Genomic DNA, 116,601 nt, shown 5'->3' on the forward strand with positions numbered 1-116,601 from the left:
TCAAATTCAAGCATACCTTTGATGATCAGAAACTTCCTATGGGTGCAAAGAAACCCCAATAATTTAAATTTTGTTTGCTCAGGTTAAGGAGATGTTATTTTTGTATCCTGCTGCTTGCCTTCCCCAGCGTCTTTTGGTTGTGACTAACTGTAGCAGGAAAGAGTATATCTTCAGGATATAATTATGAGATTTCCTATTGACCATGCATCCCACAAATTGAATAATAAAATAAAACATACTTGCAATTTATCAGAGAAAATTATTATCAAAGTAGGAATTGTGTTTGCTACTTTTTTTCCAACAAAATTCATAAACTATTCTTGGAGTATCTTTGAGAATTATAGTAGCAACAAAATAAATCAAAATAAGGTTACAGTTTGGCAACTTATTTCATGAGCTGCCCTGTAAATTGAGGATAGTTGCTTTGAATTATGTGAATTTCACAAGTTATATAATTAATCAGTAGAAATTTTAGAAAACATTTTGCAATGACATACAAAAAATATTTTTATTCAAAAGCTGAAACAGTCATTTAAATATTCCAAGCAGTAAATGTATGTATTTGTTATAGCACTAATTGTTTTTTATTATTTATTTTGATTTTGAGTGTTGCTGGCAAGGTTGTATCTGTTGTCTGTCCCTAATTACCCTTGAGAAGGTGATGGTGAGCTGCCTTCCAGAACTGTTGCAGTCCTTGTGGCGTTGGTACATCCACAGTTTAGTTAGGAAAAAAGTTCTAGGTTTTTTCATCCAGTGACATTGGAGAAATTGCAATTGTTTTTATTTACTTGTAGGACATTGATGTCACTGGCTGGGCCAGCATTTATTTTCCATCCCTTATGCCCTTCAGAAGGTGGTGATGAGCTGCCTTCTTGAACAATTACAGTCCACAATGCCGCTAGGGAGGGAATTCAATCCAACAACACTGAAGGAATGGCGGTATATTTCCAAGTCAGGATGATGTTGCAGCTAAGAGAACGTGTAGGTGGTGATGTTCAAATCTGCCTGCTGCTCTTGTCCTTCTGGGTGACATTGTCAGGTTTGAAAGGTGTTGCTGCAGGAGATAATTGATAAGTTGCTGCAATGATGCTGTAGATGGTGCCACAAACAATAGTGGGAGACAAAATAAATGCTTAAAATTGTGAGAGGGCTACCTATCAAGCAGAATGCATTGTCTTGAGTTTCTTAAGTGTTGAATTGCATTTTTCAAGGAAATTTAAGAGTATTCTATCTCACTCCTGACTTGTTCATTGAAGTTGGTGGACAGACATTAGTGAGTCAGGAAATGAGTTACTCATTTAAAAATGCGCAACCCCACATTTGGTCTTGCAACCATGATATTATTTGAGTGGTGTTATTAAATTTCTAGTTATTAGTAACCACCACATTATTAATAAGGGGGGATTCAGTCATTGTGATTCCAAAGAATGACAGAAGGGGGTAGTTTGATCTTGTTGGAGATAGTCACTGCCCATCAATTATGTGGCATAAATGATGTTTCCACTTAGCAGTCTAAACCCGAATGGTATTCAGGTCTTGTTGCATGTGTCCATATTTCCGTATCCAAGGAGTTACGAACACATGCTATTGGCACCGAACATCCTCATAGCAATGTAATGATATAAATCAAATTCAGTGCTTTCAAAGTTATTTCTCTCTTGTCTCCTTGGCCAGAAAGCAGTGACATCTTATTCTACCCCACAACCGTACCCAAGGTATTTCTTTACACATGTAGGTAGTACACATTGCATATACAGTGAATTGGTGGTGAATGAGGTGGATAATGGGTCTAGTTGGAAAGATGGTAATCCTGGAGTTACTCAGTCCTACTATGATGTGGACAGATGACAGGTAGTAACAAAGTTAAAATGCATAATTACATTGTTATTAGAACCTAGAAGTCAATGGACAAAATATTTCAAGGTGATTACTTTGTTTCAAATTTAAAATTTTGAGGTAAAAGATGTTTGCATAGCCCTTGGGTCATACTTGTAACATTTTAAATTTTCCAACTACTTCAAAAACCACTTAAGAATCATAGAATATGTACAATGTGGGAAAAGGCCATTCAGTCAATCGAGTCCACCCCAACCTCCGAAAAGCATTGCATCCAGACCCACCCTATCACAGTAATCTTGCATCTCCCATGGCTAATCCACCTAGCCAGCACATCCCCAGACACCATGGGCAATTTAGCACAGCCAATCCAACTAATCTGCAAACCTTTGGACTGTGGGAAGAAACAAGAACACCTGGAAGAAACCCATTTGGACACAGTGAAAATGTGCAAACTCAAAATGGACAGTGCCTGAGGGTGGAATTATTGCACTTTATTGTCATTCAATTCAGTCTGTTCCTATGTCAAAGAACATAAATTTGGATGATGTGTTTATTTTTGGTGGTGAAGCATATAGCAGATCAAAAAGACATGGTTTAAAATCAGAACTGAAAACAGAAATATAACATGTATTTTGGTGAAATGCTTAAAACAAAAATAACAATGTGAATGCGTAAATGACGGCATATTCCTCTTATAACTAGTTTATGATTCTTATGATTCTTCCAGCTAAGTTATTATTTGATGGAAAATAAGATAATCTTTAAAATATCATACAAGCCAGGTCTTGCTTTTTCAAATATCTGCAAATGTATACTAAGAGAAAAATTTGCTATTGCACCGTTTGTATATTGTAGTACAAATTCATTTTGAAAATTTGGATAAAAATAGCCATTTGAATTGATTAGAATTTCTTAATTATTACATTAATCTAAAATGTTATCAAACATTTTCTCCTTCTCTGTGTGTTGTATGTTAGTATATATTAAATATTACTATGCTTATGTGATTCTTTAAAACTGATCATCTTGTGGCAACTATACATGTTTTTAGATTAGATTCCCTACAGTATAGAAACAGAGCCTATAGAAATCGTGTCTCATTAACTTGATCCCTGGAGCGTCGGAGGCTGAGGGGTGACCTTATAGAAGTTTATAAAATCATGAGGGGCGTGGATAGGATAAATAGACAAAGTATTTTCCCTGGGGTGGGGGAATCCAGAACTAGTGTGCATAGGTTTAGGGTGAGAGGGGAAAGACATAAAGAAACCTAAGGAGCAACCTTTTCACGCAGAGGGTGGTACGTGTATGGAATGAGTAGCCAGATGAAGTGGTGGAGGCTAGTACAATTACAACATTTAAAAGTCATCTGGATGAGCATATGAATAGGAATAGGAGGGATATAGGCCAGGTGCTGGCAAGTGGTACTAGATTAGGTTGGGGTATCTGATCAGCATGACAAGTTGGACTTTAGGGTCTGTTTCCATTCTGTACATCTCTATGACTCTATGACTCTAAGTGACAAAGAAGATCGATGAAGAAAGAGAGGTGGACGTTGTCTGTACAGACTTCAGTAAGGCATTCGACAAAGTTCTTCATATTATACTCATGAGCAAGGTTAGATTACATGGAATATTGGGAGAGCAATCCATCTGAACTAACATTGGCTCGAAGGTAGGAGACAGAGGGTAGCGGTGAAGGGTTGCTTTTTTGACTGGAGGACTGTGACCAGCAGTGTGCCACAAAGATTGATGCTGGGCCCACTGAGTTTTGTCATTTATATAAATAATTTGGATATGAATCAGGAGGTTTTTTTGTGAATTTGCAAATGACACTAAAAATGATGGTGTGGATGATAGCGAAGAAGGTTATCTCAGAGTACAATGTGGCCTAAATCAGATGTGAAAATAAACTGCGGAGTGGCAGATGGAGTTTAATTTAGATAGATGTGCAGTGCTGCATTTTGGAAAGGCAAGTCAGGGCAGGACTTATGCACTTAATGGGAGAATCCTTTGGAGTACTGCCAAAAAAGAGACCTTGGGGTGCAGGCACATAGTTCCTTGATGGTGGAGTGACAGTAGACATGGTAGTGAAGAATCCTGCCCTGATGAAGGACTTTTGCCCAAAACGTCAATTTTCCTGCTCCTCGGATGCTGCCTGACCTGCTGTGCTTTTCCAGCACCACTCTGATCTAAACTCTGGTTTCCAGCATCTGCAGTCCTCACTTTTGCCTACGGTAGTGAAGAAGGCAATTGGTTCCACTTGTAAAAATAGAAGTTGCTAGAAAAGCTTGGCAGGTCTGGCATCATCTGTGAAGAGAAATCAACGTTAATATTTCGGTTTCGGTGAACCTTCTTCAGTACTCCGCTGACTTAAATGTTAGCTTTCATTTCTCTTCACAAATGATAAAGGGATCTAAGATCAACTTTTCACACAGAGGGTGGTGCGTGTATGGAATGAGCTGATATAGGAGGTGGTGGATGTTGGTACAATTACACCAATTAAAAGGTATACAAGTAGGAAGGGTTTAGAGGGATATGGGCCAAATGCTGGAAAATAGGTCTGGATTAATTTAGAATATCTGGTTGGAATGGATGAGTTGGACTGAAGGGTGTGTTACCATGCTGTACATTGCTATGACAGTATGATTGCATCAGATGTCATAAAATAGTATAATTATTTTAAATTCTAATGGTTAGTTCTAAAGTACAATTTAAGCTAAATATTGTTTTTGATGAAATAATTTTGCATTGAATCAAATTGCTATTAAACAATGATCCGTTCTTCCTTTTTAATTACATACAATGAAGACAGAGGATTACTCTTACAATTAGCAGGACTGAATAGTACTATTGGTTGTTATAAGGTTAAGGTATTTTTCTAATCAGCATATATGGAGCTTTATTGAAAATGTTTTCAACATTGGCTTTTACTTCAAATGTAAATTTTGTTTCCAGAAATATATCTGCCAAATTATTTTCTTAAACTAGTACAAAATTGTTTTATATTTAGACATATTTAGTTTCAAAAAAGATCATAGGAAACATAAATGGAATATGTATTGCTACATACAATAGGCTCTTACGAGTGCATAAATTATAAGAAGTTAAGTAAATTGCACTATTAGAAAGGAAGATTGGAAACGAAAACTGCGAATATTTCTTTGATCATAAAGCTTTAAATTGTTGTAAGCAGTGCTTTGAGTTTCATTTGTATTTGATATACTTAATAAATTAAGGTGTAAGTTTTATTTTGTATTTTTAATTGTAAATATTGGGCTAGATCTTACTGGAATGGAGGTTTGCACTGCCATATTAAACTTCTTTTTACATTCTTCAGCTCCAAATCTTAATGCTTTGTAACTTGGTGGCACAATGAGAGTCAAATCAAGTACAGAGAGGGAAAGGAGAGACAATTAAGAGGAGAGAACAGGAAAGAAATAAAAGAAAAAATAGAAATAGAGTTTAAAAACTGTATTTGCGACAATCTCTAACAGCAATTTACCACCTGATGGAATAAAACTCCACTATTTAAATTAGACAATGTCTAGGTGAGAAGGATTTGAGTGGCATTACATAAGTAATTATCACATTGTGAAAAACATATTTATGCTGTTAATTGACAAACATAACTTTTTGTGCTGAGTTTAATAGGCAATTAAAGTGTGAAGCTGAAAAACGTGTTGCTGGAAAAGCGCAGCAAGTCAGGCAGCATCCAAGGAGCAGGAGAATCAACGTTTCGGGCATAAGCCCTTCTTCAGGAATGAGGAGGGTGTGCCAAGCAGGCTAAGATAAAAGGTAGGGAGGAGGGACTTGGGGGAGGGGCATTGGGAATGCGATAGGTGGAAGGAGGTTAAGGTGAGGGTGATAGGTCGGAGAGGGGGTGGGGGCGGAGAGGTCGGGAAGAAGATTGCAGGTCAAGAAGGCGGTGCTGAGTCCAAGGGTTGGGACTGAGACTGGGACTGGTGGGGGGAGGGGAAATGACGAAGCTGGAGAAATCTGCATTCATCCCTTGTGGTTGGAGGGTTCCTAGGCAGAAGATGAGGTGCTCTTCCTCCAGGCGTCGTGTTACCACAGTCTGGTGATGGAGGAGGCCAAGGATCTGTATGTCCTTGGCGGAGTGGGAGGGGGAGTTAAAGTGTTCAGCCACGGGGCGGTTGGGTTGGTTGGTGCGGGTGTCCCAGAGGTGTTCTCTGAAACGTTCCGCAAGTAGGCGGCCTGTCTCCCCAATGTAGAGGAGGCCACAGCGGGTGCAGCGGATGCAGTAAATGATGTGTGTGGAGGTGCAGGTGAATTTGTGACGACTATGGAAGGATCCCTTGGGGCCTTGGAGGGAAGTGAGGGGGGAGGTGTGGGCGCAAGTTTTGCAGTTCTTGCGGTGGCAAGGGAAGGTGCGAGGAGTGGAGGTTGGGTTGGTGGGAGGTGTGGACCTGACAAGGGAATTGCGGAGGGAGTGGTCTTTCCGGAGCGCTGATAGGGGAGGGGAGGGAAATATATCCTTGGTGGTGGGGTCTGTTTGGAGGTGGCAGAAATGACGCAGGATGATACGATGTAGCTGGAGGTTGGTGGGGTGGTAGGTGAGGACCAGTGGGGTTCTGTCCTGATGGCGATTGGAGGGCGGGGTTCTAGGGCGGAGGAGCGGGAATTGGAGAAGATGTGGTGGAGAGCATCGTCAACCACGTCTAAGGGGAAATTGCGGTCTTTGAAGAAGGAGGCCATCTGGGTTGTGTGAATCCAGTAATGATTAAATAATGGGAATGCCTGGGATGAGATTCCATTTATACAAAGACAGTGGAGCATTATAAATCTACTGACAATTTCTGATGAAGCACCACTCAAGGCATATCTCACAAACTGTCAATTTGCTGATCAGTTTTCAGGTTAATAACAATGTATGTTGTTCACATGCTATTATTATCCCAGCAAGATCTGACCCATTATATAAAGGAATTGTAAATTTTCTTGTTAGTATTTATGTGCAGTATACTTTTAGTATTTGTACAAGATAAGCTTTAATCCAGTGTCAAATTATTCATTGTGTTTGCAAAAGTTCATATTTAAATAGTTTAATTTGGAAGTGGAGATCATTGGCTTTATGTTAACACTTTACATATGTACCCAAACAGTTGACCAGTATTTGTGCACACAGATTATATGCTGTAAGACAACATTATACATTGTTATGAAAACTTACTTATAGATTTTATTGTGCTTTATAAGATTCAGAGTGATTACAGTGAAAGAAGATTTTGTCTTATTTAATTGTTACATTTATGTTCTTGGGAAATTCGAGATCTTTATATTCAGGACATGGTTAAACTAAATAAACATAAGCTAAATAAATCAATTTCTGCTTGGGCAGTAATGCAAAACAAATGACAGTCAATCAGCTTCAGGTTTCCTGAAGAAGGGCTTATGCCCGAAACGTCGATTCTCCTGCTCTTCGGATGCTGCCTGGCCTGCTGTGTTTTTCCAGCACCACATTTTTCAATGATAGTCAATCAGATGCCCATTTTAGACTTTGCTCAATTTTCTTTCATTGATATCAAAAGGCTGCTGCTTTTTTTGTGTCCATTCCGCATTACTGACCGCATTAATGAATATATACCCTAATGTTTTTCCAAAAGTTTAATTTTGCTGTTATGAAAATTGTAATGCATGTGATCAAGACATAAACAATCTGCCTATCTTTTGTAATTATATTTATTTTTAACTTAAACAAAATATTTAGCACAATGATACGTTTTGCAATTTTGTCAGAACAATTGATCCGATTATATGTATTGCAGATGTTGTACTTCTTACTGGATGACGAATTTATATTTCCCAACCAATATTTATTGCAATCAGCGTGAACAATTTTGCTGCAAATTATGCTTTGTTTCTCATGTGATGTTAATTTCATGCATCTATACTTATTTAGATGTACTATTTAAAAATAAAAAACTCAAGTTCCAAACACTAGGACATTTACTCGTTAATTATTTCTCATTCAATAGGCCCTTGTTCTGTTAGCTGCTATCTGTTTGCTATTTTAAAGACTGCAGTGTCACATCCTTCATTCATTGAAAGATATAGTTTATTATATGTACAGTAAGAGCTTATCCACATTAATAGTAAATATACTGCAGTTTTAGACTAAGCCAAACCTTAAATGAGAGGTCGATATTAATTAACATTTTATAAATTCTGATTCTATAAACTATAAACACTGATACTGGCTTGGAAGCAAAGAGATTTCCTGAAATCATCATCTTTTTTTAGATGCCCTTTCTGTCACATTCATTCTCCAGAAAGTGAAATAAAAGTGACAGTAAATCTTTCTTTGGAAAATCCATGGTTTGTTAAACTCTGGTTAATGTGCTCTCAAAAAAATATTGCCACTATCTTGTCAATTTCAGATGGAAATTGAAGCAGTTTGTTCAGATCCAATGTAGCCATTGATCTGGAACTAATTGGAACTAAATGCTTTGTTGGATTAACGTCTCGGCATGGATTCTACTGCAATTCTCCTATTTTCTGTCTCTGTGGTCAGTGGTGGAGTGCATAGCTTGAGGAAGATGGTGTATCAGGGTGGGGTGCAGGGTGGTGGTGTTTTCTAACCCATTCTGCCTGGCTAATGAATTGTGGACCAAGCCTTTGGAAATAAGGAACAGCTATAGTTTTCCAAGTCAGGATGGTGAGTGGCATCTAAACAGTTTACCTGTATTTATGCTCCCTGAAATCAATTAAGACTGAAGGGACCTGGAACTCTCTAGCATTTCTAAAGTTCTGAAAAGTCAGCATTAACTGTGTTTCTCATGCCACAGATGTTGCCAGACCTTCAGAGTTTTTCCAGCACTCTCTGTGTTTGTTTCAGATTTCCAGCATCCACAGTACTTGTTTTGATTCTGGCTATTATGAGTTCTAATTTCCACCCACTAATCTGCAACAATCATTAATAAAGTTATCAATGGAACACCGAACTCATCTCTTAAAATGTGGTCTTTCAAGAATTTTGTTTGTTTTTAGATTAGATTACTTACAGTGTGGAAACAGGCCCTTCGGCCCAACAAGTCCACACTGACCCGCCGAAGTGCAACCCATCCATTCCCCTACATTTACCCCTTCACCTAACACTACGGGCAATTTAGCATGGCCAATTCACCTAACCTGCACATTTTTGGACTGTGGGAGGCAACTAGAACACCCGGAGGAAACCCACGCAGACACAGGGAGAATGTGAAAACTGCACACAGACAGTTGCCTGAGGCAGGAATTGAACCTGGGTCTCTGGCATTGTGAGGCAGCAGTGCTAACCACTGTGCTGCCCACTAAGATTAACATTATTGTCAACATATTGAAGAGCTTCATTAAATGCATTTGTGCTTTCTTTGATATTTTTATGATTTAGTGATTACATATTTAGCTTCAAAATTAGTATTTGAGCATTAATTAATTTCATATTTTAAGAATGACAGAATTGAGAATGTTTCCTCGAAGATTTCTAATCCTGTCTTCTATTTGGCCTATCTCTGATACTGAATTTCTGTGGGAATATTCGTCTTAGGCCATGTCTTCTTAATGTGATCATTCATTCTTCTTTCTTTAAAGCTGGTTATATTCTACAGTTTCTAAATACCTTTATTGCCTGACTTTAATTGTTTTAACCCTGCATTAAAGTAATGTTCCTTAAATTTCTAACTTTGGAAGACTTTTACTTGCATATGCTGTTTTTATTTTCTTCATTTACAACTCTTAAACTGAAATATAGCAGTGTTGTATTATTTGTTTGCTTTCAGCAATTTAAATTCTTTCTTACAGCAATGTTGTATCTTTTTTCCTATATAGCTTTAAAATCTGTAGATTAACAATACTGAATCACTCTAATGTCCACTTGGGTCTGCCTATGTTTCTGTGGTCAACACAGTGTTTTTCTGCCTTCTGAGGGTAAAGTGAGCATTTTCTTACTGTTTGCAGCCAAGATGAAGATTTCCCACTTTTTTGACATGGACAAAACAGACACTTTCCCACTGTTCAGGGTCTAAAACGTAATACACATTCACTAAAGCTGTTTGACTGCAGTATGAATAAATCATCTCAACAAAATTGGAGTTTGAATTATTAATGTCCCACTCTCAGCACAGTTCCAAAATTCTTCTATCTTCTTCAGCTGGAGTCTGTCTTCCTTCCTTTTACAGTGCTTTTTTAACAATTTAAATCTGTCCCACTATACTCCCAAAGCCTTGGTATGATTTAATTCTATGGCTCTTGCCTTTGCTGTGGTGGGTCGAGAATGTAGTACTGGAAAAGCACAGCTGGTCAGGTAGTATCTGAGGTGCAGGAAAATCGACTCTTCGGGCCAAAGCCCTTCATCTGTGTTCTTCTTCATTAGCTTCTGAAAATCTGAAATAAAAACAACAAACAAACTGTTGGTTAAACTCAGCTGCATATCTAGAGAGGAACACAGGTAAGTCCTTTTGGGCCTAAAAATTCTTACCTGTTTATCTTCCTTCAGTTCTGATGAAAGATCCCTCAACTTGAAATGTTTATCTATTTCTTCTCAGAGATGCTGCCTATTTGGCTGACATTTTCCTGCAGTTTTCAGAGAATCCCCAAAGTGTGGAAGCAGGTGATTTACTCCATCAAGTCCACACCAACCCTCCATAGAGCATCCCACCCAGACCCATCCACTTACCTATCCCTGTAATCCTGCTTTTTCATGACTAATCTGTCTAAACTACACATCCCTGGACACAATGAGCAATTTAGCATGGCCAATTCACTTAGCCCACACATCTTTGGAATGTAGGAGAAAACCAAAGCACCTGAGGAAACCCACGCAAACTCCAAACTGACAGTCACCCGAAGCTGGAATCAAACCTGGGTTCTTGGAGCTGTGAGGCAGCAGTGCTAACCACTGAGCAACTGTGCTAGTTCAGAAACTGACTTGGAGCTTGCAATAGCTTATTTTCCTCAAAGTCTTGGACCTAACAGGAAGGAGAAAAATAGACAAGAAAAATGTATGAATTATATCAATTAAATTTTATTACATATGGTTGGAGAACCTTGATTCGACGCTATTTGAGCACATATAAGGGAATATTTATTGACATGGGAGTTGAGTGGAGTCAACAGATATTGACATACAATGTTTCACTTTGTGAATAAATCATGTCAAGTAATTGACTTCTTTAAGATGACACAGGCAAGGAAAGGAGTTCCCATTCAATAATAGTCAAGTATATAACACAGAAGATTATATATTTGTTACAACATAGAAATTGATCTATGTTTTGTTATACTTTTGTGAAAGGCGACTCTGAAGTGGTTAATTCATCTTTGCTTGTAATGGTATGTTTGCAAAATTGTAAACATGATGGGCTGAACCTTACCGTATTTTTGGCTAAGTCTGAGTTGTATTGAACCTTTTGGAGGAACGTTTGCCATGAGGCTAATGAGTTCTCTCGCCGTATCTTGTCAAACTCACCTCATCAACTACCTACCCATTTGTGTCCAATTTCCAACCTCATCTTATCACTCATCATTCCCACAACAACTCACCACAGAGGATAGCCACCTAAACACTGATATGCCTTGCACCCATGCCATCTTTAAAACCTATTATGCTCCCAAGTGTTGGCATTTTGAAACTCTTTATTGTTGTGCAGAATCTGAAAACGTCAGAGAAAGGGACAGTGGCACCTTGACCTGCAGGTCATAACAGATTGGATGGTCCAAAGGAGAGGTTTTCTCTTCCTGGAGGACTGGAGAGGAGGCCACACCACCAGACCCTGCCAGCTTGGTCTAAAGTTGCTGCCTGAATAAGTGCCAGCAATGCAAAAAGAAGATAAAACATGTTCTCCACCTTCCTGGGGCACAATCTTCTCCCTGCTACTGCCCATCTTCCACCAAGGCTTGTGCACTTACATTCTGAATATTGTCTGCAAAGCCTCCCTCATTCATGCTCTAAACCCCATCTCAGCATCATCATCAGCAGCAACCTCCCACACCTCTATGCGACCACCTTCCCTGCACCAGGACTAACAGCTATATCACCAACTGTAGACTCACTCATTGGCTCTCTCTTTTCTAATTATAGTTGAAGACCATAACGAAGTAATGAGAGCCCATACAAGCGATGAAATGCCTAACATTTGTGTGCTCACTGTATGAGGAAGCAGTAAGAGTGCAATCAAACATCCCTGAGATGCACCATGATCTAATCTGTCAGCTGGTTGCTTGTCCCTTTCAATGCTGCCTTTCAGTGTTCATTGCTGGTGTGTTGTATTGTGTCAGTCTGTGTCTCTGGAATGCACTGTCAGTGAATAGTAACAGTGCCAGGATGGTCATGATGTGTTGGAAGATGTTGGATGCCAATGTCCATGGAAGAGAGCTGCATGCACCTGGTGCCTGCTGCTCATACCCTGGGCTGTGGTTTGGGGGTTGTTGGAAACATTGCAAGTCATTTAGAGCAAACGGTCAGCTGAATCTGCCAGGTACACACTCTGGATCCCTTGTCAAATTTTCCCAACATCCAGCTTGTTTGTTGAGCTTGGTAAGATGGGAGACTGATTATTATTGAAGTGAGTTATGGCATTAACAAGGCATTTAACAAGTGTCAATCCCTGTCAATTGGCACCTCACGACTACCAAGTGAGAATCTTGCCCTGCCATTTGTGTAAAAGATAAAAGATAGAGTGAAATGATCATGATGTTGTGACAGGCCTCGCCAAACTTCTCGATTGTTTCTGCCGCACACCTTGTCATAACCCAATCAAAACTTTATAACATTCCATACAATGTAATCGTATTTAACAAATATTGTGGTCATATGGCTTCATGTTTGTCTAATCGTTTTATATTTCTTCATGTTCCCCTATAATGAAGTGTTATGGACCAGGCCAGACTCCCTCAAAACATTTCAAGAAGGTAGCCCAGACCCTAACTTTGTTAGTTGTTGTAAGCAGGTGTAAATTGGATATTCCAGGAATGATGCAGCTGGTCAAACCACTTAGATTTAAACAAAACAGAATTTATTTACAAGATTATTGAATTAAATACAAACAACAGAAACAGGATACCGAATAACTTAACCACCAAAAACCCAACAGACCATCCCAGTTTAATGATGCTGTTCCAAACACTTGCAACAATCCCCATCAACACCCCTTGGCACAAATAGGTAAAACCAAATACAGGTTCTTACAGGAGAGAAATCAGAGAGAGACAGTACCAGCCTGGACCTGCTTCTGGGTCCAGCGGCTTTTCCACATTACCTTGCCCCCCCCCCCAAAAAAAACAAACCAGAGAAAAGCTGAGCTGGGAGAACTAGCCGCTCCCCTTTCATTGTTCAAATGCTTTTATTTTAACTTGAAAGTCTTCTGCCTGAGGCTGTATCTGTTAGCTATTATCAAATTGGCCCTAAAACCCTTCAATCTCCAGCCTTTTCAGAGTTTGTGTCATTTACAACCTCTCTGAAAAAAAAAGACAAGGACTGCATAACCTTGTTAAAGGAGCTGCTTCATCACAGAAGAATACCTATATCCTTTAACTTTTAATAGCGAGCTAGGCAGTTTATACATTCAGTGGTGATAGGACATCATAGAGCTTTAGATCTAAGATATTTATTATAATCACATGAATTGAATATTGAGGACAACATCACGAGGAATGAACATGAAAAAACACAGAAGAATTTGTTTCACTGGCTGATTGAATGATGCATGAATCACGAGGTGAAATTGACAATGTTTGTTTGTTAATTTTTCAGAATATGTATTTCTAGCTGGAAATCTGAAATTGGTATACAATTTAATTGATTGTAAACAGATCTTCCAACCCAGTCTGTTGTCAATGAAGGTCAGCTAAGTCATTTCACATAAGTGACTTTTTTTCTGTAGAAAACAAGTTGAACAGTCTAGTGTTTTAAAAGAACAGATGGAGTTTTGTGTTAAGTTTAATCAACATAATAACTAGCTTAATGCCCACACATTGCCAATTATATATGCAATAACTGCTCTATCATGGCTTATGGTAAACAGTGTCAGACTAATTAATATATAACAAACGGATAGTCATTTCAATAGGTAGACTAGGATTTCAGGGATGATTTGTGTTTGTGCAATTTGTTGATATAGGGAACTAGACTTTCCTTGCAGGTCACTTGAGGCTATAATTCCCCTGACAGCATCCATTCTGACCTTTGTCCTTCTTCATCTTGACTTGTAGTTTTGGAGATGCAGTTGTTCAGATCTATTGTTAAATCAAAGCTCCGTCTGTTTGGATATTAAGGATTCAATGATACTCTTTAAGACCAGCATTGGAAGTATATTGGCTATTTATTCCAAAATCGATGATCTGATTGATTCTTTCATTTGTCAGTTGCTGTGACTGTGTGCAAATGGCTTAAATATTAAACCAAATAATAGCAATGACTACTCTTCCAAAATGTTTATTTTGGCTATGAATTAATTTGTATCTATGTACAATACAAATTCAAGTCTCACATGTCTTACAATTGGCTTTAAGATTCCTGTTTGTTTTTTATAACTCAAATGAGCTGCACCATGTGGGAGCGTGGAATAGGAAAAAGCAGGTCATACAGGAATGTTTATGGTGGTTGACATTCTCAACCAGATATTCAGTATTAGAGATTGCTGAGAATTAATGATTCCCTGAAGGAGTACAGCACAGACTGGAGGGCCAACGGGCAAGGAATTATACTCAAGGGAACAAGAAAGAATAAAAAGGCAGCTGTTATAGGTGATTCCATAATTGGGGTGGCATACTGGCATTTCTGTAACCATCATCATGGTGTGTTACCTTCTTGGTACCAGGGTAAAGGGCTTCAGAGGGGTGAACCAGAAGCTGCACTACACCTGACTACCAATAACACTGAACAGGTATAGACGTCCTATGATGTAATTTTTAGGAGCTACAGAGGAAGTTAAACGGAAGTCTCAAGGGTAATATTCTCTGAATTACTTTCAAAACCTGTGCTAGCCCGAGTAAGAAATGGAAGATAAGGAGAAGTAATGCCGGTTTGCAACATTATGCAGGAGGAAGGCTTCAAATTCTTGGAGCAGTGGGATGAGATCTGGGTCAGAAGGCAGCCTATTCAAAAGAGGTAGATTGCACCTCAACAGGTTTGGAACCAATGTCTTCCTGGGAAGATTCACGAATATTCAACTAAATTGGTTGGGGAAGTGGCACTAACATATAGGAGTAGAAAAGAGGAATAATATGAAATGAGAGTTTTGGGCAAGTATTAGGCTTTCGTAGTGAAAGCTTTCAAGTGCAGGAGCAGTTGAAGTGGAGAGTGTTGAGGGCGTCAAATTCCTAGGAGTGACAATAACCAACAATCTGTCTGGACCACCCACATTGAGGAGATGGTCAAGAAGCATAACAATGCCTCTTCATCCTCAGGAGGCTAAGGAAATTCAGCATGTCCATAAGGACTCTCACCAACATTTATAGATGCATCATAGAAAGCATTCTATCTGGATGCATCACAGCTGGGTATGGCAACTGCTCTGCCCAGGGTCATAAGAAACTACAGAAAGTTGTGAAGAGAGCCCAGACCATCACAGAAACTAACCTCCCTTCCACTGATCCCATCTACACTTTTCGTTGCTGTGGAAAGGCAGCCAACACCATCAAAGACCCCTCCTAACCCAGTTATAATCTCTTCCAACCTCTTCCGTCAGGCAGAAGATACAAAAGCTTAAACACAGGTACCAACAGTTTGAAGAACAGCTTCTTCTCTGCAGTTATTAAACGATGAATGGACCTCTCTAATTTCAAATCAAATGTTGACCTTGCTTTGTGTACATCTTCTGTCCAGTTGGATCCTTGTATGCCTGGCTTTGTTTAATCACCCTATAATCTGTATGTCTTGCATGTCATAATCTGTCTGTACTGCACGTTAAACAAAACTTTTTCACTGTACTTAGGTACATGTGACAATAATAAATCAAATCCAGCAAAATCAGAGATGTCTTTTTGCAATTGTACAGGTCTTGGTGAGACCACACGTGGAGTATTGTGTGCAGTATTGGTCTCCTTATCTGAGGAAGGATATTCTGGCTGCAGAGGCTGGACTTTCAAAACAAATTAGGAAATTCCTGGGCCAGTTTGTCAAAACTTCTCAACACTCTCTATTTTGATCACCTATGTATCAATATAATTTGCACACAAAGTTTGGGTGACGCATTGTGCCTGAGCCCACCAAACTATTTACATTTTTACTCTTTCTTTTCTCATTATTTCTTCTAGACACTCTTCTATGTTTATGTTTCCTTCTGGTACTCCATTCTTAGGTACTCTTGTTATGGACCAGACCAAACCCGCTTCAAATATATCATGGAGATAGCCTGGATGCTAACTTTGTCTTATTTAAAGATGTCTGGAAACAGTAAGGTACTGTTTCCAGACATATTTTAATTGTTTTCATTACTTGATTTTGAGCAAACATACTTTATTTTTACTCTCCAGTTAAAATACAAACAAAAGGAAGAAGAATTGTTCTCACTTTAACTGTATTGGAAAACTTAACAGAATAATATATTATTTAACTACTAAACAGCAACTGTTCCAATATAGTAACATCCCAGAAACACACCCTTGGCAAAGGCAAATTCAAAAAAACAGGTTGTCTCACATGTGATTCTGGCAGCAGGATGAGAATCCAAGCTTTTAGCTGTAACAGAGAGAAAGATGGAGGAGCTTTGACAATCAGCTTCAAAAACCCAACAATTCAGAGCTAAACTGACACCATGGTTCTGTGAGAGACTGACTCCACTCATTCAAGCTGCTTGTATTGTTCAAACTTTAAAACAAAAACCCAAGGCCTCACAAGTTGTTTACTTTATTGGCTTGGAACAGACCACTCAGTACCTCTGTCTCAACCTTTCTTCATTAAAAAAAGCCAGGACAAAATACTCATCTTAAAGCCATAATATCATTATGCCTCACTCCTTAAAAACAACTATCAATATACAAAGATGACTTCATTTTTAAAAGTCTCTAACCTTACTCTATTAGTACACTACAATACATGTACATTACACTGACTTTAAACATGCAAACATTCAATACTACCATCCACTTCAGTCCATATTTTCCAGCTATCCAATACCTCCATCTTCCTTCATCAAAGTTGTGACAACATGTTGGCAATTATGTTCTTTCATCCTACCATGTGTAGTTTTCAAATTAAATGGCTGTAACAATAAACTCCAACTAAACAGTCTGGTATTTTATATTTAAATTTTTCCAAAAACACATTAAGAGGTCATCATCAGAACATACCATTGTTTCAGATACATTACTGACAACATAAATGTTTAAATGTTGTAACGCCAATATCAAACTCAAAGTCTCCCTCTCAATAATGGAATATTTCTGATGATGAATATTCACAATTCTGGAAAGATATCTAATAGCTCTTTCTGTCTTCTCATTGTCTTCTTGCAAGATATAGCGTCACCACTCACATCATTCGCATTGATAACCACCTTGAATGGCTTTGCCTAATTGGGTGTGGCTAACACTGGGGCAGTGTTTAACACAGCTTTCAGGCTGTCAAATGCCTTCTGACATTCCTCTATCCACTAAAATGTTGTGCTCTTCAGCAAGTCATTCAGTGGAGCAACCAGACTGTTAAAATTTGGCACAAACTTCTAATAAAATCTCTTAGTCCTAGGATTTGTAGTACTTCCCTCTTTGTCAACAGTTTGGGAAACTACCCAATTTCCTTTATTTTTACATCCCATCAGGCCATCTGTCCATACCCAATGATATAGCCTACGAATGTGACTTAGGCTTCCATGAATTACTCTTAACCAGGTTTATCACCAAGCCCATCTTCTGAAGTTGTTTGAATAATTCCGATAGATGCTCCAAATGTTCCTTCCATGTGTGAATGAAAATTGCCAGGTTGTCTATGTACACCACCTGAAGTGACTTTATTGGTTAGTCTTTAAAATGTAGCCGGTGCATTTTTCATACGAAATAGCATAACTTTAAACTAGTAAAGTCCATGTGATGTTACGAAAGCCAAAATTTACTTTGCTCTTTCAGATAAAGAGACCTGCCGTATCCTTTGAGTAAGTCCAGTTTTGAAATATAAGTTGCTTATCCCACCTCCTCAATACAGTCTTCCAGACGTGGAGTAGGATATCAATCAGATATCATTACTGCCAAGAGTGTGGTGCTGGAAAAGCACAGCAGGTCAGGCAGCATCTGAAGAGCAGGAGAGTCAACGTTTTGGGCATAAGCCCTTCATCAGGAATGAGGCTTGTGGGCCGGGGCCCTGAGAGATAAATGGGAGGGGATATGGCTGGGGGGAAGGTAGCTGGGAAGGTGATAGGTAGATGGAGGTGGGGGGTGATGGTGATAAGTCGGAGAGGAGGGTGGAGTGGATTGGTGGGAATGAAGACGGACAGGTCAAGAGAACAGTGCTGAAATGGAGACTTCGGACTGGGATAAAGTGGGGGGAGGGGAAATGAGGAAACTCATGAAATTCACATTGATCCCGTACAGTTGCAGGGTCCCTAGGTGGAAGATGAGGCTTTCTTCCTACAGGTATTGGGTGGTTATTGTTTGGCGATGAAGGAGGCCCAGGTCCTGCATGTCCTTAGTGGAGTGGGAGGGGGAGTTAAAGTGTTCGGCCACAGGGTAGTGGGGTTGGTTGGTGTGGGTGTCCAAGAGATGTTCTCTGAAACAATCCGCAAGTTGGCTATCTAGTAAAAATGTGAGTAACTCGTCTACATTCCTTTGAGCTGTGATAGTACATAATGGAATGGCCTCTGGAAATTTATTAGACACATCCATTATGGTCAACAAATATTGATACAGACTTTTTATTTTAGGGACGGGTCCTGTGCAGTCAGTTAAGATTCTCCTAAGTGCTTCTTCAAATGCTGGAAGAGGTATTAATAGTGCTGGTTTTATCACTGCCTTGGTTTTCCTATTACCTGACATGTCTGGCAAAATCTCTATGTAATCCAGGCCAATAAAAATGATTCTGTATTTTGACTTGAGTTTTCCTTACTCTAAATGACATCCTGCTAGTACCTCATGTGCTACCTGCAATACCTCCTTTCAAGAACACCAATAATACAACTTGATGAACTTCTGCCATTTTTCATCTTCATGAATATATAATGGTCTCTCTTTCCTCATAAAGACTTCATTTTTAAGGTAGTAACATTTTGGGACACGTTTAGATTCTTCTTCTCTGAATGCTGTAAGCTAATATGCCTTATTTTTCATCTTTTTGTTGTAATACAACTAACTTTCTGAACTAAATATGTCCACTTTGTTCACTACCTGTTCTTGTTTTTTCTCAACCCCTTGATCAAAAATAGTCTCTGATAATTCAACTTTAATTTCCGTTTCTTTATTCCTTTGGTTTTTCCTTCCTGTTTCCATCTGTGCCTTTGTAACCTTGTTACCACACAGTCACGAAAAATCCCAGGATGTACTTCCTGTTACTTTTCAGTTGCCTGATTTTCCACTGACATTTCAACCGCACCTCTGATCCAGCTGTATCATCCCACCTCTGATCCAGCTGTATCATCCCACCTCTGATCCAGCTGTATCATTCCCAAGGATAAACTGTGGCTCCACTGACGCAATTGGTCAGCATATGGTACTTTTAGGGCTGCACAGTGTCTCAGGGGGTGGCATGGTGGCTCAGTGGTTAGTATTGCTACCAGAGACCCAGGTTCGATTCCAGCCTTGGGTGAACTGTCTGTGTGGAGTTTGCATATTCTCCTCCTGTGTCTGCGTGGGTTTCCTCTCACAGTTCAAAGATGTGCACGTTAGTTGGATTGGCCATATTAAATAGCCCATAGTGTTCAGGGATGTGTAAGTTAGGTGCATTAGTCAGGGTAAATGCAGAGTAATATGGTAGGGCCATCAGTCTGGGTGGGTTACTCTTCGGAGGGTTGATCAGAACTTGTTGGGCTGAATGGTCTGTTTCCACACTGTAGGGATTCTATGATTTCTGGAACAGAGAATTTCTCTGTTACTCTTACCACCAGTTCACGTTTCACTGGACTCTTCAACCTCACCTCATACAATGGAACACTACTCTTCTCCCCCTGAATTTCACATTATCACCCTTTCTGGCAATACTCCTTCCAAAGTACACTTCTCCTTATCTCTCACCATCAAGGATTGACTTGCTCTTGTATCTCTGAAAATTTGAATTTTTTTATCTACTCTCCCTGGTACACATGAATAAACTTTACCCACAAAGGTAAATTCTTTAAAGAGACCTGGTACTTTCTAATTAACCAACCCCTGACTAGGCTGTACATTCTTTTGCAGCTCTTTAGCTTCCAATAGGATCTCCTTTATCACTTTAATAAACCCCACTGGCTTATCCTGCTTTACCACATCTGTCTTCTTAGTGCTTTTCTTCACCCACCAACACTGTGACTTCATTTGTCTTATTTTATTGCAATGAAAACAACTGAAGTTTTTTATTTATCTTACGTCCTCAGATTTCCTTTTTAACCTGAGGTAAACTATCTTTACTACTACCTTCAATGAGATCTCCTTTTCCTTTACTATCTGAGGATTTCCCCCAATTTCTTTTCTTTACAGATTGAAATTGATGTTGGAAGCCAAACTTTGATTTCTGAACTAACCCATAACCTTCTGCCACTTCTGCTGCTAATTTTACAGTTTTAACTCTCTGCTCTTCCACATATATTCTCACTACTTTAGCAAGTGAATTTTTGAAGTCCTCCAAAATAACAGTTTCTGTAAGAGCACCATATGTCTGATCTAGTTTCAATGCCCTTATCCAGCTATCAAAGTTACTTTTGTACTGATTGTAATAAGGTCAGCCAGGTAGATATCTTAGAATATCGCCACACCCTGCTCTCTCAGTTCGCTACTTCAAGTCCTTAATACAGTCAGACTATGCTTTAAATTTAGCAGTTAGCATTATTTCATTTGTTTCCTAGTTTCCTTTACTTTGTCTGTTTTTCTGAATTATGTTTCCATATCTACTTTAATGTCACTCCATGGCATTGTTGTATTCATCACATAAGTTGCATACACATCTTGTGTCATCATCTTCATTGTAATTGCACTTGCATTGTCGAACAGCCGTGACCTCAGTGCATGTGTTTCATGTTAGTTTGGATCAGACGGTGTAATATTCTCCTGAGGTCAGATTGTGCCACAATTGGTGCTACTATGAGGCTTACTATTTGTATTTGAGAGAACTTAATTATTATTTAAAAATTCAGAGGCAAAGTTCCAAAGAATATTCAAGCAAGAAATTGGTTTTCAAGCAGGAAATTGAAGCTGCTCTCTCTATGGGGAGAAACAGAGACCTACTTGTTGACTGAAACTAATTTAAAATTTAGAGTTTCAGGAATATCTGCTGGGAGTGAGCCCTGAGCCAGTGGAGTCTATGAGAGAGAGGTATTTGCTACTATACACAAGTACAGAGACAACTAGGTTCAAGGTTTGTTTGGAGTAAAAATAATGATGTACCCTATGGCAAGCTGACGCCACTGTTCAAATCTGCACTCGCTGAGGCAGAGCACAAGAGCCTTTTTAAAACCAGGGAGAGAAATATCTTGAACCAGTTAGCAAAATATTTGCAGAAAGCAAGATGATTTAAATGTCCTTATTTCAGGCTTGTGATCTGATGCTGAAATCCAGTAGAATTGCTTTTAATCATGAACCAAAAACACCAGCTAGTGGTAGTAGTGAGTCTGCAGCCACAAAGAGTATATCAAGTGATGTCTTTAGTGATTACACACACAAAGTGAAAGAAAGTTACAGCAGATGTACTAGTTGCATGACTATGATATGTCAGCTAGTACATTATGTTCTAATGCATTTCCCTTTTTCATAAAAATTATGGACCTCCATTATTATTTGAAGCTACAAGTTGTCAAAATCACCCAATATCCAAGACCTACAAAAAAGGTTATCAATTATTAATAGAAGTGTGTTGATCCCAGTCAGTCTCACTTTCATCACTCTCAACATGTGTTTTTCTTCAATTATCTCGAAAGCATTCAAGTCTTTCCATGATATATGTGCAAGTTATTGTCAGTTTACCTGTATCTGATCATCCCCAGCCTGATGTTCCTTCTCAACGGAGGGTCATTCTTGAGATGAGTGTTGGGTCAAAGGAAATCACCAGCCTTTCAAATTCAATATCTTGGTGTCTATGTGTCTGGATCGTTTAATGCTAAAGGATTTCCATGACTAACACCCTCTATGATTATAGCTAACATCTGATTCTCCTCAAAGTGTGTGTCATAATGTCTTTCATTTCAATTACTTGCAACTAGTTACTAACATGCAATAAACAATGTCTTGTGAACAATAAAAGACTCTTCTGGCTTGTTTACAAAGTGGTTTTCCTCTACAATGCTAGACCAAGTAGGCTCTTTAGTTTTCTACACTTAAAGAGGATGGTGACGTAACTTCCAGCTAATACAGTGTAATGATCTAACAGACCCATATAACATGCTATGCAGGGCTGTGGATTTGATTTGTTTGCTCTTACAACAAATGATGAACAGTGGTGTGAGATCTTCAGATTTAGCTTTCAGTCACTTGTCAGGAGGAGGGAAGAGTTGAAGACATTAAAACCCTACAGGAGAAAATGTAGTGGCAATTCTCAGCTGGGAAGAATAATCCAGTGAGTGCTAAAAGCATTTCAGACCTTGAAAGAGTAGTGCTGCAATAGGAGAGTCAGTAAATCCTTTGAGATGAAGGATTAATCACTCCAAAGCAGGTAACTGAAACACACTGCATCAAATTTCATCAATGACTTCAAAGAGCTACTTGCAGTGTGTTCAAAATATCCTTCAAATATAGTGGCAAGGAAGACAATGCAACAGCATGATCCTCCCTCAAATCAACACGTCCAGCATCAAGACATTAAATCATTGAAGCCCACCTATTGAAATGCTTTAGCAACATCATCAAAGCATCCTTCAAGGGGGCAAACATTTCTACCAATTCATAATAACTGACCAAAATGGGGCCAAATTCACTTGGGAAAGCACTGAACACTGAGAGACTTTATCAGGTACATGCAGAGGCGAAGACAAAATGATGGAGAGAGGTCAAAGAATCTCCAAGCAATTTCTCTTGGTTACCTTCCATGCAACATGTGGCACATCTGAAGATTGTATATGTACATATCAGTCAGCTCACAGACCATCAAGTTGGAGTGGAGACAAGTCATCACTAAATGTAAAGGACTGCACAGGAGAGATTAGTGAATATTGTCCAGTTTGAATTTAGGCATCATTTATTTTATAATTACTGATTCATGTTGTATTGCGAATTATTGCGGTGAGGAACACACAACACTGACCATGCTGATCAGAATATACCACCCTCTATGCATATTAATTCAGAATGTGAGAGAAGTGAGGCTTAGCCATTCATAAACCTATTGTGGATAATTTCTTTGACTTTGTGGTTTTAATGGGAAACTGGCCAAAGGGTGATGACATTTCCCCAGTACTGAAGCTTTGTTGCCTGGCTATACCTTTCATTACTTTGTTCCATCTGGACTATCATGGTGTCAGTGTGACTCTTCTCACTAAGTTAGACCTTGGCCTCGCCCCTTACTTCTCTGACCCATTCTCTTACTTTGAGCATTTTACTCTGTTCCAACGCTCTTAAATTTTTCAAGTTATCATTCTCTGTCACTCTCTTAAATGCACCAGTTATTTTTATTGTTGAGATAACTTCTGCTTTCCTTTCTCAGCGGTACATCAAGTGACTTCTCATCCTTTGTGAATTCAACCTCCATCCCAACTCATCACATTCTCTCTCCTCTGAGTTCACTCTTACCCTCCATAAATATCTCCCTTTATGGAAATACCAAAACCCACATTCACAGCTAGCTCCTAGAGCTTGGCATCTCACCAAGTCTTGAGAACCCTATTGTACCCATTACAGATAAAGGCATCTCTGATCATTTCCGCAAATCACTTGCCATCCACATTCTCATTCCATGCCAGACTCCAACTCCTTTTGTATCTGTGTCTGAAAAAAATTGTTTCCAATACATTTACAATTGCACTTTTCAAATTTCAACTATCTAATGTTTGTTTTTTTCATATGCCACAACATTTGTACAGCTACTCATTCGCTGACCCACACCCTCAGGTCCATGTTGGATGCCCTAATTTTTAATAAAGCCCATCACTGTCTCTCAGCCTTGTCATTGCTTCTGGTATGAGTCCTCACTTTTGCCCTCTTAAATCCATCTGCCTTCCCACCTTTTCTCTCCACCTCTGGTCTGACCTATCACCATCACCCGCCGCCTCCCCCCCGACCTGCATCTACCTATCACCTTTCAAGCTACCTTCCCCCCAGCACACACTCCCTCCTTCTATTTATCTCTCAGCCCCTTTGCCTCCCTCACATTCTTGATGAAGGGCTTATGCCTGACACGTTGATTCTCCTGCTCCTTGGATGCTCTGACCTGCTGTGCTTTTCCAATGCCACACTTTTCAACTCTAAGCTCCAGCATCTGCAGTCCTCACTTTCTCCTAAATCCAAGAAAGGCAGACTTGAAAAGATAAATTGGTTTGGCCATTCATTGCCCGGTCTGGCTGGATTGCATAAAATATTATTGAGTCCTGCTCTCATTTCATAAATTTGCTCAGGGCATCCTTGACTACAAAGGTAAAACTAACTTATTTTTTGCAAATCATCAAAATCCCTCTCCCTTGTCCTTACACCTCATCTCCAGCAAGTGTGAGGAAATCAAGGACTTCTCTATCGTTAAGACTGAGATCTACTGATCAATTCCCACTCTTATGTCCCTCCTTTCCACTCACTCACCAGTCACACTTCTTCTAACACTCTACCTTGTTCTAGCCTTGAATTTGTATCTTTCTCTAGTTCCTCTCCTGTCTATTAGATCACTCCCTGTTCACTAGATATATATCCCACTATAATACTGATTACCGAGCTTCCCCTTGTGGTCCAATTGTTAGCCAACATTGTTAACTGTTCTCTCTCTTCAGGTATTCTCCCTCACTCCTTTGTCTTTGCAATCTTCTGTCCAACTTCTCGTTTGTCTGCAAAGTCCTTGAACAGTTTGTCACCTCACAAATCTGTTCCCTTCTTTCCCAAAATGCGATGTTTGAGACTCTTGGACCAGATCTCCGCCTCCAACACGATAATAAAACAGGCCTTATTGGAGTCACAAGTGACATCCTCTGTGGCTGTGCCAAAGATAAACTTCCGCTTCTCAACTTGTTTGCATCTTTCACACAGTTGACTGTGTCATTGTACTCCAATGTATCTGTTGAGCAAGAAGCTATTCTTGGTCCATTCCAGTTTCTAAACCACATTCTGCCCCTCAGCAAAATCAGGATTAGTTTTCACATGAAACCCAGTCCGAAACGTCGATTTCTCTGCTCCTCAGATGCTGCCTGAACTGCTGTGCATTTCCAGCGCCACTCTAATCTAGAATCTGGTTTCCACATCTGCAGTCCTTGTTTTTACCACTGTATTGATTTGTCCATTGTTGCTAAATTATTGGACAGCTTATTCAAAATCCAGTGCAGAATGATTAAATATTATTCTCTAATTAAAATTTGGGAAGACTGAAATCATTGTTAGAGATCCCTGATATTAAGTCAGACTAGAACATTTCTATCTCATGAACTTCAAACCTAAAACTCACATAATGAGCAAGACTGCCAATTTCCACCTCTGTGCCATCACGCTACGTTGCTCCTGGCTCAATCATTTGTTGCTGAAGTTATCATTCAGGCCCGTGATGTCTACAAACTTATTCTGACAGAGTCTCTGATTGATCCTTTTTCACCCAGATTAGGCTCACAATTAGCTCTGGTCCTTTTTAGTTCTTGAACTCTGGCCCTGTTCTTTCATAACACTTTGAATGTAACTCAAAAAAATTAAGAAATCAAAGAGTGGACCTGATTCTGTGATATAAATGATTACATCAACACTACATTCCACACTGCAACATTAAAAAAAAGGACAAAATCTATTCCCACTGATGAGAAACGTCACATCAACAGAAAATGCCTGTGGACTTGATTTTGGAAATAATACTTAAATTAATAAAGCACTAAGTCTGTCTCTTCTTTAGATTATTTCACATCTGTATTAACATTTAACCTTTAATTGATTTAGAAAAGCATAGCATGCATGCTTTATTGTTTTTAAAAGAAATGCTAACATATACTCCGCTGAATAATAATGTTTATTACATTGTATATCATTCTTGTATTTATGGAAGAGTGTGCCAATTGCCAACGGCAGTCAGAAACATGAAAAAGAAATTGATGTTGCCATATTTTGCGATGAATTGTCTAAGTCAGACCCAGGATGATTGATCTCTTTCCAAATTTCTTTAAGTAACATTTTTCTAGTGTTGCCTACAAAGGTCTTCTGTCTTTATTTATCTGCTAATTCCCCGTGAATCTATAAATGGTCAAAAGTAACATTGTCATCTCTCTTATGTTTTTTAGACAATTTACCATCAGAAGCTATCTCTGGTATGCAGCTACATCGGAAAATACTCATGAGATAAATTTTAATTACACAGCTCAATTTAGAGTATTGGGTAACTCATTTTCCACGTAATTATCTGTTAAGGAAATAACAGGTTGAATTGTGCATCACAGAATGAGGCCATTTGGTCCAATGAATCAATTTTGTTGAAGGGAGTGTCCAATTTAGTCTCACATTGCCTGATAAGTCTGGAAATATGTTTCTTTAAGTGCAAGTGAAGTTGCCTTTTGAAAGTTGCTATGGAATCTGATACCAGCATACGTTCAAATAAAGTATTCCTGAATTAACAATCCTCTGTATGAAAACAGTTCTCATCATTTCCCCTCTACTTCTTTTGCCAACTAAATTTAATCTATAATCATTAGTTACTGGTCTATCAAAACCATGCATTATTTCGAAAATATTTATTCAGCGATTTTCTCTGCTCTAAGGTAGCAGAGAACAAACAAGTTACTGAATTTCCTTATCCATGCTGTCTTATATCCTCTCCAAAGCTTTGACATCCTTCCTGGCGCTCAGCTTTGTACTCAATCCTCCAGTTGAGGTCTAACGATGCTGCCTGAACTGCTGTCCTCTTCCAGCACCACTAATCCAGAATCTGGTTTCCAGCATCTGCAGTCATTGTTTTTAACCTCATCAACTTGTAAAGCTTTAGCAAGACTCACTTGGTTCTGTATTAAATACCCAATTTGCAAAATCCCATACACCAAAATGAAAGTGAAACATTATGGATGCTAGAAAACAGAAATAAAAGATATTTTAAAATATCCTTTTATTCCTTCTTTTATTTAAATATTTTTAAGGATAGGGAAGATAAATCAATAGCTGAAGCAGGGAGAATTAATGCAGGGAGACAGTTTCTTGGATCATTGTGATCTCTTCTCGGACAGAAAAGACCCGTCCAAAAGGGATGGGTTTCACCTTAACTAGATAGGGACCAATATCCTGGAAAGGAGATTGTCTAGTTCTTTTGGGAACCTGTAAACATTTCGAGAAAGAGGATGTTGGCTTCCTCAGTCACAGTGAAAGATGAGGATGGTTCTGAATTAGAAAAGAGTAAGTTCATTAGAAAAGACAGACAAGAGCAAATCAGAGAAGAAAATAACTCTGAAGAATTAAACTGCAAATATTTCCATGAAAGGGGTCTTATAGGTAAGGTTAATGAAATCAAGTCATGTATGTGAAAACAGGACTGGGATGTCATAGCTATTACAGAAACATGGCTGAGGGAAGGATAAGATGTGCAGCCCAATGTTCCAGGTTTTTGATGTTACAGGAAGGATAGAAAGAGAGACAGGAGAGGACAGGGGAGTGGCATTTTTGATTAAGGAAAATATTACTACTGTAATTAGAGAAGATATTTCTGAGGGATCATTTAATGAAAATACATGGGTTGAAATTAGAAATAAGAAAGGGATGATCACCTTGATGGGATTGTACTGCAGGCCCCCAGTAGTCAGAGGGAAACTTAAAAGCAAATATGTAGAGAGATTTCAAAAATATGTAAGAAAAATAAGGTGTAATAATAGGGGTTTTTAGAATTAAAAAGAATCATATGTTAGATATAGACAACTGGGATCAATTGAATCTCTTGAAGAGTATAAAGAGTGTAGGAACATTCTTAAAAAGGAAATCAGAACGATAAAGAAGGGATATGAGAACGCCTTGGCAGATAAGGTGAAAGATAATCCATAAAGATTCTACAAATACATTAAAAGCAAGACAGCAATTGTACAGAGAATAGGACCCCTTAAAAATCAATGAGGTAGCCTTTATATTGAACCTCAGGAGATGGGAGAGATATTAAATGAATATTTCACATCAGTTTTTACTGTTGAGAAAGAAACGGAGGTTGGAGAACTCTGGGAAATAAATATTGACACTTAAAAAACATTCACATTACAGAAGAGAAAGTGCTGGATGTCTTAGAAAACATAAAGGTAAATAAATCTCCAGGACCTGATCAAGTGTATCACAGAACATTGTGGGAAGTTAGGGAAGAAATTGCAAGGATCCTAGCAGAGATAATTGTATCATCGATAACCACGGTTGAGGTACCAGAGGACTGGAGCCATTGTTTAAGAAAGGCTGTAAGGAGAAGCCTGGAAATGATAGACCTGTGAGTCTGACATCGGTGGTGGGTAGATTGTTGGGGGTGATTCTGAAAGAATTCTGCATTTGGAGGGGCAAGGATTGATTAGGGATAGTCAGCTTGGTTTTTGTGCAAGGAAAATCATATCTCACAAACTTGATTAAGTTTTTTAATGACGTTACCAAAATGATTGCTGAGGGCAAAGGGTAGAAGGTGTTTACTTGGACTTTAGTAAAGCCTATGACAAGGTTCCGCATGGTAGAAGTTAGATCACATGGGTGAGCTTGCCATTTGGATACAAAATTGGCTTTACAGCCAGAGGCAGAGGGTGGTGGTGGAAGGTTGTTTTTCAGACTGGAGGCCTATGACCAGCGGTGTTCCCGCAGAGATTGGTGATGGGTCCACTTTTGTTTGTCATTCATATAAATGATTTAGATGAAAATATAGGAGGCATGGTTACTAAATTTGCAAATAACATTAAAATTTGTGATATAGTAGATAGTGAAGAAGGTTATCTAAGATTACAAAGAGATCTTCATCAATTGAGTCAGTGGACTCAGGAGTGGAAGATGGAGTTTAATTTGCATAAATGTGAGGTATTGCATTTTGGTAATACAAACAAGGACATAACTTACACAATTAATGATAGGGTCCTGGATAGTGCCATATGACAGAGAGACCTGAGGTTCAGCTACATAATTCTTTGAAATTGCGTTGCAGGTATGCAGGGTGGTTAAGAAGGCATTAAGCACAACTGTCATCATTGCTCAGACCTTTGAGTATAGGAGCTCAAGCGTCATATTGAGGTTGTACAGGACATTGTTTATGCCTTTCTGGTGTACTGTATGCTGTTTGGTTGCCCTATCATAGGAAGGATATCATTAAACTTAACATTATAAGGTCAGAAGTGGGGATGTTTGCCAGTGATTGCAAAATGTTCAATACCATTCGTGACTCCTCAGAACAAGCAGTTCATGTTCAAGTGCAACAAGATCTAGACTGTATCCAGTCTTGGGCTGACAAGTGGCAAGAAACATTCAAAACACACAAATGCTCCAATAAGAGACAATCTAACCACTGTACCTTGATATTCAATTGTGTTACCATCACTGAATCCCCCACTATCAACATCCTGATGGTTATCATTGACCAGAAGCTCAATTGGACACATCACATAAACACAGTGGCTAAAAGAGGAGGTCTGAGCCTAGGAATACTGTGACGAGTGATTCATCTCCTGACTTCACAGAGCCTCTCCATCATCTACAAGGCACAAATCAGGAGTGTAATGGAATACTCCCCACCTGCATGGATGAGGTCAGCTCCAACAACACTCAAGAAGCTTGACACCATCCAGGACAAAGCAGCTTGTTTGATTGGCACCACATCAACAAGTATCCATTCTCTCCACTACCAATGCTCAGTGGCAGCAGTGTGTATTGGCTGCAAGATGCTCTGTAGAAATTCACCAAAGATCCTCAGACAGCACCTTCCAAATCCTCGACCACTTCCATCTAGAAGGTCAAGAGCAGCAGATATATGGGAACACCATCACCTTCAAGTGCCCCTCCAACGCCATGCCAACTTGGAAATGTATTGCTGCTCCTTCACTGCCACTAGATCAAAATTCTGGAATTCCTGCCTGAACGGCATTGTTGATCAATCCACAGCAGGTGGACTGCAGTAGTTCAAGAAGGCAGCTCACCACCACCTTCTCAAGGGCAACTAGGGATAAGCAATAAACACTGGCCAGCCCACGATGCCCAAATGAGGTGGTTGAGATGTGAAAAAATAGGCTGAGATGGTTGAAATATTTTCACTGGAGTGTAGGAGGTTGAGGGGTGACCTTACTGAGATTTATAAAATCATGAGAGGCATAGATAAAGTGAATTACAAGGATCTTTTCCCCAGGATGGGTGAGTTCAAAACTATAGAGCAAATGTTTAAGGTGGGAGGAGAAAGATCTACATAGGATATGGTATGGACCTGGCCAGACCCCCTCAAAATATTTTAAAAAGCTAGCCTAGACCCTAACTGTGTTTTATTTTAAACGCAGATGCGAAGTGCAAATAGTCCAGGTATGATGCAGCCGATCAAACCACTTGGTTTTAAGTAAAACAGAATTTATTTAAGCACTACAACTGAAACACAAACAAAAGAAAATGGAATTTATAATAGTCAAACTATTAGAAAACATAGCTGACCCAATACAGCAACTCAACTAAGGAACTGTTCTAATCCAGAAACATCCCATAAACACACCCCTTGGCAAAAAGGTAAATTGAAACACAGATTCTTACATCCAGGTGGAAACAACATCCAAAATGTCAGTCAGGAATCATTCGCTAAAGTTTGTAACCTTTCAGACTCCAGCATCTTGTGACTGCTATAACTAAATCAAACCAGAATAATACCTGAACTGGGAGAACTGGCCATTTCCCTGGCATTGTTAAATTAGGACTTCTTAGACACCTCGGCACCACTGCCTTTACGACCTCTCTTAAAAATAACCAAAGACAAAATAACAGACACAAGGAGCACCTTTTTTTACACAGAGTGTGAATTGTATGTGTGGAATGAACTGCTAGAGAAAGTGGTAGATGCAGGTGAAGTTATAATGTTTAAAAGACAGTTGGATAAGTTCATGAATAGGAAAGGTTTGGAGGGATATGGGTCAAGGGACTAGTTCAGTTTGGGAACATGGTTGAGCAGCATCTTCTGAGGAAGAGCCATATTGAATTCGGTGCATTGTTACTGGTGCCTATTCCCATCCTGGGTTGGGTGTGTAGAGATGAAAAACATCCTGGCTTCATGATCCCAACCTTTAAAAATGGCCAACTTGATATCCCAATTTTCATTTGCGGGACACAGGCACCTGGGATTCAGCCAGGTGAGGAGAAAGTGAGGACTACAGATGTTGGAGGTCAGAGTCAAAAGTATGGTGCTAGAAAAACACAGCAGGTCAGGCAGCATCCAAGGAGCAGGAGAGTCGATGTTTCACGCATAAGCTCTTCATTCCTGATGAAGGGCTTTTGTTCAAAATGTCAACTCTCCTACTCCTTGGATGCTGCTTGACTGGCTATGCTTTTCCAGCACCATACTTTTGGATTCAGCCAGGCGACATGGACAGAGGTGTTGAAGCTGCTGGGTTCCAAGGTGGGCTGGGCAGCTAGTGTGCGTTGGGATTCTAGAACTATATTCAAAAACTAAAAGAAAATATCAATCAAACATTCCTCTATCTTTCACATCTTATATTTCCCTCAGCCCTGGACACTCCCTATGTCTCAGTCATGCCAACCCATGACACTTAATGCACTCTGTACATCCACTATAGACCTTCATATCCAATTCGCCAACTTCATGCTTAAGTCCATTCATCAACATTCCCCTTTTACCTATCATACCTATTCAACTAATATGCACAATTACCTGTTATGGTATGGTAAAGCTCTATACACCAGACATTATTGAGAGAAACATTTTTTCATCAACTCATTTTAAAATGATTGGCAGTTCTTCATGGTCCTGGAATGACTTGGCTTCTTGTTGACATTTCCTGACAGTTGACACTTGTTGACACTTCCTGACAGGCTAACGTGTTTTGACAGTTCATGATATTGCTTAACAAGTTGAACAGATCCAAATGGAAAGTGCACTTTTTATCCACAAACTTCTCTACAGCAAGCAGTTCTAAAAGGATCTGAATTCCCTCAAAGATCTCTGCACCCCCACATGCAGCATATCCTTGACCATGTCCACAGGGACATCAGTTCTCCAAAGGGGTATCCTGGCTATCCAAAAGGCATGCACTCAGAACAGTGCAACTCCCATTTAGTTTAATTTTCTTACTCTGGTTTTCTTAGGTAAGGGATTCCAAAATGTGATTTCAATGGAGGCAACTAGTCATTTAAATTACCAACTGAGTCCAAAATCCACATGCATGAACCATGGTCTGTCACCAATCTCATCCCCTGAAAATATGAAATCCTGCATTTGGGACAGGACTTAAGATTTCCAACCTTTCACCATTTTCATTGTTCTGTATGGTGAAAATCTGGGCAAATGTCTCCACAGATGCAATAACACTCTCTAGGACTTCCTGTTTCTATTTGTTAGTCTTTCAACCACTTTAACAAATGGTTAAAGTGCCACTTCAAAGGTTTATATTTTTGCATTCTCAAATTCTGCCTGGTGTTCCCTGCTTCTGCTGTGGTTGTAGGTTTGTTGGTTGAAGTGGGAAGTTGATTTGTAGATGTTTCATCTCTTTTCCAGGTGACTTTGGAGCCTCCAATGAAGTACTGTTGTACTGTGTCTTCTGGAATTTATCTGGTCCTGTTATTGCTAGTTCCGGTTGTTGTTTCCGGTAGTCAACTGCTTCCCTGCTTCTGAAAATGGTCCAGTTTTGATTCGAGTCCTCCTTCATGTTGTTCCTCATTTTAAAAAAATCACTTCATACATGCCTACATTATATTGCTTCTGTTATGTATTGCTCATTTCACCATTTATATGCTCCTGAAGTTAATGATTGAATGAAGGGAGCTTTCAAGATATTTACTCTGCCACAACTCAATCATATCCCTGTATTTTGTCATTTAGGGTCTTCATACATAGAAGGGAGACAGAGGGCAATTCTTCCAGACTGAGCCCTATTCAGGTGGACACAGATGCTTCAATCTAAAGCTTAGGGCCTTGTCAGCAGAAAGAATCTCCATAAATAGATGAAAACCGGGATGTGATATTCTTGCCATGCCAGATGAGCTTATTAAATGGGAATGAGGGTACCTTGGAGTCAGGTTGCATTTCAAGTCAAAATTTTTTTTTCCATCTGACGCCAAATCATCTAGATGGCTAAAATGTCCCTTTTGAACACTATCAGTTTGTGCATGAGGGAGGTTCTTTTTGATAAAGAGAGATCATTCACAACAGAATTCAGACATGAAGAAGTCAGGTGATAAAATGATACTTGAAAGTTAAACAAAGATAGAATACAAAGACACGTCCCCAATTTATGAACATCCAACTTATGAATGCGTCTACTTACGAATGCAATCCCAAACTGGGTGTGATTTTAAGGAGAAAGTGAGGACTGCAGATGCTGGAGATCAGAGCTGAAAATGTGTTGCTGGAAAGGCACAGCAGGTCAGGCAGCATCCAAGGGACAGAAGAATCGATGTTTCGGGCATAAGCCCTTCTTCAGGAATGAGGAAAGTGTGTCCAGCAGGCTAAGATAAAAGGTAGGGAGGAGGGACTTGGGGGAGGGGCGTTGGAAATGCGATAAGTGGAAGGAGGACAAGGTGAGGGTGATAAGCTGGAGTGGGGTGGGGGCGGAGAGGTCAGGAAGAAGATTGCAGGTCAGGAAGGCGGTGCTGAGATCGAGGGATTTGACTGAGACAAGGTGTGGGGGAGGGGAAATGAGTTCATCCTTTGTGATTGGAGGGTTCCGAGGTGGAAGATGAGGCACTCTACCTCCAACCGTCGTGTTGCTATGGTCTGGCGATGGAGGAGTCCAAGGACCTGCATGTCCTTGGTGGAGTGGGAGGGGGAGTTGAATTGTTGAGCCACGGGGTGGTTGGGTTGGTTGATCCGGGTGTCCCAGAGGTGTTCTCTGAAATGCCAAGCTATGACCATCTCCAATAACAGACAATCTAACCACTGCCTCTTGAAGTTCAATAGTCTTACAATCACTGAATCTCCCCTTATCAATATCCTTGGAGTTAGCATTGACCAGAAACTCAAATAGACTCACCACATAAATACGGCGGCTTCGAGAGCAGGTCAGAGGCTAGGAATACTGTAGCAAGTAATTCACCTTCTGACTCCCCAAAGCCTGACCATCATCTACCATGTACAAATCAGAAGTGAGATGGAATACTCCCCACTTGCCTGGATGAGGTCAGCTCCAACAACACTCAAGAAGCTTGACACCATCCAGGACAAAGCAGCTTCCTTGTTCGGCACCACATCTACAAGCATCCACTTGCTCCACCATTGACTCTCAGTAGCAGCAGTGTGTACCATCTACAAGATGTACTGCACAGATTTACCAAATATCCTTAGATAGCATCTTCTCACAAATTTAGATAGCATCTTCCAAGGGCAGCTGATAGATGGGAACACCTGAAAGTTCTCCTCCAATCCACTCACCATCCTCACTTGGAAATTTATATCACTGTTCCTTCACTGTTGCTGAGTCAAAATCCTGGAATTCCTTCCCTAATGGCATTGTGGGTCAACCCACAGCAGGTGGTTCAAGAAGCAGCTCACCAACATCTTCTCAAGGGCAACTAGAGACAGAAATGAATGTTGGCCAGCCAGTCCCATGAACGAATAAAAAAAACTTCTTGTTTGTTATTTACCTTTTCCTAGACATGTCATATTTGTCTATGATAATATTATACAAATGTAACTTAATATTTCTGTAAATTCACTGTCTCCTACAGTATGACCTCCATGAGAACATGATTCATTTCACATCCTTTTTAGAGTGATAGCTGATGTTTTACACGGGTGGAAACAACTAATCTTTAGTGAGTATCTTATGTTTTCCAAAACCTTCTTAGAGGTTTTCTCTCACAAATGGTTGTGGAAATCTTGACTTCATCAAGATGTGAAAAACGGGAGATTCAAGATGGCGGCGACCCAGTAAGTCTGAGTCTGTAGTGCTCTGCCAAAGACTTGGGCAAAGTGGGGCACCCGCATGCCTTAAAAGGTGGGGCACACCTTTTAAATAATTTAAAATAGCTTTTGCCCAGCATATTTAGTCATTTTACATCAAACTTGAACAGTTTGGTGTTGTTCTTAAAATGACTAAGGGCAAAAATTCCCGCTAAGTTTGCAACAGGCAGGGACCCCTGCCTTACTCCCGCCAGCCACCTTGGGGGACTTACCTGCAGAGGTGAACGTGATCAACAAGCTACAGGAGGGATCGATGCCTTCATTGAAGAGTCCAGGTCCAGGTGGGAGTTGTTCTCGGTCGTGCTGTAGAAGCATGATTGAGAAATTGAAAAACTCGAGCAACACGTCGGAGGGGCAGAGCTAAAGACAGCGACCTCGGAGACTGATGCCGAGTTGACAGTGGGCCGGGTCTGGGCACTCAAGCAGCGAGTACGGACCTTGGAAGAGCATATTGATGACCTCGATAATCGGGGTTGCTATACGCAGGACTGGGTCGGACCAGCGCCTCCGCCTAGTTCTGTTCCGGCTCCAATGGTATAAAGAGAAGCAGATGCTCCTGGAAGCCTCCAGAGTCCTGGGGAACGATCCCCAAGCCATGGTGCACAAGGGTTCCAGGATGATGTTATTCCAGGATTTTTATCCAGCCATGGTCCCCAAGAGGAGGGCATTCGATGAGATGAAGAAGCATCCAAGAGACCTAAATATCCAACATTCCTTGCGTTACCCAGCAACGCTGCGCTTCAGTCATGAAGGATCCGTATACAACTTTGGATCACCGGAGAAGGCTAAACACTCTCTTAAATAGACTGTAAGATTCAAGCCGAATGGATAATGATTTTATATTCTGCTCCAACACCCCCCCAGCCCCCCCATCCGTTTTCCCTTTTCTTTCCTTCTCCATCCTTTTTTTTGTTCATTACCTTCTCTGGGAGGCAGGGAGGGGGGATTATTTGTTATTCATTATGTGATTTCTTTTTTTAACAGGTCATGTGGCTTATTTGATTTCTGTGGGAGGGAGGTTTGTTTTGTCCTACCTTTTTTTTAGAGCAGGGTTCTCTTCTTCTGTCATCTTACTTAGTTTGCTAATAATTGCTGGGATTGTAACTTTGTAGTTTTATATATTTATATTTTGTATTATGCTTGCTAATTGCACCTAGATGTTTGTGTGGGGGTGGGGGTGGAGGTGGGTCACTCACTTTTAACTTTGGTTTTATAGAACACTTGAATTTGCCTACTCCATTTTATAATGCCTGGGTCGAGGGTGGGGCACTAGTTAGGAGAGGTTATGGTGGGGTTATTGATAGGTAATTACACCCCCTGGGAGCAAGGGGGAAAATCTCCTTTCAAATGTGTTTTTTTTACTTAGGAATAGTTTTTAATTGTGTTGGTGTAAATGTCTTAAAGAATTTTTGCATTTGTGAATTTTCCATGGTCTTTACTCAGTGTGTTTTGGGTGGGGCTCTTCCTCCTGGGGGGGCGGGGTGGGGGGGTTCTTGGGCTGGCCTGGACAATCATGGCTAGCTATTCGCTTAGGTGGTGAACCTGGAATGTCAAGGGGAGTAGTTCACCAATCAAAAGGAAGAAGATACTATCAAACTTCAAAAAAGAAAGGGTTAATACAGTTCTTTTACAGGAGACACATCTACTTGACAAAGAACACTTAAAATTACAACAGGGTGGATATGACTAGGCATTTTCTTCAACTTTTAGTTCAAAAAGTAGGGGAGTAGTCATTCTCACTCGGAAGAATCTCCCTTTCAAAATCTTAATCCAGATAAAAGATGAATCTGGACGGTATGTACTGATCAAAGCCTTAATAAATGGAGAGGAGGATGGGATTTTGAATCTTTATTGACCCCCAGCATACCGCTTCAAATTTGTAACGGAAGCGTTCTCCATGTTTTGGCTTTTGGGGCTCGCCATACAATTATAGGAGGAGATTTTAATTGTATTATGTACTCAGAGACAGATAGGATACCCAAGAGTACTATGGGTATATCTCTTAGATCTAGACAATTGGCAGATCTGAATAAGGAGCTAGAGTTAGTAGATGTGTGGAGGTGCCTTCACCCCCAGGGCAGAGACTTTACTTTCTACTCTAACCCACACAAGTGTCATACCAGAATTGATATGATTATTGCTTCCTCGACCCTTTTAAATTCCATATTGTCCTGCAAAATAGTAATATAGCAATTTCAGATCATGCCGCAGTATATATGGAAGGTAAGACTAGGGACGATAGGACAGGCCTCGACATTGGCATATGGTGTCCTTTTTAATGACGGATAGCAAATTTATAAAGTAATTTTCTCAAGAATTCAAAACCTTTTTGGAAATTAATTCAGGTACAGCCAGTAACCCGTCGACGATGTGGGAGACCATTAAGGTTTATGCACGAGGTTTGATCACCTCATATTCCGCGACCCAGAAAAGACAAAAGGGAGAACAACAATGACTGCTCGAGGCTCACTTGAAGGCAGCTGAGACAGTGTATGTTGACAGGCCCTCTATTACTAAGCTACAAAAGATCACAGCCCTTAGGACAGCCTTGAATACTGCAACTACCCAAACAGCAAAGAGGGAAATATTATTTACAAAACAAAGATTATATGAATATGGCGACAAACCTGGCAGATACCTAACGTATCTTGCTAGGAAAGAAAAAGGCTCCTCAAGCTATTCATTCGGGAAAGTGCTGGTAGTCTGACTTGTGATTGTAAAAGGATCAATACAGCCTTTAGAAAGTTCTATTTTGAACTGTATAAATTGCAGAATTGTGAGGATAGAACTAAGAAGATGAAGTCCTCCTTTAAAAACTTGGCCTTTCCGGATTTAACCTTGGAGCAGGTGTTGATCCTGAATGTGCCCCGATAATGCCGGAAGTACTCAACGCAATTAGACAGCTTCAGAGTGGCGAAGCACCTGGACCAGATGGATTCCAGGTTGAATTTTATAAAGAATTCACAGGGGAACTGGCTGGTCCACTTATAGACATGTATAATTACTCACATAGTCAGGACTGCCTCCTGTCTTTGTTGAGAGAAGCAAATATTTCTCTCATTATTAAAAAAGGAAAGGCCCCAGAAGATTGCTCACCATATAGACCAATATCCTTGCGAAATGTAGATTTTAAAACCCTTTCTAAAACATTAGCATTAAGATTGGAGAGGGCCTTACCATATAACATAAAAGAGGATCCTATGGGGTTTATCAAGGGCCGTAGATCATCTAACAACATTAGAAGGATCTTAAATATGATACAAGCCTGTCAACGGGAAAGAATACCAGAGATAGTTGTCTCCTTGGATGCAGAGAAGGCATTTGACCGGGTTGAATGGTCATATCTATTTTACACACTGGAAAGGTTTGGTGTTGGAGAGGTATTTTTGAAATGGGTCTCAATACTATACAATGACCCCAAAGCAGCTGTGATTACCAATGGTTTAGGTTTGGATAGCTTCAGTGTGGGTAGGGGCTGTCATCAGCGATGTCCTCTCTCACCGTTATTATTCACACTAATAATTGAACCACTAGTGGAAGCTATATGAACGGACTCTAACATAGCGGCTTTTTGGGTAAACATAAAATCACTCTCTATGCAGATGATGTCCTCCTGTTCTTAAGTAATCCTCTGATATCCATGCCCCGCTTAATTCAAGTGATCAATCTATTTAGCATGTTCTCAGGCTATAAAATCAATTTTATGAAATCGGAGGGCATGCTGTTGGGTGGTCTCACTAGGGCGGCACAGTGGCACAGTGATTAGCACTGCTGCCTCACAGCGCCAGAGACCCGGGTTCAATTCCCGCCTCAGGCGACTGACTGTGTGGAGTTTGCACGTTCTCCCCGTGTCTGCGTTGGTTTCCTCTGGGTGCTCTGGTTTCCTCCCACAGTCCAAAGATGTGCAGGTTAGGTGAATTGGCCATGCTAAATTGCCCGTAGTGTTAGGTAAAGGGTAAATGTAGGGGTATGGGTGGGTTTCGCTTCGGCGGGTCGGTGTGGACTTGTTGGGCCGAAGGGCCTGTTTCCACACTGTAATCTAATCTAAAAAAATCTAATCTATATCCAATTTATCGGACGGATCTTGCTTTCCCTTTCGGTGATCACTGGAGGGTTTTCTATACCTAGGCATTTTTATCACCCCAGTATTTGGTCAGCTGTATAAAGCCAATTTTATACACCCACTAGAGAAAATAAGGCAGGAGTTTCAACGCTGGGGGGATCTCCCAATATCCTGGTTAGGCAGAGTAGCTCTCGTTAAAATGATTATTCTGCCTCATCCCCTATATCCTATGAGAATGCTTCCTTTGATGTTGCCGAGACTGACCTTCGGTAAACTGCACGGCTGGCTTGGTTGTAGATGGCCCCTTATCAAATTAGAGAAGCTGCAGCTTCCACAAGCAAGGGGAGGACTGGATTTTTCAGACTTGAGGAGATTTCAGTTGAGCTCTTTATTATGCTATGTAGCTGATTGGGTCTCTTGTGACCCACAACCAATCTGGTTAGACATCAAAACCTCCCAAGCAAAGTGTCCCCTCATCAATCTTTTATTTTTAAATAAGATGAGAGCTATTATGGACTATTGTAAAAACCCAATTGTATTAAATACAATTAAAAATTGGACGATAATGCGGCAAGATGAGGGCAACTTACAAAAAATCCCCTCCTTATACTCCTGTAGTGGGAGCATGGGGTTTTCAGCCAGGGCGGGACAGATGCTACATTTAAACCCTGGAGGTCCAGAGGTGTCTCTTGCTTAGGGGACTTGTTCGATGGGGAGGTCATGATGTCTTTTGAGCAGCTGCACCAGAAGTTTGGACTGCCTAATGGAGACCTTTTTCGGTATTTCCAAATACGAGATTATATACAGAAGAAGACCACATTATTAGACAGCCCCTACAAATCAGATAGGGAGAGAAGGGTACTACGGCCAATGGGTCCACCCTCAGTCAGTACTCTTTATCACTCATTATATAATGAGGTATCGAAACACATGGATTGACTATTTAAAACATGGAACTAGGAATTGAGGTTAAAAATCCCTTTAGAAATGTGGGAGCACATCTGGGAAAATGCCAGAAAGATCTCTATTTGTAATAGAACTCAAACTATTCAATTAAAGATACTCCTTAGGGCTCATATAGCACCGGAATAACTGGCAAAATTTAGGGTAGGAACATCCCCAATGTGTCCTAAATGCAAAATAGAAGTGGGCACTCTCACGCACTGTTTATGGACATGTCACAAGATCTGCAAATACTGGGACAGAGTAACGAATGCTCTGACAGAGATCTTGGGAACGGAGATTGGATTGGATCCAGTGTCTCTTCTCCTGGGATTATCAAATCTTCCCTCACTGGATGTGCATGGGAGGAAATTATTTTCCATTCTCTCTTTATGTGCAAGGAAAAATATCTTAGTGAATTGGGTAGCTGATGGCCTTCCAGGACGTTTGAACTGGCACAGGTTAATCATGGAATATATCCCCCTTGACTTCCTCACAAATATGGAGCACAAAAAACGGAATTATTCTATAAAATATGGCAGCCCTTTCTGAACTATATCGACACAGATATTTCGGCCATATTGTCAAGGGCTTTTGTGTAGCTGTGGTAGTGGTTCTGGCTGGTCTGGGAGCCCCCGGGGGGAGGAATCCTGTTTAAATATGGGTTTTATTATGACTTGATGTTGATCCGTTTTGAGTATGTACTTAACTATTTAATTATTACATTATTTTTCGCTAGTAATGTAAGATATCTTATTTTATGGTTTGGTCATTTGCAGGATAGATTAGCAGTTAGTTGAGTTTTTTTTGTTGTGTTTTGGTTATTATTTATTTCTTTGATATATATATTTAATTGCATATTAGTGTTCATACTTGTTTGTATTTTGTAAAAAATGTTAAAATTCTTTCAATCAAAATACCTATAAAAAAAATGTGAAAAACACCCAGAAGTCAGGAGCTGCACACATTTTATGAAGAAAGTAATTCTACTGACTGACAAAAAGGAGACCATTGTGATAAATCCCACAAAAAATGAACTACATACAATTATAGCTGCTTTACACTTGAAAGATAGAGTACTTCTGGAGCGAGTCTGTTTCCCTGTCCAACTGCTTCTGCTCCTGGTCATTGTCCAACTGCATTTTATAAATGGGTGTTGAAAGAACACACCTGTTACTTTCAATATGTTGTGGTACTCAATGAATCTTCTGACTGGTGAATAAATGGACCCAGATTTAAAGAACTTTGGTCAGTCTACGGAACGTTTCTTACATATTTCCTGCCCATTTTTCTTCTCTTTCCAAATTTTAATAAGAGAGGAGATGCTGCAAACTGTTTGCTGTCTCCTTCTGCCAATAGCCATAGCCGTAGGTGAGAATCATAGAAGTGTTATGGTGTCTGCACTGACAGTCCAAGAAACATTATGACTTATGGCTGTTCTCTTACTGTTTCCCTGTACCTTTGTACATTGTTTCTATTCAAATAGTGATCTCATGCCCTCTTGAATCAATGGAACCAGCCTCCACCACACTTTCAGGCAGTGCACCCCAGACTCAAATTATTCGGGTGAAAAAAGCTTTTTCTCACACAACATGATCTACTTTTACAAATCACTTTAAATCTGTGACCTTTAGTCCTTGAATTTTTTATGAGCGGTAACATTTTCTCCCAACTATTCTAACCAGATCTCTCATGACCTTGAAAACTCCTATTAGATCTCTTCTTACTCTTCTTTTCAAGGAAAGCAATGTTAACCTCTTCAGTCTGCCCTCATTACTGAAGTTTCTCATCTCTTCTGTACTCTCTCTGATGCATTCACATCCTTCCTATAATGTAGAACTGTGTACAATAATCTACCAGAAATGACACATTTAACATGTAAAATCCCAACTTCCGAGTACATTAGACTCCCAATTTTAAGGAATGTTATTTCTTATTTCCAATTGACCAACCAATCAAAGTTTCCTTCTCCAAACAAGCAAAAGCTATTAAGCCTCAACCAATGGAGAGTTATGTTCAGCTTCATCAACAAACTACAAAATAGCTAAGTTTCTGCTGGGTGTAAAGGTGAACACAACCTAAAAAGGAAATAAAAGGAAATATAGGGTTACCTTGCTGCCTATGCCTTAATTAGCAAATTATTTTGTACGAGAATGTACAAGAATCATTGAACAGACTAGATTTGCATGTTAGATTTATGTATTTATCCTGTAAATGTCAGTAGTAATAATTGAAAAATAAACAATAAAGTTGCTCTTAAGATTGAGAGCTAAATGTAAATGTATTGAATAATGTTGGTAGCTGTAATAAAAGAACATTGTCTGTGAACTTAATTAATTGAAAAGTCAGATTACCAATAATGTGCAACGACTGACAGTTATGAAAAGTGTTATTCATAACATGATATTTTTAACTGGACCAAATTAGCATTAGCTGCAGACAGAAAATACTTGCTGTTATTGTTAGAAAGCTTGAAATTCCTTTGCAAAGAGATTTAACTTATCATGGCACATCATTAAAAAAGGTGCAAATTCCAAATACCTTACTTCAATCCATAAACTTTAAAATCTTTAAAATGCCATTGTAAATTCCATTTTTGGTTTTGTGTGATTTTATCGTCAATTTAAAAACATTGGTTTAAATTTTAATGGAAAGTGTTGACACCATCAATAATATGTTTGAATAATTCACTGAGAATGACAGAAAGCTAAGTTACTATCCATAGCAATACAATAAAATGTTTATGATGATTCACTTTTAACTGTATATGTTCATTCAGCCCTATGACACCACTGTGCTACATAGTCCTCCAAAGAAGAATACAGTGGACATCTGTTAAGTCTGAATAAACACTCGAGTTATTATAGTATTAGAGATATTCTATCACATGCCTAGCAGCAGTCCCCATCCCAAAAGCTATTTCAAGAGCTTGAGTCGACAGGAGTCTATGTCTTGCCAACAGCTTCCTCTGTACAGAAGTCTCTTTCAAACCACAAAGTAGTCTCACTGAAGTGTCAAGACACCCAATTGTTATGTTCAATTAAATGCTTGAATTGGTGTGCTAAGGACTAACTATTTTTATTTTCAGCTGCTCTATAATATTCTACCAAAAATAACAAAGCAAAATATAAACCAAATGTCTCTTTTTTCAGCCTGTCGCATTTTAATTATGGCCAAAACAATGTCAGATGATCACTCTTTGCCATCTACTACAGTCAATCATGCATTCCTCATTTAGCCCCATGGTGATTAATATGTTTAACCCTCCTGTCACTGCATCTTAAAACCATGAGACCTAAAATGTTGGAACAGAAGTAGGCCTTTCAGCCCATTGAGTCTGCTCCTATGTTCATTGAGACTATGGCTAGTCTGATGTTCCTCAGCTCCACTTTTCTGCATTACCCCATAACCCATAGCTTCCTTACTGATTAAAAATCTGCCCACCTCAGCCTTGAATATACTTAATGACCCAAGACCTACAGCCCTCTGTGATAAAGACTTCCACAGATTCACTTGCTTCCTCCTCATCTTTGTCGTAAAAGGATAACTCCTTACTCTGAGATTATGCCCTCTGGTCCTTGACTCTCCCACCAGGAGAATGGCCTACTCTGTCAAGCACCCTAAGAAATACTCCAATGAGTACAACTTAACCTGCTCAACCTCTCCTCATAAAAAAAGTCCTTCCATAAATGGGATCAACCTGGAGAATATTCTCTCAAAGGAATGCCAATATAACTTTCCTTTGCACAAAGGGTTCAAAACTGTTCACAGTATTCTAATTAGTAATCTAACCAGAGCCTTGTATAGTTTAAGCAAGGGCTCCCTACTTCTACACACCATTCCCTTTGAAATAAAAGCCACCATCCCATTCGACTTTCCTGTTACTTGCTAGCTAGTTCATTTTGATTTATGCACAATGTCTCCAAATCCCTTTGTGCATTCAGCTGTTTTTCTCTATTTAAATAAAATTCAGCTCCTCAATTCTCCCTGCCAAAGTGCATAACCTCACATTTTCCCACATTATAATCCATCTGCTAAGTTTTTGCCCACTCACTTAACCTGTCCATCTTCCTCTTTGGGCAGAATCCTCCCAGGCCCTAAATGACATGGGCTATGGTGAGAAATATGGGACAATTGTGTATTAAATTGAGGGAGGCCTTTCTCAACACTGCATTTTTCAATGAAGTTCTGGATGTCTAAATGAGATTTTCACTAGCGACAGCAAGTAACTTATTAAAAAGGATGATCGTCTATCATCACCCTCATTCTTACCTAATGTTGCCTCAATACTGTGAAGTTTCCCATTCTACCACCCTCTAGATAGAATTTATACACCGACAATGAATGCCAGAGCAAGCACCTGGTGACTTCAGCTTGTTGGTTACTCCACTGGATTGCATCTTGGATGCCCAGTGCCATTGTCTCAGGGAACACTCGATGGGCAGCAGCCATGCACACCCATGTCCATTGATGCTGTTGTCCATCATGCACCATCCTCTCTCTACCATCATGGCACATCTCTGATCCACTTAGAGTCATAGAGTCATAGAGATGTACAAGCATGGAAACAGACCCTTCGGTCCAACCTGTCCATGCAGATATCCCAACCCAATCTAGTCTCAGCTGCCAGCACCCAGCCCATATCCCTCCAAACCCTTCCTATTCATATACCCATCCAAATGCCTCTTAAATGTTGCGATTGTACCAGCCTCCACCACTTCCTCTGGCAGCTCATTCCATACACGTACCACTCTATGTGTGAAAAAGTTGGCCCATAGGTCTCTTTTATATCTTTCCCCTCTCACCCTAAACCTATGGCCTCTAGTTCTGGACTCCCCGATCCCAGGGAAAAACTTTGCCTATTTACCCGATCCATGTCCCTCATAATTTTGTAAACCTCTATAAGGTCACCTCTCAGCCTCCAACACACCAGGGAAAACAGCCCCAGCCTATACAGCCTCTCCCTATAGCTCAAATCCTCCAACCCTGGCAACATCCTTGTAAATCTTTTCTGAACCCTTTCAAGTTTCACAACATCTTGCTGATAGGAAGGAGACCAGAATTGCACGTAATATTCCAACAGTGGCCTAACCAATGTCCTGTACAGCCACAACATGACCTCCAAACTCCTGTACTCAATACTCTGGCCAATAAAGGAAAGCATACCAAATGCCTTCTTCACTATCCTATCTACCTGAGACTCCACTTTCAAGGAGCTATGAACCTGCACTCTAAGGTCTCTTTGTTCAGCAACACTCCCTAGGACCTTATCATTAAGTGTATAAGTCCTGCTAAGATTTGCTTTCCCAAAATGCAGCACCTTGCATTTATCTGAATTAATCTCCCTCTGCCACTTCTCAGCCCATTGGCCCACCTGGTCAAGATCCTATTGTAATCTGAGGTCCACTACACCTCCAATTTTGGTGTCATCTGCAAACTTACTAACTGTACCTCTTATGCTCACATCCAAATCATTGATGTAAATGACAAAAAGTAGAGGACCCAGCACCAATCCTTGTGGCACTCCACTGGTCACAGGCCTCCAGTCTGAAAAACACCTCTCCACCGCCACCCTCTGTCTTCTACCTTTGAGCCAGTTCTGTATCCAAATGGCTAGTTCTCCTAGTATTCCGTGAGATCTAACCTTACTAATCAGTCTCCCATGGGGAACCTTGTCAAATGCCTGACTGAAGTCCGTATAGATCACATCTACTGCTCTGCCCTCATCAATCCTCTTTGTTACTTCCTCGAAAAACTTAATCAAGTTTGTGAGATATGATTTCCCACACACAAAGCCATTTTGACTATACCAAATCAGTCCTTGCCTTTCCAAATACATGTACATCCTGTCCCTCAGGATTCCCTCCAACAACTTGTCCACCACTGAGGTCAGGTTCACTGGTCTATAGTTCCCTGGCTTGTCCTTACCACCCTTCTTAAACAATGGCACCACGTTAGCCAACCTCCAGTCTTCCGGCACCTCACCTGTGACTATCGATGATACAAATATCTCAGCAAGAGGCCCAGCAATCACTTCTCTAGCTTCCCACAGAGTTCTAGGGTACACTTGATCAGGCCCTAGGGACTTATTCACCTTTACCCGTTTCAAGACATTCAGCACTTGCTCCTCTGTAATATGGACATTTTGCAAGATGTCACCATCTATTTCCCTACAGTCTATATCTTCCATATCCTTTTCCACAGTAAATACTGATGCAAAATACTAATTTAGTATCACCCCCATTTTCTGTGGCTCCACACAAAAGCCGCCTTGCTGAGCTTTGAGGGGCCCTATTCTCTCCTTTTGTCCTTTATGTATTTGTAAAAACTCTTTGGATTCTCCTTAATTCTATTTGCCAAAGCTATCTCATGTCTCCTTTTTTCCCTCCTAATTTCCCTCTTAAGTACACTCCTATTTCCTTTATACTCTTCTCAGGATTCACTCGATCTATCCTGTCTATACCTTACATATACTACCTTCTTTTTCTTAACCAAAACCTCAATTTCTTTAGTCATCCAGCATTCCCTATACCTACCAATCTTTCCTTTCACCCTGACAGGAATATACTTTCTCTTGATTCTCGTTATCTAATTTCTGAAGGCTTCTTATTTTCCAGTCATCCCTTTACCTGCGAACATCTGCCCCCAAACAGCTTTCGAAAGTTCTTGCCTAGTACCGTCAAAATTGGCCTTTCTCCAATTTAGAACTTCAACTTTTAGATCTGGTCTATCCTTTTCCATCACTATTTTAAATCTAATAGAATTATGGTCGCTGGCCCCAAACTGCTCCCCAACTGACACCTTAGTCACTTGCCCGGCCTTATTTCACAAGAGTAGGTCAAGTTTTGCACCTTCTCTAGTAGGTACACTCACACACTGAATCAGAAAATTGTCTTGCACGCGCTTAACAAATTCCTTTCCATCTAAACCTTTAACACTATGGCAGTCCAGTCTATGTTTGGAAAGTTAAAAGCCCTACCATAACCACCCTATTATTCTTACAGATAACTGAGATCTCCTTCCAAGTTTGTTTCTCGATTTCCCTCTGACTATTACGGGGTCTATAATACAATCCCAATAGGGTTAGCATCCCTTTCTTATTTCTCAGTTCCACCCAAATAACATCCCTGGATGTATTTCCCAGAATATCCTCCCTCAGCACAGCTGTAATGCTATCCATTATCAAAAATGCCTCTCCCCCTTCCTCTCTTGCCTCCCTTTCTATCCTTCCTGTCGCCTGCTTCTGCATTTTAATGTTGTACTTTGGAGCTTTCTGGATGCCTCTCATTGCAAAGCAACTGCCAGGGCACTTTCTGTGCAGGGTTTGGCACCTAGCTTATTCCTTATTCCAATTCCTCCAGCTCCGCCACAAACACTCCAGTTCCACTAGTTCCACCACAGAACACATCAAATGGCCTCCTTCTTTCAAGACTGCAATTTCCCCTCCCATGTGGTTGATGATGCCCTCCAGTGCATCTCATCCACATCACGCACCTCTGCCCTCAAACCCCATCCCTCCAACCGCAACAAGGCCTGAACCCCCCTCGTCCTCACCTTCCACCCCACCAACCTCCATATACATCGCATCATCCTCTGCCATTTCCACCACCTATAAATGGACGTCAATACCAGAGATTTATTTCCCTCCCCACCCCATCTGCTTTCTGTAAAGACCATTCCCTCCGCAACTACCTCGTCAAGTCCACACTCCCTAACAACCCACCCTCCCCTCCCGGCACCTTCCCCTGCCACTGCAGGAATTGCAAAATCTGTGCCCACACCTCCCCCTTCACCTTCATCCAAGGCCCCAAAGGAGCCTTCCACATCCATCAAAGTTTCACTTGCACCTCGACATATGTTATTTACTGTATCCGTTGCTCCTGATGTGGTCTCCTTTACATTGGGGAGACTGGACACCTTCTTACAGAGTACTTCAGAGAACATCTCTGGGACACCCGCACCAATCAACCCCACTGCCCCGTGGCCGAACACTTTAACTCTCCCTTCCATTCTACTGAGGACATGCAGGTCCGAAATGTCGATTTTCCTGCTCCTGGGATATTGCCTGACTTGCTGTGCTCTTCCAGCACCACAGTCTCAACCCAGCTTTCAGATTCAACCAGGTTGTATCTCAGGGCTGCTCACTCACTTAGCTCACAGCATGTCTGCCTTGCTTTGCTCCTCAGCCACAGTTTAAAGCCTCATACTACCTCAGTCTTGCCTTTCTGTTTAGCACAGATACAAATCTAGAAGATTGGCTTTGCTTGTATACTCATCAATCAAGAGGGGTGGACATGTTGCTATACTGCATTGTGCTATGCTAATCCAACACCTGGCAAAAACATGTGCTTCAACCAATTGGCCATGTGACAAAGAGAAGAGGAGTAATTCTCAGTCAGATCAAGAAGGGCTGTCAGTCAGGGGTGCTAGTATGGTCAGTCATGGGTAATATTTATGATCAGTCCAAAAGCTTGGGCACAATTGCTCATCCATTTGGACTGGTCAGCTCAGTGGTTTGTCTCACTACCATATCTGCTCCCCATGATATCATGCAATAAATTTTGCCAATACTCAAGGTCTGAGTCCAGAGAGTTTCTTCAACATGAACCAACCCCACCTTCCCACAGCCATCCACTTCAACTCCCCCTCCCACTTCCCTAAGGGCATATCCATTCTGGGCCTCCACCACCGCCTACACAAAGCCACCCACAAACTGGAGGAACACCTCATCTTCTGCCTCAAGAACCTACAACAACACGGCATGACAATTGAATTCACCAATTCCCAAATCTCCCCTCCCCTCACCCCATCCCAGATCCAACCCTCTGACTCCGATCTGCCCTTTTGACCTGACCTACCTGTCCATCTTCCTTCCCACCTATTTGCTCCATCCTTCCCACTGACCTATCTCTATCACCTCCTACCTTGCCCACCTATTGCCTGAAATATTGACTGTCTTGCTTCTTGGATGCTTCCAGACTTGCTGTGTCTTTTCCATGCTTTATCAACCCTAAATATTGATATACAACTATTTTGATTCATATAGAATCTTTTCACACAATCTAGAGTATTTGCTTGATTTTAACTTGGGATTTCTGTACCCCCTTATGGAATAAATCTGGCTAAATGCAGCTTTAAATTACAGGTGGCAAGGAAACCCACCCTGAACAAGTAGTGTACCCTTCAAATAGAACAGTTCAGGCCCAGATGGTCGACCTGTTATCAGAAGGATATTATTAAACTGGAGAGGGTTCAGAAAAGGTTTAAACTGGGAGTGGGGATGGGGGTTGGGGTAGGAGCTATAAAAATAGACTAGAATGATTGGGACTTTTTTCACTGGAGTGGAGGAGGTTGAGGGTGACTATATTGAGTTTTATAAAATTATGAGAGACATGGGTAAGGTGAATGACAAGGGCCTTTTCCTTAGGGTGGGGAAGTTCAAATCTGGGGGCATATTTTTTAAGGTGAGTGGAGAAAGATTTAAAAAGGACATATATTACTTAGAGAGTGGTTTGTGTGTGGAATGAACTGCCAGAAAAAAGTGGTGGATGTGTGGACAATTACAACATTTAAAAGACATTTGGATAAATTCATCAATAGGAAAGGTTTGGAGGGATATGGGCCAAGTGCAGGCAGGTGGGACTAGCTTAGTTTGGGAATATGATTGGCATGGACAGGTTGGACAGAAGGCAAAAGTGAGGACTGCAGATGCAGTTGAACAGAAGGGTCTGTTTCTGTGCTGTGCAACTCTACGATCTGCCACTTCAATTGCAGATCTGGAAAGAGGGAGCTGTGTTGGATTCTTCACTCGGCAACCTGCTTGCAAAGGAAGTAGGGTTGGGAAGATTCTGCAAACAAACAAATACATTGCTTTACTAACTGAATCCATTAACCTTTATGAAGGTCAGAATTAATGTTGAGATCTCCCATGTCAACTCGCTCTGAATGATGTACCACTATACTTCCATTTCTGCTAGTTCAGTCCTGCCTGTAGGACAGGACATATGCAGAAATAATGGTGGTGGTGTCTGAGATTAGATTACTTAAAATGTGGAAACAGGCCCTTCGGCCCAACAAGTTTACACCGACCCGCTGAAGCGTAACCCACCCAGACCCATTCTCCTACATTTACCCCTTCACCTAACACTACGGGCAATTTAGCATGGCCAATTCACCTAACCTGCACATTTTTGGACTGTGGGAGGAAACCGGAGCACCCGGAGGAAACCCACGCAGACATGGGGAGAACGTGCAAACTCCACACAGAGAGTCACCTGAGACGGGAATTGAACCCGGGTCTCTAGCACTGTGAGGCAGCAGTGCTAACCACTGTGCCACCGTGCCACCTACAAATATTGTCTGTAAGGTATGATTCTATGAGTATGACTATGCAGGCTATTGTTCGACTCGTCTGTGATACAGCTCTCCAATTTGGAATTAGCTCCCACGTTAGTATGGAGGACTTTGAAGGTTTGTAGGGTTGAGTTTGCCTTTGTCCGCCTGATTTTATTCCTTTCTCGAGGCTTTTAGTAGTTGTTACAACAGAGTGCATTCCTAGGCCATTTCAGAGGGCAGTTAAGTGTCAACCACATCACAGTTGGTCTAGAGTCATGTGCAGGCCAGACTAGGTATAGGTGGCAGCTTTTCTTCCCGAAAGGGTACAATGAGATTTTGGGAAACTCAATTTCCACCATTTGACTGGTGGGATTTGAAATCTGAATCACCTGCATCAATATTGTTACAGCATCACCTCCCCTTGGGGGATATCCTGAAATGAAATCCATCCCATCACCCAGGAAAAAACTGAGGATCCTGGCAATGTGGTTAACACTGCCAATTAGAGTTATAGTTCCTCAGAACTCAGAGATCAAGTCAGTGGGTAGTGTCACATGTCTTGGTGGTGGATGTCAGGCTGCAGGTTGGCCTCAGTAAATTCTACTCTTTATTCTTGCTTTGCGATACTTCCTGATGAATGGAAGCTTAGAGTGATATAGCTGAACCTCTAGAGGCTTTTGTAAAATTAATAACCTGAAAACTTCAATGAAAGATTTTAATCTCCACAAGAGGGTTCTATTTCACTAGTTCAACTTTGTAACAACTATGAAGAATCAGAAAGAACCTGATGCTGTTTCAAAGGCGAAATTTAGTTCTAACTGCAAATAAGAACCAATATTACACTAGTTAGAACAGTTTGACATTGACTAAGCCACTTTAATATATCTGAAAATGCAACATGTATTGACCATGGCACCCATAAATCAATTTAGTGGTGCTGGGTCCTCTACGGTTTGTCATTTACATAAATGATTTGGATGCGAGTAGAAGAGGTACAGTTAGTAAGTTTGCAGATGACACCAAAATTGGAGGTGTAGTGGACAGCAAAGAGGGTTACCTCAGATTACAACAGGATCTGGACCAGATGGGCAAATGGGCTGAGAAGTGGCAGAGGGAGTTTAATTCAGATAAATGCGAGGTGCTGCATTTTGAGAAAGTGAATCTTAGCAGGACTTATACACTTAATGGTAAGGTCCTAGAGAGTGTTGCTGAACAAAGAGACCTTGGAGTGCAGGTTCATAGCTCCTTGAAAGTGGAATCGAAGGTAGATAGGATAGTGAAGGCAGCGTTTGGTATGCCTTCCTTTATTGGTCAGAGTATTGAGTACAGGAGTTGGGAGGTCATGTTGTGGCTGTACAGGACATTGGTTAGGCCACTGTTGGAATATTGCGTGCAATGCTGGTCTCCTTCCTATCGGAAAGATGTTGTGAAACTCGAAAGGGTTCAGAAAAGATTTACAAGGATGTTGCCAGGGTTGGAGGATTTGAGCTATAGGGAGAGGCTGTATAGGCTGGGGCTGTTTTCCCTGTTGCGTCGGAGGCTGAGGGGTGACCTTATAGAGGTTTACAAAATCATGAGGGGCATGGATAGGATAAATAGACAAAATCTTTTTCCTGGGATCGGGGAGTCCAGAACACCATCGGCGTAGGTTTAGGGTGAGAGGGGAAAGATACAAAAGAGACCTAAGGGGCAACTTTTTCACGCAGAGGATGGTATGTGTACGGAATGAGCTGCCAGAGGATGTGGTGGAGACTGGTACAATTGCAACATTTAAGAGGCATTTGGATGGGTATATGAATAGGAAGGGTTTGGAGGGATATGGGCCGGGTGCTGGCAGCTGGGACTAGATTGGGTTGGGATATCTGGTCGGCATGGACAGGTTGCACCAAAGGGTCTGTTTCCATGCTGTACATCTCTAGGACTCTGATAACTTGTATTTATGTTATGTTTCTGACAAATGGAAGTAAAGGGATTTAGGAGAAGTGACTAAAGGATTGATCAGAGATACAGTTAAAGAACCATAAATGAAAGGAGGGATGCAGAGATTATTAAAAAGCATGACATAACAGGAGACTACTGAGCATAAAGAACAAATGCATACAGTAGTTTGAGTTATGATGACTTGAATATGATGGAGTATAGAATTAAAATCAGGCTTCTGTAAATTGGGATGGTTGAATAAATTGTAAAACAAACAAAAAGTTGTTTAATTTTTAATGTACCTTACCTACTTCCAAAGCATATTAAGATATACTACATTCAACAATGTCCAGCCAAAGAAGTTAGATAACATGAATTGAAAATGCAGCACTACACTGTGAAGGTGCCATATTTCAAATGAGATAATTAACTGTGAAACCATAAGTTTTGGAAACAGAAGTAGGCCATTCTGCCCATTGAGTCTACTCCACCATTCAATGAGATCATGGCTGCTCTGATAATCCTTACTTTCCTGCTTTATCATTATAATCCTCGATTCCCTCACTAATTATAAATCTATCACAGCCTTGAATATACTTAATTACTCATCTTCAACAATCCTTTGTGGTAAAGAATTTTACAGATTCACTACCCTTTGAGAGAAAAAGATTCTTCCTCATCTCTGCCCTAACTGGGTAGCCCTTACATTGAGATTTTGCCTGCTGGTCCTACATTCCCACTCCCACTCACCAAAGAGAAACAACCTCTTCACATCTACCCTGTCAAGTACAATGATAACCTATTTGCCCTCTTTTCTTTTAAAATCCAATGAATAGTGACCTCCTTAACCCCCACGGTGGCACAGTGCTGCTGCCTCACAGTGCCAAAGACCTGGGTTCAATTCCCACCTCACGCAACTGTCTGTGTGGAGTTTGCACATTCTCCCAATGTCTGCGTGGGTTTCCTCCGGGTGCTCCGGTTTCCTCCCACAGTCCAAAAAGGTGCAGGTTAGGCGAATTGGCTATGCTAAATTGCCTATAGTGTTAGGTGAAGGGGTAAACGTAGGGGAATGGGTCTGGGTGGGTTGATCTTCGGAGGGTCGGTGTGGACTTGCTGGGCTGAAGGGCCTGTTTCCACACTAAGTAATCTAATCTAACGAAATCCCTCAATATCCAGGATCAACTTAGTGAACCATCTCAGAACTGTCTTCAACACTAGGATATCTTTCCTTAGATAAAGGGACCAAAACTGTTCGAAGTATTCTGATCAGTGAGGAGAAAGTGAGGACTGCAGATGCTGGAGATCAGAGCTGAAAATGTGTTGCTAGAAAAGCGCAGCAGGTCAGGCAGCATCCAAGGAACAGGAGAATCGACGTTTCGGGCATAAGCCCTGATTCCTGAAGAAGGGCTTATGCCCGAAACGTCGATTCTCCTGTTCCTTGGGTGCTGCCTGACCTGCTGCGTATTCTGATCAGTACCATGTACAGTTTCAGCAAGACCTTCCTATTTAATACTCCATTCCCTTTGGCACAAAAAATAACTTTATTTTTGTCTTCCCAACCAGTCACTGAACTTGAATGCTAGATTTTTATGATCCATTCACAAGGTCGCCCACATCCCACAGTAAAATTTAGAAGGGCTGTAGTGGTATATGAGTTGAACCAAAAGCAACCATGGTCAGTGGTAAGGCTGGTAGTTTGTTGAGACTGATTTGTTTGGAGGATGGTTGAGGATGGTGCTGTCCATGCAGCATACACGGACATTGTGTCAAAAACATTTGGATGATGGTCAGGACAGGCAAATCAGCAAACTGCTGCTGTCAAGTACCTGTTCTTTTACGTGTTGGGAATAATGTTGTATAGTTTCTCAAAGAGGAGAATTGGAAGTGGCTTAAATCAAATGTGTTTGTGAGTGGGATGCAAATTTATGGAAATAAAATGATTACCACTCAGAGTTGAGATTCTGAAGTAGCCATATGAAGCTTAAGGGGAAATTGAAAACATTTTTCTTGGCATTTAGATTCAGATATATTCATTTTCTGTGTACTTTCCCTTCATTCTCTCTCTTGCTCACATCACACCAACAAGAGGAAAATTTTAAAGGGCCCATCACCCAACCAAAAACATAAGCAAGTGAGCCATCACACATCCCATCTCAAAAGAAAAAGAACCTCCATGAACCATAACATCAATGCATCATATTTTAATTAAAATTCAAAATGTCCAACTTCTGACATTCTCAGTAACTTGATCAAAGGATGACAGCATTTAAATTTTTACATGTTCTTTATGCAGCAATATGATACTTAAATCAAACTCTAGAAAAAATGTTCACAATTATATTATTCCTTCCTGAAAGGGAACAATTTTTAAAGTAAATGATTACAGCAATAGACTCTAGTGAAGCAAACAGAGATGCTTGATGTAATTTTTTTCCAAAAAAGACCAGTCAAAATAATTTACATATATTGTATTTTCTGAAAATGTTTATTTCAAAACATTGAAGCGTTGAAACAAGGTTTAATACTTCTATTCCATTTGTGGAGTACTTTCTCTGACAATTATATAATTGTTTCCAAAATAATTGACTGTGATAGCTTAATCACCCTCTTGCAACAATATACCAGTAATTGTTATCTTGAATGGTTTGTAGAAATTTGGAGCACTCAGTACACATTATTGATAATTTATGAAGGCACTTCTACTCCTTGATCCACTGCCTGGACATAGCGTGGCATGCTTTCTTACCACCCACTTTCCCAATTTCCAACAGGATCATGGTGGGGTGGGGTATTTCATGCAGCAGTGCCATGTCGTCACACATTGTGGTGGTTCATGGACTCCCAACCCAGCTGTTCACTTCGTGACGTTGTGGAGTTTGTGGACCACATATATTAGTTCTGGGCAATTGCAAAACCTTTTTAATCATTTGAAATATCTTTTGTTGTGTTTTTAGTTGCACAGCCCCATGCTCCTGATCTTTGGCCATCCAGCGCATAGAGGCAAGTCAGCAGAGCTCACGAGCTTGCCAAGTTGGCCATTAAAAGGTCATCTTTTATCAGGATCTAATAATTTGTTCTTTGTTCTGTTTTAGCAATCATATCTTTATTTGAACAAGACAACTTGTGAAGTAGTGGAAAGCTTGTTTAGGCACATCTAATTAACATTTTTATAGGGTTGGCAGAAAAAATAGCATATTTTCAAAATGGGTAATTTTTCTTCATATCATCATTTTAGGGTTCATTAGTGTTATTAGACAGCTGACTCATGTGGCACATTGGTAGTGTCACTATCTTTGAGCAGGAGGTCCCAGGTTCAAGTCCCAGCTGTTCCAGAGGAGTGTAATAACATCTCTGAACAGAGTGATTAGAAAATGTGTTATTAAACTGGTCATTGATTTCACATACAAGGTAAATAGGCAAACAACCCAACAACTTTAAATAACTTGGAACAAATTCTACGGAACTACGGCTGGCCTATTAACTAGCCTGCCTCAGCATTTACCTACCCCAAATCTGGACTGGAACTAATTTTGTAGGCCAATATTGCCTTTGCCACAGCAAACATCATGTGATTCACATTGTTTCGGTTGGAAAAATCAGCCCCAGGTTTGAAACTAGAATATTTAGAAGCCCCAGAGTGTAAAAACAGGCCATTTAGCCCAACAAATCCACACCAAACCTCCAACGTGTATCCTACTCAGACCCATCCCCCTACCTTTTCCCCTAACCCTGTAGTTCCTATGGCTAACGCACCTAATCTATGCATCCCTGAACACTATGTGTAATTTAGTATGGCCAATCCACCAAATTTGCACATCTTCAGACTATGGGAGGAAACCGGAGCAGAAACCCACAGAGCCACGGGGAAAAAGTGCAAACTCCACAAAGAGACAGGTGCCAGAGACTGGAATTGAACCCAGGTCACTGGTGGTTTGAGGCAGCAGAGCTAACCACCGAGCTACCATACTACCCCTGTCAGGATACCAGCTCTGTCAGATGGTGACTTATAAATATCACCACCTTCACAAGGACTATAAAGGCTTGCCTTGGCAGCAATGCTCACATTCCATGAACAGATTTAAGAGAACTTAATTTAGCTACTACCTCTGTTCAAATTTAAATAATCAAATCACTTCTCTCCTTATTAACTTCCAAATTTGAATGAAAGTGTGGATAGAATCGTACACAAATGATCACCATGTCACAATTTTGAGAATAATAGGGTTAAAGTCCAAGGAATTATTTCTTAAATGCTTGGTTTAAAAAAGTCAAAGTTTCTTGTATTAAAAAAAAAGAAAAAGCATTAGGGATTTGGCAACTGATTTAGAACTAAACTTCGAAGTATACTTGTTGTCTGTGGTTCAATAGTCACCAAATCCCACCTTATAAAGAGAGAAAAAAAAATCAAATCCTCTGACTTTGCCTCAAGCTTTCTGCTCGATTGTCTTACAAAATGTAAACTTTAGATTGGATAACAGCAAACATATGTCATAATTAACAATGAATGTTAATCCTCAAAGTTTACTGCTCTATTGGTCTTTGTTAGCAAACATCAATTACCCAGATTGAGTAACACCATCCATACAAGGGTTTGATCAATAAATTCTAATATAGAAAAATGAGAGCAAGGAATTTAACCTCCGTGAATCAGAATAAATTCAAAACATAGTTTCAGCCCAGACGAAGTTATTTATATGGTAATGAAGAGAATGGATACTACAGAAATATTTCATGCTGAGTTAATTCAAAAAGGTTTAATTATAATTTGAGTCATTGGGCTATGTGTAATAATCAACACTGTACATATTATTTGTAAGACAACATACATACAAGACAAGCCTAATTTATCTCACTGAAGCTGTACACATGCTAAAAGTATATTCAACAAATTTCTTTCAAATCTGAAGTGATAGAAATAAAGTCCTTAGAAAAATGAAGTAATGGAGAATTTGCCTTCCTCAGAGTTCAGTCAATGTTTGTAGCTGAGAAATACAACTCAAATTAGTACTTAGAAAATACAAAAAGTTCTAATACTTAAATGGGCATATTCAGTAGTGCAAAATATGCAATAGTAGAGGATATGCAAACAATTTTATATCCATCATGAAGGATTGGCTAAGACATTGAATCTCTGATCTCATCAATCACACTTTCATTTACAAGATCTTGTGATTCAAAATGGACATTATGGACCAGTATTTTCTTGGTTGCAGTTACAAGCTTGGAATAGTTTTCTGGATTATAACACCTATGTTGATATGAACGAAGCAGAGGAGCTCTATCCTTGTTTCGTGATAAACACATTGGAGGGCGTCTCTGATTTTCACCATCTTTTAAAGACTCTGGGAGTGGCTTCCGCTTGCTTTCTGGAAGCAACATGATGCACAGCACTGAGAGGACAGCAAAAGAGGCAAACACAACATGCAGGAGAAAGAAGCCATGTTTATTATGGAGATCCATTATCGGAGATGTTGCTTTTCCAATGCAGCTTGTTGCCATAACAAGACCTAAGCCTGCACCTCTGTGAAAACATTTTGTGAAAATAAGTATTTTAAGTTCTTCTGAAAAATTTATAAGGCTAATTATAAAAAAGTACTAAATGACAATTCATAATTGGCCAGAAAAATTGCAGGGCAAATGCAGTTACTTGTGGGCAAACTATTTAGCAATTTCAAGTGGTGGTAGTTTGTGGTTAAGTATGAATACCCAGAAGTTGCTACTTGAATTTCTCTGATCCAATGCTAACTTCATGAAAAAGACATACTGCTCTTGATTTGCCCACCGTTTCTTAAAAGAAATTGCCCAATAAAGTCACCCTATAAATGTATACATAATAAGTGTTGATAACTAATAAGTGAGTTAATTAGCCTCTCTGGCATTAAGAATTTCAAGAAAAATTTCTCCTTATCTCTTATGTTTCTTTACTTGATTTTACATCAAAATACAGTTGTAAATTTACCCCCTTCTTAATTCTTCCCATGTTTATTTTCCAATCCTCTATCTTACTGTTATGAAGATAGCCTATTAGGTGCCCTATTCATTCCCATTTCCTTACTGCGCCATTATCACCTTGCACTTTTAGTAACTTAAATGGAGAAACATTTTTGTGTGCAGAAGATATTAGAGGCAATGTTGGTGGTCTTCCACTGAGCATTTAATCATCTAGCTGGTAGTTATGTTCACTGAAAAAGATTATTATACAATCACTAGGTCAAAAATATAGTACCCTATCCCAAACAAAAATCTAATACGTAATTTTATATTGGAGATAACAACACTTTGTCCAAATGTACAGCCTTTCAGATATAGAAATTGCACACAAATCTCTCACACTTGTACCCTCAGGGTGAAAGAAGTTTCCACACAGTAATAAATTAGAGTTAATGCTACTGAAACCAAGTACCTTTAAAAAGTTAAAAATCTACATGGATATAGTTCCAGTCATAGAGGTATAACAGCATGAAAACAGACCCTTCAGACCAGATATCCTAAACTAATCCAGTCTCATTTACCAGCACTTGGCCCATATCCCTCTAAACGCTTCCAATTCATTTACCCACCCAAATGCATTATAAATGTTGTCATTGTACCAGCCTCCACCACTTCCTCTGGCAGCTCATTCCATACATACACCACCTTTGTGTGAAAAAGTTGCCCCTTAGGTTTAGGGTGACAGGGGAAAAAATTAAAAGGGATCAATGCCCTCTAGTTCTGGATTCCCCCCACCCCAGAGAAAAGACCTTATCCTTGCCCCTCATGATTTTACAAACCTCTATAAAGTCACCCCTCACCCTCTGACACTCCAGGGAAAACCCCAGCCTATTCAACCACCAACCCTAGCAACATCCTTGTAAATCTTTTCTGAACCCTTTCAAGTTTCACAACATCCTTCCTACATGAGGGAAACAAGAATTGTTTGTAGTATTCCAAAAGTGGCCTAACTAATGTCTTGTATAGCCATAACATGACCTTCCAACTCCTATACTCATTGCTCTGACTAATAAAGGCAAGCATACTAAGCACCTTCACTACCTGCGAATCCACTTTCAAGAAACTATGAACCTGCACTCCAAGGTCTCTATTTTCAGTAACACTCCCAGGACCTTACCATTAAGTGTACAAGTCCTGTCCTGATTTGCCTTTCCAAAATGCAGCACCTCACATTTAATCTAAAATTAAACTCCATCTGCCACTCCTCAGCCCACTGGCCCATCTGAACAAGATCCCATTGTAGTATGGGTAGCCTTCTTCACTGTCCATTACACCTCCAACTTTAGTGTCATCTGCAAACTTACTAACTATACTTCCTATATTCACATTCAAATCATGTATATAAATAGCAGTGGACCCAGCATCGATCCTTCTGGCACACTGCTGGTCACAGGCCTCTCAGTCTGAAAAACAACCCTCCACCACCCTCAGTCTTCTACCTTTGAGTCAGTTCTGTATCCACATAGCTAGCTCCCCCTCTATTCCATGTGATCTAACCTTGCTAAGCAGTGAACCATGAGGAACCTTGTCGAATGCCTTACTTAAGTCCATATAGATCACGTCTACTGCTCTGCCCTCATCAATTCTCTATGTTACTTCTTTAAAAATCTTAATCATGTTAGAAAGACATGACTTCCCACATACAAAGCCATGTTGACCATCCTAATCAGTCCTTGCTTTCCCAAATACATGTAAATCCTCTGCCTCAAGGTTCCCTCCAACAACTTCCCCACCACCGATGTCAGACTCATCGGTCTATAGTTCCCTGGGCTTCTCCTTATCACCTTTCTTAAATAGTGGCATCACGTTAGCCAACCTCCAACCCTTCCGACACCTCACTTGTGACTATCCATGATACAAATATCTCAGCAAAGGGGTCCAGCAATCATTTCCCTAGCATCTCACAGCGTTCTAGGGTACATCTAGTCAGGTCGTGGGGATTTATCCACTTTTATGCATTTTAAGACATCCAGCACTTCCTCCTCTATAATATGGACATTTTTCAAGATGTCAACATCTATTTCCCCACATTTTGTAATCTTTCATGTCCTTCTCCACAGTAAAGCATTTAGTATCTCCCCCATCTTTTCAATACCACACAAAGATCAGCAAGGCAGCCGGGGGTCTTATTCTTTCCCAAGTTACCTTTTTGTCCTTAATGTAATTATATATTATCCTGGTGAATTTTTACTTGGAGATATGGTTTATGGGAATGTACCAAATGAAGGACTGATATTTTCCAGTAAGCAGACAGTAGGGAAGAAATGATTTTGCAGTTTGCTGTTTATTATTTTTAAAATGAAATGACCTCTCCTGTGATTTAAATAGTCTACTAAGAATGATATGCATTAGACCTCAGCTACTGAATCCAAGTGCATGCATCAATGCAAGTTTCTGCTCAAACACTCACCAGAGTTCAGAGGTTAGAAATACTCACCTCCTGACACCCAAAAGCCTGTTCATCATCTACAAGGCACAAATCAGGGGTGTAATGGAATACTTCCATTTGTCTGGCTGGGTGCAGGTCCGACAACATGCAAGAAGCTTGATATCATCCAGGAAAATGCAGTCCGCTTGACTTGCACAACATCCACAAACATCCACTCTCTCCACCGTCAATGCTCAGTAGCAGCAGTGGGTACTATTAACAAGATTCACTGCATAAACTTACCAAAGATCTGTTGATAATACCTTCCAAACTTATAACCACTTCCATCTAGAAGGATAAGGACAGCAGATACATGAAACACCACCATCTTCAAGTTCCCCTCCAAGCATCTCACTATCCTCACTTGGAAATACATTGCCGCTCCTTCATTGTCACTGGGTCAAAATCCTGGAATTTCCCCTCTAATGGTATTGCAGGTCAACCTACAGCAGGTTGACTGCAGAGGTTCAAGGCATCAGCTCACCATCACCTCAAGGGCAACTAAAGATGGGCAATAAATGCTGGGCAACCAGCAATGCCCACATCCCACAACTGAATTAAAAAAACCAAAGTCTGCAATTTTTCCAGCCATATGTGGACATGGGGACAGGGAAAAAGGAGGAGGATGACCAGGGAGGTGGAGGCGGAGAAAGATACAGGCCATGCAAGTTAAGAATCAAAACATTCACCGCGTTTTTAATGCCATCCTCAAAAATCAAATCTAGTGTTACAAATGATATTCAGCTTTTCAGACAAATCAATTTTGAAAAAATTTAACACTTGGAGTTTTACTTTTTCATTGTTACTTCAGTGCATTTTTAGTATTAGAATATATCACTATAATGCAGGAGTCCTAATTTGCCGCTAATTAAACGCAGGCATAATTTTTAGTGACGCCAAAAAAAATTCAGAAAATTATATTCATATGAATACCATAATCGCAGCACTCACCTAATTACGGTTGGAATAACCTCACTGGCAAAAAAATTACTCAGTGTAACAACAACATAAGCTGAGAACAGACCCAGGACGGAAAGAGCCAGTTGAAGAATTTGATGCAGGTCTGCAAGAAAAAAATAAACACTGTTGGCACTGTAATACCAAAGACCAAAAGCTCAAATCACTTCCACAAATAATTGGAGACTCTCTTAGTATGTCCCATTATTTATACTTGAGCCAGATTTGGCACAAGCGCACTTGTCGTAGAGGCTGTTAATAGACATCCATAAGCACACTAAACAAAATAGCAGAAGTAGACTTAAGTCTCTCAATCTGTCATTCATTAAGATCATTGGTGAAATTTTACATAAGTTCATTTTCCAACCTAATCTCCATATCCCTCAATTTCCTGAAAGTCCAAAAATTGATCATGTGCATTCCATAATATATTCAAAATAACAACACAGACAACACAGAAGCATGGATTAAAAAAAAAACTTATCTGACTGACACTTAACAGACACTAAAGAAAGCTGTTTTAGTAAAAGGATTAAATTAGAACTTCCAGGACTTAGCAGGATTAGCAGAATTTAGCAGGATTAGAAACAATACTGAAATACAACCAACTCACAGGCTCAGTTCGGGCGCTTGAGGGTTGCAAGGTAGCCAGGAAAGACCTAAAGAGAGAGCTCAGAAGAGCCAGGAGGAGACATGAGAAGTTGTTGGCAGATAGGATCAGGGTAAACCCTAAGGCTTTCTAGAGGTATTGAAGGAATAAAAGAATGACAAGAATAAGATTAGGGCCAATCAACGATAGTAGTGGGAAGTTGTGTGTGGAGTCAGAGGAGATAGGGGAAGCACCAAATGAATATTTTGCGACAGTATTCACTCTAGAAAGTGACAATGTTGTCAAGGAGAATACTGAGATACAGGCTACTAGACTAGGTGGGATTGAGGTTCACAAGGAGAGGTATTAGAAATCCTGCAGAGTGTGAAAATAGATAAGTCCCCTGGGCCGGATGGGATTTATCCTAGGATCCTCTGGGAAGCCAGGGAGGAGATTGCCGAGCCTTTGGCATTGATCTTTAAATCGCCATTGTCTACAGGAATAGTGCCAGAAGTCTGGAGGATAGCAAATGTGGTTCCCCTGTTCAAGAAGGGAAGTAGAGCCAATCCTGGTAATTATAGACCAGTGAGCCTTGCTTCAGTTGTTGGTAAAGTGTTGGAAAAGGTTAAAAAAGATAAGATTTATCATCATCTAGAAAATAATAATTTGATTAGGGATAGTCAGCATGGCTTTGTGAAGGGTAGGTCGTGCCTTACAAGCCTTATTGAGTTCTTTGAGAAGGTGACCAAACAGGTAGATGAGAGTAAGCCGGTTGATGTGGTGTATATGGATTTCAGCAGAGCGTTCGATAAGGTTTCCCATAGTAGGCTATTGTACAAAATGCGGAGGAATGGGATTGTAGGAGATATAGCAGTTTGGATCAGTAATTGGCTTGCTGAAAGAAGACAGAGGGTGGTGATTGATGGGAAAAGTTCCTGCTGGAGTCCAGTTACCAGTGGTGTACCGCAGGGGTTGGTGTTGGGTCCACTGTTGTTCGTTCATTTTACAAATGACCTGGATGAGGGTGTAGAAGGGTGGGTTAGTAAATTTGCAGATGACACTAAAGTCAGTGGAGTTGTGGATAGTGATGAAGGATGTTGTAGGTTTCAGAGAGACATAGATAAGCTGCAGAGCTGGGCTGAGAGGTGGCAAATGGAGTTTCATGCGGACAAGTGTGAGGTGATTCACCTTGGTTGGAGTAACCGGAATGCAAAGTACTGGGCACATGGTAAGATTCTTTGTAGTGTAGATGAGCAGAGAGATCTCGGTGTCCAGGTGCACAGATCCTTGAAAGTTGCCACCTAGGTTGACAGGGTTGTTAAGAAGGCATACAGTGTTTTAGCTTTTATTAATAGAGGGATCGAGTTCCGGAACCATGAGGCTATGTTACAGCTGTACAAAACTCTGGTGTGGCCACACTTGGAGTATTGTGTACAGTTCTGGTCACCGCATTATAAGGAGGATGTGGAAGCTTTGGAAAAGGGTGCAGAGGAGATTTACTAGGATGTTGCCTGGTATGGAGGGAAGGTCTTACGAGGAAAGGCTGATGGACTTGAGGCTGTTTTTGTTGGAGAGAAGAAGGTTGAGAGGTGACTTAATAGGGACATATAAGATAATCAGAGGGTTAGATAGGGTGGACAGGGAGAGCCTTTTTCCAAGAATGGTGATGGCGAGCACGAGGGGGCATTGCTTTAAATTGAGGGATGATAGATACAGGACAGATGTCAGAGGTAGTTTCTTTACTCAGAGTAGTAAGGGTATGAAATGCTTTGCCTGTAACGGTAGTAGATTCACCAACTTAAAGTACATTTAAGTCATCATTGGACAAGCATATGGACGTACATGGAATAGTGTAGGTTAGATGGGCTTCAGATTGGTATGACAGGTCGGCGCAACATCGAGGGCTGAAGGGCCTGTACTGCGCTGTAATGTTCTATGCCTATGAAACCCAGCAAACCATCAGACAGACAGTCGCACCAACATCAAGCAGGAAAAATGAAAGAAACACACTCAATACACAAGGAAAGCTCGAGAAAGACTTAAAAAAGATAAAAACATTGTTTTCCTACCTGCAGACAAAGGACGCTTGACAGTCATTTTAAATCAAAGAGACTACATTGAGAAAGCGAATGCACTACTTGCAGATACCAACACGTACCAACAAGTAACAATAGACCCAACCCCACAACTAGAGAACCGAATTACAGCCCTACTCAAAATAAGCTTCAGAAATCTGGAGAAATAAATGAGACAGACTTCCAAAAAATGAAATTAATTGGATCCAACATACCACGCTTCTACAGATAATCCAAAATTCACAAACCAGGAGCCCCCCTCAGACCCATAGTCTCGCTACCTGGAACACCAACTTACAGACTGGCCAAGGAGCTACACCAAACACTAAAACACTTAGAAGAAGATTCACGCCGCTCCATCCAAGAATCCCTGAAAACCAAACACACCAAGATAGAAGAGGATGAAATAATGGTCTCATTTGACGTAACAGCCCTGTTCACATCCATTAACATCAACCTGGCCAAGGAAACACTGACTACATTATTAGAAGAACCAAAGTCACATGCACCAAATACCAACTTCATCAGCAAGGACAATGTCGTCAAGCTAGTGGACTTATGCCTTACCACCCACTGCACCTTCAATAACAAAACTACAGACAAACCAACAGAACACCCATGGGATCTCAGATACCAAGGTTCTTAACAGAGGCAGTAATGCAGAGACTCGAACGAACAACTCTGCCAACCATCCTACCCTAACTTTGGGTCTGCTACGTGGATGATACCTTTGTCATCACTAAATGAAACAAATTAGAGGAAACTTTCAAGACCATCAATAATACTCATACTGGCTTAAAAATCACTGAAGAGGAGGAAAACAAAAACAAACTGTTATTCCTAGATGTCACAATAGAGCGATTAGCCAATGGGGAACTTCAAACCAGCACCTACAGGAAAACAACACATACGGACCAAATAGTGAACTACACAAGCAATCATCCCAACAAGCCACCACATACTGCAGCACAGAGAAACTATGCAGAGTGGAGGAACACCATCTATACTGTGAATTCAAAAAGAATGGATACCCAATGAACACAGTCCGTCGATTTCTCAGCAACAAACCTAAACAAGCAGACAAAACATGTCCAGAAACCCTAGCCACTCACCCCTACATCAAATCGGAAACGATTGTTTGAAAAAGACTGAAAAGATCTCTTGGCATCATGGTTACCCACAAACCCTCCAACACACTTAAACAAGAGTTAACGAACTTTAATGACCCTACGCAGACAACAAGCAAAACTAAGGTCAATTACAAAATACCTTACAAGAACTGTAACAAACATTGCATTGCACAAACAGGCAGGAAACTAGCCACCAGGATACATGAACGTCAACTAGCCACAAAAAGACATGAGCCATTCTCACTAGTATCCTTACATACAGATGAGAAAGGACACTGCTTCAACTTGGACAACACATCCATTCTAGGACAAGCCAAACAGAGATGTGCACAAGAATTCCTAGAAGCATGACATTTCAACCAGAACTCCATCAATCAACACATTGACTTGGACCCCAGTTACCATCCCCTGAAAAAGAACAGGAAATGACATCACCATAGGAAATGTAGTATAGTAATGAAATGTCTGAAAATGAACATTCTAGCTCAACGAGCAAACCTATCCAGAATCTCAACCTGAGCTTCAAATCTTAAAACTCGCTAAGGGCAGCACAGTGGCTCAATGGTTAGCACTGCAGCCTCACTGCACCAGGGTTCCAGGTTCGATACCAGCTCTGGGTGACTGTCTGTATGGAGTTTGCACATGCTCTCAGAGTCTGTGTGGGTTTCCTCCGGGTGCTTCGGTTTCCTCCTACAATCCAAAGATGTGCAGGTCAGGTGAATTGGCCGTGCTGAATTGCCCGTGGTGTTAGGTGCAGTAGTCGGGGGGAGATGGGTCTAGGTGGGTTGCTTTTCAGAGGGTTGGTGTGGACTTGTTGGGCTGAAGGGCCTGTTTCCACTGTAGGGAATCTAATCTAATCAATAACTTAGTGCCCACATGCATCTAGATTTGATGACTCTCAATAGGTTCACAATCAAATGCATTTCTCATGTCAATTATTCTAAGTGGCTAATCTTTATCCTAAGACTATCAATCATTAGATCCACCAGCATGGAGAGACACAGTTGCAGTTGTTGTGGGAATGTTCGCTGAGTTGGGAATTTGGATTGCAGAAACTTTATCCGCTGTCTGGGTGACATCCTTAGTACTGTGGAGTCTCCTGTGAAGTGCTGTTGTACTATGTTGGTTGGAACTTATGTGGCTTCATTCCCATTGTTTCAGGGTGCCAATTCTGGTTGTTCGTTTCAGTAGTCGGTATATTGAGTTTAGGTCAATGTGCTTGTTGATGGAGCCCATGGATGAGTGCCATGCTTCTATAAATTCTCTGGCGGTCTTCTGTTTGACTTGTCCTATTATTGTTGTGTTGTCCCAGTTGAATTTTAAGCCCTCGTCACCTGTGTGTAAAGATACTAGGGATAGCTGGTCGCAGGATTTAGTGGCTGTTTGATCTTTATGAATGTGGGTCATTAGTTTTCTGTGTGTTTGTCCTATATAGTGTTTTATGCAGTCTCTGCATGGAATCTTGTAAACTACACTTGTCCACAGTCCGACAGAAGGTTTAGCAAGGTCGATGCTAAGAAGTTTGAGTGTTTCAACGAGATAATTCTCTCATTCTTCTGAACTGAAAAGAGGCTCATTTTACTCGCTTTTTCCTTCAAGAACAGCATTTTCACCCAGGAATCAAGTGAACTTTTCTTGTGCCATTCAGTATATTTTTAATTAGGTAAAAGACCAATACTGCACATCATACTCCAGATATTCTACCTTATTCTTATGATCCAATCCTTTGGAAACAAACGTATGATTTGCCTTCCTAATTCTTTGCTGCATCTGAATGGTAACTTGCAATTTACGCACAAGGATGCACAAAACCTTCTGAATCCCAAAATTTAGTCATTTCCCAACTTTTAAAGTGTTCTATTTTTTCATTTTCCTACCAAAGTGGATAATTTCACATTTCCACATGGCTTACTTCATTTGCCACCATCTTGTTTAATCACATAACCAATCAATAAGCTTTGTAGCCTCTGTCGATTTTCCTCACAGCTTACTCTTCCACCCTCTTGATACTATCAATAAATGTAATATGTCACAGTTTCCTCCAAGTTGATGTAGATCGTAAATAGCTTCGGTCCAAGCATTGATCTTTGTAACATTTTAAATCATTCTATCCTACCGTTTTGAAAATGACCTATTTTCCCAATACTCCCATTTTCTTTTCACACCCAATGTTCAATCAAAGTTAACATATTACTCCCAATCCTATACACCCTAATCTTGAGTAGCAGCTTCTAAGTGACATCTTATGGAATCCGTTCTCAAAATTCAAATGAAGTAAAGCAGGCAGTTTCTCTTTTTTTTTTAAAGAAGTTGGACATCCTGAAAAATCAAAGCTTCAATAAATGTAAATTCCCTGCGTAAAAGTTTTCCTAGTGCCTTCCCCCTCCATGTCCTTAATAAATATTTTTTGTATTTTCCCTACCTCTGACATTTGGCCAATTGGCATTTTATTCAAAGTTTTCTTCCCCCCACTCCCCCCTCCTTTTGTGTGCAGCAGGATTACAGTTACCTTCCAATCAATGGGAACTTTTCCAGAATCTAGGGAACTCTGCAAGATCACAATCAATATTCACTATTTCTACAGTTGGCTCTTAGAAATCTATGCCAGTGCTTCCTAACCATTTTCCCATTGTGAAGCCATTTAGTGCTTGAAAATTACACAAGAGAGAATTATGACAGTGGCAAGTGTGGGAGACTGGACAATGTAGGATGGGTATTTAAGAAAAAAGACCTTCAGATAGTGATGAGAGGGGAAGAGTGGGAAGGTGGCGGAGCTGTAAATCAGAGTTAAGTAAAAGGCACCTTCATTTCCACCAAGGCTTTCAAGACAACAATCTCAAGGCTGTTCCCAATATTTTAAAAATTGCAATAGTTTAAAGACCATACCTGAGTTAGCACTTGGTCAGAGCTCCATGGTTCTTGCCATTCAGCTTGCAACCCAATTGCTCCAGTGTGAAGGCCTTCAGTTTCTGGAAACATCTCCAACAATTTTTTTTACTAATAGCAATTACTTTGAGTTCCTCACACTCATTATATCTTTGGTTCCCCATAGTTTCCAGGATGCGTTTGTTTCTCACTTGTCAAGCCAATGTAATTGCTTACAACCTGTCTACTATTTAAATAAAAACATTGTTGTACAGAACTTGAGTCGAGCTGAAAGGCCTCTGTCAAAATACCACCTTTTACTTCAGAGTTCACATGTGAATTACAGAATCTAGCTTTTTCTATTCCACCAAAATTTAAGAGAAATGGAGCAGTTTCAGTGATAAATGTTCAATTCTATTATATTCTTCATATTTTGCACTGTCCAGCACATAAGAATTTAATTTACTCCATTAGCAATGCCTTGATTTGAAAGAAATTGCCATCCTTCTTTTCAAGTCTCTCCATGGTCTCACCAGTTGCAATTTCTGTAACTTTCTCCAGCACTATATCTCTATCAGCACTCCTCTAATTCTGGTTTCTTGAGTATTTCCAATTTAAAAATCATTCCACAAATGCACAAGGAACAAGAGTAAGCCATTTGGTCCTTCAAGCCTGATCTGCCATTCAATAAAATCATGGTTGATTTGATTTTAACTCAAACTCTACTTTCCTGCATATCCCCAATAATCATACATCCTCATAGTAATCATGATATGATTTAACTTTGCCCTAAAAATACTTAAAGATTCTGCATCTATTGCCTTTTGAGGAATGGAATTCCAAAGACTTATGACCCTCTAACTTATTTTCCTCATCTCTGCATTAAAGAAGTGACCCATTATTTTTAAACTATGACCCCTAATTCTAGATTGTCCAACAAATGGAACATCTTTTTGATATCCAACTGGTTGACGGCCCAACAGGATCTTGTTTTTTTTTAAATTAAGTCACCTCCAACTCTTCTAAACTCCAGAGGATATAGGGCTAGCCTGTCTAGCCTTACCTCAGGGAGGCATTCTGCTCATTCCAGATATTAGGGGAGAAAGTGAGGTCTGCAGATGCTGGAGATCAGAGCTGAAAATGTGTTGCTGGAAAAGCGCAGCAGGTCAGGCAGCATCCAGGGAACAGGAGAATCGACGTTTCGGGCATAAGCCCTTCTTCAGGAATCAGGGCTTATGCCCGAAACGTCGATTCTCCTGTTCCCTGGATGCTGCCTGACCTGCTGCGCTTTTCCAGCAACACATTCCAGATATTAGTCAAGTAAACTTTTTTTTGAACTGCTTCCAACATACCAACAATCTTCTGTAAGTAGAGCGACCAGTACTGTATGTGATTACACCAATACCTGATTAATTGAAGCATAATCTTCCTATTCTTGCACTCAATTCCCTTCTCAATAAAACATAACATCTTATTAGCTTTCCAGATTTCTTTCTGTTCTTGCACACTAACCTTCTGTGATTCATACACAAGGACACCCAGGTCTTTCTGCATCTCAGAGCTCTGCAACCACTCACCATTTAGATTATGTGACTTTTTTTTTATTATGTAAAATTGCACTTAGTCACATTGTACCCCATATGCCAGGTCTTTCCCCACTCACATAACCTATCTTTAAGACTTTGTAGCTCCTTATGTATTCTTCACAACTCCTTTTCTACTTGTCTTGATGCCATCAGCAAATTTAGCGACTACACCCTTTTTACCTTCATTGAAGTTATTTATACAAATTGTGAAGAATCAAAGCCTCATCATCAATGCCTGTGAAACAGCACTCATGATGCTCTGCCAGCCTGAAAAAGACACATGTAATCCTATACTCAGCCTACTATTGGCCAGCCAATCTCCTATCCACTCCAATAATGTTACCCCGACCAACATAAGCATTTATTTCTCACAGTAACCTCTGATGTAGCACATTATCAAAACGCTTTCGGGAAATCCAAGTACAATACATCTACTGTTTCCCCTTTATCTACAGCACAAGTTACTTCTTCAAAGACCTTCAATCATCTAGTCATATATGATTTCTTGCCACACAGCATTTACTGCCCACCCGTAATTGCTAAGTGAACGATTAAGAGTCAACAACATGATTGTACTTCTGGAGACACAGAGGCCAGACCAGGTAAAGATGGCAGTTTCCTTCCCTTAGACAAAACAAATGTTCAGTTCCTGGAAATTTCTCTAGTAATTTTTGTTTTTAAACTAGTAGCAATTACTTTGAGTTCCTCATGCTCATTAGACCTTTGGCTCCCCACACTTTCCAGGATGCTATGTCACCCTCATTGGCCAAGACAATGTAATTGTTTTCAACCTGTTTACTGTTTAAATAAATTTGGTATTTCAGAACTTGAGTATTGCTAAAAGGCTTTTGTCAAAACTTTTCCTCTTACCATGAAGTTAACATGTAAATAACAGAACTCTTTTTGTTCTTCCATTGAAATTAAAGAGAAATTCTGCTTAAACTATCCAAACGTTCTTTTGTAAAAGTCTTTAATAGCTTGTAATATTCTCCCTATGATGTTAAGCTAATTAGTAAACAGTTTCCTACTTTCCTCACTTTTTCATTAAAAAGGAGTTACATTAGCTATTTTGCAATTTAAAAGGAACTTTTCCCAAATCCAGGTGAGTTTTAGAAACTTAAAGCCAAAAGAATCAACTAGCTAACCAGTGAGTTCTTTTAAGACACTATGATAAAATCCCTCAGAACCTGAGGGCTTGTTAGCTTGCAGTTTCACAATTTACTCTCAATTACTTGACAACTGTAATTTTCTCCCTCCCTTACAGCATTTCTGGGAGGTTACTTGCATCCTTTCTAGTGAAGAGTGACAGAAAATCTGTTCAATTCATCTGCCATCTCTTTTTCCTCCATTATTAATTTCCCAGACTTATTTTCTATAAATATCAACATTTACTTTTGTTAACGTTTTAAAATATCTGAAGAAATGGATCTTATTTTTATATTTTTGGTTAACTTTCCTCTTGCTTTCTAATTTTCCTTTCTTATTAATCTTTTAATAATCCTTTGCTCTTTGTATTCTGTCCAATCTTATGGACTGCCAGTTATCTTTACAAACTTCTATATTTTTGAGTTTAATGATATCTTTGACTGTATTAGTTAACCATGAATGGCTGTTCTGTCCCTTTAACAACACTTCTCTCCCTTAAAACTATTAAAGTTCAATCATATGATTGCTGCTACCAATGGTGTTTTCAGAATGGGGTAAGTAACCCAATCTCATTGGTCAAAACCTGGTCTATTCGAGCCTGTCATAACAAATCCTAAGAAATTGTTCCAAAAAACATTCATTGAATTCCTCATCTAGGCTACTTTCTCCCCATCTGATTTTTCCAGTCTATATGCAGGTTAAAATCCCATGAAAACTGCGGTAGCCCTTTGACAGGCTCTAATTATTTTTCCTTTATAACTTGTCCTGTCATCTACTTATTGTTAGGGAGCCTGTACAGAACCCCCAGAAGTGACCTCGAGCCTTTATCACTCCTTATTTCTACCCAAACCACTTCTTTACCCTAGTTTCCTGAATTTAGGTCATTCCTCTCTATTGTGCTTATATCATCTTTCGTTAAAAGAGCCAATCCACCACCCTTTCTTAGCTCCTTGTCCTTCCTAAACATTACATACCTTCAATATTCAGGTCCCAATCTAGATCATTCTGCATCCATTTTTCAATTATGGTCACTAGATTGTACTTATCTCAATTTGTAGAAGGAGCTTATCTGTTTTGATTTGAATACTATATGAATTCAAATAGTCCTTATTATTTTTGTAACCTCTAGTCTTATCTGATTCTCTGTCCCTTCCAGTCACTGTCTCTTTATCACTTACCATAATAATTCCCTTCTCTGTTGCTTACTGTTCACTCTTTGATTTACCACAACTTCCGAAATTCCCAGGCCCCTTTCCCTCAGTATTTAGTTTAAAACTTACGTTATCTCCCTAGTTATGCAGTTCACAAGAACGCCAGAATTTTGAACCAGCTACACTGAAGGAACGACAATTTTTTAAAAATTCAACATGGAGAGTGGCTTGGAGGGACTTACAAATGGTGGCATTCCCATGTATTTGCTGCCCTTGCCCTTCTATGTGGGGTGAGGTTTGGAAGATGCTGTCTAAAGACCCTTGGAGAATTTCTATATTACATTTTGTGGATCATACACACTGTTCTTACTGAGTGTTAATGGTGAGGGGAATGAATGAATGTTGATATGGTGGCAATGCAGGCTGCTTTGCCCTAGATGATGTCAAACCTCTTCAGTGTTGTTGAAGCTGCATTTACCAAGTAGGGAGTATTGCATGTCACTCCTGACTTGTGCCAGTTAGATGATAGACAGATTTGAGGAGTTACGTGCTGCAGGTTTCCTGATCTCAGACTTGTTCTTCTAACCACAGAACCTAGATGGCTAGTCCAGTTCAGTTTTTGGTCAATAGTAACATTAGGATGTTGATAGTGGGAACTTAGTAGTGGTAATGCCATTGAATGTCAAGGGCTGATGGTTGGATTTACTCCTGCTTGAGATGGTTGTTGCTTGGCTTTTATGTGGCGCAAATGTTATTTATCACTTGTTAGCCCAAGCCCAGATATAGTCAAATGTCTTGCTACATTTGATTCACAAATGGTACTAAACTTTATGCAAATCATCAGTGAACATCCCCACTCTGACCTTAAGATGGAGAGTTGGATATTGATGAATCAACTGAAAATGATTAGGCCAAGGACACTCTCTTGGGGAACTCCTGCAGAATTGCCCTGGAGCAGAGATGAATGACCTCTAGCAATCACAATTAATCTTCTTTTGTGCCAGGTATGACTTTAACTAGGAGAGTTTGTCCTTGGATTCTAATTTTGATGGGGCTCCTTGATGCCACACGACGTCAAATGCAGCCATACTGTCCAGGACAGTCACGCTCATTTCATTCAACTCAAAATTCAGCTTGTTGGTCCATGTTCAGACCAAGGCTGTAATGAGCTGTAAGGAGCATAGCGATCATGGCAAAATCAAACTGAGCTACACTGAACAAGTTATTAAAAATTAAGCGCTGCTTTATAGCACTGTTGATAACATGTTCCATCATTTTACTAGTTATCAAGAGTGGATAGATGGCGTGATAACTGACTGGGTTGGATATATCCTGTCTTTTACGTACAGCAATTTTCCACATTCTCAGATAGGTATCAGTGTTTCAGTACAACTACAACAACTTGGCCAGAGGTTAGACAGGTTCTGGATCATGTGCCTTCAATATTAATACTGGAACATTGCCAGGGCTCATAGTCTTTACAGTATCCCATGCTTCCAATCATCTCTTGATATCACACGGAGTAAATCAAATTGGATGAAGACTGGCACCCATGATACTAGGGATGTCTGCTGCTTTACAGGTACAAAACAAACACAAAGTCAACATTGCTGAAAATGACATGTTCAAAATATTAACGTATTAATTAAAATATTTTCCTGGCTTCAATGAATTGAACTTCACATTAGCACCTGAATTAGTGTTTAATTCATGTACACTATAAAAAACTCACCTTCCATCTTTTGAGTAGCATGAGTTGAAAAATAGCAAAAGCGCTTCAGAATCAACCAAGTTATTAACTAGGAAAATTATATAAATGTCATAAGTGATCAAATTCTCAGTTCATTTCTTGAGTTTTAGCAACTCAGCAGTTATTTTTATTCACTTACAGGATTATGAAATAGAATGATAATTTGTCACACATCCGTAATTGTCCTCAGTGGCACTAAACTATCTTCTTATAAACTCAGTCATCCAGCATGGTAACAGATCCTTCACTCCAACCAGTCCAGGCCATGTTCCCAAACTAAAATTGTTCCACCTGCCTGCACTTGGCCCCTATCCCTCTCAAGTGTTTCTATTCATGTACTTAGCCAAATGTCCTTTAAACATTGTAACTGTACCTGCATTCACCACTTTTCCTGACAGTTCATTCCATCCACAAATGACTGTAAAAACGTTGTCTCATTTTCTAAATTCTCCTCTCATCTTACAAATATGCCCCTTAGTTTTGAACTCCCCACTCTAGAGAAAAGAACCTTATCATTCACCTCATCTATGCTCCTCATGATTTTATAATCCTCAATAAGATCACCTCTCCACCTACTCCGCTCCAGTGAAAAAAATTCAGTCTATCTTTATATCTCAAACTCTCTATTCCTGGCAACATGATAAATCTTTCCTTGAACAATTTTAGTCTGTGTAGTGCAGGTATATCGGCAATTTAGTCAAGCAGAAGTGTTCAGAGATTATGGAGATGAAAGAACAAGAATATTTTCAAGTCTGAAGGACATGCAAGTTTGACAGAAAATTGAAGAACATGATAATTCCTATGCACCTACTTATTAGCTGTTCTAGATCAGTTTTGGAAAGTGCAACTAATGTAATTTTGCTGAGTTGCTGCAGTGCATTACACAGTACATTTGCTTTGCAACCATAGTGTACCAATGGCAGAGGAAGCAAGTGCTTAATGTGATAAATAAGGGTTAAGTAAATGAAGCAGCTGCTTTGACTTAACTGATTTGAGCTTCTTCTGCTGCACTCATGCAGACAGTACAACAAATTCTATTGCATTCCTGTCTTCTAGCTTGTAGATGGGATATATTTTGGCACAATGAATAGCATTGCAGCATCTGAATCAAGCTTTGGGTTCAACTTCTAAGCCAGCTCAATGGCCATGGAATGTGTGTTCATCACGCAGCAAACAAAATTAATATATAACATACAACAAACAGTGACAGAGCAATAGCAGGTGGCAAAAGTAGGAGAGTTAGTTCGCCACATGATGGAAATAAGTCAGGGCCTCTGCCATTACTATCCATAGTTTCAGGCTACAACATGCATGTAAAATAAAAGCCTTTAAACCTGCTTTGTTATAGTACTTTTAAAAAAAAATCCCAGTCAGCCAGTAATGAACCACTGAGGTTTTGCTGGTTAGGGATTTGGAAATTGTTATGCTACTGAATGTCGAAGGAAGATGGTTAGACTCTCCTATTAGTGAATGGTCACCACTGGGCACTAGGTGGCATTCATGAGCCCAAGCCAGAATGCTGTTCAGTTCTTGCTGCAAGGAATCATTAACTGCTCTATGATCTGATGGATCTGGAAATGGTGAACATTTTAATCAGTTAACATTAGCACTTCTGACCTTGTTAGAGGAAAGATTGATGACAAAACAGTTGAAAATGACTGAGCATGGGGAACTCTCTGAAGTGATTTCCTGGGGCAGAGTTAATGGCCTCCAAAAAGCACTATTTTCCTTCATGCTAGGCAAGACTAACCAGTGGAGATAATGTTCCCCTCTGATTTGGTATGAACTTCAGTATTTTCTTTTTACTTAATCCTCTCAAATGTGTGGTTCAAAATTTTAGGATTATTCACATTGAGTACTTATCAACCTTTGCTTGATTTTATCATTACATTAACTAGAAATGTGTGGTCTTCAATCATTCCTCAATTTAGTTACCAGCTACATATCACTCGTAACAATCTCAACCAAAGAATTCAGCACCATGTCCTATTAAGAAATCCCATGTAGAACTGAACTAGGCGGCTCTAATTTTTTCCATTTCAATTTGAATTTAGCAACTGATTTTAATCCTTTCCAACTATGATGAACTCAGACTCATCACCATCCCTTTTTTCTTTAAAAGGCAAGTCAAAATACAGGGCATTTCACTTCTAAATAAATTTGGAGCTGATCCCTCAGCTACATGTCATCTAAATACAGGACGTTCCCAGGTTTATGAACATCCGACTTACGAATGTCAAATAAATATGAACCGACCTCCAGCTTCTCATTTTTAAAAATTATTTTTAATAATCAGAGTTACATACAATATTTCACCCTAAAGAACGGGCAGACTAATTAGCCCATACCTGTTCTGACTTTTACACAAATTTGGCTTACGAACAGCGGAAAAAACTCGTTTGTAACCTAGGACTTCCTGTAATACAGTAGAGGCAATTTTGTATTTATTATAGCTTCTAGTGAAATTCTTTTTATATACCGTAATGGAAAGAGGGGCACCACAAACAAAAAATTGCACTTTTCAATTCCCTGTGCTAAAAGATTGTAGCGACCACTTATACTTACACTGTGAGAGAGCAAGCAACAACAGCGATGACATGCCTGTGATGATTGTTGACAGTAGCAGAATGCCACGACGGCCAAACCTGTTCACGGTAAAGTATAGAAAAAGGAGGGCCACGCCTTCAGCAGTGACAGCGACGAAATAGCTCAAGTAGAAATTGGAGCTATAGCCAGTGAGGGTTTGGGAAAAGCAATGCTGAATTCCACTGCCAATGAACCTGAGATAAAATGAATAAGGTTATCCCTTCTAGACAGTTATTGAAATGTCAAATATGAACAAAGATCTATGTTTTGAGGAGGGAAAAGAGATGCAATAGGTTTTGTGGTAAGATAGAAATAAGAATTTTTATTTTGATAAAACCTGTCGACTTTAAATCTCAGCGCAAGTATGAAAGTGCAAGAAATAAAAACCATGAGATTAGGTCTTATACTTCTTGAGCAAAAGTATCTTTTATTGTTCAGCAGAATTTATTTTAGGAAAATCACTAAAAAGAGTCATCAACATCTATAGAATAACACCTGTAAAACTTGCTGTAAGAATTAAATATCATACAGCATTAGATGTCTCAGTACAGAAATTGGGTTTATCTACCCCAACGGATTTATACCGCTGTTTATTGTTCATTCAAGCTTCTTTTCATTCTTGCTATCTAATCTCACTCGCACATCCTTCCTTTCTCTTCTCCTTTATGTATTTATTTAACTTCACCTTGATATTCACTTTAACTACTCCTTCCTATAGTAAATTGTCTATTCTAACCTCGATATGAGTAAAGGTATTTCTGAATTCCCCATCTGATTTATTGAAAAAAGACTTGAAGATTAATTTGGTCAAATTCGATTATTCAGATTATGTATTTTTCCAAAAAGCAGATGAAAAGAATATGGTGTCAATATTAAAAATCACACAACACCAGATTATAGTCCAATAAATCTATTCTGTCAGGAGTATTCTGGAAGCACCCACACCGAAATTGGTTGAGGTGGCTGAACTGCATCCTCTGGAACCCCGTTGTCTACCTTAGTCAAAGCATGCGCACTTACTTGGTGAAGATGTACACTGGTTGAATGGCCAACACACTACATCAAAAAGAGAGCTTCCTGGACAGTGACCTCCCTATTAGCCCAGACCCACGTAAATCATTCAACTTTTCACTGTCTTCAGTTCAGTCCATAGTCATGCATACCTGACAGTGCAATGATCTTTCCCTCATCCTATTCATTCACATTGTAAGTTTCATAAGTGATGGAATAATTTTGGTCAGTCTTTGCTTCATTTTAGGGCATTGAGATATCAATGATGCAGAATTTTGTGGCAATATTAGATTTGCAAACACCAGTGGTAAGGTGCAATTCATCTTTGAACAGCATTTTGAAACCTAAACACATTAATTCTGTATACTTTGCAAATGGTCGATAAAATGATTGTACATGAAATGCGCATCTTAATGATGTCCACCCTGCCATTCTATGTTCCACCTGTGGAGATTGCAATGGTAGTCACTGCTAATAAACTTCCCCTCCCTGAGCCTACCATCCCCTGTGATACTGTTCTGTTTGTCTAATATGTTTGTATTGGGGACTATCAGAAAAGTCTTATGCTATTATTTTTGTAAAGATTGATGATCTTGTACATTATGTTCTTCTGTCATGCAAATGCATTTTTTTTTCTCCAGTTTAGCATTACTCATGTTCTTTGATTTAATGTCTTGTGATTTGTGACCAATATTGACACCATGATTTGGAGGTGCTGGTGTTGGACTGGGGTGTACAAAGTTAAAAATCACACAACGCCAGGTTATAACCCAACAGGTTTATTTGGAAGCACAAGCTTTCAGAACGCTGCTCCTTCATCAGGTGGTTGTGGAAGGACCAGCACTCCGAAAGCCTGGTGTTGTGTGATTTTTAACTTTGTACACCCCAGTCCAACACCGGCATCTCCAAATCCTGACAGAATGTGTTGCACCATCCAGGTGCACAGTGACCTTTAAAAGTTGGTGGATATCTGGTGAATGGAAAGGTATTTGAAAACAGTGCATGGCAAGATGGGGATACAATCAGATGAGAAGCTTGCCATAGGATTTTGGTAGACGTTTAAGCAGGTAAGTTTAAGATGGTATGGTGAGAAATCCCATGAGGATTCACGTTTGGCGGGGGGGAAACACATGAAAAAAAAAATTGATACAACTGGCCCTTAGCCTAAACAATTAAGATCCAGCCCGGAGTTGTAAAAAATACAAGGCACAGATCCAGAGTAGGTGCTAATAACAGAATAAAAATGAGCTCTGACTGAAAGAAAAACTATGAAAAAGTTGGATATACTTGGTGGGTAGGTGAACTTATGGCATGCAACTCCCAAACAAAGAAACTGCAGTCCAATGGCATCATTAAGTCCTAATAACAGCCAACTTTACAATATGAGAAAAGTTGAATTTTATAGATGTGTGATTTAGTGTTCGTAGGAAATTGGTTAGGAAATGTTCAAACTCAGTTCACATTTTTTTCTAATCATAAACATAATGCATTACACTTCCTTATATTTCTGTGGCTTTTCATACACCTACCACACTATCTTTCCTACAGTAAGGCTGGCCTTGCTTGAGGGTTTTACCTCATTTGATCACAGCTAGAGAAACCTCCAGCAACAGATAGTCTTCTAGCCCCCGTATAGTTACTGCCTGAATTCCAGAATAATTTATCCTAGCTTCATTTCTGATTCACATGCTTCCCGCTTCCTGTCTAAAAACATGGGTTTGCCCTCCACACATATGTTGACCAAACTCAGTCTACTTCTTTAATCACCCCTTTCCACCACTTACTGTCTTTGCAGCACAACCTGGAATACATGGCAAACAAGCAGTGACAATTTTCTCCAGCCAAGCATCGGTAAGACCAAATCACATATTTACGCACTAAATCCATGACAAAAACTTCAGTGTCAGAGTCACTATTTTGGGCATGAACCAGAATGTTGATTGCCTCAACCTATTCTTTGACTGCAAATTAATCCGTAGTGCCTCAAAATTTTAAATTATCACTCATTCTCCATGTGATTCACTGAAATTTTGCAATGTTCCTATGCACGTTCTAAAACACAAGCTCTCCGATCTCCCTCAGATTTGTCACTTTGATAGTTTCAAAATAATAGCTAAAGAAAACTGTCTCTGTACTTGCCTTTGTCTATATGTGACTCTAGCCCAATGTTATTGACAGATTTTCCTTTAAAATAGTCTAGGAACCCTTTTGGTGATATAGGGAAGCTAGGAATAACCAATACATACAATACCAGCCTTTAACAGTGAAGTCTCTATCTTACGAGTAAATAAGCTGCTCTCCACTGGCAAGTAACTCTTCCCTTCTTTTCCACAGACTCTAGAATCTCCTTCCTAAATCTCACAGCTGCTTCAGGCTGTCCTTAACATCTGCTCTTTTGGCCAATTATCCTAAGTGCTTCCTTGGTACGCACTTTAATATCACTTTATGAACATTTCTGTATGAAAAAATTGCCACATTAATACAGATTGCTGTCATACCACAACAAAGACACAATTTGTGTGATGTGCATCCAAGGTAACAGGAGAGTATTTCAACTTGTTTTTGCAATACAACTGGATCCAGGGTAGGTAGCAGTGAAAGAAGTATTAGTAAATGGCTTCACTTACGTGGTGAACCCCAGTATCAAGATGTTCTTCCAAATGACTTTAGTAGTGGCCATATCACAGAAACTGTAAATACGAGACTCTGTAAACTCTCCAAATAAAAAATCAATCTCTGTATTTGTGTGTGCGGGGGGAACAAAAAAAAAGAGGCAAAATGCTCATTAGTCATCACTTAAGAATGATATTCACACCAAGACAGACCATATTATTGAAACATTCATAAGTTTTCTTAAATAATAAATCTGATTATGGATATTCCACTCAAAGAGGATAAACATAGTAAGATTGCCTTTATACTCCTGAAATGATGCGTTACCTCAACAGATGTTGCATGCATTTTAGGTTTTGGTTTACAAAACTTACAGCTAAAGGTGATTAAGGGAGATTCATGAGAATTGTATTTACATAGGAGAGCAGATGATGAGGAGAAATGAGCGTGCTTTTTAAAATATTAAAAAAGGCATATTGAAAATGGCAAGATAACTATTTAAAAGAGAGAGAACATGTTTGAAATAAAAAGCTTGTATTATACTGCAATATGTTGCTTAAACCTCCCCAAATACTTTACAATATAGCATTACTTTGAAGTGCAGTCACCTAACTTCAGAAAATTCAAACACATTACAGCTTTTCTCTAGTTCCAAGGAAACATATTCAAAGCATTCAATAGCCTTTGTCCTTGCCCAGCTCTGACAGATTTGCTTTGCTTCCAGCAACTTTCTTTATTTCAGAGACTTAATTGATCAAAAACAGAATTGAAGGTGACAGGAATAAACCAACCAAATATTATAATGGTCTGTGTGCTTGAAAGAGTGCAATAAGAAAATCATTAGTAGAAGACATCATCGTAGGTTCAAATTGTGGAAATGGGAGGATAGTGATAGGGAAGAGGGCTTTGTATCCATAAAGAAATGTCATTTATGTAGAAATTGCCTACATTCAATTAAATGAGAAATGAAATGAAATGCACATTGTTAAGAGACGAAAGTGAGGACTGCAGATGCTGGAAACCAGAGTTTAAATTAGAGTGATGCTGGAAAAGCACAACAGGTCAGGCAGCATCCGAGGAGCAGGAAAATCGACATTTCAGGCAAAAGCCCTTCATCAGGAAGGGCTTGCTTTTTTCAGAAATGTTGATTTTCCTATTCCTCGGATGCTGTCTGACCTGCTGTGCTTTTCCAGCACCACTCTAATCTAAACTCTAAGAAGCAAGCCTGATGAACTTGCTGTGTGCTTTGTTCATTGAAACACACTGGTAAGTTCAATTGCTTTTCCATTGCACATTCACAGTGTATCACGTACCATTAAATACATTGTTTGGGTTGTATAATTCATCATCCACATTGACACCATTACTAGCTGCGATATCTCGCATGATGTGCTTACACTTCTGAATCTGTCTGGTCGCAAGAAGCCAGCGTGGAGACTCTGGGAACAAAGCTGGAATGCTATAATTTGTTGGAAAAATGTTTTAGTTTCATAATTAGGATATCAATCTATTAAAAAAAAACAACGTTCATCCCATAGAGAAAAATCTATTAAAAATATCTAATTTTTGCAATAATATACTGAGCACCTTATCATTTGGGAAGAGGATTTGAAAGGGCTGAAAACGAAGCTGTCTTTGGGCCCCTCAAGCTATTGCGTAACTGGAGAAATGACAAAAGAGACTCAAGTTCTTCATTTAGGAGAATAGTATTTAAACCTGCTACGGGTCTGTTGTATTGATCCCTTGAGGCAGATAATAGCGGAGACCTATCCAACAGTGTGTTAGGTTGTTCCCATGAAGTTTAACATTTCTCCTCACAATTCTGATGCAACTTTTTAAACTAGTAGAAGTCACACATTTAAGTCAATGAAAGGTGTGAATTCTTACTTGGTATCAGCTTAGTCTAGCGATTGTGAAGGCACAAAGTCTGCTTGAAACATAATGCAGAACTTAACAGTTATGAGATACCTTCTTTAAAACTTTATGCTCATTTTTCAAATATTTAATGGTGGGTAATAGAATCACATAACAGAGTTAGTCCCATTTCAACAAACCATGGTGTTTTTCTTGCACCCAGCTTACCCCCCCCCCCCACCCCTTTCAGAACAAAATAATTGCCATCATTTCTATCTATGCATTTGGATGAGAAGCAGAAAATCTCAGCTAATACTTTGAACTATATTCCAAGACATTACAAATTAAGCCTGACACTTTTCATGGATAAGTTGGCATCAAAAAAGTCAAGAACCATAATTCATCTTATATTTTATCTTTTCCAAAAAAAACGTTTTAGTCACCAACTTTAAGAAGGGTCAAGATAGGTTAGGGTCAGCAAACAAGGAGTCCTTTATATCCATGCCTGTAAATACTTCCAAGCTTCCTTTCATCTCTCTATTTTAAGAAATGCTACCACAGATACGAAACCTTCACCACCTGCTCCAATTGAAGTCATTGATATAAATTGTACAAAGCTGCGGTGGCAACACAGTAATATACAGTGAAGAAGGGCTTGCCTTGGTTCCTCTGCATTAACTCCAGACCCCATTATGTTTCATGGTGTCAGGTCACAGGTGAGCAAGGAAATCTTTGCCTCAGCACACAAATCAGTACCCCTCCCATGATGAACACTGAATGGAGCTTTAATCACCATCACCAAGATTGGCTCAGGAGAATCAGTACTGATGAGGATGACAAAGTTCTCAAAGGTCATAGATGCTAGGTTGGGTGTACAACAGCCAGTGAGGGAACAAATGAGATGAGAATCTTTTTGACCTGGTCTTCAAATACATCAGTCTTGCAGATATATCAGTTCATGACCGTATCAGTAGGACTGACCATCACGTACAGTCAATTACTGTGGCAGTTAATCCAGTCTTCACAGATCTTCCATTATCGAGTTTTGATAACAGCACAGAGGAAATACACAGAGCAGAGAAAAATCACCTATATCGTGTATTTAAGAAGAATGGGTACCCAATGAACACAGTTCGCCAATTTCTCAGCAACAAACGCAAACAAGCAGACATAACACGTCCAGAAACCCTAGCCATTCTCCCATACATCAAAGACATTTCAGAAATGACTATCAGGCTACTCAGACCCCTTGGCATCATGGTAGCCTACAAACCCACCAACATACTAAAACAGCAGCTAATAAACTTGAAAGACCCTATACAGACAACAAGCAAAACTAATGTAATTTGCAAAATACTGTGTAAGGACTGTAACAAACACCACATTGGACAAACGAGCAGAAAACTAGCCATCAGGATACATGAACACCAACTAGCCACAAAAAGACACAACACACTCCTTACATTTGGATGAGGAAGGACACCACTTCGACTGAGACAACACATCCATACTAGGACAAGCCAAACAAAGACACACTTGAGAATTCCTAGAAGTATGGCATTCCAACTGGAACTCTATCAACAAACACATCGAGTTATACCCCATCTACCACCCCCTGAGAAAAAGAACAGGTGGTGATTTCACCATAGGAAATGACATCACCAACCCAAAGAAACCCAAACATATAAATAGAAAGCAGGAATTATCAGCAGTGATTCACCTGAGGCCCACTGAAGATGTTATCTAGTAAGGGTGATGAAACGTCTGGAAATGAATCTTGCAGCTCAACGAGCAAACCTACATCCAGATACTCCATTATGTTGTGTTGTGTGCTACACCACCAAACTAAGTGACATGACGGATTTTGAACAGGTCCAGCACTCAAGACTGGTTATCCCATAGAGCCTAATGGAAATCAGCAGTAGACCTGATTCAATGACAATCTGTAATCTTTTGGCTTGGTATATTCACCTCTACTGTCTCCAACCATCAAGCCAAGATATCATCCCTAGTTCAATGTGGAGTGCAGGATGACATGTCAGGAGCCACACCAGGCATACCTAAAGAAAACCTGTTAAGTTACACCACAGAGCTATTTGCATGTCAGAAAGAAGCATGCAATAGACAGGGCTAAGCAATATCAAAGCCAACAGATCAGATTCAATTTCTGCAATCCTGCCACATCCAGTGAATGCTGGTGTGCAAATAAACAACCAAGAGATAGTGGCAGCTCCACAAATAACCCCATTTTCAATGATGAGGGGAACCCAGCATATAAGCAATTTTCAGTGATATAATGTGCACTAAACTACATCCTATCCACAAAAAGCAGGTCTAACTGAACTCAGCCAATTACTGACCTCAGTCTACTCTCAATCAAGTGATGGAAGAAGTCATCCACAGAGCATGCGGCACTAGCGAAAGGGATAACATACTCACTGACATTTCACCTATGTTTTACCAAGATGTTCATCTCATGGCCTATAGTCTTAGCTAAACAGGGGCAAAGAAAAAAATGTTGATCGCCAGAGAGAAGGTGAATGGCTGCTTTTGACGTCAAAGGCAGCATTTGGCAGAGTTTGGTATGAAGATGATTCGCAAAGCTGAAGTTAATGGGCATATCAAGAGGAAAACTCTCCACAATTGGAGCCATATTGAACATAAAAGGGAGAGGATTGTATTTGGAATACAATCATCTCAGCCCTGGTGACTGACCTAATGCCTCACTGCAGTAGTTCCTTAAGGAAGTGCCCTAGGTCCAACCATCTTCAGCAATTACCTTCCCTTCCCTTCACAATACTGTTAGACGGAATGCTGTTCACTGCTCGTTGTACAATATACAGCATTAACTGTGACACCTCAGATACCCATGCATTCCAGTTTTATTTGCAGCAAGAGCTGGATAACATGTAAAAGTGGGCAAGAGTGGCAAGTAGTACCAAACACGAGCCCGGTGAAGATAATCACCAATGCAGAGAGTTACATAACCACTGAGGAATCACTAACTAACAACCACCTGGGGATACCGTTGACCAGAAACTGAAGTGGATCAAGTATAAAGCTTTGGTGACAGGAGCAGATGAGACTCTAGGAATTCTGTGGTGAGGGACTAAAGTCTCCCCAACACTTGTCCGTCATCTACAAAATAAAATGGGGGGGGGGGTGGGGTGAGGGGAGAAGGGAAGGGGGAGGTGGGGAATAGAGCTGGGGGTGGTGGGGGGGGGGCAAGACAGCGGGGGGGGGGGGGGGAGAAAAGAGAAGAGGAGGGAGAGCACTGGGGGTGGGTAGGGGAAAGAGAGTGAGGACGTGGAGGAGAGAGCTGCGGGGAGCACAGGGCGGGGGGGCAGAAAGAGAGGTGGGAGGCCGGGGAAAGAGGAGAGCCTGAGTTGGGGGTGGGGGTGGTGGGGATTAAGAGAGCCGGGGGGAGGGGTAAGAGACTTTGATTACATGTGCATGGGTGTGAATGGGTGGGGTTTATGCATGTGTCTGAGAGACAGCATGCACACAGTGGGTCTGCAGGAGTGTGCGCGTGAGAGAGAGAGCGGGTGAGCTGGCAAGCTGGCAAGAGGGTGAGGGCCAGAGCGAGAGCCAGACAGACAGTGTAGAGTGTATTGGGGTCACCTATCGAGTGACATGAACCCAAGGTCCCAGTCAAGGCCATCCTCATGGGTACCTAACTTGGCTTTCAGCCTCTGCTCAGCCATTCTGCGTTGCTGCATATCCCGAAGTCTACCTTGGAGGATGGTCACCTGAAGATCAGAGGCCGAATGTCCCTGATCACTGAAGTGTTCCCCAACCGTGCGGGATAGGCCCCCTGCCTGACAATCGTTGTGCATTCATCCATTGTTGTAGTATCTGCTTGGTCTTGCCAACATACCATGCCTCAGGGCATCCTTGCCTGCAGTGAGAGATTGATAATGTTGGCCAAGTCACATGAGTACTTGCCATGTACATGGTGGGTGATGTCCCCACGTGTAATGGTGGTATCCATGTGGACACTTTGCATGTCTTGCAGTGGTTGCCATGATAGGGTTGTACGATTTTGTGGTCGATGTTGTCCTGAAAGCTGGGCAGTTTGTTGCGAACAATGGTCTGTTTAAGATTTGGCAATTGTTTAAAGCTGAGAAGTGGAGGTATAGGGAAGATCTTGGCCATCATTTTTTCTCCAGTCATAATTATTGTATTTAATTTCCTCGTCCCCAGTTGCCACTTCAATGTTTAGTGATTTTGGAATGCATTCATATTTTCTACTGTGAAGACTCATGCAAAGGTATTATCATCTCCCCTGCCATCTCCTGCCTACCGATTAATATTTCCTAATTCTCTAAGGGGCTGATGTTCACTTTGGATTGAGATTATGAGATTAGATTCCCTATAGTGTGGAAACAGGTCCTTCAGCCCAACAAGTCCACACCGACCCTCCGAAGAGCAACCCACTCAGACCCATTCCCCTACATTTACCCCTGACTAACGCACCTAACACTTCGGGCAATTTAGCATGGCCAATTCACCTAACCTGCACATCTTTGGTCTTTGGGAGGAAACCGGCGCACCCGGAGAAACCCACGCAGACATGGGGAGAACGTGCTTGATGTGGGAGGTCAACAACTCTGGTGTGTCTGGCTCGTATAAGTGTGGAAAGTGTGTGCACATTCAGCTACTGACAGAGCATATTGCAGCACTGATGAAAGAACTCTAGGACCTTAGGCTCATCCGAGAGAACGAGATCTTTCTGGACAAGACCTTCAGCGAGGTTATTACACCGACCATACCAGAAGAGAGCAAGGCAGAGAGGAGACAGGTGCAAGGGGGGGGGGGGGGGGGGGGGGGAAGTACCTGTCAGACACAAGTTGAATCTTTTGGAAACAGTGGAGATACATGACACTGCCAGTCCGTGAGGTGGCCAGGTCTGTCAATCAAAAGTTGGCGTGGAGGCAGAGCGGAAGAGTTGGACATCGCACAGAGCCGTGGTAATAGGAGACTCCATAGTGAGAGGAACTGACCGGGTTTATGTGGCAGCAGGCGGGACTTAAGGATGGTGTGTTGCCTTCCTGGTGCCAGGGTTAAAGACATCACAGACAGAGTGCAGGAAATCCTCAAGGACGAAGGTGAAGAGCCAGAGGTGGTGGTACATGTCGGCACAAGATGTCGGGAAGAAGAGGAGGAACATACTACAGCGCAAATTCGGAGAACTAGGAAGAAGGCTGAAAAGCAGGACGTCCAGGGTGGTTATCTCCGGTTTGCTTCCAGTTCCTCTGGCTGGTGAGGCCAGAAACAGGGAGATAATGGACTTGAACATGTGGCTGGGGAACTGGTGCAGGAAGCAAGAATTTAAAATCTTGGATCACTGGGGTATGTTTTGTGGTAAGCATAAATTATACAAGAGAGACGGTTTGCTCCTTAATAGGTTAGGGACCAGCATTCTGGCAGGCAGGTTTGCTACTGCAACACAGCTACGTTTAAACTAAGTAGCGGGGGTAGGGGTGGGGGGGAAAAAAAAAAAGGACAAACTGGATATTTAAGAAAGAAACTGAAGGGAAAGTTAGAACAAGGGAAGTCAACTGTATCAATGAGGCAGAAAACTCAAAGGGATCATGCTGTAAGGTTGAATGAAATAGGAGTCGATGGGAAGGATGAGGGCAGTAACAAATTAAAAATACTATATATGAATGCACGAAGTATTAGAAATAAGATGGATGAGCTTGAGGCTCTTTTGGAAATTGGCAGCTACAATATTGTGGGGATAACTGAGATGTGGCTTCAAGTGGACAGGGCCTGGGAAATGAATAATACACGTGCTATCGTAAGGACAGAATGAAGGGCAGAGGGGGTGGGGTGGCCAGAGTTCAATTCCCGCCTTGGGTGACTGTATGTATTGAGTTTGCACAGTCTCCCAGTGCCTGCATTGGTTTCCTCCCACAATCCAAAGATGTGCTTATCAGGTGAATTGGCCATGCTAAATTGCCGTTAGTGTTAGGTGCATTATTCAGGGGTAGGGGAATGGGTCTGGGTGGGTTACTCTTCAGACTGTCGGTGTGGACTTGTTGGGCCGAAGGGCTTGTTTCCAGACTGTAGGGAACCTCATCTTTGTTACTTTTTCAAAAACCTCAATCAAGTTTGTGAGATATGATTTCTCATGCACAAAGCCATGTTGATTATCTCTAATCAGTCCTTGCCTTTCTAAATATCCCTCAGGATTCCCTCCAACAACTTGCCACCACCGATATCAGGCTCACCGGTTTATAGTTCCCTGGCTTGTCCTTACCACCTTTCTTAAACAGTAGCACCGCGTTAGCCAACCTCAAGTCTTCTGGCACCTCACTTGTGACTATCAATGATACAAATATCTCAGCAAGGGGCCCAGCAATCACTTCCTCCAGGAGTTCTAGTGTACACCTGATCGTGTCCTGGTGATTTATCCACCTTTAAGTATTTCAAAACATCTAGCGCTTCCTCCTTTATCTTTTTCGGTGTGTCAATCTTAATAGATGAAAAATAATGTTTTAAAAAGTCACTTTAAAAAGTCAAAAATGACAATATTTGAAGCTGCAGTGAAAAAGATTTTGCAGGATTACATATACTTATCTAATTCATTTAGATAATGACTTACTGTTGAAACACTCACCACCAATAAATGAGTAGTAATACGAAGGGGCCAGTGACAACAGTCTGCAAAATTCTCCAATCTCTGCATAACTTAACTAATCCTGGCAGCAACATCTCCCCAGCCACTGTAAAGGATCCAGCAATCACTGTGATCATCAGTCGGTGTGGTGGGTCACACATCTCCAACCCTGGAGGAGAAAAACTATTTTAAAACTGGTTTCATTGTCATAAGGGAAAAAGAAAGTCATTTTTTCTGCATGTAATACTCTTTTTACAATTGAAAAGAAAACAAAACAATGAAAAGAACAGAGGAAACACTGATGTCGGATAATTTTATTTGGCTACAGAAGGTCAGAGATAGAGATGAACAAGTTAATAGATAGATCTTAAATATAGAGAAGAGCTGAAAATTATATTTTTTGTGGACTAGAAACAAATCCAAGGCAACAAGGAAAGGTAGACCAAGAATAGGTTACAAGAAGCTGTGTTTGAGATGAGTCAAAGCTTGTACAGAGGGAGGATGACAAGCTGGCAAAGCAAAGGTGAAAAATATGTTGAGGATTTCAATGGCATATAGGTTGAGGTAGTGGTATTATGAGGACCACTTGCTTTATCTAGGTTGAAAATGCAATTGGCTCAGTGAGAGACAGTGGCATAGACAGAAGGTGGAATGCAGTTGTGCAAAGATGCAGTCCTTTGATATAGTGGTAATGTCTCCACCTCTGGATCCAGATGGCAGAGGTTCAAGTCCCACATGTCTGAATAGATTCATTAAAAGTGTATAAATGTCTTGTAGTATACAATAGTAGTGTCAAGACCTACCTATCCCAGAGGTGGATCATAATGTTTGAATAGGTTGATTAAAAATATCGTGGTGTGCATATCAAGAAAAAACAGGCAACATCTGGCGTGATTATTTAGTAGGAGTTGTAAACTCTTTTGCAAAAATTAGTGGTTTCCACCAAAGTATTCGTATATCTTTCAGAAATAGGCTTGGAGGTCCTCTAACATTAGTAGCAGGAGATGTCTGCCTGAAAGTGAAAGGGGTGGTGCTTGGGGGGAGGAGATCAGAGAGAGCGAGAGGAATTTCTTCACTGGTTAGAACTGTATATCACACAAAAGGAAGATTGATGTCAGTCATCTCAGATCCAGGCCATCATTGCAGGTGTTCTAGAGATTCCTAAACCCAACCATCTTAAACAGTTTAAATGATCTTCCTTCCAAAAGGTCAGCGGTGAGGATATTCGCTGATAACAGCATAACGTTTAGCACCATTCTTGGCTCTTCAGGTACTGAAGCAGACCATTTCCAAAAGTATGAAGACTTAAAAATATCTAGACTTTGGCTGATCAAGTGGCAAACAATATTCATGCCACTCAAGTGCCAGAAATTGACAGTCTCTATTGAGAAAACTTAACCACCGCCCCTTGGATATTCAATGGCATCAAAATCACAGTATCAACCACTGCCAACCTCAGGATTACTATTGACCTGAAACTGAACAGGATGAGCTTTATAAATACTGTGACTACAATAGTAAACTAGGAATCCTGTGCAGTGAGTAACTCACCTAATCTACCTGCCCAGCATCTACTAACAACATTTTTTTTTTTAAAAAAAAGGTAGAAATGTAAAGGCGGTAAAACAAAACAAACATAATAACTGGACAGAATTTATCAAATAGAGAGTTAGAATTAGGTTTATTGTCATGTGTACTCAAGTTACAAAAGAACAGGATTACAGTGAAAAGTGTATGTCACCAACACATGGCACCATCATAGGTATAAAATACCTTTGTACAAAAACTTAGATAAAATAAAGAAAAATGTTACACTATTTATATTTATATATTTATGCAAGTTAAAAAAAATAAGTAAAGCTAAAAAGGTAAGACATTACAGTCTTTCTATAAGAGCTTTCAAATGATCTGACTGGGCTCCACTGGTTCCCAGCCAGTAGCCATCTTTACTCCTGGCATACTGGCTACCATCCTCACTCCACTCTGTGGCCGCTGCTAAAGCATACGTGTGCCTGAGAGAAACATTTAAGCACAATGTACAAATTCTTTGAATGTTCTTTATTGGTATTCCTGGTTATTAGCACAGCATCCAGCTAAATGGTGACCTGGGGTAGACCCTGTAAAATGTTGTCCTCTGCAAAAGGGCACAAGCTGATGTCCCCCAAATGGCAGTCTCATATATTGGTATGAAAACTTAGGGGTATTAATTGTCGCACACATCTGGGACTCCTCATCTAGTCATAATTGCAGAAATGCTTGGCTTACATCCAGCTGTGTAAAGGACAGCCTGCCTCACTCCGGTCAATTTTGCACACAGGTCCTCTCTGCAAGGGACTGAGTATTTATCCAGCTGCAGGAAGCTGTTTACCACTTGCTTGAAATCCCCACAAACGCAAAACAACCCATTGGCCTTCAGAATCATTACGACTGGTGCTGCCCATTCTGCAAACTTGACTGGTTTGATGATTCCTTCACTTTTGAGAAGATTTTTAGTGCAGGTTGAGGTTCTGGATGTAGGTTTGCTCGCTGAGCTGGAAGGTTCATTTCCAGACATTTCGTCATCCTACTAGGTAACATCTTCAGTGGGCATCAGGCGAAGCACTGTACATGATTCCTGCTTTCTATTTATATGTTTGGGTTTCTTTGGGTTGGTGATTTCATTTCTGTGGTGATGTCATTTCCTGTTCTTTTCTCAGGGGGTGATAGGTGGGGTCTAACTCGATGTGTTTGTTGATAGAGTTCCAGGTGGAATGCCATGCGTCTAGGAATTCTCGTGCGTGTCTGTTTGGTTTGTCCTAAGCTGGATGTGTTGTCTCAGTTGAAGTGGTGTCCTTCCTTATCTGTATGAAAAGATACTGTGAGAGAGGGTCATGTCATTTTGTGGCTAGTTGGTGTTCATGTATCCTAGTGGTTAGTTTTCTGCCTGTTTGTCCAATATAGTGTTTGTTACAGTCCGTGCACGGTATTTTGTAACTGACATCAGTTTTGCTTGGTGTCTGTATAGGGTCGTTCGAGTTCATTAGCTACTCTTAAAAGTGTGTTGGTGGGTTTGTGGGCTACCATGATGCCAAGTGGTCTGAGTAGTCTGGCAGTCATTTCCAAGATGTCTTTGATGTAGGGGAGAGTGGCTAGGGTTTCTGGACGTGTTTTGTCTGTTTGTTTGCGTTTGTTGCTGAGAAATCAGCGGACTGTGTTCATTGGGTACCCATTCTTTTTGAATACCTGGTGTAGGTGATTTTCCTCTGCTCTGCGTAGTTCCTCTATGCTGCAGTGCTGGCTCATTGAAATAATGTTCTGACACAGCTTCGTTTGTAGATGTTGGGATGATTGCTTCTGTAATTCAATATTTGGTCCGTAGGTGTTGTTTTCCTGTAGACGCTGGTTTGAAGCTGCCCATTGGCTGTTCGCTCGACTGTGACATCTAGGAATGGCAGTTTGTTGTTGCTTTCCTCATCTTTAGTGAATTTTTTTACCAACAAGGGTATTATTGATAGTCTTGAAGGTTTCCTCTAATTTGTTTCGTTTAGTGATGACGTAGGTGTCATCCACGTAGCAGATCCAAAGCATGGGTTGGATGGTCAGCAGAGCTGGTTGTTCGAGTCTCTGCATTACTGCCTCTGCTAAGAACCCTGATATCGGAGATCCCATGGGTGTTCCGTTGGTTTGTCTCTAGGTTTTGTTGTTAAAGGTGAAGTGGGTGGTAAGACATAGGTCCAGTAGCTTGATGATACTGTCCTTGCTGATGAAGTTAGTGGTGTTTGGTGTATGTGTCTTTGGGTCTTCTAATCGTGCAGTCAGTGTCTCCTTGGCCAGGTTGTTGATTGATGTAAACAGGGCTGTTACATCAAAGGAGACCATTATTTCATCCTCTTCTATCTTACTGTCTTTGATGGTCTTCAGGAATTCTTCACTTCCAAGCCTCCTGATTTCTGACTCTACTGCTGCTCGCAAAACAATTGGCACTAGCCAGGTCTTGCGGAATCGTGGAATTGCTTCCTGGTCAACATGTAAGGTGGCCTCGGCTCCTTTGATAATCCCTAGACTTTCCTGAGAAACATCCTGGTATTTAATTAGGATTTCACTCAGGCAGCCATTTTCTAATTGAAGATTAATCTTTCTCAACCAATTCCACCTCATCAAGCTTGGGCCCAAGCCTTTTACTACAAATCAGTGGTAACTGCAACAACTGCTTCTCACAGGAGACTAGAACCAAAGTTGTACCCTTAAGCTGTAATGGTTCCCAAGTAATCATTCTCAGCTTGGTGGAGCTCTTACGCAAACTTAACGGTTGGAGTCCAGAGCAAATCTTGTTAAAGACTGGTTCTGTAATCACTGATGCAGCTGAGCTGGTATCAATCGCCATTAGAACTGGGTGACCATCTAATGAGATGTTTATTTTTTGATTGATTCTGATTAGGATGTTACTAAGCAATTTAACTACTCCAAACCACATGTAGATGGGCTTTTCAGGGTATGCACATTCTTGGTTACTGGCCTGCAAGTTCTCTTACTCCAGTAAGGCCTCATTGGACTCCTTCAGTGTCTCAAGTTCAAATACTGCCAGCAACTATAATGGCTTGCTGGCTTGGATCCTGAAGAACATTTTAGCCATTTCGCAGAGGCAGAACGTTGTTTTGGGGTTCTCCTGTGGGCTGACTAGGGTTCCATCTGCTCAGGATACATCCTGTGTGAGGCTACGCAATTGCCTGCATTCAAGTGGTGTTCCTCAAGCTCAGTCAGACAGGTGAGGGTGTCCATTTCCATTGGGATATCCTTAGCTCAAATGCTCCATTTGCCACATTTTTTTTTAATGACCTCAGGATTACTATTGACCTAAAACTGAACAGGATGAGCTTTATAAATACTGTGACAACAACAGTAGACTAGGAATCCTGTGCAGTGAGTAACTCACTCACCTAATCTACTTGCCCAGCATCTACCAACAACATTTTTTTTTAAAAAAAAGGTAGAAATGTAAAGGAGGTAAAACAAAACAAAACATAATAACTGGACAGAATTTAATAACAGCCAGTTGTGCCTGTTTAAAGTCCAGTTGAGCTTCAGCTAGTAGGTACTTTTGCATGGTTATGTCATTAATCCCACATATCAATCAATCAGTCTCTCAGCATCCCAGTAAGAGTTAACCCAAAGTTATACATTCCTCTGCCAGTGATCTAAACCATCAAAAATTCTGATATGGGCTCCCCTGGTTCTTGAACTGCCAAATAAAACTGATAAAGTCTCAGAATTAGAGGCAGCTTGGTGTTGTAATATTCCTTAACAAAATCTGTCAATTCTTGAAAGGTTTTAGTGCCAGATGCTTCAGTGAAAGTTAGGTCCTAATAAACTAAAATCTCTGAGTCCATAAGCAGTCAGAAGAATTACTCATTGCTATTCATCTGCCCTGAAAAATAATTCATTTTTTCCACATCCTAGGCCCAAGCTTCGACGGCAGGATTGAACAAGTCAAGTTTCCCAAATAAAGATGTGAAAGAGGAATGCGTACCCCAGCTCAAAGACAATGGTTGCAAATTAATTTACTTCAGGAGTGTATCATTTTCTCTCATCACCACCGAAATAATTTCACGGAGGCTGGTATCCCGTCATTAAGTCACCTTTTACTTGCATGTGTGCAGTGCATGGCCTGACTCTGACCAGCTAGCTCACAGCCAGTCCCTCGAGTAACGAGAATCCCCGAGGCTCCTATTTATTTTTTTTGCTTTTCTTTTTTTCTCAGAGTGAACAGAAAGGCTCCTATTTATGTCTGTCAGCCAAGACTCCCTGATTGGCCCAGGTTAGCAGGACCAATCAGGGATCTCATACTTATTGAGATCCACCTGGCCAACCTTATTCCAATCACTACATGTAGTATATAGCTTATTGCTACAAACCACAAATCTGCAAAACAAAGAGTCTCAAAACTAGAAAGGATCAGAATCTAATTTTTTTTAGATTATAGGCACACATTTGAAAAACACTAGTTTGTCATCTGGTCAAAACCCAAATTGCTGTATACTTACTTGCAATGTATATAGACAAAAAGAGTCCAGCTGATGCTAACCCACTGAACATATGGAACAGAACAAACATGAGGAAATCCACAGAGATAGAAACTCCAATATGCTGAATAATTGATAGAATTAGCGAGAGAATGAATGTATTTCGGCGGCCCAGTCTACAAATAATAAAAAAAGCCAACATTTAGTAGTTTGACCTCATTACATAAAGTCTTCCTCAAAACTTACAACTATAATTAAAACCAAATTTGAAAATTGGCTACAACTTCAATTCTTTGTTTGGCCGAGCTATTCAGACAACCCATTTTCCTTCCTTGATTTCAATAATGTGTAAATCTCTAGCTCAAAATATATTTGCAGTTCAAAAATGGAGAAATTCTTTACATCAGTTCTTACTAAGTAAAAGGAATCTGACAATATAATCATAGAGACTAAAATAGTGGAAGCACTGATTAGATGTGAAAATTGATTGGGAGTTGGTGGTAGTTGAAAGGCTGGCTATGTTTGGATCATGAAAAATCATCTTGTCAGGTAGCTTGCACCCCAGATTGCTAATCAATGTGGGTTTGGAGATAGCAGAAAGACATCCCTTAATTTTTCAAGCTTCCCTAGTTAAGGAGCAGGTGCCAGAGGACTGACATTATCAGATTTGATACTACTATTCAAGAAAGGCTGTAAGGTAAGTACTACTTAATAACTATAGGCTAGTTAGTCCAATATCAGGGACCGATACAGTTTTGGCATCCTTAAATTAGGAGAAAAAAAAAAGAAACAGGTACCTGGAGAGCTTTGAATCAATTAAGGAGAATGGAACTGTACAGGCCAGATCCAGTTGAAATAATTCAGCATTTTGAGTAACAGAAGTTGATAAAGGGAATGCAATTGACATTTTTAGGAGGAATTTATGAAAAGATTTGACACGCAAGGCATAAAAATGTGGTTAACAAAACTGAGGCTTATGGAACAGGAAAGGCCAATATGGAAATATGATTGATTTAAGATTAGAAAGCAATGATTTATGGTAATGGCTGTTTCTGTTTTGAACCACAAGTTGTGCCACAAGGGTCAGTGTTCATTTGGAGCTTGGAAGACACTGTGGAACTCCAAAATTGAGCAACCATACCCAACATAGAGGTATGGTAAAAAGATAGGAATGATGAGTTGCCTATAACAGGACATAGATATGTTAGCAGAATGTTATTTAACAAAGAAGTGAGAGATATCCTCAGCAGAGGGACAGAGAGAAGTAATATAGTTTTAATACTCTAGTTCTAAAAAGTGAACAGTAATTGAGGGTCAGCAGGGGGACATGTGGCATAGATCCTCAAAGGTGGCACAACATATTGGAGAGAATGGCCAGCAACACACCTGGAATTTCTGACTTCCTAAATGGAGACATCAAATACAAAAGCAGGATATATTATGCTAAACCTATATAAAGCTTGAGTTACACCCCTACACGGTGGACAGTTCTAGTCACATTTCAGGAAAGATCTAAAAGTTCTTGAGACAGAATGCAATGGACATATGCCACAATGGTGAGAGATTTTGCTGAGGGTTGAGGGGTGTTGGAAAAATAGTATAAGCTTCGGATGAAAGTGCTGTTGTCCTTGGAGCAAAAGGAGATTGAGAGGATATTTACAGAACCAGACAAGATTATGGCAGCCTTAGATCAGAAAGAAAAACACTTCACATTTGCTCATGGAGCAAGGACTAAAGGGACATGGATTTAAGATTCTGGACAAGAGAGGACTCGGGGAGAAAATCAGAAAGAACATTTTTATGCAATAACCTGGAACATGTTGCCCATGGTGGTGGTGCAAGTGAAAACAATGATACTGAAAAATGTAATTGGATGGGTACTTGAATGAAATAAAATCTTGTAGGACTAATTGGATTGCTTCATGCAGAGCCAGCATGGATTCAATGGGAAAAATAGCCTCCTTAGCCATAAATGATTGAAATGACCTGAAAGTTTCCCTGCAAAATAAAAAAGTCACCTAGAATTGCCCATCATGCAAATCTACTTGTCTTCACAGAAAGGATGCTCAAATAATTGTTCACTGGCAGATTGAAGTATTGCATCAATTCTGTTTTCAAACACAACATTTATAACACCATGCAGGTGGGCATAATGGTTAAAAATTGTTGGATGAACTTGGTACTGTATGGCTTTTGTAAAACTGACAAACAAGTTGCAAATCAGTCCAAAACTGATCAACTGTGTACAGGATAAAATTGTGTCACTCCTGTATCATGATTCTCAAAACAGGAGGCTCTGATGTAATGACATTGAAAAAAAAACTTATGTATCTAGTTTTATAAAGGTTATAGATTTTGCAACATAAAATGCACACTCCTGAATATTATGCTCACTATATATCACAGAAAGCCTAAGAGGCCAAAAGCATGAAATCACAATAGGAAAAGAAAAACAACTTACCGGTCAGCCACAGATCCTAGGGCTAAATATCCAACAGTCCAACTAATCTTGTGGCTCACTTGCTCCAGTGGAACCTTCCAATAGTTCTTACAAACCAAGTTCCACTTTAAAAAAAATTAAAAAAGGTTCAATCCCAATAACAATGTATTTTTCATATCCATTCTTGTCTGTGTAAAAATCCAAGTAGACCAATATTTATACAGAATATTGTGGTTATGATTTTGTCATTGCCAAAAATCCTATTATGTAACAGTCATTTCAATACTTTGATCTCTTTCACTTGCACACAAAGTGATTAAATAGAATTCCCTCCAGTTATTGTTGCAAATTTAATTTAAAAAAAATCATTTTGAATAGCAGTCAGCTCATCATTTCATGTTTTTCTAAAGCCCACGCTTCAAATATAAACATCTTTTCTCTTCATACATATTGTAGGAACTGTGGAGCATTTCCACCATTTATGCAACACTTGAAATAAAGTGTTTTGGAATACCTAAGTTGAAGAATTATTGTACTATTCAATGTCATTTCTAAGTGAACACATTATTTTAAAAGGTGTGAAATTGTGATTTTCATTTAATTTGGCTCAAAACATTTTTCTGAACCACCTATAAAAGGTGTATCAAATATTAAACACTCACGTCAATACACTGGATATTTACATCATGTGCAGTGTTTAACAAGGGTATTCTACACTATAAACATCCTACAACAGTCAAAAATTTTGAGCATCTTGCTTGCATACATACTAAACATAGAAGGCCGTCACAACAGACAATTAAGTGAAAAAGTTAATCTTTGAATGCATGATACAATAACTAAAAATTGACATGGATTGCACTGTAGCTAACTTGTGTAGGTAACATTGAACATATGCTCAGTTAGTAAACCTGCAGGAGGAAATAATGTAATATACTGTCAGTATGTACACTGAAAGCATATGCAAAGCAGATGAGTCACTGGTTGTACAAACTACTCTCTTTACAGAACAGTTTAAAGTGTTGATGCCTTTTAAAAGTGACTGGAAATGCTACAAGATAAATTTTACGACTCAGCATTAAAATGGACAATAAATGGTCATTACTGTACATCCCAATAAGGTATCCAAAAGGTATGGAGGTGCTTTATATTGTGTCATTAATGCCAAAAAGTTTAAAAATTTTACATCACAAATTAGACTTGAAGCTTCTCATTAATAATAGCATTTTTTTTGTAATAATTGCATTAGTTTAACAACTTACATTGCATTCTAAAAGCTGATATCTTCAAAGCAAATTTAATGAAACAGAGGATAGTGTTAAAAACATATGGCCATTGACTTAGGAGAGGACTCAGCTTTGATTTTATTCTAACTGAAAAACTAGACCACTTGAAATTATTTAAAGCAGCTGGATGCTCGAACATACTTTAGAATCTCTTGTCCAGTAATAGTACAGCAATCACCCTCATCAACACCAATGGCCACGTGGAGTATGTAGAGAAATTGAATTCACAGTGAAATCGTAGAATTAATTTCACAATATGAAAAAGGCCATGTGGCCAATTATGCCTGTGCTGTGGTCAACATTTTTTTTTTTAAAATTGGCTGCTTGGTGGATATATCCTTGGGACAATTGTTATGATCCAGATAATGGTATTACAAGTCAAATTCCAAAGTGAAACCTGGTTTTGTAAATCAATTTTAATTGTTGCATTTGGTTACTACAGTGGTTAGTCAGTGAACCGTTGCCAATGTTCTTTAACCCAAAAACACAAGTTCTTTTTGTTAAATACCAAAGAATCATACGTGTACATAAAAGACAATTTAGAAAGACCTAAACATAAACAATAATTCAAAGTTTAAATTATTTCCCAGCAATATCTGGTATGACTTCTTCAGCACAGTTGTGAAGTCAGTGTTGTACAGCAGGGAAACAGCCCCCTTGGTCCAACTCATCCATGTTAACCAGATATCCTAAATTAATCTAGTTCCATTTGCCAGCATTTGGGCTATATTCCTCTAAATGCTTCCTATTCATGTAGCCATCCAGACACCTTTCAAATGTTGTAATTGTACCAGCCTCCACCACTTCCTCTTGCAGATAATTCCATACACGCACCACCCTCTAAGAAAAAGTTGCCCTTGGATCCTTTTTATATCTTTCCTCCTTCACTTAAATCTATGCCCTCTAGGTTTGGACTCCCCCTATTCTGGCTTGGCTATTTATCCTATTCAAGGCCTTCATGATTTTATAAACCTCTATAAAGATTACCCCTCAGCCTCTGACACTTCAGGGAGGATAGCCCTCTCAAGTTTCACAATATTATTCCTATGGCAGGGAGATTAGAATGGAGAGCAGTATTCCAAAAGTGGCCTAACCAATGTCCTGTACAGCCACAACATCGCCTTCTATACTCAATGCACTGATCAATGAAGGCAGGTATACCAAAAACCGGTGACTTCACTTTCAACGAATCATGAATCTGCACACCAATGTCATTTTGCTCGGCAATACATCCCAGGGCCCGACCATTAAGCTTAAGTTCTTTCCAAAATGGAACATCTCACATTTATCTAAATTAACCTTCATCTGCCATTCCTTGGCCCATTAACCGATCTGAGCAAGATCCTGTTGCACTCTGAAGACAACCTTCTTCACTATCCATGATACCTCCAATTTTACTGTCATCTGCAAACTTAGCAACAATACATCCTCTATTCGCATCCAATCATTCATGTAAATTGCAAAAAGCAGTGCACCCAGCTTCAATCCTTGCACCATACTTCTGGACACAATCCTCTGGTCTGAAAACCACCTTGTCTCCTACCTTCAAGCCAATTTTGTATTTAAATGGCTAGTTCTCTCTAGATTCCATGTGATCTAACCTTACTAACTAGTCTAGCATGCGAAACCTTGTCAAATATCTTTAAGTACGTAAGGACAGCCACCACTCTGCCTTAAATTTTCTCTGTCACTTCTTCAAAAAAACTCAGTCAAGTTAGTGAGACAATTTCCCATGCACAAAGTCACGTTGACTTTCCTTAATCAGTTCCTGCCTTTCCAAATACATATAAATCCTGCCCCTCAGCATGCCCTCCAACAACTTACCCATCAACTCTGTTTCTCTCTCCACACCTTCGGAGCATCTCAGATATTCTGTTTTGTTTCACAACTTCAGCATCTACTACACTTTGCTTTATCCCAACAATGTTGTTTCAGATACTGTAAAGACTTTTTTTTGTATTTTTCATTGTAGTCTGAAATGGGAAAAGACCAGTTTTAAATATCAAGGATTACTAAGAATCATAACAAAACCAAAGTAACCTGATACTCATTGTCAAGTGCTCTTTATAAAGCCCATTTGAGCAGCACTGGATAAGGTTACTGCAGACAAGCTTGCCAGATGGTGTGTATGAATTGAATTTCAGCCAGTCTTTTCCTCAGGATAGGGGAGTCAAAACTAAAGGACATAGGTCCCTTTTAAATCTTTACCCTAACACCCTAAACTGAAGAGGCAACGTTTTCATGCAGAGGGCAGTGCATATATGGAATGAACTGCCAGAACAAGTGATGGAGGCTGGTATAATTACAACATTTAAAATGCTTCTGAATGGGTTTATGAATAGGATAGGTTTAGAGGGAGATTGGCCAAATGGGACTAGATTAATTTAGAATATCTGGCCAGCATGGATGAGTTGGACCAAAAGTTCCATTTCGGTGCTGTATATCTCAGTGACTCTAGAACTACTAGCTGATTCGCCTATGCACTAGTGAACAATTATTGATGACAAAGGCTTTCCTGCCTGCCAGCTATGGTCTGATTCACTCTCAGGTAACTGAAAAGCTTGGGGTTGTGAATAAGATAGCAAGAAATCACCAGATTTTCACAAGCTTTTGAGCCATCTATGTTCTTTAAAGTAAAACAATTTTAAGTGAAGGAAACCAGTTTGTTTCTCCTTCAGTAGTTGCTGTAAACTGTGACTCTTAAGTCAGAAACCTTTGTAAATTTGATCCAGTCATCTTGTGCCACCTGCAACATGTGAAAGTATCTGGAGAAGGATGATCAAGCAGCACCATTCTAAACTGCACAAGAATAACCTCAGCAAACCTATGAACAGGGACCATTAAACCTCTTTTTTCAGTCTTTTCCTCTGCCCATTAGCATGTATATTAATAATATCCCTGATTCTTTTTCCCCCGTCTGTATGTGCATACACAGGACGTGTTTATAACAGGACTAGAGTTTTAACTAATAGAGTTAAGTGCCCAAATCATAACTGTTTACTGTGGTGCAAGTTTATTTATTTGTAATAAATAGTAATTCTTCTATAGAATAGAAACCTGGCTTTGAGATTTCCAACAACCTGGGTTTAAAAGACAGGAAAATTATACAGTTCTAGATACATCTTAAAATCTTTAACTTTAATGGTAGCTCTGGGAATATCAAAGCTTTATTATAAGTGTGCTACCCTAATGAGGTGTAACAATACTCCAACCCAGAGAAATATTCACTCCTATCTCAACTCTTTAAAATTTCTTACTAAACTGACTGTTTAGTTTTTCTTTCCGAACTGCCGAGTTTTCTTTCCAGTTCTGCTAGCTTGATTTCCAAAACGGAGCACTTTATTCTTCTGCTTGCATCCATCAGAATGTGGATGACCCCTACTGGACAAGTTTGTGTTCCTTCTTTTCTGCTGCCTATTTTAATTAATTATTTTGTATACATGTCGGCAAGGAGGAAATAGTTTATACTTTATTACTGTGGACACTCCGCGGCCTCCAACCTCATTGGGAAGGACCCTTTCAGGTCCTCCTTACCACCCCAACTGCTGCTAAGGTTGCTGAGCATTCCACCTGGGTTCTTGCAAGGGGGGAGATGATGAAGATCGAACTTGCCCTGCTGTGTGGACTTGCCATTGCCAGCACTGGTGCACAAGAAGAGACAGTTTACCTGTGCAATCCTGAGCAACCAGAGATTGTGTACCAACTATGCCAAAAAAAAATCTTTGCGTGCCAAGAGGCTGAACGTTACTAAGAATGGCTGTTGCAGTGGTCAACTGCATCAAAAAGATTGAAGAGTCCATTGACAGAACAAGTCTAAATGGTCTTTACCCTCTCAAAGTGTCATGTGTCAGTTTGATTCCAGTTGTGCTATGGACAACCCTGGTAAGCCTTGCCCCCATTCAAATAGGTCAAGCCGCAAAAGAGAAGATAAGGAAATGTTATTTTTCCACTAAACATTCGTTTCTCCAAAGTCACGATAGAATATTTGGTTTCAGCAAAAAACTCTTTCACCCTTTTCCCCTCCAGAATCCCAATGAAGGAGCATGGAATGCTTCTAAAGCATTTACTGGACACAACATTTCTTTTGAATATTACTGGGTTGGGAACACGGTTTTTACAGAGAGAGAAGTTGAGGACTTCTGGGATTGGGAACCCTGCTTTTAATGGGAGAGAAGGGCAGGAACCTCCTCAGAGTCTAAAACCCTGATTTGGTTGGATCGGCATTGTCTAGATTAATACTTTCTTTCTCATCGAGAAATTTAGGTATCATGATATTTTATACCGAAGGTTTTGAAGGTGGAGGTAGGGGAGATTGGGGCTTTGGCTCATGGTACAACTGCCTGTTCAATATGGCAATGTAGGCTGCTATTGTTTTAGTTGGTCTTTTTTGTTGGCATTGCTATTGTTAAGTGTATTATTGTTAAACTATTAGCGTCAATTAACAGCATTGGTTTCATCCAGAAAATGCTTCTTCTCCATTTAGATGAAGATGAGGAAGCGCCATTGCCTGTCCCTAGTCCCTCAGTTGGGTTAATCTGATCTGTGCCCTCACATTTATAGTGTGGTCATGGAATGACCAAAAGGGGAAGATGAGGATCTAAAATCTGGATTTATGCTGTTGTCAGGAGCAACAAATCTATGCAAGCTTTTATTAATAACAAAAGAATTTTTAATATAAAATAACATAACAAAATGGCTTCAGGATTAAGACTGTGCTAAAATGGTTGAAGGCTGCATTCCTGCACTGGCTGAATTAAAAGATAAAGCAGACAATGAAGTCTTTATAAAATGAACCATAAGACATTAACTGACCACTCTGACTAACCTTGAACTTGCAAGCATGAAACATAACATGTGTGAGACAATACTGTTTCCCAGAAAATATCATTGGATTAACCTGCTGTCCATTATGTCACCTTATTACCTTGATTAGTTTTCCTTTGCAGTTAAAGTTATCCTGTATCTTAAGAAACATATAAAAATGGCTTATTGTTCAAATTCAATGGCGCAGAGGAACACAGAAGCTGTAAATCTCTGTTGCTGGACAAACCTGTGAACCTTGCTAAAATAGACCGTACTCCTGGTGATTCTTTTGACCGCTCTCGGAGCTGAGAGGCCGCTTTTGGGGGGTGGGTGCGAGATCTTCACTATGAAAATCCAAATTCGACAAATAAATGATATCTTATACCCCTTTATTAGACAAACGTGCTCAAATTGCTGCTACACCACAATGTTACGTTTCAAAAGTACTCAAACCCCTCAAATGTTGTTTAAAAAAGTGCGACACGGGCTTTCTTTATTTTCTGTCTTCCATAAGAAAATTGTTTTTGGTACACAAATCATATAGAGATTTGCTACCCAAAGATCATAGTTACAATCCTAGTTGATGTTACTACTGGGAAAGTCAGATCCCAGAATGAAGTCTAGCTTTATAGATTTTTTTTCTGTTAATTTAACATGGCTGTCTTTCACTGAACATAATCATGCAATGCTGCAGATTTAGTATCACGATAAAACACAAGTTTATTATGCAAATGAAAACAAATGTAAAATATAGCAAGCTAAGTATAACTTTGGAAGACTTTAAAATATATAAAACAAAATTCCATGTACTCCCAAACATCATTAGTTTACACTTAATAAATATCCATATATTCCTATCCTATCAAATTTACATGTTTGACATAACTGCTTCTCAATCAGTTCTGGTCCCATGAGTGGAGAGGTTTTTTTTTCATGACATTCAGAGATCTTAGGTTTTCTCAGCTTTAGATAACCAATGCAGGTTTTTAACCAAATGCTCCTGGTCAGGAAATTTCAAGCAACATTTTTTATTGAGGTAACTTCTTCCCCTAACAACTCTGAGAAAATACACCTTCATCTGACTTCAGTCAGATCTCCTTAAACTGCCCAAAACCATTCCAATCTTTGAGCTTTCCCCAAGCTAAAACTAATTCACAATTATACTAAACACAAAAGGTGGCTAATATCTTACAATACTTTTTCTCTTCCCATCATGGGCGGATGATAGAAGCACAATCATGATAAACATCCATGTTGGTACTTCAAATATCACAACCTTCATGGCTATCTACCATAGAAACAGAGGATAGGAATAGGAGTAGGCCATTCAACCCCTGGCGTCTGCTCCACTATTCAACATGATCATGGATTATCATCCAACTCTGTATTCTAATAGAGAGTCAGAGTCATACAACAAAGAAACAGGCCATTTGGTTCAACTTGTTCATGCTCAGATTTTCTGAACAAGGTCCATTGGCCTGCATCTGGCCCATATCCCTCTAAACCTCTTATCCATCTATCTATCCTAATGTCTTTTAAAATGTTGTAACATAACCTGCACCTACCACTTCCTCTCGCAGCTCATTCCATATACGAACCACACTGTCAAAAATGTGTCTCTCAGGTCCTTTTTAAATCTTTCCCCTCTCACTTTAAAAACTTATGCCCACTTTTGAACTTCCCCACCCTGAGGAAATGACCTTGGCTATTCACCTCATCTATGCCCCTCAGGATTTTATAAAGCTCTAGAAAGGTCACCACTTCAGCCTCATATGCTCCAGGGAGAAGAGTCCTAGCTTGTCAGAGATGTATAGCATGAAACAGACCCTTCGATCCAACTTGCCCATGCTGACCAGATATCCTAAATTAATCTAGTTCCATTTGCCAGCACTTGGCCCATACCTTGCTAAATCTTTCCTTTTATGTACCCACCCAGATGCCTTTTAAATGTTGGAATTGTACCAGCCTCCACCATTTCCTCTGGCAGCTCATTCCATACACATACCACTCTTTGCTTGAAAAAGTTGCCTCTTAGGTCCCTTTTAAATCTTTCCGCTCTCACCATAAACCTATACCATCTAGTTCTGGACTCCCCCATCCTGGGGAATATACCTTGTGTATTTACCCTACCTATGCCTCTCATGATTTTACAAGCCTCCATAAGGTCAACCCTCAGACTCCAATGCTCCAGGGAAAACAGCTCCAGTCTATTCAGCCTCTCCCTAAAGCTCAAACCCTCCAACCCTGTTAACATCCTTATAAGTCTTTTCTGAATCCTTTCAAGTTTCATAGGAGAGAGACCAGCATTGTGCACAATATTCCAACAGTGGCTTAACCAATATCCTTAGCCGCAGCATTACGTCCCAACTTCTATACTCAATGCTCTGACCAATAAAGGAAAGCATACTAAATGCCTTCGTCATTATCCTATTTAGCTGTGACTCCACTTTCAAGGAACAATGAACCTGCACTCCAAGGTTGCTTTGTTCAGCAACACTCCCCAGGACCTTACCATTAAGTGCATAAGTCTTGCCCTGATTTACCATTCCAAAATGCAGCACCTCATATTTATCTAAATTAAACTCCATCTGCCACTTCTCAGCCTATTTGCCCATCTGATCAGATTGCATTGTACTCTGAAGTAACCTTCTTTGTTGTCTACTACCCACCTTCAATTTTGGTGTTATCTGCAAACTTATGAACTATACCTGCTCTGTTCATATCCAAATCATTTACATAAATGAAGAAAAGCAGTGGACCCAGCACCGGTCCTTGTGGCACACCACTGGTCACAGGTCTCCAGTCTGAAAAGCAATCCTCCATCATCACCCTCTGTCTTCGACCTTTGAGTCAGTTCTGTATCCAAGTGGCTAGTTCTCCCTACATTCCATGTGATCTAACCTTGCTAACCAGTCTACCTTGAGGAACCTTGTCAAATGCCTTACTAAAGCTATCCTTGTGACTCAAACTCTCTCATTTTGGTAACATCCTTGTAAATCTTTTTTTGCATCCTTTCCAGTTTAATGACATCCTTCCTCTCACAGCGCAAACAGAATTGTACACAGTACTTCAAAATGTGGCCTTGCCAAAGTCTTGAACATCTGCAATATGATGTCCCAAATAATCCTACCCTCCCGCTCCATATCTCTTGATCCCTTTTGCTACAAGACCTATATTTACCTTCTTTTGAAAATAATGTTTTGGTCTCAACCACTTTGTGGCAGTGAATTCACTGGTGAAGAAATTTCCACTTATCTCAGTCCTAAAAGTTTTAACCCTTAACCTTAAACTATGACCCCTGGTTGTGTACTAACCCCCGCATTCACCATCAGAAACATCATTTCTGCATCTAAGTTTAGACTTGTTATAATTTTATAGATTTCTAGGAGATCGACCCTCATTCTTCACGATTCACTTGCTCCTCATTCATCAGATCCGCCCCTCTAGAAATCAATTGGATTAACCCATGCTGCTTTGCTTCAAATAGCAAGAGCATCCTTCCTCAGATAAAAGTGAGCAAACCTACAACAATATTCTTGTTGTGGCCTCAACAATTCCCTATATAATTGCACTAAAATATCCTTGCTCTTGTACTCTAACGCATTTACTATGAAGGCCTGCATACAGTTTGGCTTCTTTACTGCCTCTTGCACCTGCACGCTTATTTTAAATGACTGGTGTGTGAGAACACCAGGTCTCATTGAACATTCCCCTCTCTCAATTTACAGCCATTTAAATAATAATCTGCTTCCCTGGTTTTGCTACCAAAGTGAATAATCTTACACTTATTCACATACTGCAACTGCCATTACATTTGCCCATTTTCTCAGCCTGTCCAAATCACACTGCAACACCTCTGCATCCTCCTCACAGTCCATCCTTCCACTCAGCTTTGTATCACCCACAAACTTTGAGATGTTACATTAAATGCCCTCATCTAAAATTATTGACAAATATTATGAATAGCTGGGGTCCTAGTACAGACGAGAGTGCAGTATCCTGCAGTACCCAACTTGTCACTGCCTCCCATTCAGAAAAAGACCCATTTATTCCTATTCTTTGTTTCCTGTCTGTTAACCAATACACCATCCCCAGTCCCAATCCCAGCAGGAGCTGGAAAGGAGGTTAATCTGGATGTCTTTTTTGACTGAAAGATGTGACGGGAAACTGGGGCCATCTGTACTGTGAATCTGCATTTTTAATGTTTAATACATACAATGAAACTTCAGAGTTTAAATTGATGTGCCAATTATTTTGCATATACATCAACTGCAGTCATCCACCAGGATCTTCATATCCTGCTTCAAGATTTATACGCAAATAAAAGGCAGGAAATAGAAAGGTCCATTTCAAACTTGCAATCCCACAAAACTCAGCTGGACAAACCAGCAAGGAAGAAAGAGGCAAAAAAACAAACAAGTTGTGTTTAGATACTACATTTAGATCAAAATCTAGGTCTGGTGTTAAGAATAAAACATTGAGGATAAACAATATAAATCAGTGCTGTACAGGATTAAGAAACATTATGGTCACACAAATTAGATCAAATGTTACAAAAAAAAAATTAGGCATTAAAAGGCCAAAGTACATACTTGCCCAGAGTTCCACAATGATTGCATGCAGGTGCAGCAGGCAAAGGAGGCAAAATAGTATGTTGGCATCCATGATGAAGGACTAGAGTATGGGAGCAGGGATATTTTGCTGCAAGTGCACAGGGATAGCGGGTTTTGAAAAGATTTGTGGCTCAGGTTGAGATTCTAGATGCGGGTTTGCTTGCTAAGCTGGAAGGTTCGTTTTCAGACGTTTCATCACCATACTCGGTAACACAATCAGTGAACCTCTGATGAAGTGCAGATGTTACGTCCCACTTTCTATTTATGCGTTTAGTTTTCTTTGGGTGTTTGGTGATGCCATTTTCTGTTCTTTTTCTCAGAGTATGGTAGATGGCATCCAAATTTAAGTGTTTGTTGATAGAGGTCCGTTTGGAAAACCACGCCTCTAGGAATTCTCATGTGTATCTCTGTTTGGCTTGTCCTAGGATGAATGTATTCTCCCAGTCAAAGTGGTATCCTTCCTTGGTTGTATGTAACGATACTAGTGATAGTGGCTCATGTCATTTTGTGGCTAGTTGATGTTCATGTATCCTGGTGGATAGTCTTCTGCCTGTTTGTCCAATGTATTGTTGTTACAGTCCTTATTGTTGTAACAGTCCTTGCTAGGTATTTTGTAAATGGTGTTTGTTTTGCTTGTTGTCTCTATAGTGTCTTTTAAGTTCATTAGCTGCTTTTAAGTATGTTGGTGGGTTTGTGGGCTACCATGATGCCAAGAGGTCTGAGTAGTCTGGCAGTCATTTCCAAAATGTCTTTGATGTAGGGTAAAGTGTCTAGGTTTCTGGGTGCATTTTGTCTGCTTGTTGGGTTGTTGCTGAGAAATCGGCATACTGTGTTTATTGGGTAACCCTTCTTGAAAATGCTGTAAAGGTGATTTTCTTCTGCTCTTTGTAATTCCTCAGTGCTGCAGTGTGCGGTGGCTCATTGAAATAACGTCCTAATGCAGCTTTGTTTGTGGTTGTTGGGATGATTGCTTCTGTAGTTCAGTATTTGGTCTGTATGTGCTGTTTTCCTGTAGATATTGGTTTGAAGTTCCCCAATGACTGTTCGCTCTACTGCAACATCTAGGAATGACAGTTTGTTGTTGTTTTCTTTCTCTTTTGTGATTATTATGCCAGTAATTATATTATTGATGGTCTTTTAGGTTTCTTCTAAATTGTTTCGTTTAGTGATAACAAAGTTGTCATCCAGGTAGTGGACCCAAAGTTTAGGTTGGATAGTTGGGAGAGCTGTTTGTTCGAGTCCCTGCATTACTGCTTCTGCCAGGAACCCTAATATCACTGATCCCATCGGTGTTCCAATGCGAACAAGGGTGTTAGGTCAAAGGAGACCATTATTTCATCCTCTTCTATCTTGCATCCTGCAGACAAAGGATGCTTGACAGTCATCTTAAACAAATCAGACTACTACGAGAAAGCGAACACATTGCTTGCAGATACCAACACTTACCAACAAGTGGCAATAGACCTGTCCCCACAACTGGAGAACCGAATCACAGCCTTATCTCACAAAATTTAAGAAATCAAGAGAATTAAACAAGATAGACTTATAAAAAATGAAACCAGATGAATCCAACATACCACAGGTCTTTGGACCAGCCAAAATTCACAAACCAGAAGCCCCCCCTCAGACACACAGTCTCACTATCTGAAATACCAATGCACAGACTTGCCAAGGAATTCCACAAAAGACTAAAACACTCAGTAGAGGACTCACACCACTCCATTCACTCCACCCAAGAATTCCTGAACACCAAAGACACCAAAATAATGATCTTCTTTGACATAACAGCCCTGTTCACATCCAACATCATCAACTTGGCCAAAGAAATACTGACTACACTATTAGAAGAACCAAAGACACAGACACCAGACACTGCCAACTTCATCAGCAAAGGCAAACATCATCAAACTAGTAAATCTAAGCCTCAGCACACACTTCATCTTCAATAACAAAACCTACAAGCAAATCAACGGAACACCCAAGGGATCACTGATATCAGGGTTTCTAGCAGAAGCAGTAAATGCAGAGACTCAAACAAACAGCTCTCCCAACCTTAGGGTCCACTACGTGGATGACAACTTTGTTATCACTAAACAAAGCAAATTAGAGGAAACCTTTGAGACCATCAATAACATCCTTGCTGGCATAAAATTCACTAAAGAGAGGGAAAAAACAACAAACTGTCATTCCTAGATGTCACAGTAGAGCAAACAGTCATTGGGGAACTTCAAACCAACATCTACAGGAAAACAACACATACAGACCAAATACTGAACTACAGGAGCAATCAACCCAACACTCACAAACGAAGCTGCATTAGGACATTATTTCAATGAGCCACCACACACTGAGGCACTGAGGAACTACAAAGAGCAGAAGAAAATCACCTAAATATCATTTTCAAGAAGAAAGGGTACCCAATAAACAGTCCGCTGATTTCTCAGCAACAAACCCAACAAGTAGACAAAATGCACCCAGGAACCCTAGCTACTTTACCTTACATCAAAGACATCTCAGAAATGACTGCCAGAATACTCAGACTTCCTGGTGTCATGGTAGCCCAAAAACCCACCAACACACTTAAACAGAAGCTAACAAACTTAAAAAGACCCTCTCCAGCCAACAAGCAAAACAAACTCCATTTTCAAAATACCTTATAAGAATTGTAGTAAACACTGCATTGGGCAAACAGGCAGAAAACTAGCCACCAGGATACATAAACATCAACTAGCCACAAAATGACATGAACCTCTATTACTAGTATCCTTACATACAGCCAAGGAAGGATATCACTTTGACTGGGACAACACATCCATCCTAGGACAAGCCAAACAGAGACGCGCATGAGAATTCCGAGAGGCATGGCATTCTAACTGGAACTCTATCGACACGTAGATTTGGACCCCCTCTATCATACTGAGAAAAAGAAACGGAAATGATGTCACCAAACATCTAAAGAAAACTGAAGACATAAATAGAAAGTGGGACATAACACCAGTGCTTCACCAGCGGCTCACTGATTATGTTACCAAGTATGGTGACAAAACATCTGAAACTGAATCTTCCAGCTCAGCCAAACAGAGACACGCATGGGAATTCCTAGAGGAATGGCATTCTAACCAGTACTCTATTGACAATTGTATCCAGTTCTGGTTGCCCTACTATAGGGAAGATACAGAGGCTTTGGAGAGGGTGCAAAGAAGGTTTACCATGATGCTGCCTGGACTGGAGGGCTTGCCTTATGAAGAAAGGTTGAATAAGCTTGGACTTTTCTCTCTGGAGAGAAGGAGGATGAGAGGAGATCTGATCGAGGTGTACAAAATAATGAGATGAATAGATACAGTCAATAGCCAGAAACTTTTCCCCTGGGCAGGATTGACTGATATGAGAAGTCATAGCTTGAAGATATTAGGAGGAAGGTATAAAGGAGACGTCAGAGGTAGGTTCTTTATGCAGAGAGTTGTGAACGCATGGAATGCGTTGCCAGCTGTAGTGGTGGAAGCAGAGTCATTGGGGACATTTAAGCGACTGCTGGACATGCACATGGATAGCAGTGAGTTGAGGGATGCGTAGCTTAAGTTACTATATTTTACATTAGGATTAAATCACGGCACAACATTGTGTTCTGTTCTGTGCTGCACTTTTCTATGTTCTATGACATGTAGATTTGGACCCCCTCGACCATACTGAGGAAAATAAATAGAAATGACGTCACCAAACACCCAAAGAAAACTGAAGACATAAATTGAAAGTGGGACATAACACCAATGCTTCACCGGAGGCTCACTGATTATGTTACTAAGTATTAGATTAGATTAGATTACTTACAGTGTGGAAACAGGCCCTTCAGCCCAACAAGTCCACACCGACCCACCGAAGCGTAACACACCCAGACCCATTCCCTTACATTTACCCCTTCACCTAACACTACGGGCAATTTAGCATGGCCAATTCACCTAACGTGCACATTTTTGGTTTGTGGGAGGAAACCGGAGCACCCGGAGGAAACCTACGCAGACACGGGGAGAATGTGCAAACTCCACACAATCACTTGAGGCGGGAATTGAACCTGGGTCTCTGGCGCTGTGAGGCAGCAGTGCTAACCACTGTGCCACCGTGCTGCCCAAAGATTGTATGGTGACACAACATCTGAAACCGAACCTTCCAGCTCAGCGAGCAAACTCACATCCATTGTACAGGGACTTGGTGAAACCACACCTGGACTACTGTGTGCAGTTTTGATCTCCATATCTAAGGAAGGATATTCTGGATGTTAAGGGATGTAAAGGTGTACCAGACACTTTCCTGGGATTGCAGGATTGAAGTATGAAGAGAGACTGGATCAGTTAGGATGACATTCACTGGAGTTTGGAAGAATGGTTATGGAGGAGATCTGAAAAACGTACAAAATCTTAACAGAACTAAACAACAGGTTAAACGTAGGATGGATGTTCCCAATTGTTCAGGGAGTCTAGAACAAGGGGTTACAGTTAAAGGACACAGGGTAGGCCATTTAGGACTGATATTGAGAAATCTTTTCACCCAGAGAATGCCACAGAAATTGGTTGAAGCCAAAACATGGTGTGCTATCAAGGAGGACTTTAATATCGTTTTTAGCACTAAAAACAGGGATCAAAGGGTAAGGGGAAAAAGCAGGAACAAGATTCCAATATGGATGATCAGCATGATCATGCTGAATGGCAGAGCAGACTTGAGGGGCCAAATAGCCTACTCCTGCTCAGTTTTCTGTTCCTATTGTTAGATAGCCTATAGTGTGGAAACAGGCCCTTCAGCCCAACAAGTCCACACCAACCCTCCAAAGAATAACCCACACAGACGCACTTCCCTCTGACAAATGCACTTAACACTATGGGCAATTTAGCATGGCCAATTCACCTCACCTGCACATCTTTGGACTGTGGGTGGAAACCAGAGTGCCCGGAGGAAACCCACACAGACACAGGGAGAATGTGCAATATCCACATAGACTTTCGCCCTAGGCTGGAATCGAACCTGGGGGTCTCTGGCACTGTAAGGCAGCAGTACTAACCACTGAGCCATCATGCCACAATGCCAAAAACATAATTGCACTATTTTTAATGCCCTGTTCACATGCCAAAAACATAATTGCAGTATTATTTTCCCAAAAACATGCATTTTATAACGCAGCTTTAAGTTATATTACATTAATGAACAGAAAGTAATGTTTGGAGTCAGATGGGCTAGTAGTTCATAAGCAGGGACGAAACAATAATTGCTGGAATAACTTAGTATGTCTGGCAGCATCCACGGAGAGAGAGCAGAATTATGGTTTGTCTCCAGGGACTATTGATCGAAAGTGTTCTTGAGAAGGGTCTATGGACCCAAAATGTTGATTCTCTTTCTCTTCAGATGTTGCCAGACCAGAGTTATTCTCGCAATTTGTTTTTGGTTGATTTCCAGCATCCACAGCTCTTTAGTTGTTTTCAAAACCAGGGATCACTGTGCGTTTTACAGCAAAGTTACATGTTTGACATGCCCATCCTGATCAATTATATTAAACAAAACCATCATGGAAAACATTTACAAAACAATAGAAAATGAATTATTTCAATTGGACCAGGAAAATAGATTGACAACAACTTGGCATACGGAAAAGTCTACCTCAGCAATAATCCTGGGTGATGGATAAACTCTGAAATGAAACTACATGAAGAGGTCAAATTTACCAAATTTCTTTATTTCCAGCCATCCAGTTCTCCAAACTCTAAACCACGATGGTGCATTATAAACCCTACTTTGGAGGGAAATTGCAAAGGGCAAAACAAAAAGTAAATATAACTACATACCGTACTAGAGAAACTCAGCAGGTTTAGCGACTGCTGGTTCTGCACAGAGAGAAAAACACAAGAGTTAACGTTGAGACTAATAGGACTCTTTTTGAGAAATGAATTCATACTGGACTTGAAACAACAACTTAATTGATGCTGTCAGACCTGCTGCGTTCCTTCAACACTTTTTTTTCAGATCAACAGCATTCATAGTACGTGCTCTCATTTAACAGAATTAGTAGAGCGCTGGTGGGGTGGTGGAAGGTATGACATTCAGTCCGTTACGTCTGCATTAACACTCGCAATGGTCAAATTGCTCAGTTCCATTCTCCCACCCATTCATCATACCTTCAGATTATCACATTAATTCCTTTTTTAATGCTCTAACTAAACCTGCCTCCAGCACACTCACAGGGAGTGCATTTCCAGACCTTGTGCTTAATGTATTTTTGCTTCTTTTACAAGTAACTTCAAAACCTGTGCACATCTTTTTAGGGAAGCAACTGAATCATATATTGATTAGGGGAGATTTTAAACGTAGTCAACCCCATCCAGTCACAGAGTTAAAAACCGAGCGTACAGGAGGAGTACAATAGTTTACCTGACTAACGATATTGTTGTCGAGACTGTCGCGTGGCTGGAACTGCCAGCCTCGGGTGCACGAGACCGTGCCGTTGGGCAGTGGCCGGCTCGTGCCGACCGTTAACGGATATCGGTACAACCGGCAGCGGCTCCAACTGGCGGGAAAAGGCTCGCTGCCGCTTCGCAGTGGCAGGCTGTAGTTGAGAAGAAGAGAGCCCGACAGGTTTCTGAGGGCAAGGGGCAAGAGCTGCGGGTCAGGCCGGCAGTGGTGGCTGGGGGTCCGGCTGAGGAAGACATCGCTGAAGAAGCTGAAAGCCAGCAGCAAGTTCGGGAGACAGACGACGGCCACCAGCCGCTTCTGATAACGGCCGAAACCTCCGAGCTGCGGGATGACAAGGTCGAAGTCCATCTCCACCGCGTCGGTCACTCCCCGTCCAACTATTTTCCTCGGGAAAAGGAGATTCACACCCCCAGTCCGTGAGTCACCGACCGCTGACGAATCACCTGCCTTCTAAAAGGCAGCTGAAATATCATTGTTAGTTTAAAAAAGTATTTGGCTGGGGGGAGGATGAAATCTAATCTCCGTGTATTACTACCGAAGTTGTCGCGGTCTGCGTCAAATCCGAGAGTTGGGAGGAGAGCAATTCCCATTCAACCGGACAATATGAAATCGCAACACAGTTAAAAGAACATCACTATGACGGGAACAGGCCCTTCGGCCCACCAAGTCTGCATTTCCCAGCATTTGACCTTGTAAATGATGGCTTTTCAAGGTGATCATATAAATACTTTTAAATGTTGTGAGGGATTGTACCTGTGCCACCCTTTAGATAGTGAGTTGCAGATGGCCGCCACAATCATGTTGCCTCCATACCTCCTGCAACTTACCTTACAACTGTGTCCCTCAGTTATTAACCCTTTTACTAAGGGGAAATGTTCCTACCTATCTATCTATGCCCTTCGTTACTGTCGACCTCAATCAGGTCTCACTCAGCCTTGTTTGTTTTAATGAAAATAACCCCAGGCTATTTCAAGAATAGCTGAAATGCTCCAGCTTGGGCACTGTGCTGATGAATCTTCTCTGCACTCCTGTAGTATCCTAACATCCTTCCTATAGTGTGGTGATCAGAATACACAGGTTGTGGTCTAACTAAAATCCTATGTACAGTATTATAACCTCTCTGCTCTTATATTCAAACTATTGACTAAGAAACACATATATCCTGTATAAAAACCAAAAAGAAAACTGGATGCTGTAAACCAGACACACAAATTGGAATTGCTGGAACCGCTCAGCAAGTTTGGCAGCATCTGTACAGAGAAACCAGAGTTTCAGGTCAACTGATTTCTCTCCACACATGCTGCCAGACCTGCTGAGCTTTTCCTGCAATTTCTATTTTTGTTATATCCTATGTGCCTTTTTAAACACCTTATGCATCTGAACTGTTGCCTCCATGGACCTATATATGTATTTAATATTCTTTAACGATACTTGAACATTATAGATATTTTCTAATCAACTTCTTCAAAGATGTTTTCACATACTTCAGGAGCAGGTGGGACTTGAACCCATGCTTCCTGGTTTAGGGGTAAAGACACTGCCACTGTGCTCCTTATAGATCTTTGTGCATGACTGACATGCACACCAAGACCTCTCTTATCCTCTAACTTATATATCCAGTGGGAAATTATTCAACCTCTGCCAACTTCAAGCCAAAACCAAAGTCACTCCAACCAGTGTCATCGAGCTGCAGTGTGCAGATGATGCTTGCATATGTGCATTCTTAGAAGATTTACTCCAGACCATCGTCAGCACCTTTACGGAGGCATATGACAGCACGGATCTCACCCTGAACATCTGTAAGACGAACGTCCTCCACCAACCTGGCGAACATTGTGGAGCGAATCCCTGATCAAAGTCCACAGTGTGGTCTTAGAGAATGTTGACCACTTCTAATAGCTCTGAAGTGTCCTGTTGGCCAAAGCAGCTAATGATGAAGAGATCCAGCATCACCTCTAATATGCTAGCACAAGCTTTGGCCACCTGAGGAAAAGGGTGTTCAAGGATAACAACTCAGATCAGACACCAAGATCATTGTTTACAGAACAATGGTGGTTCCTGTCCCCTGTACCTCAAGGCACTGGAACAGTACCATCAACATTCCTGCGCAAGATCCTGTGTATCCACTGGGGAGAAAGACACACCAGTGTGCTCGACCAAGCCAACATCCCCAGCATCAAGGTGCTAAGTACCCTTGATCAACTGCGATGGACTGGGTACATTGTCTGCATGAACAACACAGGACTCC

General features: G+C 40.3%; 1 protein-coding gene across 2 annotated transcripts; it reads right to left on the bottom strand.

The window, feature by feature from the left end:
• Positions 1-54,588: 54,588 nt before the first annotated feature.
• Positions 54,589-114,732, bottom strand: slc22a31 (solute carrier family 22 member 31). 2 transcript variants are annotated; one of them, XM_043706779.2, is made up of 9 exons: positions 114,312-114,732; positions 97,220-97,323; positions 94,780-94,934; positions 88,760-88,928; positions 81,594-81,739; positions 80,295-80,403; positions 76,636-76,850; positions 61,773-61,884; positions 54,589-57,923 (listed from the first exon to the last, which is right to left on the bottom strand). In XM_043706779.2, exons 1-9 carry the CDS (start codon positions 114,699-114,701, stop codon positions 57,518-57,520), a joined length of 1,806 nt encoding a protein of 601 aa, XP_043562714.1. In that variant the 5' UTR covers positions 114,702-114,732; the 3' UTR covers positions 54,589-57,517. The 2 variants fall into 2 exon arrangements, with proteins under 2 accessions (XP_043562714.1, XP_087851933.1); XM_087995807.1 differs by lacking the exon at positions 114,312-114,732 and adding an exon at positions 107,880-109,186.
• Between the last annotated feature and the right edge of the window lie 1,869 nt (positions 114,733-116,601).

This window comes from Chiloscyllium plagiosum, unplaced genomic scaffold (genome assembly GCF_037043375.1).
Source record: "Chiloscyllium plagiosum isolate Xiang-an unplaced genomic scaffold, Cpla_swu_hap1 HiC_scaffold_17, whole genome shotgun sequence".
Taxonomy (NCBI): Eukaryota; Metazoa; Chordata; class Chondrichthyes; order Orectolobiformes; family Hemiscylliidae; genus Chiloscyllium; species Chiloscyllium plagiosum.

Bases quoted from the DNA above. Each gene is read 5' to 3' on its own strand.
- slc22a31 (XM_043706779.2), bottom strand. From the start codon at position 114,701: ATGGACTTCGACCTTGTCATCCCGCAGCTCGGAGGTTTCGGCCGTTAT. The intron at 97,324-114,311 runs GTAAACTATTGT...TTTTTTTTAAAG, and splicing joins ACAACAATATCGTTAGTCAG to TGGAACTTGGTTTGTAAGAA. The intron at 81,740-88,759 runs GTGAGTGTTTCA...AACAAATTATAG, and splicing joins TTACTACTCATTTATTGGTG to CATTCCAGCTTTGTTCCCAG.